A 144179-nucleotide genomic window follows, 5' to 3' on the forward strand; every position below is an offset into this window, starting at 1 on the left:
TACATTGGTTTTGCTCATGCTGGGTATCGGGTCCTTCGTTCTGGTGAGTTGTTGTCTGAGAGTGGCTGTTGGTTTGTGTGCTGTTATGAGTCCTAGTGTTCGCAGTAGTCTGGCTGTCAGTTCGGAAATGCTCCTGATGTATGGTAGTGTGGCTAGTCCTTTGGATCGTGACATGTCCTCGTTCCATTGTCTTTCCCTTAGACATCTGTTGATAAAATTGTGGGGGCATCCATTTTTGGCGAATACATTGTATAGGTGTTCTTCTTCCTCTTTTTGCAGTTCTGGTGTACTGCAGTGTGTTGTGGCCCTTTTGAATAGTGTCTTGATGCAACTTCTTTGTGTGTGTTGGGGTGGTTGCTTTCGTAGTTCAGGATTTGGTCTGTGTGTTTGGCTTTCCTGTAAACCTTTGTGGTGAATTCTCCGTTCGGTGTTCTCTGTACCATCACGTCTAGGAATGGGAGTTGGTTGTCCTTTACTTCCTCTCTAGTGAATCGGATTCCTGTGAGTGTGGCGTTGATGATCCGGTGCAATTTCAACAACAGATGTCGAAGTGAAAGACAACGGAATGAGGACATTTCGCAACCCAAAGGATTAGCCACACTACCATACATAAAAAACATTTCTGAACTGACAGCCAGACTACTGCGACCACTAGGACTCATAACAGCACACAAACCAATAGCCACTCTCAGACAACTCACCAGGACGAAGGACCCGATACCCAGCATGAGCAAAACCAATGTAGAGAACAAAACCCCATGCAAGGACTGCACAAAACACTACATTGGACCAACTGGAAGACAGCTAAAGATCCGCATCCATGAACACCAACTCGCCACGAAACGACACGACCAGCTATCCTTAGTGGCCACACACGCAGATAACAAGCAACATGAATTCGACTGGGAGAACACGACTATTATAGGTCAAGCCAAACAGAGAACAGCCAGGGAATTCCTAGAGGAATGGCACTCATCCTCAGATTCAATCAATAAGCACATCGACCTGGACCCAATATACCGACCACTGCAATGGACAGCTGGAACTGACAACCGGAAGCGGCAGATTCAAACCACTATAAATGCACGAGGATAAATCACAGAAGCGCTTCACAGGAGGCTCCCAAGCACTGAGGGTATCACCTAGACGGGGGACAAAACGTCTGCAACATAAATTCCCAGCTCGGCGAACAGAACCACAACAATAAAATGTGTTTATTCAACACAAAATACTGGGACAAAAAAGAAGCGTTTCAGCACATACCAAAACATGAAAAATACAAGGAGACAAGTCTGTTAAAATTCACTTACGATGTGGAGCTATATGAATTGAAATGTGAATTACAAAACCACGGACGAGGTATTCAAGCTTTATTGGTCATTATTTGACCCACAGCTGAGGTACTGATTTCCCCCCAGTCAGTGATCCACCTCACTGAGACTCTCTCGCCCTGTCTCACACATTGTCTAGAGTGACTACAAGTTCCTGTTGGCCCAGAATTTTTAAATTAATTCACCTTCTCCCTGGAATCAAACTATTGTTATTTTGGAACTTGTTCAGCAGTCAGCAACCCGGTTCTGTGAAATTATTGGCGATAAATGATCTGGGATGACAGCATAGTGCTCACAGGGTACGGACCAGACAAAGGGCTTGCAGTCTGTGGGAGTTCTAAATAAAATTTCTGTATGTTTGTCCTCATGCTGTCTTCTGATATAACTTCACACTCGTCTGACACCCCTTGTTCTCACTCACTCTGTCGCTCCATTTTCCCTCCATTCCTTTTATCTCTCTTCACTTCCTTTTTCTCTGTTAATTTTTCTCTCTCTCTCGCACACACACACACACAGTTCTCTCTGTTTTCAAATTGTGATGCTGGAGAGCTCATCGTTGTACAATTGGCTAAACGGCTTCGTTCAGTGCTCTATTAATTCTGAAGCTCTCTGAACCACAATGAAGACTTCAGCACAATAAAGACATCAGGTGCCTAGAGAGACAAGCTGGTCCTGCGAAGGACACAGTGCAGAATCATCCTTTATCTCTTCCTGTTGCCTGTTATGCAGTGGCCTTGAAATATCTGTTCAAACAAAATAGATTGAAATTCGTGCAGGCGGGAGGACGTTCACCAGATGATTTTGCTGTCAGGATTTAACAAGCAGTTCCCACATACAAAATGTGGATTTCCCTGATAGCAGCTCCTCCCAATTGACATGGCCTAGCTCTGCCTGATGCTCACGTAATTTGCCTTCCGCCAATTCAGTAGCTTCACACAAGGTCCTGACTTATCCATGTTCGTAACTATCGAAAATCTGAAGGAGCTGTGACCACTGTTTCTAAAATTATGCCCCACTGAAAGGTCAGTTAGTTGACCAGGATCATTAGCCAATACAAGATCCAGTATGGCTCTTCCTCTTGTTGGACTATCCAAATACTGTTGCAGTTAATAAATTCTGCCCCGTCTAAGCCTCTTGCTCCAAGGGACTCCCAGTCATTACTGGAGATCTTAAAGTCACTCACTATGACCACTCTGTTTTTAATACACCTTTCCTTAATCGACGTACATTTCTGTTCCTCAATCCCTCCGTGGCTGTTGGAGGGATTATAGTAACGCAGTGCTTGCAGCCATCTTATTTTTGAGCTTTAACCATATTGCTGCAGTGGATAGTCCCTCCTGTATGTCCTCCTCAAGTACAGATGGAGCATTCTCCCGATTATTAAAACACCACGTCCACCTCTTTTACCTTTCTCTCCATCTCACATAAAACAATCAAACCCTGGAATGTTAAATGGCCAGTCCTTTCCCTCTCTCAACCAAGTCTCTGTAAAGCTGCAACATCATAGTCCCATGCACGGATTCAGGCTGTCAGTTCATCGGTCTTAACCATAATAATTCTTCCATTGAAATAAATACACTTCAGCCCAACTCCATCAGATCCTGACCTGATACTTGGTTTTAGTTTCCCTGATGTAAATTCTCGTTGTCTATTCTCTGGTAATAGGAGATTAGAAAAGACTGTCAGTAAAGCAGAAAATATTGCAAACAGACAATTTCTGTTTCCTCCATTGTCCCTTCTATCTGTACATTTCATCACACACTGTCCAATTCCAATAAACTGCAGGATAATTATTATGCTTCAAACAACAGTCTCCAGCCTCTCAATGCACATTCTTCAACTCTCTCTGGACCCATTGGATTTACAGTTTCTGATCCCTCTCTCAACCAAATCTCTGTAATAGTTATATCATAGTGAAATGTACTCATTCAAACTCCAAACTCCAAGCTCATCTACCTTGCCTGTCATACTGCTCACATTAAAATCAGCACACTTCCGACTGCCAGTCCCATTATGTTCACTCCACACTGCCAGTTTGTTGCTGGTCTTAGCTGTACTGGGATTAGTCTCCAACTCCTCTTCAATCATGTGCTTGTGGACGTACTGCTCTGGCTCCCCCCCTACCCCTACCCCCCCCCCAACACCACACTAGTTTAAACCCCCCTGAGTGACAATAGCAAACCTGCCTTCAGGATCCATCCCGTCCTTCTTGTGTATTTCATACTGACCCAGGATTCCCAATGACCCACATATCGGAGATTGCTGCCAGTTCAGATGCATCCAGTCCTTCTTGTGTATATCCTACCGACCCGGGAATCCCAATGATCCACATATTGCAAGTGCTGCCTACCCTACCAGCTCTTTGGCCATGTTTCTAACTATACTGCCTTCCTATTCCTAACTTCACTGGCACGTGGCATAATCTAGTCTCTCCAACATTCAAAAATCCTTTCAGCATAACTCCGGCACGATCTTTACTTTGAAATGGATAGACTTGACAATAAAAACTCAGTGTGATCTCATTAACTATGAAAGTGTAGTCCAACGAATCAGTCGCAATGACCATAGGATCTGATATCTATCACCTTCACCAAACCTGTGTGACAAGGTATACATATGGAGCATCTATTTGTAAATGGACGTGGATAAACAGAAATTAGTCCAAAAGACCTGAAAATGTCATAACAGATGGCTGTCATTCTGCCTGTTTACTCTGCTTTGCTGTTCAATTGGATTTTATCTATTCAGTTCCTTTTAATGGCTGGGTCGTTAACCCGGATCCCTAGCGTGTCAGAAAGTGCCCAGTGTCTTTGTGCGCTCCTTGCGTAGGGAGCATCCAGTGCCAGGCGATGGGGTGTGGGGAACCCCGGGATGGCTCGGTGAAAGGCTGCATGCAATAACGGATGGACTCAGGGCTCGAGAGAGACGGAGTAGGTAATCAGAGACATGCACTCACATCAGTAGCTGGGCAAGATTCCCCTGTACTCGGGGAGCCCGAGCACCAGTGCCACTTTTACAATAAACCCGTCATATTTGCAGCAATTCTCCATCAAATACAAGTAAATATACTGCAGATGGCAGAGACCTGAAACAAACATAGAAACATACTGTGAAGAGAGAAACGAGTTAATTCTCCCAATGCAGACACGGGGAGATTGTAAAAAAACTCCACAAAAACAGGGTCCAGAGATTGGAATTATTCTTATTTGAATGAAAATAGTCTTATCAGTGATAGCCAACATGGTTTTGTGTAGAGAAGGTCATGTCTTACCAAATCAATAGATTTCTTTGAGGAAGTGACAAAGTTGATTGATGAAGGAGGCACTGTAGATGTCATGTACGTGGACTTCAGGAAGGCGTTTGGTATGTTTCCCCATGGTCGGGGAATGTCGAAAGTGAGGTCACGATGCACGAGCTGGTAGATAAAGAACTGGCTGGGCAACAGGAGGCAGAGAGTAGTAAAGGGAGGGAGTTTCTCAAAATGGAGAACTGTGACCAGTGGTTTATTTTAAGATGTTTCTGGAAAGATGCATAAATAGGCTGGGAACAAAGGGATACAGATCCTTAGAAAATAGGCAACAGGTTGAGATAGAGGATTTGGATCGGCGCAGGCTCGGAACACCGAATGGCCTGTTTCTGTGCTGGAATGTTCTTTGTTATAAGATTAGCAATGACCATTCAGACCCCAGTAATGGTCTCCTCCAACCTCTTCCCTCAGACTAAAAGGTACAGAAGCTTGAAAACACTGAGCAGCTGGTTCAGGAACAGCTTCTTTCTGACTGTTATTAGACTGATGAGTGGACTCCCTAATCTCAGATAATGCTGATCTTGTTCCTGTGCATCGTAACCTGCATGGCTCTCAAACATATATTATAGCCATTGTTCTGTACATCATTGTTTACTATGCTTTGTCTGCATTTCTTGGTAAAGGTCAAAGTAAATCCTCACCTCCCTTCCCTCAGTTACGACAGTGCTCACTCCCAGCTGTCTCTGGTCCTCAGCCCCAGAACCTCCCATTCACCACCCCCAGCACACTGTGACCCCATCCCCACTCCCTGTGTGCTTTGTATCTCACTATTTCTCTCACACTGTCTGTTTCCTTGTATTTTCCTTTTATCTGTCTTCTGTTTCTTTCCCATAACTTACTATCTCCCCTTCTCCCTGTTCTTGTGAATGTTTGTTTCTTATTTTGTTTCCTTTCTCTGTTTTACTGACTGTCCTTCTGTTTGCCTCGCTGTGTTCTCTCTCTCCTTCTACGTGTCCATCTCTTTCTCTCTCGTTGTGATGGTGATGGCTTCTCTATTCTCTTGAAGCATGTGATGGCTCTTTGGTTGGATGTTGGCAATACAATAAATTCAATTATGTTTTGGTATCTTAAACATAATTTAAATTTATTGGTTAAATTTCAATTGTTGTGAAAACAGCAACCAGAATGTAGATCTCCATTTAACAACCAATTGTTACATCTAAATATTTTGGAACTGCCTTCTCCCAGTGCTCTGCATACTGGCAACTGAAAGCATTCGATTCACGTGCATAATAGTGTGACGGTAACTGCTCTTCCCAGGACCATAAGAAACTACAGACGGTTTTGTGCACAGCCCATACTATCATGGAGGACAACCTTCCATCCATTTATACTTCTCATTGTCAGCGAAAGTCTGGCAACATCAAATATCTCTCCCAAACTGGTAATGATCTCCCACAACCTCTTCCAAAAGGGAGAAGATACAGAGACTTGAAAACATGGACCAGTATGCTCAGGAACACCTTCTTCCCCACCCTAATTACACTGGCGAATTGACATCTCTAACTTTTCAAATAATATTAATCTTGCTAAATTCGATCTTGAATCGCACTGCTCCTGTGTTGCTGTCACCTTGTGTGCCTCACTCTGTGTAAGTGCCCTGTGAGGCTCAAGGTCTTCCCAAGGGCAATCAAAAAAGTGAACTAATACTGGCCCACCCAGCGATACCTATATCCCATTAATAAATATAAGAACATGACAATACTCAGGGAACACAGACCGGTGGGATCAAATCGCTTTAAACATGATCTTAGATAGATAGAGATTACCCTCGGTATCTGAAAGTAGAGCGTTCCTACAAAGCCTTTCATAAGCTGATATGGCATAAAGTGAGGTATCATTAATTTATGTGGGGAAAATTTACGTTTCTTGTTAAAAGTGAAAATCCTCTTTGGATTTCTTTTGATTAGTGAAAACAGGACGTAATGGAGGTTTTTCGGAAAGGGAAATGGCAAAAAGCTATTTTTTTATAAGCAGGGGATACGTGTAGCAGCATGGGCGTGATATTCAGGAAGATTTGAAAAGTTAAAAATAAATGAGGTGATTCTCACATTTTATTTCCACCCCAGCTGATCATCATTCCCTTTGTTTGCTCTTTGTCTTCTATCTCTCTCTTTCTCTATCGATTCAACTCACTCCTCCTGCCCTTCAAAGCTGACTTCCCTGTCACCAGCATTGTTCACACTATTTTCCAGCTGCTTTCAGTTCAGAAAAGCTTCTCACAACTTTCTGATCTTTTCCTTGCATTATTTATGCAATTTCAGATCTCCAGCATCTTTCAAATTTGTTTAACCTTCAAATTTTTTATTCCATGGGAAGTCGGCATCTCTGCCCAGGGCAGCATTTGTTAATCATCACTAATTGTCCTGACTCTGACGACATTCCACAAGCCAATAGAAAGTCAAGCACATTGATATGGGTCTGAAGTCACACTTAACCCAGATGGGTAGTAACATTAGATTTCTTTACCGAAGGTCATCAGTGAAACAGGAAGATGTTCAGACAAAATGTGGTTTTATAGTTGTTTTTCGTGAAATTCACTTTTATTCCAATTCTTATTATTTTTATTTAGTTCTGCCATCAGCTGTGGTAGGACTTGAAACAAATCGCTTGAAACAATGTTTTTCGTTTAATAAGCTTTGCTCCTGAATTATGTCCAGCGACATTCCTACTCTGATACATTGTCCTAATCATGAAGTAACGTCCGAGACAAGATTGTGATTGAAATACTTGTAACTGGAAAAGTGGCCAGCAGAGAGCTTGAAACATAAAGTCTGAATTTTACCAACGAGCAGACAATGGTTTGTTCAGCCACAGCACTGACGCAGAGATGAAGACTGGGGATATTATGACCTGGTAGTGGACAGGGTTCGTGACAGAGAGAACAAGATACATAAATCAGTTCAGGGCAATAAGAGATCTCGAGGTTGTGCACAGTTTTGTTCTCAGATGTTTGTAAGGGAGTGGTCTGCAATTCAGATGAATGGAAACTGCAATTGAAATTGAAGATAAAAGTTTTTTTCATTGGCAAATATAGATAATAGAAATTGCAATGAAGTTCAAAATTGTTTATGGGCTTAATGAATGGACAGAGGTAGAGAACACCAACAATAGCAAGAATAGGTTATGATTTGGAGATGCCGCTGTTAGACCGGGGTGTACAAAGTTAAAAATCACACAACACCAGGTTATAGTCCAACAGGTTTAATTGGAAGCGCAGTAGATTTCGGAGCGTCGTTCCTCCACCAGGAGTAACACACTCTCCACTCCGCCCAATCAGCACCACTAATATCCGATAAGGTAAACATTTCCGACAGAGGGAAATGTTGTAAAGACCCAAGGAAAGCCTCCTCTCCATTTGTGTAATTATCCAGTCCATTATTCGCAGATTCAGATCTGTCCTCTCCACGTCTCTCCAGCTGCTGATCTCTGTTACTGTTGAAGCTGATGCATTGGCTCCTCGGCTGGGACAGCGCACTGAGTGAAGCCCCTCACCAATAGGGCACAGTTACAATGCATGAAGACTGACATCAATCGCGGTCACTGAGCAAACAGGTCTAGCTTTCAACACAGCACATTCAGTTCACAATATAACTGGACTGGACTGGACTGGATTCTGACATTGCTGGCTATTGGTCACATCTCCCATCGCCAATTCCTCGAGTGAAGTCAGTTGTGAGGGAGAATGATGGAAGTTTTCTGATCGCAGGCTAGAATACTCTGCCTTGATGTACGTTTGCAATGCTGTCGTCATCATACCCGGAATCTCTGCCCCTCCACAAAATAAAGAAACACAGTCAGGATGTTGTTACTGTGCTGATCTCTCCTTCACGGGAACAAACCCCAGCCAACAGACTGTCACTGGGCACAATTGCCCTGAACATAGACAGGAAGTGTGGACTTCTCTGAATGGTCCTCTCACTGCTCTAATAAAGAAACGTTGGACCTTCCATATAGAATATGCTTCAGTAATTAATTTATACAAATTGACAAACATCTTAATGCAGTTTTATTTGCTGTAAAGCAATAATTTTTCACCTTTTTTCCCCTCAGCCCAAAACCAAAAGTGAACTTATTCATTAAGACTTATGAATTAATAAGTCAGACTTACCGAGTAGATCGGGCGGAATGGGGATAGTGGCTGTGGAGACTGCATGGGGAGTACAATGATATTCCCCAGTCATCATCACTCTTAACGTCAGATAGAATTAAATATAGTTCACAACAAGGAACGAGCCAACGCTTGGGATATGTAATGCTCAATGACAATGTGAAGTGAACCGGATAATTGTAAATGTGATAAAGTGAACTATATTATATATACACACCATTTCATCATTGGGAATACAGATTGAGTAGTGTCACCGCATCTGAAGCATTAACTTTGATGTCTCTTCACAGATACAGCCAGACCTGCTGAGCTTTCCCTCCAACGTCTGTTTTTGTTTGAGCTTGATCATGTTGTTCATATCTGGCAGGATGCTTACAATTAAAAGCAGATGCTAATAACAAAATGTACAGGGTTATGGTGACAATACAAGAGAATGACAGTAGAAATATCGCTCATTCCAAACTGGAAGAGACAATGGGCTGAGTTTTCACCACCTTTGCTGTAATAATTCTATGTTATGCATTGAAAGCTTTTGGAGATTGGGGAGACAAGCTTGTTCAATGAAGGACACAGTGTTCCATCATCAAAAATCTATCGCTATTATTTCATGAAGTTCAGCTGCCTCTAAAATGTATTTTCAAACAAAATAGATTTCCTGAGATTTACAAGATGTTCAGATTTTCTTTTTACTTTCGATCTTAAAGAAGAAACAGATTTCGGCTGTAATTCGGGTATCACAGACACACCAACAGTAATAGAAACATGAAAGTACCACATTGTCCAAATATTACCAAGGTCAACATGTAGACCTGTCAAGAAACATGCAATATAGTGATAATGGAAACATGAAATGCAAACAGAAAATGCTGGATAAACAAAAAAGGTGACGATGTGTCTGCAGAGAGCAGCAGAATTAACATATGTAATATGATGTGACACTGTTCTGAAAATTCCTATTAGAATCAAAGGTTAATTTTTTGCATCTCTGTTCAGATGTTGCCAGATTTACTGAGTTTCGCTCCAGCTCTTTTGATTTCTTTCTTCTTTCTGAACTGTGACAAAGTGTCTGATCTGAATGATAGCAGCAAAGCTGTTATCTTAGTTGAATCTCGAGTAATTTGTTATTGATTTTAAATGAGACATTACAAAGTTCCTATGTTTGACAGGGCTCTAAATATCGATGACGTATTGCATTGTGAGAACTTGCCATGAAAATGTTGAAACAAAACAGAAGTTGCTGTAATCGCTCAGCAGGTCTGGCATCATCTGTGCAAAGAAATCAGAGTTAACGTTTCAGGTCCTGTGCCCCTTCCTCAGAACTGATAGTAACACGGAAAATGTTGGTTTCTATGCAGAAGAGACTGGATAGCTCTTAATGGAGACTGTTAGTAGATAACAATAGGGTGTGAGTAATGGAAGGCTATGTGACAAATCGGCCTGGTGTATGGATAGCGGGTTCGGACTTTGGGGAGTTCAGGCCCGAAAATTATTGAACTTGATATTGAATCTAAAGGGCTGCAAAGGCCGCACATGGAAAATGAGGTGTAGTTCTTTCAGCTTGCGCTGAATTTGCCTGGAACACTGCAGCAAGCCTGACACAGAGATATTGATCAAGGAACCGGATGGGCTGTAAAAATGGCAGGCAACTGAAAGCTCTGAGTCATCTGCAGCGGTCCAACTTGGGTGTTCTGTGAAGCGGTCACCCAGTCTACCCTTCATTTCCCCAGTGTCGAGGAGACCATATTGTGAGCAGCGCATGTAGTAGACCGGATTGTGGGAATTGTTGATAAGGTGCTGCTTCACCTGGAAGGTATAGTTGGGCCCTTTGATACTGATGAGGAGGGAGGTAAATGGGAATGTGTCACACCTCCGGCAGGGAAAAGTGAAGTGGACCTGTGGTGGGAGTGAACAAAGAGTAGACCAGTGTGTCCTGGAGGGAATAATCCCTGTAGAAAGTAGACAAGGGAGGAGAGGTGAATATGTGCAGGTGGGGACATCTCGCTCGAGGTGGGGGAAATGTGGGCTGATGATCCTCTGCATGTGAATGCGGCTGGGATAGTAGGTAAGGCCAATGGAAACTCTGTTGCAAGAGGGAAGGGGAGGGGTAGGCTAGAAGTGCAGGAGATGGGTCAGACTCGGTTGAGGACACTGTTGACAACAATGATGGGGAATCCCTTGATTGACGAACAAGGTGAACATGTGAAAGGCTTCCTTATTGAATTTAGTATCATTAGATGCAATGCGGTGGAGACGGAGGAACTGGGGGAATGGAATTGACTCTATGCAGGAAACCAGGTGTGAGGATGTATACTCCAGGAAGCTGTGGGAGTCGGTGGGATAATACCGGATATCAGTTGCCTGGCTATCCCCAGAAATGGAAGCAAAAATGTTGAGGAAAGGAAGTAAGAAGCCAGAGATCGACCAGGTGAAAGTGATGGAATTCCAAGTGAAATCGGTGAACTTTTCCAATTCCGGACAAGAGAGAGATGCAGCAGCGATGATATCATCTATGTATCGGACAAAGAGATGTGGATGGGTGCTGGAATAGAACTGGAACAGGGAACGGTCGACGTCCCCCAGGAAGAAACAGGCATAACTGGGGCCCAAGTGTGTATCCGTGCACTTCCTCTGTGTGGCAGGAGCAGGCTGAAGCAATGGGTCTGCCTGGGCAGTTCTGTTTGTGAATTTTTGAGAGGAGATAGAAGCAAGCTCTGCTATCAGAGGATCATCAGCTCGGGGGCAGTTAGGGGCGTGGGGCGAGTGGGGCAGAAATCTCCAATGAAATGTGGTCAGTTATCATAGTTGATACAATTGCCTGATGTGCCATGGTAGGGTCATGGTCTAGGGGGAGATTAGAGGAGGTACCTGAGAGTGGGCGTTCAACCTTTGCAATGTCGAGGTCAGTCCACCAGACTATAGCAGCACGAAACTTGTCGGCACAGGCTGAATAACACAGTCAGGGTTGGACCTAAGCACATGGAGTGTAGGCTGTTCGGACATTGATAGTATGGATTTGGTGAGGCAAGTGCAGAGAAATTACGACAACCAATGTCATGTTGAGATTTCTCAATGAACCGATTTAGTTCAGGTAAAGGCTAGAGGGAGGGGTCCAGGTGGAGGGACAGTGTTGAAGCTGGGTAACGGCGTATATGGGACAGGGTGAGGAATATTGCCGAAAGAAATGGGCACTGAGGCAAAGGCAGCGGAAGAGCTCAATTAAATGTCATGCCTAAAATTCCTTAAAGTGGGGGCACAGAGAGGTAAAGTTCAGATATTTGATTAGTACAGAACATTCAGCATCAGAGAGTGGAGGTTAAGGAGGGACGGTGAATAAACGATAGGAGGTGGAGTTGGGGGAGGGCATGGAGTCAGTGGGCAGGTATGGGAGGGGAGGAAGGTTCCAGAGGGTCAAGGGCATCTCTACCTTGTTGCAAATTGTGTGCCCAGTACATCTGTTTAGAACAACGAATGAGCCGGTGAATAAATTGGAATTGTAGAGTGGTGCAGTCTTTAGACAATATAATGCGATTCTGCTGGACGGAGAAAACGTTGATCTCAGTGGTACTGACATCACACGATCAGACCTCAGAAAGTAACTGAGTGAAAATAATTGGGAAGGTAATCTTATTGTAACATCCTGTTTTCAATGGAGTGACACTCAAGCGGCAAGGTCTTCCTTTTCGGAGACTTTAGACCAAACTGTGAAAATATAATTTGTCTTGATGTTATTAACAGGGCAATTTATCCATGGTTTTGGAAGGCACTAGCAAGGGCAGAGGTTATTTGTCATTCCCAATAGCTCTGGGGAAAGTGTCATTGTTCAGTGAGGAAATTACCAGGGCAAAATTTCCTGTGATTCCCAGTGACCACAGTTTACTCAGGATCTCTGATGTCACAGGAGTCAAATACTACTTTAATGCAACGCAAATTACTCTGGTCTCACCTCAAATGACATTGGAAGATCAGTTAAATGAATAAAGAACAAAAGGCCAGTACATGGCCTGTTTGAACAATGTGCTCACTCTACTCACAATGTTTAAGGTAAAACTGATGCGTGGATTTCTGGCTGTGAGAAGAGGTTTGTCCTATTTGTGATGAGGCTATTTGGTTAAGCTCTGTGACAGAGAGACAGAAAGACACTCCACTCTGTACCATGGGGAACAAAACCACCCTGTTCACAGTGCATCAGACAATGACAGAAACACACCATTGTCTGTTCCTATTGGACATTGATCATCTCAATCTCATCATTCACTGATGATCAATAGCAGCACAGAAGCCAGCAGCTCCCATCATCCCAGTTGGAAAGCAAAAAGGGGAAGGGATGGCCAGAGAAAGTGGGAGTAACTGGGGAATTGGTGTAACTTACAGTTGGAGTGGCAGAAGAAGAGTGTGAAGGGAGATCATCTGTGGAAGAGTATGTAGCAGCAGAACGGGTAGTGCAAGTGGAGTAGGGGTGTAAGAAAAGAGTAGGACGGAGGAGGAAGAACGGCAGATGAAATTTTAGTGACTGGGAAAAGCTTGTTTTTGAGGAAGTGAGATTGGATGAGAAAACATCACTGTACAAGAAAATCGGGATCTGTATTCCATTCAAAATTAAGAAAGGATTTCTTGTACTTTCTCTTCTATCACTTGATTCTTGTTCAGGTTGTACATGTGCTATATATTTCTATATCTCCATCAAGTACAGACGACATGTTTTTTTCTCCCCTACGTGGTTTTCAATATTTTTGATTTTTTTTACAGTATGTATTTGCTTCCAATTGAAGGTGGACATGAGAATATGATTTGATCTTCTGCAGTTTGTCTATTACATAGAATTTATTGGAATATTTATCCTCATCACACTCGCTGATTAAAACAAACAATAAATGAGTGCATGTCCATCCTGCAGATGAAAAATTTCTTCAGCTCTGGCTATTGCAGGGAATGTTACAAAGAACAGTGGCACGCAAAATGGTAATGTTCCAGCGCAAGATGCCAAACCCTAGTTTATCCTAAATTATTTACAATGTTTATAAACAAAACATGCAGAGGGGCAGAGTGTAAAAGGTGAATTCAATTCTGTGTTGAAAACGCTATTTGTGTGTCCCTCATAAAATGTGTTTACATCACTCATAAATTCACCAAAATAGGAAAAGCAAGAGACTGGAATTGTCAAATCATCCTCTGAATAACATCTGGAGAACAGGAAGGAAATCATGGTTTGTTTATGATATTCAGAAATGACGATTGTGAGAATGTGGAAGGTGGGGAGCAGTGGAATGATGAGCAATGTTATGGATGACACAAAGATGGGCTGGGTGGATAACAGTCAGGAGGGAAGTGTTAGGCTACAGGAGGATAGAAACAGATTATTCAGGTAGTCAGATCAATGGTCTGATGAAATTCGACACTGATAATTTGGGAAGATGTAAGTCAGAAGTAACAAGACAAGTGAGTACTCAAAAGTGAGTATGAAAGAGGAGGGCTAAATTTGCTTGTTTATTCTTTGCAGCAGGGAAGGTTGAGGAGGGAACCTGGTACAGGTGTACAAGAGCAGAACGGGTATGGAGAGGATGGACATACAGCAGCTGTTTTCCTTAGTCAAAGGATCAAAAATAAAGGGACATACTATTAAAGTGAACGTCAGGGGATTGAGAGAGGATTTGTGGAATGTGTTTCGAACTGAGAGGATGGTATGAATCTGGAATGCGTTGTCTAGATGGGTGGTTGAGGCAAGTAACCTCACAAACGTTTAAAATGTCTTTGGATAAGCACTTGCTGGCACAGACGTGATAGGCCTGTTTTTCATTGCATGATTCTTTGTAGTGGCAGCCATGAATACTCTGGTATATTCTGAAACAATTAACAATGGCAGTTGCTGCTTTGTTCCTTTGACTGTACTTAGTAAGTGGTTATATTACAAACCAGCATCATCTCATGCATCTTCAGCACTCACTCAACCAAAGGCAGCCCAGCCATCTCTCGGACCATCAAGTGTAATTCATATGTTCAGTGCACACATTGTCCAACAACAACACTGACACTAATCTAGCTGTATGCAACCATTATTAAAGCTACAGCCATAATATGAACACAGCTTTTCCTCCATTATAATACAGACCTCTAGCAATAAGGGTGTTATTTATCTGAATCATAATAAATTCTTTCCCAGGTATTCACTTTGACAAGCAGCAAGTTTTCCCGTGTTTCGCTGCCAGTTGTTTATCACGGAATTCCCCACCTAAACCTCTTTCCCCTTTAACATTTTCTTGTGCACTGTCTCCCTGATCTCACACACCTCACTCCCTCACATCCCCCACACTCTCCATCCTTACTTGTTAATCTCTGAAAAACCTGCGCCTCATCGCTATAATTTGTTCCAATTCCTAACTCACTGTTTTGATTCCTTCTCTCGGCATGGTCATTAGACTGGCCGTGCCTGATATCCTATTCACCTCGACCTTCTGCTCAGTCCCTGATCCTCTGCTTTGGTTCTCACTCTCTTGGTGTATTCAAATCCATCTGACTTGCTCTAGAAAACGTCCCCACAAGGATGTTGGTGCTTGTACAGTTAAGATACAACCTGTCTTTTTTGTACAGGTCCCCACCTGCCTGGAAGAGATCCCAATGATCCAACAATCTGGAACTCTCACCCCTGAACTAGATTTTTAACAACATGTTAAGCTCCACTGTCTTCCTCATCCTTCCCTCTTTTCCACATGGCACTGGGATTAATCCAGAGATTACAGAGGATTATTCTCTCTCTCTCTCTCTCTCTCTCTCTCTCTCTCGCTCGCTCTCTTTCACACACACACGCATTCAAACACACACAGATAGACACTATATTACTTTGCAGAAGAATACAAATAACCTTAAAGTAATCGGAATGATAACTGGAGTGAAGTATTTAGTTAAAGGGAGGATGAGAGAAATTGTGCTTCTTCTGGATGTCAGTTTGCTCGCTGAGCTGGAGAGTTCATTTTCAGATGGTTCATCACTGTAATAGGGAACATTATCAGTGAGCCTCTGGTGAAGTGCTGGTGTTATGTCCCACTTGCTATTTAAGTGTCTAGGTTTCCTTGAGTCAGTGATGTAATTTCCAGTATTGGTGATTTTATGTCCAGTTCTTTTTCTCAGAGAGTGTTCGATGGAATCAAAATTGATATGTTTGTTGATAGAGTTGAGGTTAGAATGCTATTTTTCTAGGAATTCTCGTGCGTGTCTCTGTTTGGCTTGTCCTAGATGGATATGCAGACCCAGTCAAAATCGTGTACTTCCTCATCTGTATGTAAGGATACTACTGATAATGGGTCATGTCTTTTTTTTTCTGGCCAGTTGTTCATGTATCCAGGTGGCTAGTTTTCTGACTGTTTTTTTTTCGATGTAGTGCTTGTAACAGTTCTTGAAAGGCTTATTCTTACTTGAGCAGAACAGACAAATATGTGAACTAATTGCGGTGCTCAAACGTATGAAAAATAAAAGTTGCAGAGTAAAACAGGAATACTCTGTTTCCGTTAGTTGGCATCACAGCATCAAGGAGTTCTAATTTCAAGCTGGTCAGCAAAAGAGCCAGGAATGAGATAAGGAAAAACTTATTTATTGAGAGAGTTGTTAGGATTTGGAATGGAACTGTCTGGGAGAGTTGTGGATGAACATTAAAAAATAGAATTGGATATGTATTTGGAAATATGAATGTGACAGGCTGCAGAGATAGGGCTGGCAAATGGGAGGGGCTTTGGAGACATTCCTGGAGCTGATGCACACACAGTGGCCAATGGCCTCCTCCTGTACTTTAAAGTTTTGCACTCTATCATGTGTCTGATGAGAATAAAAGTCAGTATCCGATTATTTCCCATTCTAAATGCTCATGAATATCTGATTATTTAGTGCAGCATAAGCATTTAAAATGCAACTATTGCAAGGCCAGCTTCATTATATAGTCTAATTATTGCTCAGAATATGAATATTTTAAATGTTGTATTCCAATTACTCAAACAAATCTGTCATTGCTTTGGCACAAATCTCTTTGAAAATGTTTGACTTTTCACTCACACGATAATATGTTCACCTTTTTTTGTTTGCTGTCTGCATTTTAAATTAAATAACATTCTTTCTAAAAGTTAAAGGTTTTCGAATTATTGTTCACTAAAATTTGATAACACAAGTCATTTATTTAGTTGAATATTCACAGAGCATGTTGAACTATAGCCATTTCTATTTTGCTGGCTAATAGCTGAAGCTTGTACATTTCAGTGAGAAATTAAACTGATTGATTATATATAAATGTATAAGAACGCTAATTCTATTTCATTATTCAATCGTTTGCTCACTCTGAACATGCAATTACTCAGAAGCCAATCACTTTCAAAATGTTGGAGTGACAATGCATTGTTTTGAATCCTGACATTGTGTATGTAATTCTGATCGCCAAAAGAGTTACATCCATGTTGTTTGTTCGATAGAAAATAAATGTGCATTCTTTATTTCGGTGTTAGAAAATCTTGACAGAAGTTTATATTTTTGTTCCATAAATATAGAATCAACCGAATTCTTTACAGAGATTATAGTTCAGTCAAATAATCATAGTTGACACCTTAGTTTTGCGCAATTCACGAAACATAGCAAATATCTGAGTAATACATGGGTCACCCAACAGATTGTATCTGAAGAAACAGCAGCAAATGACAAGTCAAGAATGACGTTAATACCTGAACTTGGCGGAGCCTACTTGGTGTAGGAGACGTCACATATTGTACTGATATTCAGGTGAATGTAATAATGAACAACATAACTGGAAGTTTTGGGCTAACGCCCCCCCACACACTCCCCCCCCCCCCCCCCAGCTTCCTAATCTCACTCAGATCACTCCCTCACACATTCTACAATTGAGAAGAATCCACAGGCTGGGTGAAACATAAAACACAGAACAGTACAGCTTAATGCAGACCCTTCAAGCCTTGGCGACCTGCTAAACTTTTATCCTACTCGAAGATCAGACTAACTGACATACCCTTCATGTGCCTATCCAATACTCTCTTAAATATCCCCTAATGCAGCTGACTCGACTAACGCTACTAGCAGTGCATTCCAAGCACACACCACTCTCTATGTAAAGAACCTAACTCTGACATCTCCTCAAATCTTCTTCTAATCACCTTAAAATTATGCTCACTCGAGATAGCCGTTTCCACCCTGCGAGAAAGTCTCTGGCTACCCATTCTACCTATGCCTCTCATCAACCTATACACCTCTATCATGTCACCTCGCATTCTTCATTGCTCCAAGGAGAAAGCCCTAGCTCCCTCATCTTTTCTTTGTAAGACGTGTCCTCCAGTCCAGGCAGCATCCTGGTAAATCTCCTTGGCATCCTCTCCAAAGCATCAATGTCTTTCCAGTAATGAGGCAACTAGAACTGAACACAATATTCGAAGTGTAGTCTCACCAGAGCTTTTTGGCGTTGCAGCATAAACTTGTGGCTCTTAAACTCAATCACTGGCTCATGAAAACACCATACATCTTAATAACTTTATCAGCTTGGGTGACAACTTTGAGCGTCCTATGATATGCAACACACCATTCCTATTGTCCTCCAAACAGCCAATTATCCTGCCTTTAACCCTTTATTCTGCATTCAATTTCAACCTTCCAAAATGAGTCACTTCACACTTATCCAGGTTGAATTCCATGTCATTTACCAGCCCAGTTCTGCATCCTGTCAAAGTCCAATTACAACCTACAATAGTCCTCCACACTCTCCATAACTCCAACATCGTTGTTACATCGTAAAATTTACTAAAGCATCCTTTCACTAAAAAATCCAAGTCATTTGTAAAAATTACAAAGAACAACAGTCCCAGAACTGATTCCCGAAGAACGCCACTGGTCACCAAGCTCCAGGCTGAATACTTTCCATGTTCTACCACCATCAGTCTTCTACAGGCCAGACAATTTTGTATCCATACAGACAGATTTCCTGGTTTCCCTGCATCCCATGCCTCCTTACTTTCAGAATGAGCCGATTTTATGGTAACCTTGCTAAAATCCATGTACATCACATCCACCGCTCTACCTTCATCAATGTGTTTGATCCCATCCTGAAAGAATACAATAAGTTGTGTGAGGCATGACTTGCCCCTCAAAAAGCCATGCTGACTATCTCTAATAAAACTATGATTTTCCAAGTAATCATAAATTCTGTCTCTCAGAATCCTTTCCAATAATTTGCCCAAAACAGAAGTAAGACTGACTGGCCTGTATTTCGCAGGATTATCCCTATTGCCTTTCCTGAACAAGGGAATAACTTTTGTCACCATCCGATCATCATTCAGTACTTCAGTGGACAGTGGGGACACAAAGATCATCGCCAAAGGTGCAGCAATCTCTTCCCTCAATTCCTCTGGTAACCTCGGGTGCTTTCTGTCTGGTCCAGGGGATTTATCTATCCTTATGTTTGGACTTCACTCATTCTGAACTTCACCTCACTTTATCTACTCCCAGTTCAACCAACTGATTGACTGCTTTCCATTTCATGGCTATATACAGTGCTGTCCTCCTGAGCAAGTACAATTCCAAATATTCCATGAATAATGGAATGGAAAAAATGTGAACACACCAATGCCTTCCTGATGAAGGGCATATGCCCAAAGCTCTCACTCTCCTGCTCCTCGGATGCTTCTTGACTCGTTGTGCTTTACCAGCACCACACTTTTCGACTCTGATCTGCAGCATCTGCAGTCCTCACATTCTCCATCACTGAGGGCTGATCCTGCTACACACTGAGCAGGGAATTAATCAGCAAGAATTCATTGTATTTGAAGCTGACTGTTCGGTTGTGGAACGTTGCATTTGATTAACATATTAATTAAAAAAGAAATTACAACTCAACAATTATTGATTCAGTCCCAGAGTTACAGTTTTAGTTCATGGAAATGCAGCTTGATAACAAACAGTAAATGACTGAAGAACTCCGAGGAACAGATGATTCCAAATGCGATATTCCAGGCTGGATGTTCTTTACCATAATACTGGGAATATTATCGGACCGACAGATGTGATAGGGGAACGAGGTGACATGGGGAAGTGGACATTTTTGCCATTACGTAGGTGTGTTTGAGGGAAGTCAGGGCTGACAACTCAATATTCTGTGATGCAAAAACTATGGGCAGCACAGGAGAGGGTTAAAAGAGAAGGTGGTGTTGCCTTATTAATTATGGAGTCAAAGACTGCAGTAAGGACAGATGATATCTTGGAAGGTCATTCAAATGACGGTTGTGCGTTGAGGTTAGGATCAAAATAATGACAGACACACTACTGGGGATCTATTATAGACCCCCAGATAAAAGAAAATACAGGAGCAGGTACATAACCAATTCACTGAGGTGTGTAAATACAATAATAGGATCATTACATTAAGGCATTTCAATTACAGACATTGATTTGGGCAGCGATAATTATTTTAAGATGTCAAAGATGCCTTGACATTTATTCCAGAGATCTTCTTATTTCAACATGGAGCAGATACAACAATGGGCGGGGCTGTGCCGAGCCTCACTGTGGAATGAAGCCAGATCGATGTTGCAGGCAGGATTGGGAGAACATTGCAGGACCAGTGATCGTGACTCAAGCATTTTTAGCATATTAAGGAAAAGACCAAAAGAAAAAAAGGTTTGAAAAATAAAAATAATTTTAATGATGGAGGCAGATCTTACCAAGAGAAAGACAGGATCTGGCCACAGTACAGTTACTTCTGGGTGAAACTTTAGCAGAACAGCGTTGGGGTGGTGGGGATCACATGCTCACAATGGAATTGATGCGAGTGTCACCCCAACATGTTACAACAAAGATGAAATTTAGGAAAACAAGCCCAGAGAGAATGGGGTGTCCACAAATATTCAGAACAGAATTAAAAACGAAAGAGAAGCTTAAAGCAGGCATAAAGTGAGCAGGTCAATGGAGGTCCCAGAAGAGTAGAGAACGTGAAGGTCTAATCTCAAGAAAGTAAGTCCTAGAGTAAAACGCGGGGCGATAAAATATTAGTGGGCAGTATTCTGAAGAATTTAAAGACATTTTATCGGTTTATTAAGGGTAAGAGGGTAACAAGGGAAAGAATAGGGAGTATGAGGGACCAAGGAGGCAACATGTGCATTGAGCCGGAGAATATGTCAAACATGCACTGCATATTGGTCTTCACTTTGGAGAAGGAGTTCCTGGACAGAAGTTGAGTAAGAATTGGAAGTTGATGCAGGATTAAAGGTGGGCAAATCTCTAGATCTGGATGAACTGTATCTTAGACTGAGATGGAAGATGAGAGAGGAGATTCCAGGGTGTTAAATTTTGTGTTGTATTTTGTTTTGCCTCTGGCCACAATGGTGCTATGATCGATCATGATAACATCTAATGTAGGTTCAACTTCCACACAGAATGCTAGAAAAAAAAAGCCATGGGATTAAATACCACCAAGTCTCACCTCAGTGGGGGGGAAACAATTGTAGAAAATTGTGAAGGCTGTTGAGGAATGATCACCAAATATCTTAAGGATGAGATGGACAGATTTTAAAACTCGTGTTACAGGGAAAACGCAGGAAAATGGAATGGAAAGTTATCAGAATAATTGAAAGTAAAAGCAGAGTCAGCGAGCGGATGGGTATACTGTCACTCGTATGTCTAATGTTAAACCTTTTCTAATAGCCTGTATTCACTGGAACATCAACATTTCTCCCTCCGGAGTGAGACACAGTTTCGAATACAATCTACAGATACAAGGAATTCATAAGTGCAGAGCTAGTAGACAGAAAACACCAGAGGACTGCGACAACGCGGATAAGCTATCAGGATGAAGGTTTGCATCAGCGCAGTCACCACGACTAGGAGGAAGATCTCAGCATGACACCCCCCCCCCTCCCCGCCCCAAGTCCAAGCATGGGCCTGGTGCTTAGGAGTGCTTAAGGCCCAAACAACACATTACTGTAGTGTCTCCCACCTGACCTAACCAAAACTAAATGTGGAGTGTTCGATTGACGTACTGTTAGTGGCAGAGTAGGCAGTAATGCTTTGGTTCCAGAGACATCGGTGAGTAGCGGTTCAGCAAAAGGTAAAGGTAAGCTCAGGTAAACTCTTTTTAACGCTAGTCTGACAGCAATAGAGATGGCAGTTTGGGCAGTTCTATGTTCTTCCTGCGGTGTTTGGGAGCTCAGGGAGATTTCCACTGTCCCTGATGACTACACGTGTGGCAGTGCACCCTGCTGCAGCTCCTGGGAGACCGTGTTCAGGAGCTGGGTCTGGAAGCACTCCGGATCATCCGAGATATCGAGCACTTCATAGATAAAAGCTTTAGTGATGTGATCACACCCAAATCCCTCCCTTAGCCATGTTACTGTAAGGACCATAATATTCCAGTCTCATGTAAAAATCTACGCCCTGAGTTCATCTGCCTTACCTGTCAGCCCTGTTGCATTTAATTAAAAGCAATTTAATCCAACAGGCGTTCCTTGCTTCCTGTCGTGTTCCAAGCAGAGAGTAGCTGGGCAACAACAGGAATTGCGAAGGGAGTAGGCAGAAAGTGCAGGAATCCCCTGTGGCCATTCCTCTCGAAACCAAGTATACCGTTCTGGATACTGGTTTGGTGTATGTTGGGGGATGGGAGATGTGTGTCAGGAAATGCCTCTTCAGGGGAAAGCAGCAGTAGCCAAGATGGTTGCACTGGATCTGGGGAGCAGCAGGAAAGGATAAAGGTACACAGGGCCTTAGAGACAGGGATTTGATTGTTAGGGGGGACAGATCGGAGATTCTGTGGCCTCAAATTGGAAACTAGGATGGTGTGTTGCCTCTCACGTTTCAGGATCCAGGATGTTTCTGAGTGGCTGCAGAAAGTTCTCAAGGGGGCGGATGAGCAGCCAGAAGTCATTGTGCACGATGGTACAAATGACACGGTTAGATATAGGAATGCGTTTCTATAGAATTATTAACTGAGAAATAGGAGAAAAGTTAAAAACCAGGACCTCGGTCGTGATAATCTCCAGATTACTTCCAGTGTCATGAGCTAGTGAAGGTAAGAATAGGAGGATATCAAGATAAATATATGACTAAAGAATTGGTGCAGTGGGAGGGATTCATATTTTTAGACCATTGGGAGCCTTTCTGTGACAGAGTTGACCTGTTCAGGAGGGACTGGTGGCACATCCACTGGAGGGGGATCAATATCTTCGCAGCCAGTTTTGCTAGTGCAACAGGGGAACGTTTAAACGAGATTGGCAGGAGGTGGTATCCTCAAGAGCAGTGAGGAAAGTGATAGGCTGGATGGAGATACAGTAATCAAACATAGTACATTGAGGAGACATATCAGGCTGGACCACGATAGGGAACAAGAAATGCCTATGGATTAAATTGTGTTTATTTCAGAGCAAAAGGGCTGACAGTTAAGGCCGATGAATTCAGCGTGTGGATAGGTTATCAGCGCTCGATAGTTCAGCTATTACAGAAACATGGCTGAGGGATGGATATGACTGACAGCTTAATGTACCAGGTTAAATGCATTAGGAGGGACAGAGATTGTGGAACGGGAGGAGGGGAGTTGCATTTCTGAATAAAGGGTGTTTCGCAGCAGTGATCAGAGATAAAATAACTGATGGAGATCATGCAATGAGGCTTTGTGGGTGGAACTAAGAAATAAGAAGGGGATGGTGACATTATTGGGGTTGTACGATAGGCCCCCAAATTGTAAACAGAAATTGTAGGAACAAAAATATGTAGAGAGATTGCGGAGACTTTCAGGAACATTTGGGTTGTCATAATAGGGACTTAAATATTTTTTATCACACAGAATTGCACTGCCAGAGCATTAAGAGATTTGATGGGATGGAATGAATTAAGTGCGTCAGGAAAGTTTCCTCAAGCAGAATGTAGAGGGTCCTAATTGGGAAGGAGCAACATTTGTCCTACTCTTAAGAAATTGGTCAGGACAGGTGAGTGACGTGACAGTGGATGTGCACTTTGGGACCAGTGACCATAGATCTATTAATTTTAATATAGTTATGGAGAGGGAAAACAATTTGTACACAGATTCAAGGTCTAAATTGGGGCAAGGTTAATTTTGATGGACTTAGACAGGAGTTTGCAGGGGTTAATTGGAGTAGTCTGTTTGCAGGCAAAGGGACCTCTAGCAAGTGGGAGTTTAAGATCTATATGTTCCTTTGAGGGTGAATGGAAAGTTGACAGGAATGAGGTACACTGGATGACAAGAGATGTTTAGGCTTTTACCAAAAGAAATGTGGGGGCGTGGCTCACGTAGAGGCAGCTGGGATTAAGCGAATCCCTTGAGGTGTACAGGGGATACAGGAGTTAACTGAAGAAGTAAATCAGGAGGGAAAAAAGGGGTAGGAGATAACCTTGCCTGAGAAGATCAGGGTGAATCCAAAGAGGTGCTTTAGGTATATTAAAGGAAAAGCAGTAACTAGAGAGAGAATAGTACCCCTCAAAGACCAAAATGGATATGTTTGTGTGGAACCATAAGAGATGAGTGATATCCTCAACAAATATTTCTCCTCTATGTTTACCGTGGAGAAAGACATGAGTACTTTGGAAATTGGGGAAATTATTGGTGATAACTTAGAGACAGTCCATATCACAGTACAGGAGGTATTGGATCTACTAGAATGTTTGAAGTTGGATACATCTCACGGTCCTTTCAGATATATCCAAAAACATTGCAGGAGCTAGAGAAGAACTTACGGGGGCCCTGGCTGATAATGTTGATTATCAGTTACCACAGGTGAGATCCCAGAAGACCGGAGGAAAGCAGATGTCGTGCCCTTATTCAAGAAGAAAAGTAAAGTCCAGGAAATACAGACCAGTAACTTAATATCTGTGGTAGGCAAATTACTTGGGAAGATTCTGAGGGATAAGATGTACATGCATTGGGAAAACAGGGTTTCATTAGTAATAACAAGAATGGCTATGTGAGTGGAAGTTCATGCCTGATGAATTTGGTAAAGTTCTTTGATGATGTGACCAGGAATGTTCAGTAGGGCGGGCAGGTTGACATCCAAACGTGTGGCGCTGGAAAAGCACAGCAGGTCAGGTAGCATTCAAGGGGCAGGAGAATCGACGTTTTGGGCACAAGTCTATCATCAGGAATGTCCAAGACATCGATATTCCTGCTTCTCGGATGCTGGCTGACCAGCTGGTCTTTTCCAATGCCACACTTTTCAATTCTGATCACCAGCATCTGCAGTGAAGACTTTCTCCAAGGGTGGTCGATCTGGTGTATATGGATTTCAGTTACACCAGAACAGGATGTGGCTTCTCAGCCTCTGGACCATGACATACATTTACAGGAGGAGACCAATCAGTACCTCCAGTCGATAGAACTAGACCCAGTTTAGATCATACAGCAACAGTATGAGCCTAGCCAGCTACTTGAAGTACCACAGGTAATGGAAGAGACAATAAAGTGACTGGACTATAGGGTTTATTCTAATAATACCTGGCTATATAGCCCGTCAAGCCTGTCCTTCCATTCAGTAAGGTCAGGGCTGATCTCTCTTGGCTGCAATTTCTCTTTCATGCCCAATTCTTTGTAACCCTTAACTCCCTGATGTGTCAACATTCATTAACACCACAGTGCTCCCTCAAACATTCTCAGATGTAGTTGTCTGGGATAGAGAGGCCCCAACAGTCACTACCCTCTGACAGAAGGAAATAGTCCCCACAAATTTACCTTGGCCTTTGACATGAACAAAAGCTATGAAGTTAAAAATCACACAACATCAGGTTATAGTCCAACAGGTTTAATTGGAAGCACACCAGCTTTCGGAGCATCGCTCCTTCAGTCGGTGATGGTGGAGGGCTCAATCCTAACACACAGAATTTATAGCAAAACTTTAGTGTGATGTAAATGAAATTATAACATTGAAAAATTGATAGTATTTTGAGTCTTTAATCTGTGTGAATACCATGGTATTCAACCAGATGAAAGGCTCAACAGACAATCAATGTTTCAATGTATAATTTCAGTTACATCACACTGTAAATTTTTGGTTTAAATTCTGTGTGTTAGGATTGAGCCCTTCACATTCATCGGATGAAGAAGCGACGCTCCGAAAGCGATTGTGCTTCCAATTAAACCTTTTGGACTATAACTTGGTGTTGTGTGATTGTTAATTTTGTACACCCCAGTAAAACACGCATCTCCAAATCAAAAGATATGAAGACAGCGTCAGAATGGCTGGCCCTGACAGGACATGACTGAACAAGATGTCAAGGAGGCTGAATAAAATTGCACCGAAATGGAATAAGTTGTAAATTCCCAAGTGGTTGGGCCATTTGGAGCACCACGTGGCTGATGGAGATCAATCCTCTCAGTCCCTGGATATCTCTGTGGGCGGTCCTCAGGGGAGTTTCCTTGGCACAAACATCTTCAGCTGCTTCAGCAACGTCTTACCCTCCGTCATTCGATCAGAAGTGAGGATACTGAGAAAAGATCGCACAAAACAGCAAAACCTGGACAACATTCAAGCTCATGCTGTTACTGTGTAGGCAACATTCATGTAACAGCACTGCTGGACCCTGAACATTTCCACAGGGCTAAAAATGAGGAGCTCATTCAGCATCTCAAGCTGGTTTCACAGAAAATATGAGAATGCTATTCAGCCCATATAAGCTATTGGATAAGTAGAGGCACAGCGCACTCACTCTCTCTTACCTATTACACAAGAAGAGATTTTTTAGAAAAAAACTACAAATGTTGGAATTCAGGAGACTGGAAGAACACATCAAGCCAGGCAGCATCAGGAGAAAAAGTCTACATCTTGGGTATAATCTTTCTTCGTGTCTGGGGGTGAGGGCAAGGGTGTGCACAGATAAAGAGACGAGGTGTGCAAGTAGGAGGATTCAGCATGTTGTGGTGGGGAACACAGGTCGAGGATACCACCGGGTTGGCCAATGGGAAGAATGAATCCAGTTAACAGTTGGAAGATGGGTTGATCAGAGGAATGGAAAGGGGAGGGGCTACGCAGGAGGTCTGGGGATTGGAAGGGATGTTACTAGAAATTGGAGAACCCAGTGTTGAGACCTCGGGCTGTAGGCTACACAGGTGGAATATGAAGCGTTGTTCCTCCAATTTGTGCTTTGGTTCTTTGTGGCAATGGAGGTCAATGATGTCCATGTCGGAATGGGATTGGTAGGTGTAATTGAAATAGGCAGTGACTGGGAGGTCAGATCAGCCCTTACAGGCCCAGCTGAGATGCTCAGCAAACCATTCCCCTTAGTTTACATTTGGTCTCCCCGAAATAGAGAAGACCACATCAGGAATGGCAGATACAGTAAACTAGGTTGGATCCCATCACCTGGCACATCTTCAACAAGGACTGATCCCTTCACTAATTTTGGTTCGTGCCATACTCCCCACCAAACCTGTCAATCCCCATGGGCAACTGACACTTGCAAATGAAAAATAAAATACATCACCTGCTGGCACACACCTCCCTCACCTCCATCCAGCGCCCCAAACAGTCCTTCCAGGTGAAACAGAGGTCACCTGCCTCTCCTTCAATGTAATTTACTGCATTAGGTTCTCCTGATCTGGTCTTGTCTACATCGGGGAAAGCAGCGTAAACTAAGTGCACATTTCACCGAGCATCACTGCCCGGTCCAAAGGGGCTGACCTGAACTCCCAGTCACCACCCATTTCAATTCCCCTTCCCAATTCCTTTCCAACATGACCTCCTTGGCTTCCTCTGTTGCCACAGTGAGTCAGACTATAAATTGGACGAACAACATCTTACCATCTGCCTGGTTAGCCTACAACCTGGAGGACTCAACATTGAGTTCTCCAATTTAAAATAACCTTCCCTACATGGCCCTACTCCATTTCCAGCCCCGCCTCCTCCATTCCATTCCACCAAATGACCCAGCCTTTTAGCTCCCAACTGTATTCATCCCTCCCATCGACCAACCACGTTGCACCCACACTTGTGTCCACCTAACTCCTTCCTCACCATCCTGCTGCTCTCCCCACCCCAACAACTCCTTTCTCTCTTTATCTGCAGTTCCCCCTACCCCCACCCGCAGTCCTGAAGAACAGGTATATTTGAAAAGTTGACTTCTCCACCTCCTGATGCTGCCTGGCTTGTTGTTTCTTCCAGCCTCCTGTTTGTCTATTATGACACAGTAAGATAAGGAATCTCGTCAGCACAACACGCTCGTAAGCAGCTACCACCGGTTACCCAATAATGAGCCTCTTCCCTGGAACGAGGAAGAGGACATTCAGCCACCCAAGACACTGATACACGAACAGAAGAGGCCATTCAGCCCATCCAAACTGTTAAACTGAAATAGGAGGAATTCATCGATGCTGTAACATTACAAACCAATGAAGCAGAGACTGCACAGACAGGTTGCTCCATGTAGTGCCTCCTGGCTCCCTTGCTAATGTTTCACGCGTGTTATATTAACATGGTTTGCTGATGGTAAGGAGGCACAGAGGATGATTTGTGCCATGTCTCAAGGAGGCATCTTCCATCTCCGAGAAGACAGGCTAGTCTTCTGCATGGAGGTCAGAAGCTTTTGAGAATGACCAACCCTGTCAGAGTGTGGCTGCTGACATGTTTGTGAACAACATGATACTCATTACTTACTGCTCTGTATGAATTCTGTCAGTGGCTCATGGCCAAGGACATCCACCTCCTTTTCACCAAAAGCACTTCCCATCATCTCGCCTTCTCATTAATACAAAATGAGAAGGATGATATGTTTTGCCAAATCACTTTGTTGCCTTGCAAAATGCTATGTTTTAAGCACAGCCACGCCAACAGCAACACCACGTTTGCCATTGGAGACTATTGGCGATGCTGAGGAGGTGATGGCCTAGCTATATTATCCTTGTGATGTTAACCCAGGGACCTAGGTGATGACTCAGACCCCGGATTCGAATCCCACCACGGCAAATGTTAGATTTTGCATTCAATAAAATATCAGGAATTGAGAATCAAATTAAACAATGAAAGCATTGTGTTTGTCCTACCTGGCACACTAATGCACTTCAAGGAAGGAAAGCTATCATCTTCATCCGGTCGGACGTACATGTGACTCCAGACCCACAGCACTGTGGTTAACACACAGTTGTAGTTTGAAATGGCCAAGCCAGCCGCTCAGTTATATCACTCACTACAAATTCTCAAAGAAATGAAACCGCATTGACCTCAGCACTAACTACTTACAGCCCACAGACTGCAGTGGGTCAGGAAGGCAGCTCACCAACACCTTCACAAGGGCAATGGGGAAAGGGAATTAAATACTGGCCCAGCATCCCATTACTGAATAAAAGAAGATGATCACTCTCAAGGAAGAGAGACATTAGGACATAACTCACTTCAAACCGGGACTTTGATGTACACCTTACATGGGCATGAATTTCAGTGATATGGGAACAGGAGAAAAATAAATAAGATTCATCTGGATTTTTATTTCCATTCCAGCTGATCATCAACAATCCCTCTTTGTTTCTTTCTCTCTACCTCTCTCTTGCTCTATCTATTCAACTCACTCCCTCTCCCTTTCACAGCAGCCATCCATGTCATCAACATAAAACACACTATTTCCCAGATGCATTCAGTTATGATGTATGGTGATTGGACGCAAAATGTCACTTCTATTATTCTCTCGACCTGAGGCTGCCAATCTGTTCAGTTTCTCTGGCACTTACTCGTTCCTTTTGTTTCTGATCTCTAGTATCATACTTTGTATTTTTTTCCTCTACCTTACATGTTGTTATTACATTGAATGTCTGCATCACTGGCAGGGCAGCATTTGTGGACCTCACTAAATGCCTTTTACTGTGAGGCCATTCCTTAAGGTATTGAGTCTGATATCAGTCTTAATTCAAATCAGGCAATAATGTGAGATTTCTTCACCAAAGGATAACAGTGAAACAGGTAAACTTCTTGACAAAGTGCTGGTGGGATTATATTAGTAAAATTCACTTCTATTTACATTTCCTCTCATTTGAATTTAAGTTCTGTCATCATCTGAGATAAGACTTGAAACAGCATCCATGATGTAGATATCTGGACCACTGAATTACGTGGCCATCGACATGACTATTCTGACACAGTGTCCCTGTCATGAATTTATTTCACAGACAAGAACAAGATTTTGATGGAAACATTTGTTACGGAAAGAGCGATTAGAAGAGAACAGGAACCATAAAGTCTGACTTTTACCATGCTATAGTTAATGGTTTATTTATCACCCGCACTGACGTCAAGATAGGTCTGGGGATATCATGGAGTTGGTAGTGGGTAGCGTTAGTGATGGAGAGAATAACAAGACATAAATCAATTGGGGGCAAATGGGTATTTCGGGATTGTGAACAGTCTTGTTCTCAGATGTTTGTGAGGGTGGGAGTGTGGGTGGTTCTGAAATTTGTGGAGAATGAATGGATTTGCATTTGAAACTGAAGATAATAGTTTCAGTCTTTACGAAATATAGGTAACAGAAATAGCACTGAATTTCACCATGGTTTATGGGATTAATAAATCGATAGAGATGGGGAGACTTACCAGGAACACCAACAATAGCGAGCATGGGATAGTAACCAGTCTGAATAATCCACAGCACACCTAATATCCGATATGTTAATATGTGCCAATACCAGGAAAGATACAAAAGACCCAAAGCTAAACTCCTGTCCATTGTTGTAGCATTCCAGTCAATTTTTCTTAGATTCTGAACCATTGGTGCGACATTCCAGTCTATTATTCTCAGATTCTGATCCGTTGTTGACATATTCCAGTCTGATGTTCTCAGATTCTGATCCATTGTTGAAACATTCCAGTCTACTGTTCTCAGATCCTGGTCCATTGTTGGAATATTCCAGTCTATGGTTCTCTGATTCTGATCTCTCCTCTCCCTGTTTCTGCAACTGCTGATCCGTGTCAGTGTTGCAGTGGATGCATCTGCAGCAATAATGGGATAAAGCATTGGAAGATGCCCAGTACAAATAGAAGAGGAAAACCATCCAGTGACATAATTCGGATCCATGGAGACTGACATCAATCACAGTCACTGCACAAACAGATCCAGATAATTTCTTTCAGAATTCGACCTTCAGTTCAAAATAACAACTGGATTGAATTGAATGTTGACATTGCTGACTAATGGTCACATCCCCATCACCAATTGCTCTCGTGAAGTTAGTTGTGAGGGAGAATAATGGACGTTTTCTTATCGCCGGCGAGATGATTCTGCTGCGTTGTTCATTTGCAATACTGTAACCACCTGAACGCTCCATCATAACCATCCACAAAAAAATCACAATCTAGACTTGGTTTCCATGCTGGTCTCTCCTCGACTAGTACAGTCGCCAACCAACAGATTCTCAGTGGATGCATTTGCCCTGACCATACACAGGAAGTGTGGATCTGTCTGGACATTCCACTCGTGACCATGCTGAAGCTTCAACACACAGTATGATTGAGTACCGTTTTATGAAAACTAACAAACAACTTCATGCATTATATCGTCTTCAAAGCAGTAAGAATTTTTGGAATTCAGTCCAAAGCCAAATGTGGCATGTTCTCACAAAGCTAGTCCTTTTACAGGGTTATGTTGACCTTGAATTTTTAAAAGAGGGTCTAAACGACACAGAATTCCAATATGTCATAATTTCGAAAGGTTTGTTGGGGTCCTTTTGTTTATACCTAACAGATAATGCCTTTCAAGTCTTGAAAAGTAGCCTGTAGATTCAAGAGGACCTGTCCAGCTTCCACATCTGGCCAGGTTGGATCAGTTCGGGAGTTTGTTGAGTCAGGGTCACTGGACGCTCTCTGCCTCATTCTGCACTTCTAATCTTATAAGCTGTCAGCAGTTGTGTCAGTTTTACCCTTGGTGCTAAGGGGTTCTGTTTATTGGGATTGTTGCAAGTAAATTGGAACAGCATCCTTAAATCGGGATAGCCTGTCAGGTTCGGATACGATACATTATTCAGGTATTCTATTTTCGGTTCCTTATATTTCATTTGGTAATTTGGCAAATAAATGTCATTTGTTTAAAATTCGGCAGTCTGACCAGCGCTTCACTCTGGAAATATCAGCTATACACTAACCTTCAAAAAATCGCAAATCTAAGGTCCGGGCTACCTATTAAAATGTTTTGAGGGGTCGGGTCTGGTCCGCAACAAATTAGGGGGCCTTTGCAGAATTAGACAGCAGTGGCAGGTGTTATTGTCTCTTATGTCATGTGTTGATTTGGTGAGTAAACAGAGCTTCAGGTAGCTATGGTTCTTGCACGAACCAAGCTTGTTTTGGAGTTGGAGAAAGTGACGTTGGGGGTTTTACAAAATGCACATAAGTCCAAGCAGCGGGAATTAGTAGACAAAGGGAGTTGAAGCTACCGTCTGATGTGAGGAAAGATGAGATGATTGCAGCAGTCGTTCAGCATTCCAATTTGCTGGAAACTCCATCAAGATCTGTGGCATGACTAAACTTCAATCGCAAAAGAAGCAGCTTGAGTTAGAAGCAGAGATGAAGCAGTTTGAGCTACGATTAAAGTCACAAGAGGAAGAAAGATAACGAATACGTTTAGCAGAGGAAAGAGAAAAAAATAGCTTCAGCAGGAGAGAAAGAAAAAGAGGGAGCATTCGAGCTTCAGAGATGGACACTTAGAATGGAAAGTCAGTGTTAAAAGATGAGGGTGAGGGCTGAAGGTAAGCTTAGTGAGGAACAGACTGAGGATGGGCAATCCCATTGTAGTTCAAAGCCTGATTTCAGTATATTCACAGCTTGCCTAAATTTGATGAGTAGGAAAGTGGCTAAAGAATTTCAGTGGCCAGTGACCATGTAGGTTTTGTTGACCCAAACAAAACTTGTAGGTAAAGCTAGTGAGGTATGTGCAACACTATCAACGGAGGGATCTGGGGAGTATGAGGAGAGGAAAACATATATATGAGCATGTGCCAAAAGCCTACAGACAACGTTTCAGGAATTTATGTAAGGATCCTGGTCGAACACATATTGAGTTTGAAAGGATCAAACAAAGTAATTTAAATAGTTGGATAAGAGCTTTAAAAAGAGAGCAAACATACGATGCTCTTCGAGAGACAATTACTTTGAATGAGTTTAAGCATTCACATAGTGCACACTCATTTGGAAGATCATAGAGTTATAAAGCCAAAACTGGCAGCTGAAGTGGCTGATGATTATGACTAGTGATTATGATTATAAAACTTGTTTTGGCTTCCAGAATCAATATCAGTCCATGATGGATAGAAATTGTGCAAAAAGAAATCCCCACGTAGAAAGGGGGATATAGATCTCGGTGAAAAAATTACCATAGGGTAAAAAGGCAATACGTGAAGGAGGCAAAGAAGATAAAAAGCTCTGGTGTTTTCATTACAACAAATTAGGACAAATGAAATCGCTGTTTTGGTGGGTTCAGAAAAAAAAACACAGATGCAGGAAAAAAGATAAGTCTGGGAGTTTTGTCGGAGTGGTAACAGAAAGCACAGTGGAAGCTAGAAAGCTGCATCAGAGTGTACAAGCTGATTGGAAGTTTGTTAAGGAGGAAGTGCCAGATCTGCTTAGAAAATATACCTGCAAAGGGAAATTTTACTCACATAGGGCAGGTAGAGAGGGTGCAATATTAAGAGGGCAGGCACGGTGGTACAGTGGTTAGCACTGCTGCCTCACAGCGCCAGAGACCTGGGTTCAATTCCTGCCTCAGGTGACTGACTGTGTGGAGTTTGCACATCCCCCCCGTGTCTGCGTGGGTTTCCTCCGGGTGCTCCGGTTTCCTCCCACAGTCCAAAGATGTGCAGGTTAGGTGAATTGGCCATGCTAAATTGCCCGTAGTGTTAGGTAAGGGGTAGATGTAGGGGTATGGGTGGGTTGCGCTTCGGCAGGGCGGTGTGGACTTGTTGGGCCGAAGGGCCTGTTTCCACACTGTAAGTAATCTAATCTAATCATCTGTGAAAACATAAGGAGATGTGTACTCCTGAAGGACTATTTCCAGAAAAGGTACTGCTAGAGGGAATTCACCATGAGACAAAAGTTGCAAAAGTATGTAAAGTGTGCTTAGCGTGTCCCAAAAAGTGTGGGGAAATTGTGGCAGGGGTACTGGACAAACTCTCAGCTCCAGGAATGAAATTTGTCCTTGCAGAAAATATAGCTGATTCAGTGGTTGGATTACTGCTACTCTCGTTTAAAAGCCAGTGGATATGCAGACAACTGAATCAATGTAGGAATCTTATCCTGGAAACTTTCCTGATTATGGGTAATAAAGTCCCAATATCACCAGTTGAAACAGAAAATACCAAAAACGTAAAGATAAGGAAGCTTAAGTGGCATGAGCAGATACTTTGTTCCATCAGAAAGTTGAGACAAAACAGGAGCAAATAGGTGATCATGTAAATATTTTTTGCTCAGCTAAACTGATTGAGTCACAGCAGGAAGATAAAAGTTTAAAGCAGTTGCATCAAAAAACATATATGTTAGGAATTTTGAATGTATCCCTAAGTGTTATTCCCTTAAAAATGATGTCCAAATGAGGAAATCTAGACGAACTATTTTCAAGGAGATGAGAAATGGGAAGAGATTCATCAAATCATATTGCCAATGGGTTACAGAAAGGAGGTGATGCGAATGGTGTATGAGTTACCATCTCGAAGTCAGTTTGGAGTTATGAAGAAAACAGACCAAATACAGAGACACTTTACTGGCCTGGACCGCAACAGGATGCAGTTGAATTTTGCCAGATGCGTCATACATGTCATGTAATTGTAAAAACTCAAGCGATAATAAAATCTGCACCTTTCTTAACTATTCCGGCATTTGAGGAACCTTTTGCAGGAGTCTTAATTGATTGGCTAGGTTCTTGACCGCAAACAAAAAAGTGGCCATCAGTATTTGTTAACACTAATGGATGCATCAACTAGATTTCCAGAGGCCATCCCAAGATGCAGTATCACAGCTAAAAGAATTGGAAAGGAATTACTCTTTTATAAAAAAAAGATCCCGACTACCAATGAAGATACAGTGGGATCAAGGTTCAAACTTTACATATAATTTATCACGATAATGTCTTAGGATTAAGCAATTCAAATCTACTGCAAAACATTCAAAATTGCAAGGAGCGCTAAAAATGTGACATTAAACATTAAAGACCATGTTGAGGGTTTATAATCCAGGGATTATCCAGATGATTAAGGTTAGGGAATTCCATTTGCACTTTTTGTGATCAGGAATGCCCAAAATTAACAGAGCAAATTCATTCCATTGGAATTATGTTTGGGGCATTAAGTGAGAGGACCATTAAAATTGATTAAGGAAAAAATAGCAAATCAGAGTTCAAAGGCCACACATTTGGACTAGGTCTCAAAACTTAAGGGACGATTAATAGCGCTGGGGAGTTGGCTAGACAGCATTTAAAAGTATTGCAATATGCAATAAAATAGGAAGCAGACGGGAAATGTTTTTAAAAAGTGCAATTTTGCTATCGGGGATAAGGTATTATTATTTTTTCCAGTTCTAGGTGAACCTTGACAAGCAAGGTTTAGTAGACCTTATCAAATATAACGGATATTGAGCGAGGGTTTTAAGTATTTTAAGTCTTTTGGTGCTGCAGCAGGATCTTAGAATGCTGGGGACGCTTAGAGTTATGATAATAGCTCTCTTAATATTGGGATTTTGTCATATGTGTTATTTACGGTTCCGGAGTCTGATAACCCGCAAGTAATAGACGCCGATGCATGCAGCTTGGTAAATTGTTGGGATGTAGATAATCAGGGACAGTACCACAGCTCAGATATACATCTTAAGTCCTATGGGAATGGCCTCGGGGATGGTACTTGGTATAATAGCCTCGTCACAATACACTGGGCCACTTTCCGACCAGCTTTTGATTGTCCCGATACAGTGTAACCCAATATACTTTACGATAACGAAACATCGCACGAAGCAACCCTGGGGGTGGGGGGGGGGGTGTTGGGGGGCGGCGGGGGGCACCTATCAGTTGCAATTACATGAAAACTAACGGGAGTGATTTCTTGGGCTGTTGTTTACGAATCATCGTAGGACAGGGAAAATGGGCAGAACTACTGGATAATACGGTACAACCTTTCACCCCTCCCGATGACTTTAAAGTAGTAAAAATTAAAGAGGTAAAGGACTTAAACAGATCATTCATTGAAACTGGGTACTGGGATGCAAATGCCTGGATTGAATGGGTAAAGTATACTGTGAAAAGTCTGAACAAGACCAAATGCTATGCATGTGCCTCCGGTATACCAGTGGCCCAGGGGGTTCCCTTTCCGCTTGGGTGGAAGGGAGACAGGAAGGGCATGAAACATATGATAGCCCTGTAACAGGATAAGACTGCATGGAATGATAGGAACTGTACCTCCCTATCTCTGATGTTCCCTCCCTTGGAGATGAAAGACTTAAAAGCATCCCCTGAGTCAGCTCTCTTTTGGTGGGTGACAGTTAATAAAAATGTAGATTGGATAAATTACATTTTCTATAACCAACAGTGATTTATAAATTATACAAGGGATGCGGTTAAAGGAATATCAGAACAGCTTGACGCGACAAGTAGGATGGCTTGGGAAAACAGAATGGCCCTTGATATGATTCTAGTGGAAAAAGGGTATGTGTATATGTGTGTGTGTGTGTGTGTGTGTGTGTGTGTGTGATGTTAGGAGGAAGCTGTTTTACCTTCATTCCCAATAACACTGCACCTGATGGTTCAATTGCTCGGGCTGTAAGGGCTTTGACTACCTTAGCAGAGAAACTGCTGATAATTCAGGAGAAAACACATCTCACACGTGATGGCTTCAATCATTGTTTAGAAAATGGAAGGCTATGGTGGTTTCCATCATTACTTCCCTGATAGTAGTAGCCATGGTATTGGTAGCCATTGGCTGTTGCATCATACCCTGTATTTGAGGGCTCACCCAAAGACTGATTGAGACAGCCTTAATGAAAGAGATGCCCCTAAAAGGGAATCAGGCAGAAGGACTTTCTTCTATTAAATAATGAGGGGATGAGTGAGACCAAGATGGATGAAGTCTCAGGAATGATGCTTGTGAATTTTGGGGGCGATGCTTAAAGGAAAAAATGCAGAAACAACAATTAAATGTAAAAATAGAAAGGGGGAATTGTGAGGAGTAATTATAAATGTTGTTATCTGCAACAATCACAAGGTTGAAAATGAAAGTGGAAGAGGGGTGTAGGTTAAGCGAGATATGCTTGTACAAACAGCTATAAGTATCTGTTTCCCGCTTCTGCAAAAACAAACAAAAAACACAATCAAGAGTTCATAAGGATCCGTATGGGCAAAGAATTGAAGGAAATGTTGCTTTAGCGAAGAAGGAAGCAGATGGCAGTCAAGGAGGATATATAACTATAGACCACAGAGGGATGTGGTGAAACAGCCAAGCAGGACATGCATTTTTGTCACGAACAAGGCCAGATCAGGCAAGAGATAAACAGCCGTGTTGAAAGAAGTGGGAGATGTAAACAGGGGAGAAGCAATGGAATAAGTGGGGGAGGAGTAAAAGTGGAATGAATTGTACAAAAAGTTGTGTACTAGTTAAATTCGGTGTGCCTATCTTATAGGCACCACTCTTGCAAGAGTATAATAACCGATACTGCTGCTTCAGATCTTGTCTCAGACTGAAGTTATTGAAGTCAGTGGGTTCTATTTCCCACACAACCATGGAGATCCTGCTTTTAAACTCAGGTCTTGGTTCCTAAACATTCTTTGCTGGACCTTTCACTCCTCTTAAGGATATCATTCATATCAATGTGTACCACGACCGCTGGCTGTTCACCCACCCCCTTCAGTATGCCCAGAACATGCTCAGAGACATCCCTGATCCTCGCACCAACCGCCCTTTGTACGAACAATTCATAGAATCACAGAATCACTGCAGTGGGAAAACAGGCCATTTCACACAGCACGTCCACGCTGACCCTCCGAAGTGTAACATATTCTGACCCATTCCCCTACTCGATTACTCTGCATTTGCCCCTGACTAATGCACCTAACCGGCACATAGTTGAACACTATTGGCAAAAAGTAAGCAACCTAGACCCATTCTGTTACCCTATGTTGAATCTGCTTTCTCACAGCAGATACTTCCATAAATACTGAGCATGACCAGCAACTTGTGGTTTTGTCACCGATGATATTTGCATATTGACAAAAACATGCACAACTCAGACTTGAAACAAAGCTAAATTTAAAATCTCAGGGGAAAACTAAATATTTAGTCATTCAATGATCCCAGTAAAGCTTTATTGAATTACTCCTGTTCTCTCTGTGAACGCCATTTGTTCACTTTCCCAATCCTGAATAAAGGAGATTTTTGCATCATTTTTAAAATCAGAAAGCTCGGAAAAGTTGCACATTTACTTCTTCATATGGGAATGTGATTGCATCTCATTCGTTCATCTCATTTCAATTACAGAGGATTATTCACAAAACACACACAATGTATGACTTTGTCGAAGAATACCAGTAACATTGTAAGCAATTGGAATCATAACTGGAAAGAAGGATTTAGACAAAGGAAGGATGAGAGAAAGAGGGTCTTATTTTGAAAAAAACTATTACGTGAACTTAGGTGATCAAATTCATGGTAAACTACATAGGGCTGACAAACAATATTGATATGAAGGTGTAGAGGTGTACAGTCTTCTGAAAAAAGTTAAAATGTAAAATTTGACTGTGAAACAAATAGTGAGTCTGAGTTGTCATGGTACAAAATCAAATTCAAATTCGGCCGGTCAGTTTAACTATGCCCCAACACTCTGAAATCCAATGGAGTTTGAAATATAATGTTTTTGATGACATCCAAATCAATTAAATAATCCAATGTTTTGAGGTGTAAAACTGGACAGTTTGAACATTTAGGGAGAGAACTGCCAAGGGCATCCACAAAGCTGAAGAGCTTTCTGAAAGGTACCTGTCTGTAAGACGTTTGCACAGCAGAACATCAAAGCCAACCGAGATAAAAATGTACAGAGAAAAATCTACAAAGGAGAATTGACAGAACTGACTGGTTTTGAAACGTGATTGTATTTTTTTCAAATCTTAATCATGGTGTTTTATTTTATCGGACCAGTATTGTAGAGTGGGAGGTAAAAGATAGGTTTAACGAAACGAGTTCTAAATAGTTGTTCATTTTAATATTCTCTGTTGGACTTAAATTAGAAAATTGTTAATTTTACTTTAAATAGTGACCTCTGTAAATGGATCATTGCCTCTCGAAATTTAACAGATTACAGCATGAGGAGCACTTTTTTTCTTTGTGGCTGGTTCAGATTAACAGTTTGGGGCCTTTTGTCTGTGATTAAAACAAGTTTAGACAGATCTAGTCTGAGATTTGGGCAGAGTTAAATGGGTTTGGGGTATGAAAATGCACAGCAGATTTAATCATTTACATTAACTCATTTAATAATTTCATCAATCATAATCAGTTATTATCCGAGAGCTTTAAATAAAAAGTCGATGAGACACTTTGTTTAATTTCGGTGACTTGTAGTTGGTTAATTTTAAAGTGAGAGAAATGGCTCTTTAAAAATGTTAAAAAGATTCTGGGGTTTTAAGATGATTCTCACTTTTGCCGATGGCATTTAATAGAAAACATAAAGGCCAAATATTTAGAATTAGCAAAGAATTTAGATTTGGGTTTAACCAAGAACAAGAGTAAAGTTGAAATTGTCAGGAAATTACTCAAACAATAAGGTGTGCCAGAGAAACAGACAAGTGCACGATATTTAGAAAAAAACTTAAATTACAGTTGAAGAAAATGCAGTTTTAAAGATAAACAAAGGGAGAGAGAAAGAGAGAGAAGAAAGAGAAAGCAAGAGGGAAGAGAGACAGGGGATTAAAAAGAGAGGAGAAGGTTCTCAGCTGAGCAAAGGGAGAGTGAATTTGAACTTGAGAAGTTGTGATTTAGTATGCAAAGTCAAGTGAACAGGCTGGAGAGTAAAAGGGACATTAGTGATGTATACAACTATGTCAAAATTCTGTCACATTTTGATGAGAAAGATGTTGAAGCTTTCTTTATTTCTTTTTTAAAAATGGCTAGGCAGGTAGAGTGGTGAAAGGATTTATGGGTAATGGTAGTTCAGGCTAAGCTGGTCGGCACAGTTAGTGAGGTATTTGCTGCCCTGCCAGTTGAGGGGTCAAGAGATTATGAAGACCTGAAACAAGGTATTTTATGTGCTTACGAATTGGTACTGGAAGCATATAGATAGCAGTTCAGAAACATAAAGAAGGAACAAGATCAGCCTTATGTTGAGTTCGAAAGAATTAAACATAGGCATTTTGATAGATGGGTGCAGGCTTTAAAGATAGATAAGACCTATGAGGCTCTAAGGGAGATTATTCTGCTGGAGGAGTTTAAAACCTCACTTCCAGAGATGATAATAATTCATGTGGAGGGAAAGAAAGTTCAGAAATTGAGAAGGGCAGGAGAATTAATAGATGAATACATGCTGCTGCATAAGACAAGCTTCCAGCCAGAATTTTGTCCTGTGAGGGATAGAGTTTGGGAGAAGGGGAGATGCTCCACTATAAAAGAAAGAGTAGAACATATGAGTTTACCACAGGTTAAAGAAGCTGCCCAAGTGAGTTGAAAGGAGGTGAAAGGCCTCAGGTGTTTTCACTGTAATGGAGTGGGACACAGAAAATTACAGTGCCGGTGGTTTCCGAAGGGCATTGGGGAAAGGTGTTTTCACCGACATAAGGAGGTTAATGTATGGTCACAGTGCTGATTGTGAAGAAAAGGACTGTAGGAAAAGATGTGGTAAACGAAGCTAAGCCAGTGGCATTAGTGAAAGATTTAAAGGAAACCCCAACAAGACCGAAGAGCTGCAGGAAAGTGCACAGCCTCGGTAGGGGCTGGGTATGGAGTTAGTACCTGATCTCTGTAAAGAATTTGCGTCTGTGAGTAAAGTTTACTCAGAACTAACGGGGGGAGAAGAGCAAGAAGTTACCATTTTGAGAGATACATGATCGAACCAGACGATAATAGGAAGAGATGAATGAATTTGCAGTCTTTCTGATCTGTTACCCGGGAATGCATTAATTTATGGGAAGGATGGACAGAAATTTAGCATTTCCCAATGTAAGATCAGGTTGGAGTGCCTAATCAAGACTGGGGAAGTTATAGCGGGAAAGATTGACAGACTGTCACATCCAGGAATGCAGTTTGTACTTGGGAAGGGTTTAGCAGTTTCCAAGTTGGGAGTGACATCGCTTGTTGTGGAGAAGCCCAAGGAAGACAAAGAAACGGAAGTGTTAAATCGGAAATATCCTGGTATTTTCCCAGGCTGTGCAGTAACCATATCCCACTATTATAAGTCACAGCACGAAGGACAAACTATAGACAAAGATGAAGGAGTTGAGATTCAGTTAATGGACACCCTGTTTGCCGTAATGGTGCAGGGAAAACCTGAACAGGCAGTGGGTCATACAGAGGTGTTTTGTCCTGAAAGGCTAAAGGACTTGAAACAGACAGACAAGACGATAAAAGATATATATGTGGATGTGTACTCTGAAAAGGAGGCAGAGGATATTCATGAGGGTTATTATCTGAAAGATAGACCTTAAGACAGAAATAGAGACCACATCAGGTTAGTGCAGAGGAGAAATGTGCTGAGGTGCACCAGATTGTGTTGCTAGTAGCATAGAGACAGGAAGTTTTACAGGTAGCATATGAACTACCTGTAGGAGGTCACATAGGGTACGAAAGACTCGGGCTAAGGGACAAAAATATTTTTATTGACCTGGAATGCACAAAGATGTGGTTAACGTTTTGCATACATGTCATTCATGCCAGATGGTAGGTAGGACACGGACAGTAATGAAACTAGCACCTCTGTTGCCAATTCCCACATTTGAAGACCACTTCATGTGACTTATAAATGAGTGTGCAGGTCCCCTCCTGAAAAGTAGAGGAGAGAAAGAATTGGAGAAACAGGTGTTATTTACTCCCCCACAGAGTGAAGAATCAATTCCAAATGTCGTGGATTTTGATGTGCCTCAAAATATGTCAAAAACGTAGAAGTCCTTGAGCAGTGGGGTAGATTAGTAAAATATCTGTCTCAGGAGCATAGAACACAGTTGAAAGGTTTGTTATTGCAATATGAGGACATATGTTAGAATCATATGGTGGGCACTATTGTATATGAAGTTGTTGTAGAGAGTACTGTTCCGATAAAACAATCCATATCGGCTTTATCCCTCAAAGCCAGACAGGTCCAGAAGGAGGTGGAGGATATGCTCAATGAGGACATCATCGAACCAAGCCCAAGCGAGTGGAGCTCGCCGATCATCTTAGTTCCCAAACCGGATGGGACTCAATGATTTTGCTTGGATTATTGGAAGATCGACACTGTTACAAAATCAGACTTATATCCAAGACCAACACTGGAGGACTGTATCGTGAAAGTTGGACAAGTCAGTTACATCACGAAGTTGGATTTAATGCGTGGTTTCTGGCAGGTATCTTTATCAGAGACAGTGAAATAAATTTCTGAATTGTAACAGCAAATGGTCTGTATCAATTCAAAGTGATGCCCTTTGGAATGACGAACACACCCAACACATTCCAAAGACTCATGAACAGAGTTGTAGCCTGATTAATAAACTGTGCAGTCCGTTTAGACGGATGTAGTGATCTTTACTAAGTCCTGGAAAGATCACTTGGTACAGTTGGCAGAGCTTTTTGAATGAATACGAGAAACAAAACTGGTGATAAAATTAAACAAAACACAATTTGTGAAAGCAGACATGATGTTCAAGGGACAAAATATCAGTCATGGAAGGTTGATACCATGGAATGCAAAGACGAAAGCAACCGAGGAATTTCCACGGCCAACCTCGAAGAAAAAAGTACTTCGCTCCTTCGGAGTCAGCGGATTCTATCGGAAGTTTGTTCCAAATGTCAGCAGTGTAGTAGCACCGTTAACCGACTTGCTGAAGAAAAACACAAAGTATTGGATGACAGAACAATGCCAGGAGGCATTCGACCATTAAAAAGAAATATTGAGCACCAAACCAGTCTCAGCTACACCAAACACTTGAAAACATTTCAAAGTTGCTGTCGATGTGAGTGACATAGGAGTTGGAGCTGCACTGTGATGAGATGGGATCGTCCTTTTCAAAGAAGCTCAACATTCACCAGAGAAAATATTCCACGGTTGAGAAAGGAGTATTGAGTTTGGTACTAGCCTTATAACATTTTAATGTGTACTCACAAACAGAGTGTTGGAGATGGTTGTGTACACGGAGCCCAATCTGCTTACATTCTTTGAACGCTTTAAAGACTATTTCATTGGAGTCTTATGTTACAGACTTTTAATTTAAAAATCTATACATGTAGTGTCTTAAGTATGTAATCTCAGATGCGTTCTCACAGATTTAACTGATAAAGATTAGACGAGATTTGTAATTATCCAATGTTAAATATAGGTAAAGGGGAAGAAGTTAAGGTGAACTTAGATTTAGGTTATCTGTATGTTATGGTAATGTGTTGAAAGAATAGAAAAACAAATGAGACCGTATTTTCATTATGATTGTTCTTTTTTGAGAGAGAAGGGGTTATGAATGTGTAAAGGGTATTGTACATTTAAGAGAGTTGAAGGATTTCCAAGCACAGTGAGTTCTGGAAAATTTACAATGTAACATGTGGTCCAGCAGCTTGCAGTGCCTGCGTTGCTATGAGACAAAAAATAAAATCAAATTTGATCAATCCATTTAAATTATGTTCCAAGAAGCTAAACTACAATCGCGTTTAAATTTGGCATTTGGCAATATTATAAAAAAAAGGATATTACCCGATGATTTGGGATAGAAAGCTGAAAAGAAATTTGACCAGTTAGGGGAGAACTGCCACGCCACCAACATCTGCAGACTGCCCGGAGAATAGCTCTCCGAAATGTACATATATTTATCAATGACCTGTGAAACAGAAACTCTAAGGAGAAGAAGCGAAGACAGAGGACGATACAAAGAGAAGATTCGACAGCTGGCTGGTTCTGAAATTTGAATGTTTTGGTATATCTTAATTGGGGGTGGGGTGGGGTGGGGGGATTATCGGACCAGTATTATAGAAGAGTAAGTAAAAGATAGGTCAGAGAAAGGAGTTGCAAAAAGTTATTAGGTAATTATTCCCTGTTAGACTTTTTTTTAAAAAAATGTTAATTCTTGCTTTAAATAGTGACCTTTAGGATGGTTATTGGCCTTCCGAATTTTTACAAATTACAGCATGGGTTAAATCTTTTCTGTGTTGCAAGTTTAAATTAGCGTGGGGTGGTGGAGATGGTGGGAGGGGGGGAAGGTTTCCCCCGTGTTGTAACACATTAACTCGGATTTCTCTGCACAGATGCTGCCGGACCAGCAGAGCTTTTCCAGCACATTTCTGTCTTAGTTTCTGGTTGACGAAATCTGAAGTTCTCTTGACTTTCTTATGTGTATCATTGACTGCCACGGTTGAGGTCCTGGAGGACAGGAAGACAGCTAATGTTGTTACATTATTTGTAATTTGGCTGCAAAGAAAACCCAGGGAACTACAGACCAGTGAGTTTGATGTCAAGGGTGAATAATTGTTTGTAGGAGATTCTGGGAGGCAGGATTTACATGCATTTGGAAAGGCAAGGACTGATTAGGGATATTCAGCACGTCTTTTTGTCTGGGAATCCATGTCTCACAAACTAGATTGGAGTTTTTGAAGAAGTGATCAGGAAGATAGATGAAGGTCAAGCAACATACGTTGTCTATGTGGACCTTATTGAGGCCCAACAAGGTTCCACATTGTAGTCTGTTTAATAAGGTTAGATCACAGGAGATCAGGGAGAGCGATCCAATTAGATACAAAACAGACTTGACTGTAGAAGACAGAGGGTGCTGGGAGAGATTTGCTGTTCCAATTGGAGGCCTGTGTCCAGCGTTGTGCCACAAGGACCAGGCTGCTGTTGTTCATGGTTTTTGTAAATGGTTTGGATGAGAATATTGGAACTGTGGATAGTAATTTGGAGATGAAACCCCCAAAATTGGAGCTATGGTGTACAGTGAAGAAGGCTATCTTAGGGAACAAAGATATCTTGATCTACTTGACAAGTGGGCTGAGGATTGGCTGATGGATCTTCATGCAGATAAATGCGACGTTTTGCATTTTGTTAGACAAAAGTGTGTAGGATTTATTCAGAAAATGGTAGCGCGCTGGGGAGTGTTGCCAAACAGGGAAATCTAGGGTCCAGGTACATAGTTCCGTGAAAGTGGAGTCGCAGATTGACAGGACAGTGAATAAGGCATAAGGCAAGCTGACTTCCATCCGTCAGAGGATTGATTATAGGAATTGGCACATCATGTTCTGGCTCTACAAGAGAATGGTCAGGCCACATTTGAAGCAATTCTTGTTGTCCTGCTATTGGAAGAATGTTATAAACTGAGAAGGGGACAAAAATATTTAAAATGATGTGATGGAGACGGGAAGTTTTGAGATATAAGGATAGGCTGGGATTTTGTTCCTTTTGCGTTGGAGGCTGAGAGGTTACCTTTATTACATCATGAGAGGCATGGATAGGATAAATAGACAAGATCATTTCCTCCGGGTGGGTGTGTCCAGAACCAAACAGGATAGGTTTAAGGTGAGAGAGAAAAGAGATCTAAGGGACAGTTGTTTCTCACAGAGGGTGGCGTGTATATGTAGCGAGTTTTCAGAGGAAGTAGCATTGGGGAGTACAGTTACAACATTTGAAAGAACATTGGAAGTGTACATGAATACCAAAGGTTTGGAGGGGTGTGTGCCGAAAGAAGAAAAATAGTAATCATTCGGTTTAGAAAACCAGGTGAGTATGGACGAGTTGAGCCAAAATGTCTGTTTGTTTATTGTATGATTCGAAGAGTCAATGACTTTTTCACTCCTCCTTCATCACTAGTCTTTAATTGCATTCAATTCATTTCCAAGTCAAAGCTCATCTGCAGATATTTTAAATGATCTAACTCTCCAAACTTTCTTAAATAGAGAATTCCTGACATTGATGTGGTTCTGCAGACCACAGCAGCAGCAGAAACAGAATTAAATTCAAGCACAATCTGTAACGTTTTTCCTGGGATAATCCCCCAGTCTACCATTCCAACCAAGTTGATCTATGATTCAGTGATGTATAGGTGAATGTGCCAGTGTCCCAATCGTGTATACCTAAACCTGATGACAACCCGTTAAAGCTACCATAATTGACTGTCTGCATTCTAAACTACAGCAATAACATCTGATCGAGAGGGTGTAATGATCCCAACACCAACAAACCAACAGTACTGTCACATCCAGCCATAAATGGTGATGGACGGTTAAACAATTTTGTGGAGGAGAGGGCTCACTATTATCCCCATCCTAAATAATGGAACAGTCCTGTACATCAGTGTAAAAGATAATTATGTAGTTTTGGCAAGATACTCCGCCAGACGTGTTGAGTGGATGATCCACCTCACCCTCGCATGATGCCCAAAGAATCACAGATGCCAGTCTTCAATCAATTCGATTTGGTTCAAGCGACATGAAGAAACAGCTGAACACAGTAGATACGACAAGGGCAAAGAGCCCTGACACGATTCCTGCAACAGGACTAAAGACTTGTGCTGCGCAATAACCGTGTCCCTGGGGGAAGCTGTTTCATTCCAGCTCCAACTCTGACATCTTCTTGGCAATGTGGAAAATTACTCAACTATGTCCAGTCCGCGAAAAGGAGAATAATTACAATCTGACCATTTGCCACCCCCTCAGTCCCATCACGATAGTTAAACTGGTTGAAGTTCTTTTTGACAGATCTGTCAAACCGCACAGAAATAACCAGCTCAGTGTGGTTTCCAATAGGTCCCGACGTGGAGATGGTGCATTTGTGAAAATATCACTGGATTACTAATCCAGACCAGGCTAATGCTCTGGCAGCTGATGGAATTGAAAAGCAATTAACAACATATCGAGATCTAAAATCTGGTATCAGTCACGATGATGCTGAAATCAATGCCGATTGCAAACTCCAATTTGCTTCATCAATGTACATTCAGGAAGTGAATTCTGGCCTCGTGAATTCCATGCATTTCTGGTCTGGCCTAAACGATACTCTCTACACACATGCATGTGATAAACGTTTCAATGGTCTCGAAAACGGCAAAGTAGGAAACAAAATTGTATCAAACTGCTCTGAAGTTTGTAAGGATAAAACTGACAGAATTCCCGGCACCAGCCTCAGTATCCGAAAAGGGAATGGGAAGCACATTCTTGTTGACCCTGCAGAGGTCGACTTCCTATCGGCTGAGAGCTTGTGACAGCCATACTCCAGATGCCTCCCGCTTACTTTCGTGTCGAGAAATCCTTATTCATATTCAGTGCCTTGTGTTCCACAGCTTATGTGGCAGAGAAATTCCCAGAGTCACCAGTCACTGAGTGCAGACATTTATTCTCATCTCAATGCAGAGTGGCCTGTCTGTACCTAATACGGTGGCCTCTTGTTTTAGACGTCCCAGGCCGGGGAATTATCATCTTCCAATATGTCTCACGCTGTCAGAGTTTTATATGTTTCACTGAGATCTCCACTCATTTTCCTGAAGCCCATTGAACACAGGCCTAAACGCCCCAAACTCTGCTCTCACAACAAGCCTGTCATTCCAGAGATCAGTCTGGTCATCCTTCACTGCACTCTCTCAATGTCAGGTTTGTCACTTATTAGGTAAGGAGACCAGTACTGCACACCATACTGCACAATGTTCGAGATGGGCTCTCACCGAGGCCCTGTACAGCTGCAGTAAGACACCCTTACTTCTGTCAGTCAATCCCCTAGAAATTAAGGTCAACACACCATTTATCTTCCTGCCTGCTTTCTGCTCTTGCAATACTACTTTCAGTGATTGGTGTACAAGGAGATACAAATCCTTTTAAATGTTACAGCTCCCAACTTGGTGGGTTTGTGTACACTGGTCAGCGTGCCAATGCCATTCCCAGTATTGACTTCTGGGTTTAGAACTCACTGCCCTGCATTGACCCCGGAGGGCTGCGCAACAGGAAAAAAAAGAACATAAATCCCTTTAAAGACCAACATGTTTCATACAATCCCTTTTCAAATGATAGGTTGCTGTTCTATTGTACCTATCAAAGTACACACCATCACATCCACCCCCATTGATCTTCATCTGCCACATATTTGCCCATTCACGCCACTTGTCTCAATCACCTTGGAGCTTTTGTTTTAAATCCTCCTCACCCACTAACAATCTGACATCATTTAGTGCTGTCAGCAGATTTGATTCCCTCACCTAAATGTTTGGCATGCATTGAGAATAGCTGTGTCACAATCACTAATCCCTACGACACGCCATGATCCTTCAACTTCAAAACAGATTGTTTTGGTCTCCCCATCTAAGAAAGGAAATACTGGCACTACAATGTATGCAGAGGGGGCTCGTTCCGTTGGTTTCAGAGGTGAGGAGTCTGGTTATGAGGAGAGACTGAATAGATTGGAAGTATACATTGAAATCATGTTCATATTTTAGTCCCAATGCCGTAACATTTGAGTTTGCACACTCGGCCATAGTCTTTATCAAGATCTTTCTGAAACTCTAAATGCATTGCATCCATTTCTTCTCTGTATGCATTGACCAGTCAGTTTGTCAAATATAATTCCCATTTCATGTTGACCCATTACATAAGAACGTACAAACTAGGAGCAGGAGTAGGCCATCGGGTCCTTCAAGCCTGTGCCACCATTCAATAAGATCATGGCTGATCATTTCATAGCCTCAGCGCCACTTACCCGCCCACTCACCATAATCCATCATTCCTTTAATCTTCAAAAAATTATCTATATAAGTTCAAACACATTCAATGACAAATCCTCAAGAATTCCACAGATTCACAAGCTTCTTGGTCAAGACGTTCCTTCTCAATTCAGTCCTAAATCTGCTCCATATAGTTTTGAGGCTTTGCCCTGTTATTTAATTTCCCATGCTTCTGGAAACATCCTTTATATTTCTATCGTACCTACTCCCTTCACAATTATAAATGTTTCTACTCCTTCCTCCCTCATTCTTTCAAATTCCAATCAATGTATAATTCCAATCTATTCAGTCTCTCCTCATAACCAGACCCCTCACCTCTGGAACCAACCTAACGAGCCTCCTCTGCATACATTATTGTGCCAGTATTTCCTTTCTCAGATGGGGAGACCAAAACTGCACGTACTACAGGTGTGGTCTCCCCAGCACCCTTTAAATCTGCAACATAACCTCCCTACTTTTACACTCAATCCCTTTCGCAATGAAGGGCAAAATTCAATTTGCCTTGTTAATTACCTGTTGCCCCTACAGACCAGCTTCTGTGATTCATGCACAAGGACACCCAGGTCCCTCTGCACAAGAGCATGCTGCATTTTTAAACAATTCAAATAAGAGTCCTCTTTAGTATTTGTCCTACCAAAATGGATGATTTTACATTTATTATAATTGCACTACATCTGCCAGACCTTGACCCACTCACTTCAACTCTTTATGTTCCTTTGTAAAGTTTAACCATCCTCTCCACATTTTGCTCTGCCAGTCATGTTAGTATCGTCTGCAACCTTTGAGATACTACACGTGCTCCCCTCCTCCAAATTATCTATGTAAGCTGTGAATAATTGCGGTCCCAACACCGACCCCTGAGGCACTCCACTAGTCACTGATCAGCAACCAGAAAAACAATCATGTATTCCCACTCGTAGCTTCATGTTAGTTAACCAATCCTCTATCCTTGCTAATACATTACCCGTAATGCCACACCTTACGCAGCAGCCTTTTTGGCGTCACTATATTGAATGTCTTTTGGAAATCTCAGTACACCACACCTACTGGGCTCCTGCAGTTGTAATGTCTTCATAGAATTCCAGTAGGTTAGTTACACGTGGCCTGCCTTTTATTAACCAACACTGTGTCTGCCCAACGGGACATTTTCTATCAAGATACATTGCCATTTATTCCTTGATTATAGATTGAAATATTTTCTCCTACAGATGTTCGGCTAACTGGTCTATAATTCCCCATGTTTTGTCTATCTCCCTTTTTAAACAGTGCTTTTTGAACTCCTGATTTCCAATTTGCTGGAACTGTATCAGAGTCCAGTGAAATCAGAAAAATTTCCACAAGTACATTTGCTATTTCTCTCATCACCTCTGTTAGTACCTTGGGATACATTCCATCAGGGCCAGGAGACTTATCTACCTTTGGCTCCATGAGCTTGCCCAACCCTCTCTCTCTCGGGAATGGTTGTTTCCAGGTACTAACTTACCTTCCTGCCTTTGACAATTACTGACGTGTTATTAGTGTTCTTCATTGTGTAGATCAACTAAATAACTCTTCAATTCCTCGTCCATTTCCTCATATCTCATTACCGCATCCCACTTCTCACCTTCTAAAGGACAATTGGTTACCCTAGCCATTCATTTCGTTTTGTATATTTATAGAATATTTTGCTATCTGTCTCTATATTCTGAGTAGTTTACTGTCATAACCTATCTGATGTGACCTGATCACTTTTTTGTTGCTTTATTTTGAAATTTAACGGTTTTGACATTATTTTGACATTTAAAGTTTTCCCAATCTTCTACTTTCCCACTGGTCTTTGCCATTATTTATACCATTTATTTTAATTTAATAGCCTCCCTTATTTCCTGAGACGTTCATGGCAGATTACCCTTTTCCTATAGTCCTTCCATTTCACTGTTATATGCTGTTGCTGAGAACGTTGAAAAACTGTTTTGAAAGCCTTCCACTGTTCATCAACGGTTCCACCATAAAGTCTTCTCTTCCAGCCATCTTTAGCCAAGATCAAAGGGTTGTACAATTTATGCACATGAATTGAACACACCTAAGATGGCTCTTAAGTACTTAATCAGTTAGAATGGAAACGCGAGTTTGATTGATTAAAATGCAAATCACTGCCTGGAGATAACTTCAGGTACTATCGATGTAAATGAAGTAACACTTGCTGTCAGATAATATATTCTAAGCTTGAGGCCTTGTTTGGACTCTGTCTGTGTCTTGACCTGGAGTCAGACTGGTTTTATTTACAAAGTAGGAGTAGCGCGTGTGCGTATGTGTGTGAGAGAGGGCGTGTCTGCGTGAAGGTGAGTGAGAGACACCCATTCTGTATGTGAGAGAGAGTGAGGTGGATTGTGCGTGTGTGTGCGGGATGGAGAGAGTGTGACGGAGTGGGGTGCGTGTGTGGAACGTGAGAGAGGGGCAGTGTGATTGTGTGTGAGGGGCAGATATGGAGAGTGTGCATTAGTGTATGTAACGGGGAGAGTGAGAGTGTGTACTTGTCCAGACTAAGACACAGACACTGATCACTTTCCCCACATACACTAACTCCGTGGTTTCAGAGCTTCCCCTCTCTGTAGCCTCTTCTCCATTTGTTGTTCATGTTACAGACCCAGATGCTGTAACTACAGTCCCCATATTCCATTCAGAGTTGGGTCACCAAATCCTCAGGTTGTCCGGAATGTCTGAGGCAGCTCACAGCACAACCTCCGGCAAACCATCCCCAGCAGCTCCACTAACTTTTCAATAACAGGAGTCAGTCACAAGCCCCTCAGCTACAAGTTAGATGCCTGGTCCTTTACGATTATACTCAAGAGTATTCCTCATTTTACTGACTGCACAATCAACTGAGAGAGACAAACAGAGGCATTCCGCAATCAGGCACATACCAAGTTTCAAACACGAGAGTCAGAGCTGCTGGATCACCGCTGTCCATGGAGCACCACATGGGACACTTCGGGAAGTGAACAACAGCCTGACACACACCATTTTAATGTTTCTGAAGTTCACCATGCCAGCACTCGATACACGAGGGAGTCAAAAACCCAGGCCAGGGAAAGATACAGAAAAAACAAACAAACAATTAATTAACTGATAACTTGGTGAAAATGTGGATAAGGAGATGGGGGGATTGGAATAACTGGATAAGTGAGACAACAGTGGGCCCAATCACAAGGATGCTTACATTGAAGAAAGACATTGCCAGATCAGCTGGAATGGTCCATTGCCTCAAATTTTGAATCTGCTTCACAGAATCAGCCCAGACACCATAAACTGGGGTAAGGTAATGGCTAAGATTGAGAGCTAAGCAGACCGTGCTTGTGGACTACTCCATAAACTGGACTATCTGCACAGCATGAAGAACATTGCAAACTTTGCCAGGATATTGCAACCCTCTACCGCCACCCTCGGTCTCCGACCTTTTTTAACCAATTTTGTATCCAAATGGCTAGTTCTCCATGTATTACATATGAACGAACCTTGTTAAACAGATGACCATCCACAATGTTGTTCAACACCTTACTGATGTCCATTTCGACAATGTACACCTCTCTACCTCGATTAATCTTCTTAGTCGCTTCTTCAGAAAATTCTGTCAGGTCAGTGAGACACAATATTGCTTGCTCAAAGCCATGTTGACTATCCCTGATCAGTTGTTACCTTTCAAAATGCGTGAAAATCCAATGCCTTGTAATCCTCTCCAACAACTTACCCACCTTTGACGTCAGGTTCACTGGCTTTTCCTTATTACCATTCTTCAATCCTTTAAATAATGGCACCACGTTAGTCAACCTCCAGTCTTCCAGCACTTTACCTGTGGCTATTGATAATAGCATGGGGCTCAACAATCACTTCCCTAGCATCCCACAGAGTATAGCGTACATCTAATAAAAGGCAAGACATTTTCCTTCCTTTGCATGTTTTAAGACCTCCAGCAGCTTCTCTGTAGTACAGACACTTTCCAAGATGTCATTACATATTTCCCAAGTTCCCTCGCTTCCATATCCTCCTGCACAGAAAATACTGATACAAAATATTCGTTCAGTACCTCCGCCATTCCCTGTGGTTCTGCACATGGGCAGCCTTGCTGATCTTTAAGGATGTCCTATTCTCCCCACAGTTACTCTTCGTTCTTGACGTATTTGTAGAATTCCTTTGGATTCTCCTTAACTCTATTTGCCAAAGCTATCACATGTCCCCTTTTTATGCTCCCAATTTCCCTCCTAAGTATACTCTTGTTGACTTCAGACTCCTCTAGTGATTCACTTTAAATCAGGAATTAAGAGGCTAATGATGACCATTCCGATGTCAGAAAAATCCATCTGAACACCTTTTAAGGAAACAATCTGCCATCCTTACCTGGTCTGGCCTACATGAGACTTCAGACCCACAGCAATGTGGATGACTGTTAACTGCCCTCTGAGCAATTAGGGATGGGTAATAGATGCTTGCCTAGCCAGGGACGCCCTTATCCCGTAAATGAATTAAGAAAACAAATCTCAATTCCTGCTGTCTATACCTGACATATCCTTCCCACTTTTCCGTGACCAGAACCTCAACCTCTCCAATCCTCCACCATTCCATACACGTACCAGCCTTACCATTCACCCTAACAGGGACATACTGTCTCGGGACTCCTGATGTCTCATTTTTGAAGGCTTCCCCCTTCCCTGCGAATATCTGCCCCAATCGACTTTGAAAATTCTTGATTAATATAAAAATTGACTTTTCAACAATTTAGAACTTTAAGTTTTAGACCTGGTTCATCCTTTTCCATCTCTATTTTGAAACTAATAGAATTATGATGACTTGCCATAAAGTGCTCCCACACTGATACCAAAACCACCCCCTCCCCACTGCCTTATTCCCAAGGGTAAGGTGATGTTTAGCTCCTTCTCTGTGATGGAGAGCATTGGACAAACAGCTGCAGCGTTGTAACTGGGAATGGGGTCAGCAGAGTCTTCGACTCATTGGGTTGATTCTAACAACAATTTGTCTCAATGACGTTTTCATTCAGTGTGACAGAGGGATTTTCTGCACGAGGCTGAGCTAGTTACTTGCACTATCTTATCGAATGCACCTCATTAACTACCCACCCCACCCCATGGTGACCCTCTCATCATGGCTGGAGGTACTCACCATTTCCCGGATGGCCCTGGATATTCCCTGATCCCTGACACTGGTGCCATCTTTAAAAGTCCAATGGGCACACGGTTGAGCTTTCTCAGTTTGGAGCTGCCCTGCACGGTTTACTCCGAGCATGGGGGATAAGGGGCAATTGCACCACTGTTTGTTGACAGGGGCACGGAGGTCCTGGTGGATGGGCTAGTACAGAAGAGGATTATTCTCTTCCCAGAGGGGGCCACATCACCAGACCCACCGAGCATGGTCTGAGCTCACCACCCAACTCAGTGCAGTATCTGAGGTCTGAGGAAATGCCCAGCAATACAGGACAAGCATCAATAACCTTCCCCACTCTGTCAGGATAAGGGTCACCGTATTCTCTTTGCTCCCTCACACTCACTGCATATCTGTTATAGTACCGACACACGAACAAGGCTCATGCTCTACCACTCACAATACTGCAAATAGCACCTTTCTTCTCTCTCTCTTTCCTCTCCACTATATCTCCCTCACTAATAACATTGTTTGGATACAACACTATGGACTGACTACCTCTGGACACATCACCATCTCACCTCCCTCCTCACCCACAACAGCACGAACAGCAGGTACCCCCACTCCCACCTTCACTCCCTCCCTCCATTTCTCGTTTCCAAGAGAAACAGTCTGAAATAGGATGGAAAGGGACAAGCTGGGTGGTGGAGTGCCCGATATCCATCTCTCCTCCATCACCACCCGTACCTGTGTGTCTGTATTTGACTCTGTGAGTATCTATAATTAAGTGCAGGTCTGACGTCTCTGTGGTGCTGAAAATGAAACACTGTCTCCCTCAGCTGGCCTGCCCACCGTATGCAGCGATAGTGGCAGAGAGTGACAACCCTCGAGGATTCAGTCTGGGAGGGGGAGAGAGTGCGAGAGCTCATAGCACGATGCAAACTGACAGCACCTTCAACACACACACACACACACCCACGTGCAGGCACGCACACACAATGCGGGTACATGGTGGGTTGCAAATATACTTGGGCCTGTCGGAATGGAAATGCTCACCTCCAGGTGAACCATTTTGTCAGACGGTGCCATGAATTGATTTCTCATTCTGTGAGTTGCAATCTTAAAACTTATTTGAGAAAGTATTGAAAAGTCCTGAAAAAGGCCCAGTAGTGTTGCTAATGACGTAGGAACAACATTGCTCTGTATCGGACAAAACAGCTCTATGCTTCCAAAGATATTATTGGAAAATCAAACGGCCGTGCAATTTGAGAGATTCACAGAAGATTTGTTATCTTCTGAGAGAGTAAAAACTCTGCCATTGATGCAGTGGTGTGGAGAGTCCAGCAGAGGGTAGTATTGTATGAATCTAATCACCAAACTCAGAGGCTAGCACTGCTGCTCACAGCGCTAGGCACCCGGGCTCGATTCCACGCTCGGGCGATTGTCTGTGTGAAGTTTCACATTCTCTCCGTGTCTGCGAGGGTTTCCACTGGATTCTCCTGTTTCCACCCACAGCCCAAAGATGTTGATGTTAGGTGAAGTGGCCATGCTAAATTGTCCACAGTGCCCAGGGATGTGTAGGTAAGGGGCATTAGTCATGAGTAAACGTAGGAGAGTATTTCAACCGGGTTTGGGTGGGTTATTCTTCGAAGGGTCAGTGTGGATGTATTGGGTCGAAGGACCTGCTTCCACACTGTAGGAATTCTATGAACTCTGCCAACAACAGGGACAGACAGAGAGAGAAGAGGGAGACTTTGATCCCAATTTCCATCTATTTACTTCAAAAACAACTCTACACAGAGATGCAGACAGAGGTACACACAAACTGAGATACTGACACTAACACACATAACACAGGCCCACAGAGATACGCACACAGATATGGACGTTTACACACAAACACACGAACATAACCCCACATACAGGCACACAATGTTTTTAATACAGAGATTTATACGTTTTAATTAATAAGTTATCAATGGTCAGTCGAAGAAGGCAGGAGAATGGGGTTGAGAAATATTTTAGCCGTGATCAAATGTCATGGCAGACAAGATGGGCTGAATGGCCAAATTCTGCTCCAAGGTTCATTGCTCATATGATCTTGCAGTGCCTGGAATTGTCTTTCCACGAGGTCAGTGGAGGCTGAATTTGGTAAGAATTTGATTTAGGAGAGTTAATGAGAAAGTGGACAGGTTTGAGGGGCTGAATGGTCGATATATGTTCCTAATGGTCGACTCCTTATATATCAAAAGAGTGGTGATTCGTTTGAGGGGAACGCATTTTGAGAATAAGGACCTTCCCATTTCTGACTGAGACAGGGATGTTCCTTTCTCTTTAGGGTTGTATGATCTGTGATGTTCTCATGCCGAAGTAGCAAGGTTCAGTTCCATAGATCTTTGATGAACAAGAGAATCCATATTTATTAGGAACTGACAGGAAGGGGATGTTTTATCACAATCACATCAACAATGCACATTCTGAATGGTGCAGCAGGCCTGAGGGGCTGAATGTCCAGATGCTGTTCTCTCAACCACTCAATAATGTTACAGAGGTAAAGAAAGGTCCCATTCAGCCAGTCAACATCATTATAATGAGACAGGCGGAGACCATTCTGCCCTTTAAGGATTTACGCAGGAATAGATTGAAGTCATTCAGCCCACTAAGTACATTACACAGTGTAGGATGAGGCCATCCAACCTTTCTAGCCTGGTGCCCAGCAACAGGGGAAACCTGGTAAACTATCAGGGAATAAACATTCGGGATAAATGTTTATATTCAGGTTGTAAAGTTGCAACTTGGTGGAATGCCTCAGGGATCAGTGTGACATTATCAACAATTGACAATTTATACCAATGACTTGGATGAGGTGACTCATTGGATTGGAACTCAATTAGTTCATTTACCACGATAATCATTTAACAGCACATGGAGACTCTGCAATGGAATACCGACAGGGGAAATTAGTGAGCAAAGCTTTGGCAGAAAACAGTATAACAAGGGCTAAGGGAAGGCAGTGCTCAGAACAGATAAAATAACAGTAACCTACTTAAATGGAGAGAACATCACAGAACGCATTGGTACGGAGGGATGTGTGTGTCTTGGTACATGAGCCATATAAACCTCGTCAGCAGATTCAGCAAGTGATTAGGGAAGTGTATTGAATGATGCTGTTTCATGCAAACGCTATTGGGTATAATCATCGGGATGTTTTTCTGTATCTGTACATGACAATGCTGAGACTACATCGAATGTATTGTATGTAGTTATGAACCCCGAAATTGAAAGAAAAAAATATGCAATTGTTTTAGAAGCTTTTCACACATGCTTCACTTTACTCCTTGCTAGAATGAAGGCCTGATAGAACCATAGTGTCATACAGCACGGAAACAGACCCTTCAGTCCAGCTCATTTGCACCAACCAGATATTCCAATCTGATGTAAAACCATTTGCCAACATGAGACCCATAACTCTCTAAACCTCCTTATTCATATACCCATCCACTGCCTCTTAAATGTTTTAATTGTACCAGCCTCCACCACTTTCGCTGCCAGCTTGCTCCATACACGCATTACCCTCTGTGTGATAAAGATACCACTCAGGTATCTTTTTCATTTTCCCTTCTCAATTTAAGTCTTTGCCCTCTGGTTTGGACTCCTCCAGCCTTTGGATAATAACCTTGACTGATCCCGCATCCATGGCCCTCATGGACTCTACAATGTCAGAGTACTTCAAGCCTGAGAATGAGAGCTGATCATATTGAACCATATAAGACCCTGAGGAGAGTGTATTGGGGCAGAGCTGAGGATTAGAGAATAAAACTAAGGATTTAATTTTAAAAACAATATACTCATTTTAACACAGGTACTATGAAGACTTTAATATATTATACAAAAATTATGCATACACCTCTAAATATACCTTCAAATTATAAATTGCAAATTATTCCTAAATGGAGCAGGTAACGTGGATGGAGTAATTCAATCAGGAGAATGTTCACCCAGACCTTACCGAGTCCAGGTTGGTGTTTGGGTCACATTATTGCATGTTTCAGATCAGGGAGGAAGCAAATGCGACCTGTCGTAGAAGCAAACGGCCATTGCTCCATCTCTACTTGTACTTCTCTACAGCAACATATGAGAGCTGAAAACCAATCAGCCATCTTTAGAACTCTTTTAAGCTTCCTGCTGATGATTCATTGGAATCTGTCCTTTGCCTGCAGCAAAGGGAATTCAGCCAAATCCAACTGTTCCAGGAAGAAACCCCAGTGCTAGCAGCTTCTGTGAGGCAGAATCACTTCAGAGGCAGAATAACAATTGAAACTATCTCAATTTTGCTATTGTCATGAAATTTACTGTTTTTTGGACAAAGCTCTTTCGAACTAATATCCTGCAGAGTTTCTTTTTATTCCGTTTGCCTTCAGACGTGTGTGTGCGTGTGTCTTTGTGTGCATATTTCTGTGTCTCAGATTTATAGAAAAATAAATGTTGATGTAGGTATTGTCAATGTTCAAACTCTTATATCATTTATGTATCCATCGTATTTCGAGTAATTTAGCTTTGGTTTTAGATTTTTAACAAAGTTGAGAAACCTGTCTGACTTGTTCCTAACACTGAACCTGACCCAGTCTGAGAACGATATCATTTACCATATCACACACTTAGTTACACGGATAATTTTTCGTGACGGCTGGAGGAGTGGGACTAGAAAAAGAAGCAATGACTCCCTAACCTCAGTAGGAACAGGGATAAGGAGAAATTCTCAGAAGGCCATTTGAGTGGGAATTTCTCCTCCCCACAGGTTTGTGGTACCTGTGTGTTTGCATTTATTGAAAGGTGTGTTAGTTAAATATTTGACGGGAAAGTGACTCAAGTATAATGAACTGCAGATAGGAACGTGCAGCTGAGACCACAATGTGATCAGCCACAAAATTAGTCCTTGGTGGGGCAGGGACCCACTCCTGTATCTCAGTCCTATTTCGCCCCATTCCATTCAGCGCCTCAATCTGCTACACAGGAGCAGTTGGAGACTACTTGCTCCTACTACCTGGTGCACAGAAACCGAGGAGACCATTCAGCCCCTGAATACAGTCAAACATGATTTGGTGTGGATTGGAGAACGTTCTTGGGAAAAAAAGAGTTGGTGTTACTGTGAAACAGTTCCCTCCTCACTCCTTACAGAAGTACCCCCTCTCCATTTATTTGTCATGTTGTTGATCCAGATTCACAGTGAATAATGACCCCTTACACTACCCAGATATTGCTCACAAAATCCTCTGGTCTCTTTGACTACAGCATTCCTTCACAGGACAGCCAGGAATATAACAACGATGAACTTTCCAATAAGAGAATTCAAGAACATGAGAAGCAGGATAGGTCTTTCAGCCCCTACTGCCTGCCTTTCCATTCAATAAGATCATGGCTGATCTGCTCTATGTCCCAACTCCTGGAGTGCCTGCCGTGTCAAACATCCATCCATCCCTGTCTTACCACTATCTCAATGATCTATCTCCCCAAACTCTCTGGTATAGAGAAGTCCCGATGGTCACACCCCTATGTGAGAAGGAAACACGTCGCACACATACAACCGTGACCTATTGACATGAACAAAATATATAAAAACCAGGTAATAGTGAATGGCCCTGACAACAAGGCAGTGTTGACCTGAGGATGGTATCAAGGAACCTGAAGAAAATGGAACTTAATGGAAATCCAAGGGTAACCTCCCCACTGGTTGGAGTGATTCAGCACAAACAAGATGTTTGTGGTTCTTCGACATATATCACCTCAGTTTCGGGACATCTCTGCTAGAGATCCCAGCACAAACATCCTCATTTGCGCCTCGGTGTCTTCCCCCCCATCAGAATCTCAGAAGTGGAGGTGGTGACTGAAAATCATGTAATGTTGAGAACAATGTGCCCCCCTCAGCTCCTGAAGCAGTCTGTGTCCATGTGCAGGAAGACCCGGACAGCATTCAGGCTTATGCTGTTGAAGTGTCGGTAACATTCATGTAACAGTCCTGCTGGACACTGTGTGTTACCAGAGTAAAGAGAGCTGTTCGTTCAGCACCTCAAGCTAACTTCACAGGAATATGAGGAGGTCATTCCGCCCATCAATGTTATTGGATAAGAATAGGGATAGCCCATTCATTCCCTCCTGACTATTGCACAGGAAGGTAAGGAGTCCAATCAAACACATTGAGCTGCTAAACAGGAACCACGGGTTGCACAGTCAGGTTCTTGAGCGTCTCCCAAGACATCATGAGGTGGACATTCAGCCGCTCAAGCCCCTTGTACAGAAATAGGACGATGTTATCTACAACCAAACATGACAAACCAATGAAAAAGACACTGCATGGATAGACTGTTCCATGTCGTTCCTTCTGGCTCCATTGCTAATGGTCCACAATGTATACATTAATATGGTTGTTGATGGTGAGGAGAGAGGACATCTCCGAGAAGGCAGAAGGGTATTCTCTATGGAGGTCAGAAGCTGTTGGGAATGGCTAACATTTTCGGGAGTTAGGCATTGCAACTGCTGACAGATTTGTGAATAATGTGACTTTCAGTGCAGGGTCACACACCAACTGCACATTGAGGCAATGAGAGTTCATTCAGAACCTGAAGCTCTCCCTCAACCAATATAGGAGCTTCACAGAGGAACATAAACTACCAAGAAGCACGTATCATGGGCAAAATGTAATTTCTTATGCAACCAATGTCTTTCTCTGGACATAATGTGTGTTCGTCCATAATCTTCAAGTTTCAATACAATCAACTCTTATGCTCTCACCGTGCTACCAACTAAACATCCATTTCGTTCACACTCGCTTTATATTACCATCATCCCAGAGATTAATCTGATAAAACAGCTTTGCACTTCCTCTGTGACAAGTTGATCATTGATTTATAAAGGTCAGAAAGTCTGTCCACAATAGCCCAAATACTGCCTCAACAGCATTCCACAACTCCTCCACATGATTCATTTTGTAATGAAGGCTGACATTTCATTTCCTGTTCTGATTAATGGATGCCCTGCATGAATTCTATTCGTGACTTGTGGCCAAGGACATTCCGATCCTTTGTGCCAAAAGCACTTCGCAGTCTTTCACCTTTAAATAAATCCAGCATGAAAAGGACTGTATGTGTTGTTCACATTCAAATCAGTTCTTTGTGTTACAAACAGCGATGCTCCAAGCACTGATGCATGTGATACCCAATCAGTTGTGACCTTCTGTCCAAAGGAAGACCCTAGTCTCTGTGTTCTCTCTATCATCCAATTCTCAATCCATGCAGGATACCTTCCCCTTACCCGAGAACTGTAACTTTCTTCTCTCACCTGTGTGCAACCGTGTGAACCTTCTTCTGAAAATACAAATACACCGTTCACACTAGTTCTCACTTGTCGATGTCACAAGCAACATCATCCATAAACTCCAGTACGTTTTTCAAAGGTAGTTTTCCTGTCCTGAATCTGGTTGACACTACTCAATCATATTATTGTTCTCCAATGATCTATTTATGATTAAATACAAAAAATGCTCATAGTTATCTCACTAATGACATAAACCTATCACCCAGTTCGTTTTCTGTTTTCACTCTCCGTCCTCTTGTAAATATGTGCGTTCACAATAGCTGCTTTCCAGCCTGCAGGATCCATTACACATCATAAAGAGATTTGATCTCTTTCATATAATTACGGAAAATGCAGGAAAGAAGGCCCATCGTGTCTGCACCAGTTCCGAAGAGTTATCCAGCAAGCTCAATTCTCCAACCCTATCTCTGTAGCCCTCTAAATTCATCACTGACCTGTTCCAGCAGCTTACCAACCTTCAACACAATGAGTTTTTCCAGTACTTCAACTTTACTAACTCTAAATTTCTTAATTTCCTCACTTTTGCCAGTAACCATGTTCTCTAATATTTCCGAAAAAGATTTTCTGACTGGACAGAGGTGGCCACTGTCACCTTGTGGATATGTGCGATGATGGGGCTCTGGCATAATGGATATGTCCCCTACTCCTGCCTAGCAAGGTCCTGAATCAAAATGGTTGATGGACATTTTGAATATAGTCCTCTCCCTGGTGTGAGACTGCATAGCTTTGTGACCTCCCCATTGTTGAAATAAACTGGATTCACTCTTTGCACCTGGGAAAGGTATACCATTGGGAAGTATTTGTGGAAATCTCAGAAAGAATAATGCAGTGCTCAACTTCTCCCTATGCAGTTTCAGCAGACTCAGATACACTATAAAATCTATCCTCATACCTTGCACAGAGTAGGAACACCAGGCCCTCTGGTCTCCCTGAATGAATGCAGCAGCTAACAACGTAAATCCAAGAAAACCATCCAGAGAAACTACACTGTCTTTTCAATGTCAGGAGCAAGTCAATACTTATATATATGGCACAGTGTTGAAAATGCCTACATCTCCTCTGTTTGTATTCCTGGCTGATAAACTGTTACATGTCTGTGCCGTCCCTGAAATATGAATAGTTCTGCTCTCGTGGAAATAGTTGATAATGTAACTGCACAATTATCTGTATGTCAGTCACGGTAATAGCAACACTACTATTGATGGTGGAGATGCTGGGGGAGGTGATGGTCTAGTGGTATTTTCTCTAGACTGTAAATTCGGAGATTTCCACAAATATTTCCCAATGGTATACCTTTCCGAGGTAATGACCCAAACCCGGACTTCAATCCCGCCACATCAGACGCTGGAATTTGAATTCAATAAAATATTTGGAATTAACAATCTAATGAAATATTGATGGGTGCCAAAACTAAGAACATCTGGCTCACTGGTCTCCTTCAGGGAAGGAAATTTGATTTCTTCACTGGTCTAGCCTGCATGTGATTCTAGGCTGTCAGCAGTGGTAGTCTCTCAAATGGCCTTTGAAATGGTCAAGTCAGACATTCAGTTATAACACTACAAGGTCTCAAAGAAGTGTAACCAGACAGACGGAACCACTGCCAGTCTACAGCACATCGATGTGCAGTGGTTCAGAGAAGCAGTTCCCCAGCACCTTCTCAAAAGCAACTCGGAAAGTGAAATAAATGCTGGCCCAGCCAACAACACCCATGTCCCATTAATGAAGAAAAGAAGATGACCACACTCAGGATGGGGTGATAGAGGGGACATAACCCACTTGAAACAGGGACTTGGATATATACCTACATGGGCATGATACTCAGGAATTTGGGAAAAAGTGAAAGAAAAATGAAAATGATCTCCCTATTTATTTCCATACCAGCTGATTATCCACAGTCCCTTTGTTTATTTTTACAATGTCTCTATTTCTCCATATATTCAACTCAATCCACCAACACACATTGCACAATTTCCCAGATGTTTCCACATCTGAAGCATCGTGAGTCGACTCCAAATGCTAACTCTCGACAGAGTCTACGAAACCTGCTCAGTTTCCCCAGCATTCTGTTTTTTGTTTTGTTTCTTTGTTTGATTTAACCTTTACTTTTGTTATTTTATGGGACATTGATCAATCAAGTCTGCATTGACCCTGTGCAGAGCATTTCACCCAACCCACCTCATACCCCTTTCCTGCATTTCCCATGGCTAACCCGACTCCTACCCTGTCCCTGCGTCTCCCATAGCTAACACACCTCGCTGCATATGATGGGTAATTTAGCATGGTCAATCTACTGAACTTGTGTGCACTGTGGGAGGAAACTGAACCTGACAGACATTTAGAACATAGAACATAGAATAGTACAGCACAGAACAGGCCCTTCAGCCCACGATGTTGTGCCGACCACTGATCCTCATGTATGCACCCTCAAATTTCTGTGAACATATGTATTCCAATAGTCTCTTAAATGTCCCCAATGACCTTGCTTCTACAACTACTGTTGGCAACGCATTCCATGCTCTCACAACTCTGTATAAAGAACCCACCTCTGACATCCCCTCTATACTTTCCTCCAACCAGCTTAAAACAATGGCCCCTTGTGTTAGTTATTTCTGCCCTAGCAAATGGTCCTGGGCTATCGACTCTATCAATGCCTCTCATTATTTTGTATACCTCAATTAGGTCCCCTCTCCTCCTCCTTTTCTCCAATGAAATAAGTCCGAGCTCAGTCAACCTCTCTTCATAAGATAAGCCCTCCAGTCCAGGCAGCATCCTGGTAAACCTCCTTTGAACCCTCTCCAAAGCATCCACATCTTTCCTATAATAGGGCGACCAGAACTGGGCACAGTATTCCAACTGCGGTCCAATCAAATTTTTATAGAGCTGCAACAAGATCTCATGACTCTTAAACTCAATCCCCCTGTTAATGAAAGCCAAAACACCATATGCTTTCTTAACAACCCTGTCCATTTGTGGCCATTTTAAGGTATCTATGTACCTGCACACCCAAGATCCCTCTGTTCCTCCACACTGCCAAGAATCCTATCCTTAATCCTGTGCTCAGCTTTCAAATTCGACCTTCCAACATGCATTACCTCGCATTTATCCAGGTTGAAGTCCATTTGCCACCTCTCAGCCCATCTCTGCATCCTGTCAATGTCCTGCAGCAGCCTACAACAGCCTCTATACTGTCAATGACACCCCCAACCTTTGTGTCGTCTGCAAACTTGCTGACCCATCATTCAATCCCCTCATCCAAGTCATTAATAAAAATTATAAACAGTAGAGGCCCAAGGGCAGAGCTTTGTGGAATACCACTCACTACAGACTTCCAGGCAGAATATGTTCCTTCTACTACCATTCGCTGTTTTCTGTTGGCCGGCCAATTCTGTATCCAGACAGCTAAGTTCCCCTGTATCCCATTCCTCCTGACCTTCTGAACGAGTCAGCCATGGGGAACCTTATCAAATGCCATGCTGAAGTCCACATACACCACATCCACAGCTCGACCCTCATCAACTTTTCTAGTCACATTCACAATGAACTCGATAAGGTATGTGAGGCATGACCTGCCCCTCACAAATCCGTGTTGACTGCATTTAAACAAGCCATACTCTTCCAGATGGTCATAAATCCTATCCCTCAGAATCCTTTCTAACACCTTGCAGACATCAGATGTGAGACTTACTGGTCTGTAATTGGCGGGAATTTCCCTATTTCCTTTCGCGAAGACAGGAATTACATTTGCCTCTCTCCAGTCCTCAGGTACTCCAGTGGAGAGCGAGGATGAAAAGGTATTCGCAAGTGGCGAAGCAATTGCATTTCTCATTTCCCAAAGCAGCCGAGGACAAATCTGGTCTGGGCCTGGCGACTTGTCAATCTTAATGTTCGACAAAATTTTCAGCACATCAGCTTCCTCTATCTCTATCCATTCCAGCATGCACACCTGCTCTTCAAATGATTCATTCACTACAAAGTTTGTTTCTTTCATAAAGACAGAAGCAAAAAATCTCATTTAGGGCTTCCCCTACCTCCTCAGACTCCACACACAAGTTCCCTATGCTATCCCTTATCGGCCCTACTCTTTCTTTGACCATTCTTTTATTCCTCACATAAGTGTAAAATGCCTTTGTGTTCTCCCTAATCCGATCTGCCAAGCCTTTCTCGTGCCTCCTCCTGGCTCTCCTCAGACCATTTTTGAGTTCCTTCCTTGCCTGCCTGTAATCCTCTAGAGACGAGCTTGACCCTAGCTTCCCCCACCTTATGTAAGCTACCTTTTTCCTTTTGACGAGAATCTCAACAGCTCTCGACATCCAAGGTTCCTTTATCTTACCACTTCTTGCCTGTCTCAGAGGGACATATTTATTCATCACTCGCAACAACTGTTCCTTAAACAGTCTCCACATATCTATAGTGCCTTTACCATGGAACAATTGCTCCGAGTCCATCCTTCCTAACTCATGGCTAATCGCATCATTCTTTCCTCTTCCCCAATTAAATATCCTCCCATTTTGCCTAATCTTCTCCTTCTCTCTAGCTATGTAGAATGTGAGGCAGTTGTGCTCACTGTCACCAAAATGCTCTCCCACCACAAGATCTGATATCTGCCCCAGCTCGCTTCCGAGCACCAAGTCTAGAATGGCCTCCCTCCTCGTCGGCCTGTCAACGTACCGAGTTAGGGAACCCTCCTGAATACACCTTACAAAAACAACTCCATTCAAATCTTCTTTTCGAAGGAGGTTCCAATCAATATTGGGAAAGTTAAAGTCACCCATTACAACAACTCTACTACATTCACACTTTTCCAAAATCTGCCGACCTATGCTTTCTTCAATCTCCCTGTTGATATTGGGGGGCCTGTAGTAAACCCCTAACGAGGTGACTGGTCCCTTGCTGTTCCTAATTTCCACCCATACTGATTTGGGTAGGCAGATCTTTCTCGATAATGGAAGCTTCTATAGCTGTGATACCCTCTCTGTTTAGTAGTGCTACACCCCCTCCTCTTCCCCACCCACCCCCCATTCTTTTTAAATGCTCTAAACCATGGAACATCCAGCAACCATTCCTGCCCCTGGGAAACCCATGTCTCTGTTATGGCCACAACATCATAGCACCAGGTACTGATCCATGCTCTAAGTTCATCACTTTTATTCCTGATACTCCTTCTGTTAAAGCAAACACACTTTAACTGATCCCTTCGTTCCTTCCAAGGAAAATCCTTCCTACTAGCTGGTCTACCTCTTGCTATTGCCTCACCTGCATCAACTCTCACCTCCGGTATACAGCTCAGGTTCCCACCCGCCTGCCATACTAGTTTAAACCGATGTGAATAAGAACGTGAAAGGTATGAGCAGAGTGAACAGACAGCAGCTTGTTCCCCTTTGTCAAAGGGATAAAAATACGGGAGAACACGTTCAAATTAAAATATAAGACACTAAGAGAGGATTAGTTGAATCTGTTTTGAACCCAGATTGTCTGAGAGGGTAAATAAGGAAAGAAACCTCACAAACTTTATAAAGCACTTGTATCAGCACTGGATGATGTAGACACGATGGGCCTTGTCTTTATAACATGATTTCATGTGGTAGCAGCCATGAAACCTCTGATATGTTCTGAAGCAGCAGCCAATTGGACATGTTGGTTTGTTCCATTGAACTATGCTCAGTAAGTGGCGAGATTATAAACCAGCATCATCCCATGGAGTATCAGCACTTACTCAACCTGGGACTCGCCAGTCATCTCGGAGAACATCTAGGATTACACACATGCTCAGTGAAGAGTCATTCAACGACAGCACCAACATTAGTCCAACTGCTTGACACCATTATTTTAAGGACACCAATGACATAGAAAGAGACTTCCTTTCATTATTATATAGACTTCTCGTGTAAGGTTGCTATTTCTCTGAAGAATAGTAAATTCCTTCTCATATATTCATATTGATAAAGAGTCCGTTTTCCTGCGAGCTGTTCATCACAGCAAGAGAGCTTGTGTAACACTCCATCCAGTAATTTTTACTCCCAGCTAAACCAGCACATGAGATGCACTGCTGGTACTCCATCGCACCAGCCACTTGGGTGGACCAACACCAACTGGACTGGAACTTCTCAAGGACAAATTATTGCTGGTCTAGCTCCATGAAAATCCCAAATGAACGAAGAAGACAATCCGATTTTCTAATAATTATTAAACAATGAGGACATTTTGTTGATCTGATGAATTGGTCGTGGTCTTTGAAGTTGTATGATCTATTTCCGTGAAAGCATTTCTTGCATGTATTGAAAGAACAAAAAATCTCAGGTCACAGATACACGATAACGCAGCATTGAAACACAAACTGCCAGGGAATAGTAGGGTATAGATCTTCAGGTAACTGGGAATAATGTAGTTTGGTGTTTTCTGGCTGGCATAGTTGTCCTGGGCTGAAAGGCCTGTTTGCATGCTGTATGACTCTATCACTTTAATTGTTGGAAACAGAGAATGTAGTCCCACTATTTCCATAGCTTGTGAGTATCAAGTAATGAGGAATACAATCTCGAAGGGCACATAGGATATGCAGTTATATCATTATCCCTTCAATATCAAATTGTTCAGAACCCTTTTCTCTCTTTGTAACATATCTGTTAGTGTTTCTGCAGCACAAGAATCCCTGGAGTTTATCACCATATTCTGAATAGAAATTAAACACAGCAACAGAATGCTGGCCTTGGTAATGAAACGCACCTCACAAGAACAACTGAAAGGAATCTGAAGTATTAAAGTTATCCATTGGACCCAATCTGATTTTTAAAGCAGTTTCAAGGCAGGCTTTCGCTTTGTCCTATGCTCCTGACCTCTCTACAACATCATGAATCTTTCCTGAGTGCTTTTCCCGTGCTCTTTAAAAGTCACATTTGGAAAGCTGTGCTCAATTATCTGAAAGGAGAGTTTTCATGTTCATAACAATTGTGTCAGAAGTTTTCAGTAATTAAAGACAACAGAAATGCAGAAACTAGCATCATGAGTAAGGAATCAAAACAGCTCCATCATGCGATAAGATCATGGATGATCTGACTGTGGCCTCAATCAGACATTCCTCCTTTGCTCTTAAAACATTAGTGCATCATTCTTCATCAAGAATCTGCCTGCCTTTGCCTAAGGAATAGACAATGTCTTATTCTCCATCGCTCTCTAGGAAGGGAGTTCCACAAAGGCACAATACTTTGAGATGATTACACCAAATCACCATCTTCTTCACTGAGATATTCTTCAGCTTTACAACCCATGCACTCATGGTAATCTCTGACACAAACTGAAACATTGTTTTAGAATTCAACTTGAAAAGACTACTTGGAATATTCTGGGGTTAAACAAGATCACATATTGTTCGCGTAAACTCCAGCAGATCCAGGGCCAGTCAGTTCAAGATGTCCCCCATAAATAAACGCTCCTCCCAGGAGTCAGCTGAGTGAACCTTCTCTGGATTGCATTTCATATCATTGTGGTCATCACTCTCTTGGTGTGGTTACATCACATTATAAATCTGCACAAAATCGTCCCCACTTTTAAATGTATTCTGTTTCAGGAAGTTTCAACGTCTATTTTTCCTCAATAAAAATTTGATGTACACGAAAGTTTTTATTTTGTAACCGAGGTGCCCGGTTCCTCTGTGCCTCAAGCCAATGTCTCCACTGAAATAATACCCTACTTTCCATTCAACCCACAAATATCTTTCAGCATAGACACATTTTTCTACTATGTTCCATACACCAATATTTGCCTGTTCACTTGGCCCACCTTAATCTTCTTAAGGTGTCCTCTTCATATCTTCCTCTTCATATCTTCCTTCTCGAACAGTTTCAAAAGTTTGTATTCTTCCCTAATGCAGACAGAATATTTGGCCAAAGAAACACACTGTGGCGACATTTCAAAGTAATTGACAATGAAATATTTTTACTCCATGTCTATACTAAAAGTTTGATGCAAAGCTAAAGTCCCATCACCCAGTTCCCATTACTCAAAGTAGGATCAGATGGTGTGGAATTTGTGTGGGTAGCTTTGAGGAACCGCAAAGGTGGAAACCCATAGTTGGAGTAATGTATAGGCCTTTGAATCGTAGTCAGGAGCTGGGGCGCATGATAGACCAGGAGATAGAAAAGATATGGAAGAGAGGCAAAGTTACAGTGATTGGGGGACTGAGAAAATTAGTGGTAGTAATTTGAAAGGAAAGGAATTTTTGAAATATCTACAATATGGCTTTTTGGAGCAGCTTGTCGTGCAGGCAACAATGGAACGGGCAATACTAGATTTAGTGTTGTGCAGTAAGGCAGACTTGATAAGGAAGCTTAAGCTTAAGCATAAGAGAAAGCAGATAACATGGCAAATAGCAGTGGGAAACCAGAGGATTAGGAAGCTTACAAAGTGGAACAGAGGGCAACAAAATAAGAAATAAGGACAAAGACGATGAAATACAAGGGTAAGCTATCCAGTGATATAAAGGACGGCTGTAAGAGTCACTTTAGATATATAAAGGGCAAAAAAGAGAAGCAGAAGTGGATATTGGGGCACTGGAAAATGACGCTGATAAGATAGTAGTGTGGAACAAATAATAGATGAGAAACTGAATAATTATTTCACGTCAGCTTTCATGGTGGAAGACATGAATAATATCCCAAAAATTCAAGAGAATGAGGAGGCAGAGCTGATTAGGAGAAGTTGCTCGAAAAACTAAATGGGTAAATAAGCTGGATGGAGACATTAATGGGGATCTTCCAGAAATCTTTGGAATCAGGGTGGGTCCCAGCAGACGAAAAAATTGTGAACGTGACACTTTTTTTAAATAGATATTTTTATGAAAAAAAGATTTCGATTTTTTTTTACAAAATTACAAAATAGTACAAACTAGTGTATTCTGCTTTACAATATAATAACAACCCCAATATAGAATTTAAAAAAAAAACTACTAATCTATTCTCCAAACTAGCAAACCATAAAATAGGATATCCTACAATACAAACAATAAAACAAAAGGAGAAAAGAAAATAAAGAAGTAAATAAATAACTAGATACATTTTTTTTATTTTTATAGTAAGTCTTAACAGAATCTATATTGATACAGGATTCCTCCTCCCAGGGGCCCCTGAACCAGCCAGAACCATCCCCACGGCAAAGCAAAGGCTCTGAACAATGTGGCCGATATATCTGTGTCAATGTAGTTCAAAACGGACTGCCATGTTCTATAAAATAATTCCGTCTTTTGGTGCACCAAATTCGTAAGGAAATTAAGGGGGAGATATTCCATGACTATCCTGTGACAATTTGAAAGTCTTGGGGGACTTTCACATATCGAATTCACTGAAATGCTTTTCCCACGGACAAATGGAAATAATAATGAATAATATCCTCCCGTAGACATCCAAAGAGGGGAAATTTGGGGAGCCCAAAAGTAGACGCACTGGGTTCCAACCCAATCTCCGAACCAAAAATCTTTGCCAAGACATTCACTATTCTGTCCCAATACATGCGGATCTTACGGCATGTCCACAGACAATGCGTGGAAGTACCAATTCTTAGTTTGCACATAGGACATATTGGAAGTGCTCCTGCCTTGAACTTTGCAAGTCGCTCAGATGCCATGTGAGCGCTATGAAGTATCTTCAATTGGATAGCCTGGGTTCTGTTACAGATATGGATCCTCCTGGCGTTTTCCCAGAAGTCCTCCCACATCTCTAAAGATATTTCCATCCCCAACTCTTGACCATTATATAACCGTTCCATGTCCTCTGATACCATATTAACTAGTTAGTGGTAGAGGGTACTGACCGCGGGTGGATGCATCCGCCGAAGCACTCGACTTTCCCTATCAGATTGATATGGATTAATTATCAATGTTTTGTATAAAGTCTCGTATTTGAAAATATTGAAAAAGATCTTTGCTAGGCCACCCAAATTTCTAACGCAGCGGTTTGAAGGACATCATGACCTCCCCATTAAAAAGGTTTCCCAAATAGGAGATACCGTTGGACGTTCTGAATCCAGCATTAGTCAGCCCTGGCTGGAATCTCAACATTCCGACTATAGCAGTATAAGATTTTATAGGTTGCCCTCATGCTGTTGCATTATCCTCCAGGCTTTGTTTGTATTTAATACAATAGGATTTTTACAATGATTGTAATAACTCTCAACCTGTCCATAAATAGTCGATTGATGAAGGGATATTTTGCTTGGGAGGCCTCAGTATCTAACCAGATTGACCCAATCAGCAACGTAGAATAACAGAGAGTTCAATTGGTACCTACTAAAATCCGGAAAATCCAGCCTACCCCTTACTTGTGGAAGCTGCAGCTTTTCTAATTTAACAAGGGGCCGTCTATGACTCCAAATAAAAGAGCCAAGCAAACCATAAAGCTTACGCAGCGCCTGTCTCGGCAACATCAAGGGGAGCATTCTCATAGCATATAAAAGGCCAGGTAGGATATTCATGTTGACCAAAGCCAGGATATTGGGAGATCTTCCCAGCATTGAAGGTCCTATCTTATTTTCTCCAATAAATGCGTATAATTGACTTTATACAGCCGACCAAATGGCGGAGTATTAAAAATACCAAAGTAAAGAAAGCCCCCCAGTGACCACTGAAAACGGAAACAGGATCCCTCTGGAAAATTAAATATACTGGCAAGACCTCCCAGCGGCGTGGCCTATGATTTCACAGAATTGAGTTTATAACCTGAGAACAGGCCAAGTAAGTTAACCACTTGAATTAAGCGGGGCACAGAATTCAATGGATCATTTAAGAAAAGGAGGACATCATCCGCAGAGAGAGTAATTTTGTGCTTAACCGATCCAACCTGTGGAGCCATTATATTATGGTCAGCTTCCGCCAACGGCTCAATCAGTAGCATAAATAATAATGGTGAGAGAGGGCATTCCTGACGACAACCTTGGCCAACGCCAAAGCTATCTGAACTTGAATTGTTGGTGATCACCGCTGCTTTAGTAAAGACCTCTCCAACACCAAACCGTTCCAGTGTATAAAAGAGATATGGCCATTCTACCCAATCGAATGCCTTCTCTGCCTCTCGGGAGAAAACTAATCCCAGTATCGCTACCTGCTGGCAGGCTTGTACCATATATAAGGCTCTTCCAATGTTATTAGTTGATCTGCGACCCTTTATAAACCCCATCTGGTCCTCTTTTATAACGAATGGTAAAACCCTCTCCAGTCTTAATGGCAACATTTTTGAGAGAACTTTAAAATCCACACTCAACAAGGATATATGTCGATACGAAGAGCAGTCATCTGGGGCCTTTCCCATCTTAAGAATGATTGAAACATTTGCTTCTCTCAGAGAAGGCGGCAGACAGCCCTGACTATGTGAATAATTAAGCATGTTTATAAGTGGCCCAAACAATTCCCCAATCAATTCTTTATAGCACTCAGCCTGGAATCCATCTGGTCCGGGGGCTTTGCCACTCTGGAGCTGCTTCACCTCCTCCTGTGCTTCCTGGGTTGCCAGGGGGGGCATTCAAGAACAATACCTGCTCCGTGGTTAGGCCCAGGAGGGCTAGAGTTTAAAAGAAGACTCTATCTTCCTCGTTCTATCCTCACAGTCCTGTGATCTATACAATTCGAAATAGAACTTTCTAAAGACTGCATTGATCTTTTTACGATCACAAGTCAGGGTACCATCACTCATTCTAATAGACGTAATGACTTGGGGAGCCTTTTTCTTTCTGGCAAGGTATGCAAGATATCTGCCAGGCTTGTCACCGTATTCAAACAATCTCTGCTTCGCAAGTAATAGCTCCCTAAATGCTGTTTGAGTAAGTGTGGTATTCAAGTGTGGTAAAGTTGCCCTAAGTGCTGTGACCCGCTGTAGTTCAGTAATGGAGGGTCTGTCAACGTACGCTGTCTCACCCGCCTTCAGGCGAGCCTCGAGCAGACACTGTTCTCCCTTTTGTCTTTTCCGGATCACAGAATATGAGATAATCAAACTTCACACATATGCCTTAGCAGTCTCCCAAATCACCGAAGGGTTACTGGCCGTGTTGGAGTTGATATCCCAGAAGGTTTTAAATTCCTGCCAGAAATATTTTATGAACTTACTATCCTTCAATAGGAAATGGTCTATACCCCATGTCGGGAAGCTATCTCATCATCACTGTTCTTAACCTCCATATATACTGCGGCAGGGTCAGAAATATTACCTACTTCACAAAACAATATTGAGTTCAAAAGGATTGAGGGGACAGAAGCATATCGATTCCGGTATGTCACTTGTGAAGGTTAGAATAAAAAGTAAAGTCTCTAGCCTCCGGGTGAAGACACCGCCACACCTCCACCAGCCCCAACTCCCTATTCAGATCCGCCAACTGCCTAGGTCTCATAGATATGCCTGCAGAGATCTTAGATATTCTGTCCAGCCCTGGGTTGATGATACAATTACAATCCCCCCCTATAATTGTGTGGTGCACCTCGGGAGCCATCAACTTACAGAACACTTCCATCACAAATTTAAAAGGGTGCTCCGGGGGGGCAACAGAGATTCAAAATCTCAAATTCCTCTCCATTTATTCAGAGTTTTAATTAATATATACCATCCAGACTCATCTTTTATTGGCTCAGCATTTGGAAGGGAAGACTCATCTGAATAAGAATGGCTACTCCCCTACTTTTTGAGATGAAAGATGAAAAGAACACCTGGCCAAATCCACCCTATTTCAGCCTTAAATGCTCCTGAGAAAGTAAATGCGTCTCCTGTAGAAAGGCTACATCCACCCTTTCTATTTTTAAGACTTGATAATATCTTTTTCCTTTTGATTAGTGAGTGGCTCTCCTCGACATTCCCAGTGCACCACCTAAACGAATGACTAGCCATGATCGTCCAAGCAAGCCCGAGACCTGCCAGGAGGAAGAACCCCACCCAAAAGACATTGAATAAAAACCAACAACGATTCACACATAAAAACACTCTTTAAACAGCGATACCAAAACAACTAAGAACTACTCCAAAAAACAAATAACATCAAAAATAATTAAAAGGAGACTTCCCCCTTGTTCACAGGAGGCAATACCAGCTTCCAATAAGCCCGCCATAACATCTCCCAGCCAGAATCATGTCCTCGGCCCAGGTATTACAAAGTAGAGCAAATAAATTCCAATATCTTATAAAGCAGACGTTAAAAATGTGCGAGCTAAACCACCCCCCCCCATCACCAAGATACACTTAGCAAAACAACACAAGATGAAAATATATAAAATTACAAAATTACAATCCCAGCACGTAATCCGCAACCAAATAAAAATAACACTCAGAAACGTCCCCTAATAATCAAATAAACAGCACGAGCTCTAGATAAGAGTCCATAGAAAGGATAAGGAAGGGGACCCCCAGCCCACACCCCCTCACCAAGGAAAGATGGAGAAGAGAAAGAGGAAGAAAGGAGGAGGAAAAAACAAAGGGGTGGGCAAAATACAGTCATTATCAATATAATTCAAGTACCGCAGTGTATTTGAGAGAAGCCAGGAATTATTTTATTTTTTCCGGTGATCCAACGTTATATACAGATCCTCCATGACTGCAGCGAAAAGATTACTGAATATTTAAATCCCTCAGATGCTTCTTCGCCTCATCAAATGCCTTGTTATTGCAGACCACAGCTGGAGTGAAGTCCTGGAAGAACATTATCCTGGACCCCTTTATATCATGGCATGCGAATCCTTCCCCAAGACTCTGGAGGCCTCTTGCAGCATTTGTTTTTCCCTGTAATGTTGAAGTTGAACTAGGACTGGACGGGGACGCTGGTCCGACCCGGGCCGGCGCACAGCAACCTGGTGGGCCCGTTCAACCCACACCTGACCCAGCTCTGACTCCAGTTACAGCAGCTGTGGGAGCCATTGCTCCAGGAAATCAACAAGCTGGCCTTCCGCCTCCCATTCGGGAAGGCCCAGCAACCGAATACTTTTCCGATGACCTCAATTTTCGAGGTCGTCAATATGTGCCTCTATGGTCGGGACTCGATGTTCCAGAGCCTAGACCTGACTCATGGATACCTCAGCAGTGGTCTCGGAGGCCGTGGTCCATTGCTCTGTACCTCCGACATGCTGCCCGAGTTTCTCGATCTCTCCGTCATGTTTCTGCCAGCATGATCGAGATCGACTCCCGCCTGGACTGGGTCTCTTCAATGGACGCAGCAACTTCTCTCGGAGTTTAACAAGCTCCAAGATCAGGCTCACCCCTGCAGGTGAGTCCCCCAGGACAGCCGCAGACATCTGTCTTGCTACAGGGTGGGGGGAGGGGTCCCTCTCTGTTGTGAACTGCGAGACCCTTTGTCTTTGGACATTTTAAAAAGCATCAAACTGCTAAATGGCAAAGCTGCAGAGCAAAAACTATTTAACAGGTGAGGTGAGAATTGGTACCCCACTTTGCCTGGGTCTTGGGCAGAGCTCTGTAGACTCAGACCTGCTGGGTCGCCATCATCTTGGATCTCCCTGACACCCTGTTTAAAAGGGAATAAGGCAACAGGCAGAAAATTACAAACTGATCAACCTAACCTCGATCGTGGGTAACTTCCTGGAATCCACTGTGAAGGATGAGATTTGTGAATAATTAAGTAGGGCGAAGTCAGTATGGTTTCATCAAGGGGAGGTCATGCTCATGAATCTGTTAGAACACTTTGAGGATGTAACAGGCAGGTTAGATCAAGGAGAGCTAATGGATACTATGTGTCTGGACGTTAACAAGGTGCTTCACAGGAGGCTGCTGAGTAAGTGCCCATGGTATCAGAGATAAGATACTAGTGTGTACAGAAGCTTGGCTGTCTGGCAGAAGATAGAGAGTGGGAATAAAAGGGTCCTTCTCAGGATAGCAGTCAATGACAACTGGTGTTTCGCAAGGGAACTACAACTTTTTACTTTGTACGTTAACAATCTAGATTAAGTAACTGAGGGCAATCCAGCGAGGATTTTAGATGATGCAAAGGTAGATAGAGGGACAGGTATCATTGAGATGGCAGGGAGGCTGCAGAAGGGTTTATTCATGGTCGGAGAGTGGACAAAGACGTGGCAGATGGAGTGTACTTGGGAAAGTGCGAGGTTATGCACTTTAGTAGGAAGAGGAGAGGCATGGACTATTTTATAGCTGGGGAGAAAATTCAGAAGTCTGAAGTGCAGAGTATTGCGAGTTCCAGTCAGGATTATCTCAAGATAAATGTGCAGGTTGTGTCAGTAGCTAAGAAGGTGCTCTATCTGCCACACAGTGTGTTTGAAGTCTTATGTTCAGCAAAAGAACTGAGTCAACTCTTATAAACAATGATATTTGTTTATTAACGCAATTAATGTTAGAACAATAAAACGTATTATAACGTAATGAAAAACACTACAGTCTATCCTATGGTTTAACTTAAGCGTGGATGATCACATACCACCCCACCAGAAGTTGACCGGATTCCACGTGGTGAAGTCCTCTTGTTCTTCTGATTGCCTTGTTGGTGTCTTCTCTTTCAGTGGTTATTCTCGAGTTACCACTCTCCGAGGGGCTTTATGGTGATTCTTATCCTTCCAAGTCTTCACAGCTTTTGGGAGAGTATGTAGGATCTGCCAATGAAATGATCAGGTTCATTTACCCTGATCAATCAGAACCAACCTGGGGTTGTCACATTGATGGCCCAAAGGGCGAATTTCCATTGTCCCATTCAGGTCCAACTTCAGGTGTGTATTACAGGGTCTGGAGCTGTCAGGTTTGTTTGCAAACCATCTGTGGGTAGCTCCATCTGTCTGGATTCTGCAGCATGTGGAAGAGCACAGAGAGTTTGGTCAAGGATGGGTTCTACTTCCCAGCATGCTTTAATCATTGTTCGTATTTGTAACTCCATGGTAAATTTATTATTGTCCATTGTAAGATTATTATTTCAGGTGGTCAGTCTGGTCAGAATGGCAAATAGAGTGATGACATTTCTTTTGTGATGACTTGAATGGGTGGATTTCCGCAGCTCTATAAGACTCTGGTCAGACCACATTTGGCGGATTATGTACAGTTTTGGGCCACATAACTCATAAAAGATTTAGCACCACGGAGCGTGTTCAGAGGAACTTCATAAGAATGGTCCTAGGAATAAAGAGCTAAACATATGAGGTCTCTGGGTCTATACTCGCTGGAGTGTATAAGGATGAAGGGTGCTCTAATCGAAGCATACAGAATACTGGTTGCCTGGTCAGAGTAGACGTTGGGAAGATGCTTCCACTGTTCGGAGAGAAAGCACTCAAAGATATAGCCCGAGAGTCAAGAGAAAACCTTTAGAATGGAGATAAGGAGAAATGCCTTCAGTCTGAGAGTGGTGAGTCTATGGTAAGGATGGCAGTTTCCTTCCCTAAAGGACATCAGTGAACCAGGTATGTTTTTCGTGGCAATCGATTCATAACCAACATCAGTCTCTTAATTCCAGATTTGAATTCGAGCTCCGCCACTTGCTGTGGCAGGATTTGGACCCAGGTCACCAGAACATTATCTGATTTTATCACATAAGAATTCAATTATAACACCACGAGGCCACTGACTTGCCCAAACCACCACAGTGTGACTAACGTGTGAAGTATGATATGCGCTGGGAGTTGTCTTCATATTATCCTTGACTTCCTCATCAAGATATGGATGATTTGTTTTCCATAATGCAATTCTTCTTTGGTCTTTAGTATCTCCCTAATTGTTTGCCAAATTTCTTCAGCTCTCCTGCCTTTGACTGTTCTTTTCTTCCCCCAGACCACCACAGCCAATTCCCTCCTTCAGTCTGTATAATTATCATTGCCTAACACTGAAACTGTCATTTATGACTCAGTCTTCACTCTTTCAATCTGAATGTGAAGCTCCAGCATGTTGTGGTTATTCCTTCCAAGGCAAAGCTCATCCACCCATCCTCCCTTGTTACATAATAACAACTCTAAATAAGATTAGATGCCCGACATTTTGGAAACAGGTTCTTCGGCCCAACAAGTCCATACCAACCCTCTGAAAATTAACCCACCCAGTCCCCTCTGAGTTACGTACATCACTCTATGGGCAATTTAGCATGGCCAATTCACCTGACCTGCACATCTTCAGACTGTGGGAGGAAACCTACGCAGACAGCGGGAAAACGTGCAAACTACACGCAGACAGTCCCCCGAGGCTGGAATCGAACCTGGGTCCCTGTTGCTGAGCTAACCACTGAGCCCCATTCTCCGGTTGTTTCCATGATGGCCTGCTCTCAGAAATAATCTCTCATACACTCTCTGAATCTTTATTCAAGAATATCACTGTCAAGTTGATTAATTGAGCCAATTTGCATGTTCAAACCACCCATAGTTACTGTTGTGCCCTTGTTACAAACCCTCACTCTTTTCTACCTTAGAAGTACTTTGGGGGGAATAGTGGCTGAAAAGCACTCTTCCCAAGAGGTTTCTTCTCTTGCATTTATTTGCACTGAGACGAATTTCAAATTATTTTTGGCACAAAACACTTTGAGAAGGTCTGAGTTCCCACTCACATGAACAAATGTTTATTTTCTTTTCACTAGCCACATTTCCCAGTAAATATCGGGGATTTAAAAGGGCTAAAAGTGGTCATGAGATAGCTTTAGTAAACAGGGGTGAGGAAAATCCCAAAGACTTATTTTCATATATAAGGCGCAAGAGGGTAACTAGAGAAATGTTTGGCCCACACAAGGACAAAGGAAGAAAGTTATGCGTGGAGTCAGAGAAAATAGAAGAGATTCTTAGGGAGTACTTTGCATCTGTATTCACCAAGGAGATGTTGACGGATGTTGAGTTTAGAATAGATTTCTGAGTTCTCTGGGTCCAGTCGACATAAAGAGGGAGGAAGTTTTGGAGACTCTGAAAGGTATTAAGTTAGACAAGCCCCCAAGTCTGGATGGGATCAACCACAGGTTACTGAAGGATGTGAGTGTGGAAATAACTGTGTCTTTAACATATATCTTTGCAGGATGATTTAACAGGGGTGAGGTCCCGGAGGACTGGAGAATTGCTAATATTGTCCCCTTGTTTAAGAAGGATAGCGGGGATAATCCAGGTAATTGTAGACCAGCGAGCCTGACATCGGTGGTAGGGAAGCTGCTGGAGAAAATACTGAGGGGCTTGAGTAAGGTGTTTTATTAGGTTCCCCACGGTCGGCTGATGGAGACGGTGAAGTCGCATGGGGTCCAGAGTGTTCTATCTAGATGGATAGAGAACTGGCTGGCCAACAGGAGACAGAGAGGAGTAGTGGAAGGGGATGTCTCAAAATGGAGACCTGTGACCAGTGGTGTGCAACAGCGATCCGTACTGGGACCACTGTTGTTTGTGATACATATCAATGATTTGGAAGAAGGTGTTGGTTGCCTGATTGGCAAGTTTGCAGATTACACCAAGATTGTTGGAGTAGCATATAGTGAAGGAACTGTCAGAGAATACAGCAGATTATAGATAGGCACAGAAATAGCAGATGGAGTTCAATCTGGGCAAATGCAAGGTGACAAATTTTGAAAGATCCAGTTCAAGAGTGAACAACACAGAAAACAGAAAACTCCTGAGGAAAATTGACTTACTGTGAGATCTGGGTGTTCAGGTCCATTGTTTCCTGAAGATGCCAACACAGGTCAGCAAAGTGGTCAAGGTGGCATATGGTATGCTTTCCTTCATTGGATGAGGTGTTGAGTACATGCGCTGGCAAGTCATGTTACAGTTACATAGGACTTTGTTTTGGCTGCATTTGGAATGCTGTATATAGATTTAGATTACTTACAGTGTGGAAACAGGCCCTTCGTCCCAACAAGTCCACACCGACCTGCCGAAGCACAACCCACCCATACCCCTAACCTAACACTATGAGCAGTTTAGCATGGCCAATTCATCTGACCTGCACATTTTTGGACTGTGGGAGGGAACCAGAGCACCCGGAGGAAACCCACGCAGACACGGGGAAAATGTGCAAACTCCACACAGTCAGTCGCCTGAGGGGGGAATTGATCTCGGGTCTCTGGCGCTGTAAGACAGCAGTGCTAACCACTGTGCCACCGTGTCGCCTACAAAGATGAAGAAAGAAAGATTGAGTAGATTAGGACTATTTTCATTACTAAGTCGAAGGTTGAGGTCGACAAAATCAAGACAGATATATACACGATGGATAGGAAGAAGCTTTTTCCCCAGATTGTGGAACTCAATTACTCGAGGTCATGAGTTCAAAGTGAGAGGGGGAAGATCTTTACGCATAGGGTGGTGGCATCCTGGAACGTGTGGCCATCTGAGGTGGTAAGGGCAGGAGCAATAGCGTTATCTAAGATGTATTTAGACAGAAGCATGAATGGGGAGGGAGCAGAGGGATACAGACCCTTAGAAAATAGGTGCAGGTTTAGAAAATAGGAGGATCTGGATCAGCACAGGCTAGGAAGGCCGAAGGGTCTGTTCCTGTGTTGGAATGTTCTTTTTTCTTTATCATTCATTCTGAAAATAGCAAGTTTTCAACTTATTGTATGCTACAATTTAATAATGTAAACGATTTATTTATTTGATAGTGCATGTCAAATTATTGCCGTTTCTAAATTAAAGTCACAGCGTCAAAGAGATGTACAGCATGGAAACAGGCCCTTCGGTCCAACTTGTCCATGCCGACCAAATATCCCAACCCAATCTAGTCCCACCTGCCAGGACTCAGCCCATATCCCTCTAAACACTTTCTATTCATATAGCCATCCAGACGCCATCTAAATGTTGCAATTGTACTAACTGCCACCACTTCCTCTGGCAGCTCATTCCACACACGTCCAACCCTCTGAGTGAAAAGGTTGCCCCTTACATCTCTTTTATATTTTTCCCTTCCCAACCGAAAACTATGCCCTCTAGTTGTGGGCTTCACCACGCCAGGGAAAATACCTTGTCAATTTACCCGATCCATGGTCCCTCATGATTTTATAAACCTCTATAAAGTTACCCCGAGTCTCCAACGTTCCAGGGAAAACAGCCCCAGCCTGTTCAACCTCCAGCTGTCGCTCAAACCCTCCAACCTTGGCAACATGCATGTAAATCTTTCCTGAACCCTTTCAAGTTTCACCTGATCTATCAGGTCCTGGGGATTTTTCCACCTTTATGCATTTCAAGACATCCAGCACTTCTTCCTCTGTAATATGGACATATTTCAAGACGTCACTATCTATTTCTCTGTATATCTACATCTCCCATGTCCTTGTCCTGAGTAAACACTGATACAAAATACTCGTTTACTATCTCTCCCATCTCCTGCGGCTCCACACAAAGCACCTTGCTGATCTTTGAGGGCTCTGTTCTCTCCCTATTTACCCTTTTGTTCTCAATGTATTTGTAAAATCCTTTTGGATTCTCCTTAACTCTATTTGTCAAAGCTATCTCATGTCCCCTTTTTGCCTTCCTGATTTCCCTCTTTGGTATACTCCTCCTGCCTTTCTACTCCTCTAAGGATTCACTCGATCTATCCTGCCTGTACCTGTCATATGCTTCCTTCTTTTTCTTAACCAGACCCTCAATTTCATTAGTCATTCAGCACTCTCTGTACCTACCAGCCTTTCCTTTTACCCTAACAAGAATATACTGTCTCTGGACTCCGGCTATCTAATTTCTGAAGACTTCCCATTTTCTAGCCGTCCACTTACCTGCGAACATTTGCCGCCATGCGCTTTTGAAAGATATTGCCTAATACCATCAAAATTGGCCTTTCTCCAATTTAGAACTTCAACTTTTAGATCTAGTCTATCCTTTTCCATCATTATTTTAAAACTAATAGAATTGTTGGCAAATAACTGAAGCTCACACATTTCAGGTGAGAAATTAAATCGATTGGTTATATTTAAATGTGTAAGAGTTATAATTCTATTTGATTGTTCAATCATTTGCTCACTCTGAATGTGCAATCAGTCAGAGGTCAGTCATTTTGTAAACGATAGAGCGACAATGTATGCATTTGAATACTGAGATTCAATGTGTAATTGTTATCACCCTAATAGTCAGACAACATATTCTTCTTCAGTACAAAACAAAATGTAATTCTTTACTTTTGTATCATAAAACGTTGTTCGGTGTTTATATTTTAATTCCATCAAATAAAATTAATTTTATTGTTTTCAGAGATGATGCAGTTATTGTTCAGTTGAATAATTGTAGCTCATATCTTATTATTGCCCAATTCACAAACATGGCAAACTCCTGATCATTGTTCAGGTCAGTAAACCCATCACTTTGCATCATGACCGACATTAAAAGTGGATTCCAAAAGGGTGAATTCAGGTACAGTGCTCCTGGACCTCACAGCTGCCTGTGGCACTGAGTGAGACACTGGTCTGCCTCTGAATCTGCCCAGAGAGTTTCCATCCTGGATCAGGGCAGTTATTCAAACATTTCCTCACAGAGAATCATTTAGGATCCGCCTTGAGCAGGAGCAAAGAAACCAACAGGCTATCACTGCTCTCGGTGTAGGTATCAATGCTGTCTAAATTAGATACCAATGGCTGACCAGGAATCAGCTGTAACAAATTCATCTTCAGTCAGAGCCTGGCCCATGGAGCAGATGTATGGACATGGAGTGTCAGAATCACAACGCACAAGTTACTTATGGTGATGACATCTGGCATGTCCCCCAGAGTCCATACATCTGCCCCCTGGACCAGACACTGGGTGTAAACGTTCACAATTGACAGTCTATTGCAGCATCTTGTGTCTCACAGTGAACCCTCTGAAACTATATCCAATAAATGTACCTTCATATTCACCAGTACCAAAATAAAATTGTACATGTTTGTGGATGGTCAGGTACTAATTGATAGGACACACAACAGAATGCTTCTGAAGAAACCAGGAGCAAACGGCAAGCCAAGAATAATTTTAATAACAGAACTTGATGGATTTTGTCTGGTCTAGGTAACCACACATATTGTGCTGGCATTTAGGTGAATGTAACAATGCACACCAAAACTGGAAGTCTTGGTCTAACGCCCTACCCCAGCTTCCTGACCTCACACAGCTCACTCCCTTGCACACCTCACTCCCTTGCACACCTCACTCCCTCAAACAATCACCAATTAATGAGAATCCACAAACTGATTGAAACTTGGATCACAGAACAGTACAGCACTGGAAAGGCCCTTCAGCCCTCAATGTTTTGCTGGCCTTTTATCCTACTCTTAGATCAGACTAACCTATATACCCTTCAATGTACTAACTTCCATGTTCCTATCCAAGAGTATTCTTAACTATCTCTAATGTATCTGACTCTACTACCACCGCTGGCGGTGCATTCCGCCCACCCACCACTCTCTGAATAAAGAACCTACCTCTGGCATCTCCTCTAAACCTTCCTCCAATCACTTTAAAGTTATGCCCCTTGTTGATAGCCAATTCTACCCTGGGAAAAGGCTCTGGCTATTCACTCTAAGTCTCTCAACATCTTGTACATCTCTGTCAAGTCACCTCTCATCCTTCTTCGCTCCAGTGAGAAAAGCCCTAGCTCGCTCAACCTTTCTTCCTAAGACATGTCCTCCAGTCCTGGCAGCATCCTGGTAGATATGCTCTGCACACTCTCTGTGACTTCCACAAGTAAGTGCGAGCAGCACTTTAGGAAAGACGAACCCGAAAGACTGCAGCTAAGGTAAGGCAGTTTTTAAAAAATTACTTACCAATAGCGGGCAGCGTTGTTTTCTCTTTCACAGAAGGAGTGGGAGCAGTGGAGGAAGTGACGAGGACCAGAGGGGCAGCCGGGAAGGAATGGAGTGAGTACATATATCAGGAAGGCATTTAAAAAGAATAAGGAGGGGGGAAAAGAAGAGGGGGTGTAGCACTACTAATTGGAGAGCGCATCACTGCTCCAGAAGTTACCATTGTTGAGGAAGATCTGCCGACCGAGTCAGTATGGGTGGAAATTAGGAACAGCAAGGGACCAGTCACCTCGTTAGGGGTTTACTACAGGCTCGCCAATAGCAGCAGGGAGATTGAAGAAAGCATAGGTCGGCAGATTTTGGAAAAGTGTGGACGTAGTAGGGTTGTTGTAATGGGTGACTTTAACTTTCCCAATATTGATTGGAACCTCCTTCGAGCAGAAGATTTGAATGGAGCTGTTTTTGTAAGGCGTGTTCAGGAGGGTTTCCTAACTCAGTACGTTGACAGGCCGACGAGGAGAGAGGCCATTCTGGACTTGGTGGTCGGAAACGAGCCGGGGCAGTATCAGATCTTATGGTGGGAGAGCATTTTCATGATAGAGGCCACAACCGCTTCACATTCTACATAGCTATGGAGAAGGAGAAGATTAGGCAAAATGGGAGGATATTTAATTGGGGAAGAGGAAAGAATGATGCAATTAGAGATGAGTTAGGAAGGATGGACTGGGAGCAATTGTTCCATGGTAAAGGCACTATAGACATGTGGAGACTGTTTAAGGAGCAGTTGTTGCAATGATGAATAAACATGTTCCTCTGAGACAGGCAAGACAGGGTAAGATAAAGGAACCTTGGATGATGAGACCGGTGGAGCTTCGCGTCAAAAGGAAGAAGGTAGCTTACATAAGGTGGAGGAAGCGAGGGTGAAGCTCAGTTCTAGAGGATTACAGGCAGGCGAGGAAGGAGCTCAAAAATGGTCTGAGGAGAGCCAGGAGGGGGCACGAGAAAGGCTTGGCAGAACGGACTATGGAGAACACAAAGGCATTTTACACTTATGTGAGGAATAAGAGAATGGTCAAAGAAAGAGTAGGGCCGATCAGGGATAGCATAGGGAACATGTGTGTGGCGTCTGAGGAGGTAGGGGAAGCACTAAATGAGTTTTTTGCTTCTGTCTTTATGAAAGAAACAAACGTTGTAATGAATGAAACATTTGAAGAGCAGGTGTGCATGCTGTAATGGATAGAGATAGAGGAAGCTGATGTGCTGAAACTTTTGTCAAACATTAAGATTGACAAGTCGCCAGACCCGGAATGATTTGCCCTCGGCTGCTTTGGGAAGCGAGAAATGTGATTGTTTCACCACTTGCGAAGATCTTTGCATCCTCGCTCTCCACTGGAGTCATACCTGAGGACTGGAGAGAGGCAAATGTAATTCCTCTCTTCACGAAAGGAAATAGGGAAATTCCCGGCAATTACAGACCAGTCAGTCTCACGTCTGTCGTCTTCAACGTGTTAGAAAGGATTCTGAGGGCGAGGATTTAAGACCACCTGGAAGAGCGTGGCTTGATTAAATGCAGCCAACGCGGCTTTGTGAGGGGCAGGTCATGCCTCACAAACCTTATCGAGTTCTTTGAGGATGTGACTAGAAAAGTTGATGAAGGTCGAGCTGTGGATGTGGTGATTATGGACTTTAGCAAGGCCTTTGATAAGGTTCCCCATGCTAGGCTCATTCAGAAGGTCAGGAGGAATGGGATTCAGGGGAACATAGCTGTCTGGATACAGAATTGGCCGTCCAACAGAAGACAGCGAGTCATAGTAGAAGATAAATATTCTGCCTGGACGTCTGTGGTGAGTACTGTTCCACAGGGCTCTGTCCTTGGGCCTCTACTGTTTGTAATTTTTATTAATGATTTGGATGAGAGGATTGATGGATCGGTCAGCAAGTTTGCAGACGATACAAAGGTTGGAGGTGTCGTTTACCGTATAGAGGGCTGTTGTAGGCTGCAGCTGGACATTGACAGGATGCAGAGATGGGCTGAGAGGTGGCAGATGGAGTTCAACCTGGATAAATGCGAGGTGATGCATTTTGGAAGGTCAAATATGAAAGCTGAGTACAGGATTAATGATAGGATTCCTGGCAGTGTGAGGGAACAGAGGGATCTTGGTGTGCAGGTACATAGATCCCTTAAAATGGCCACCCAAGTGGACAGGTTTGTTAAGAAAGCATATGGTGTTTTGGCTTTCATTAACGGGGGGATTGAGTTTAAGAGCCGTGAGATCTTGTTACAGCTTTATAAAACTTAGGTAAGACTGCACTTGGTATACTGCATCCAGTTCTGGTCGCCCTATTATAGGAAAGATATGCATGCTTTGGAGAGGGTTCAGAGGAGATTTATCAGGATGCTGCCTGGACTGGAGCACTTATCTTATGAAGAGAGGTGAATGAGCGCGGACCTTTTTCATTGGAGAAATGGAGGAGGAGAGGGGACCTAATTGAGGTATGCAAGATAATGGGAGGCATAGATAGAGTCGATAGCCAGAGACTATTTTCCAGGGCAGTAATGGCTAACACGAGGTGTCATAATTTTAAGCTGGTTGGAGGAAAGTATAGAGGGGATGTCAGAGGCGGGTTCTTGACACAGAATTGTGAGAGCATGGAATGCGTTGCCAGCAGCGGTTGTGGAAGCAAGGTCATTGGGGACATTTAAGAGACTGTTGGACATGCATATGGTCACAGAAATTTGAGGGTGCATACATGAGGATCAATGGTCGGCACAACATCGTGGGCTGAAGGGCCTGTTCTGTGCTGTACTGTTCTATGTTCTATGAACCAACCAGAACTTAACACAATATTCTAAGTGTGGTTGGACCACAGATTTATAGAGTTAAGCATTAACCTCACTGCTCTTAAACTCAATACCCCTGTTAATGAAAGCCAACACACGAGATGCCTTCTTAACAACCCTGCAAACTTGGGTGGCAACTTTGTGGGATCTATGGACATGGAGCCCAATATCCCTCGTCACTCCACACTGCCATGAATTCAGCCTTTAACCCTGCATTGTGTGTGCAAATACAACCTTCCAAAATAAATCGCTTCACAATTTTTAAGGTCGAACTGTATCTGCTACTTATCAGCCCAGCTCTGCATCCTGTCAATGTCCTCGTGTAACCTATACCAACCCTCCATATTATCCACAACTCCACCAACCTTCATGTCATCGGCAAACTTATTAACCCACCATTCCACTACCTCATGAAAGTCATCGAGAAAATCACAAATTGCACAGGTCACAGAGCCAATCCCTATGGAATATCACTGGTCACTGAGCTCCAGGCTGAATACTTTCCATCTGCTACCACTCTCTGTCTTCTATGGGCCTGCCAAATCCATATCCAGACAGTCAAACTTCCCTGTGTTCCATGCCTCCTTATCTTCTGAATGCGCCTACAATGGGGAACCTTATCAAATGCCTTGCTAACATTCTTGTTCACCACATCTACTGGTCAACCATCATCAACGTGTTTTTTCACATCTTCAAAGAATTCAATAAGGTTTCTGAGGGATGACCTGCTGCTGACAAAGCCATGCTGACTACCTCTAATCAAACTATTGTTTTCTAAGTAATTCTAAATCCTGCCTCTCAGAATCATCTCTAATACTTTGCTCACCACCGATATAAGATGACTGTTCTGTCATTCCCATGGTTATCCCTATTACCTTTCCTGGAGAAGGGAATAACATTTGCCATCCTTCAATCATCTGGCAATTCTCCAGTGGACAATGAGGACGCAGAGGTTATCACCAAAGGCACACCAATCTCTCTCATCACTTCCTGGAATAACCTCAGGTGTACCCTATCTGACCCGGGTCATTTACCTATCCTTATATTTGTACTTCAATCAGTCTGTACTTCCCTTCAACTTTTCTATTCCATGTCCAACCAACTGATTCACTGCTTTCCATTTCAATACTACATACAGTGCTGCCTGCCTGAGTAAGTACAGATCCCAATGTCCTGTGAATCACAGAATGAAAAAAAGAAGGAATGCACCAACGCCTTCCTGATGAAGGGCTTATGCCTAAAACATCAACACGCTTGCTCCTAGGATGCCGCCTGACCTGCTGTGCTTTTCCAGCTCCACACTTTTCGACTCTGATCTCTATCAACTGCAATCCTCACTTTCTACATTACTGCAGCTGTCCCCTCTGTACACTGAGTGGGGAATTAACCATCAAAAACTCATTGTGTGTGGAGCTGACTGCTCGGTTCTGGAGAGTTGCACTTAATGAATACGTTTTTTTAAAAAAAAAAGAAATTACAGTTCAACATTCAGTGCCAGAGTTAAAATTTTGGTTCATGGTTTGAGCAGCCTTATACGAAATAGTGAATGACTGAAGAACTCCAAGGTATAGAGTATTCCAAGTGTAATGTTCCAGCTTATGTTAATGCTGGCAGTATTACCAGACAGACTGATGTGGTAAAGGAATGAGTTGACATGTGGAGGTGTGACATTGTTTGAGGGAGGTCAGGGTCAACAACTCAATGTTCAGTTATACTGTAAAATATGGGCAGGAGAGGAGAAGGTGTTGAAGAGGAGGTGGTGTTGTATTATTAATTAAGGAGCCAGTTACAGCGGTAAGGAAGGACAATATCTTGGAAGAGTCTTCAAGTGAGGGTTTATCGGCCAAGGTTAGGATCAAAATGTTGACAGAACATACTGCTGGGGATATTTTATATAGCCCCAGAAAGAGGAAAATACAGGAGCAGATGTATAACCAATTCACTGAGGTGTCTAGGAATGCAAGGCTGAAGATATTAGAGATAGGGAAGCAAAGCTGGAGATGTTACAGGAAAAGGAAAGCAAGGCTGGAGATGGCCAAGAGATAGCGTGGCCTGTGCATGCTATAACAGGTTAGTGAGATATTTTTAAATTCAATCACATGATGTAGGGAGAAGTATAGCATCTGGAAGGTATAGAGATAGGTAAGAATGTAGGGGCTGGCAGAATTTGCAGTCATAGATGAGTCTGGAGTATGAGATAAAAATTGTGGAGATATGGAGGGATATTGAGACACAGATGGATGTAGCGGCTGGAGAAGATGACAAAGAAAGATACAGACATACACGTACATAGTTTAAAAATGGAATTGATCAATATCTTAATAGAGAAAATATTATAGTAATCTTTGGAGTAGAGAAGGCACTGGGAGGAACTGAAGGAGTGAGACCTTGGAGTGTCCAATCACAAGAGGAATAGAGTCAATGTCTTACAGCACAGGACAGGCAATTCGGTTGACAGTGACACAAATAAAAAGACTTGCAGACCCTGGAAACCCCACCTTCCTAATATCTGGGGGAAAGGGCTAGATTTGGAAGAGGTGTCCTACAGACTGCTCAAGCAACAATGTGACATAACAAAACCAGACGGTGTCAGATCAAACACTGACTCGGAAACCTCCTGCTGACCCCCTCCCTCAGCCTCACGGTGTCAGATCAAACACTGACACAGAAACCTCCTGCTGACTCCCCTCCCTCAGCCTCACGGTGTCAGATCAAACACTGACACAGAAACCTCCTGCTGACCCCGCCCCCCTCCCTCAGCCTCACGGTGTCTGATCAAACACTGACACAGAAACCTCCTGCTGACTCCCCTCCCTCAGCCTCACGGTGTCAGACAAACACTGACACGGAAACCTCCTGCTGACTCCCCTCCCTCAGCCTCACGGTGTCAGATAAAACACTGACACGGAAACCTCCTGCTGACTCCCCGCCCTCAGCCTCACGGTGACAGATCAAACACTGACACGGAAACCTCCTGCTGACCCCCCTCCTCAGCTGGTGGATCAGTGTCCCTCTACATTGAACACCACTTGGTGGAAGCACTGAGAGAGTGACAGAGCTGGAGAATGTTTACTGGGTGGGCCATTTCAAAACCAACATCAAGAGGGGCTCAGCAGCAGCGTTGCTGATAGAGATGGTCGCGTCCAAAAGGACATAACTGCTTCACTGCGTCTGCACCGAGTCGGGGGGAATGACTGATAGGGAGAAACATCCTTGACTTCATCCTCACCAACCTACCGGCTGCAGACACATTGTTCGATGACCGTATTGGGAACGGCGAATTACCGCACACAGTATTTCTGGAGACAAAGTTCCACTTTTACATCGTGAAGACCCCCTGTGTATATGTGACACCATCACTGTGCTAAACAGGGCAGATTTCCAACAGATTTTGGAACTTTGCACTGGCCTATGTGAGGCAGTTCGGGTCATTACCAACAGCAGCAGAATTGTCCTCCAGCATAAGTTTCACTATCACTGCCTGGTGTATGCTCCACTTTATCCTGACCATCAAGCCAGGGATACAGCCTTATTAAATGGAGAATAATGGAGGGTCTGCCTATAGTAGCACCAAATACACCTCAGAATGAGATGAAGTTACTAAATTGGGCCACTTACTCACCACATGGTATAAATAGAAAATGATACACAGATCTATCCAATGAATCAGGACTCATCTCTGCAATCCTCTCCTATACAGTCTGGGTGAGTGGTGGTGGACAATCACACAACTCACCGGAGGAGGAGGATCCACAAAGACCACCTTCCTCAAAGATTGAAGAGCCCAGCACAATAACAGGAAAGCTAAGGCTGAAACTTTCACAACAATGTTTAGACAGAAATATCGATGGGAGGATCAACTTTCGTCTCCTCCAGATGGCAGTCTTCAGCTAAACGATTTACAACAAGAAAACACACAGCTGAATTCGAGAGGTGAGGTGACAGTGACTTCACTTTTAACATGATCATAACTGCATTTGACCAAATGTCGTATCCAGGATTAACGGCAAACCTGGATCAAATAGGAATCGTCTGCATTGGCAGAAGTTATACCTGGTACAAAGGAAGGTGGCTGGGGTTGGTGGAGAGCAACCATCTCAGATCTGCCACAGTTCCCCAAGGGAGGGGTTTCTGGGTAAGCCTGCAGATCAGAAATGGAAAGGTAAGGCACCATACCCCGACAGGATGATTGGGCTGCTCTCTCGTTAGACAGAGACGACTAGCGGTAGATTAACTGGACAGTCATCATGCCTCAAGTGAGGGAGAGCTTGAGTAGGACAGCCCTTATCATATACCTCAGTCAGTGCAGGAATTGAACCCACACTGTTAGTATTAATCTGCATTACAAACCAGCTGTCCAACTAACCAAGTCATCACTCAGCTCCATGTGGTAGCTATTGTAATATTATTCCGTTCAGATATGTTGCGAAACACCTTTGGAGCAAGTTGAACTAGAAGCCAGCTTCCGAGCTCAGAGAGAGGGACAGCATCAGTGAGCTGTAAAAGCGCTCTCTGCCCTAGGCCCAATAATTATCAGCTGCTTCATAAATGAGCATCCCTACTCAAGTGAAGTCACAACTGGGATTGTTTGCCAATGATTGGACAATATTCACCACTATTAATGATTTACTCTGATACTGAAGCAATCCTTATCCAAATGCAACAAGGCCCTGGAAATATGAAGGTTTGTGTTTAACAGTGACAAGTCCCATTCCCATTGCACACATGACAGACAACAACTACCTCTAATAATTGAAAATGGAATCATATCCTCTAACGTTCAATGTCACCACCATCACTGAACTCCCAACGACTAATATCCCACGGATTACCGTTAACCAGAACTGGACTGACCGTATACTTTCATTACCCAGTCCTGTAAAGGCCTTATGCTAAAACGTCGACTCTCCTGTACCTCAGATGCTGCCTGACCTGTTGTGCTTTTTCAGCGTCACACTTGGACGCATATAAATTAATTGGCTCCAAGAATATCTCAGGGGCTAGGAATCCTGCAGAAATAACATACCTCATGATTTCCAAAAGCCTGTACACCATCTATAAGACACACATTGAATTTGTGTGCGATGAAATACCCGCCCCCTCCCCATTTTCCCTGTGAATGCAGCTTCACCCCTCATCCACTGAGACTCAGGAGCATCAATACCTGCCATCTACATGGTGCTCTGCAGAAACTTATCAAGGCTCCTTACAACGTACCTCTGAAACCATGACCGTCAAGAAGGACAAGGGAAACAGACACATGGGATTATCAGCATATTCGCTTTCCATTCCAAGCCAACCACCATCCTGTTTGGGAAGTATATTGCCATTCCTTCAGTATCACTATTTATAGGTCCCCCCGCTAATGGTATTAGAACATAGAACAGTACAGCACAGAACAGGCCCTTCAGCCCACGATGTTGTGCCGACCACGGATCCTCATGTATGCACCCTCAAATTTCTGTGACCATATGCATGTCCAGCAGTCTCTTAAATGTCGCCAATGACCTTGCTTCTACAACTACTGTTGGCAACGCATTCCATGCTCTCACAAATCTCTGTGTAACGAACCCGCCTCTGACATCCCCTCTATACTTTCCTCCAACCAGCTGAAAACTATGACCCCTCGTATTAGCCATTTCTGCCCTTTGAAATAGTCTCTGGCTATCGACTCTATCTATGCCTCTCATTATCTTGTATACCTCAATTAGGTCCCCTCTCCTCCTGCTTTTCTCCAATGAAAGGAGTCCGAGCTCAGTCGACCTCTCTTCATAAGATAAGCCCTCCAGTCCAGGCAGCATCCTGGTAAACCTCCTCTGAACCCTCTCCAAAACATCCGCATCTTTCCTATAATAGGGCGACCAGAACTGGAAGCAATATTCCAAGTGCGGTCTAACCAAAGTTTTATAGAGCTGCAACAAGATCTCACGACTCTTGAACTCAATCCCCCGTTAATGAAAGCCAAAACACCATGTGCTTTCTGAACAACCTGTCCACTTGGGTGGCCATTTTAAGGGATCTATGTACCTGCAGAGCAAGATCCCTCTGTTCCTCCACACTGCCAAGAATCCTATCCTTAATCCTGTACTCAGCTTTCAAATTCGAACTTCCAAAATGCATCACCTCACATTTATCCAGGTTGAGGTCCATATACCACCTCTCAGCCCATCTCTGCATCCTGTTAATGGCCTGCTGCAGCCTACAACAGCCCTCTATACTGTGAACAACACCTGTAACCTTTGTGTCATCTGCAATCTTGCTGACCCATTCTTCAATCCCCTCACCCAAGTCTTTAATAAAAATTACATACAGTAGAGGCCCAAGGACAGAGCCCTGTGGAACACCCACTCACTTCCAGGCAGAATATATTCCTTCTACTACCACTCGCTGTCTTCTGTTGGCCAGCTAATTCTGTATCCAGACAGCTAGGTTCCCCATTTCCCATTCCTCCTGACCTTCTGATTGAGCCTACCATGGGGAACCTTATCAAATGCCTTGCTGAAGTCCATATACACCACATCCACAGCTCGACCCTCATCAACGTTATTAGTCAGATCCTCAAAGTATTGTAAGTCTAATTACAGCACATTGACTGCAGTGGTTCAATGTGGCAACACACCCTCACCTTCTCAAGGGCAACAAGGGATGGACAATAAATACTGGCCCAATCATATTCCATGAATAAATGAAATGAAAATATTGTCCAGACCTGCCCAATGTTGGACACTGTGCTTTGGGTTTTGTGAGCTCAGGCTGTTAGTGTCTAGGCAGTAACCTGTTTGTTTTAAACAGCTGAAGGGATGTGCTGTTTTAAACAATCTGTCAGTCTCTCAGAGGCATGGCCTACATACCGAGCATCACACAGACACTGACATTCACATCTCACATTACTGAGCTCTGAGATAGACAGAAGCAATTCAAAATGTACCCAGATCTGACTGTAACATGTTTAAACACACAGTGATATTGTTGCCATGAGAATGATTATGCGTGAATATTAGCAGGGAGAAAATGAGGACTGCAGGTGCTGGAGATCAGAGTCAAAAAGGGTGGTTCTGAAAAAATAACACAGCCATTCATGTAGACACTGAGGAGCAGGAGAGTCGACAATGAGTTCACAATGTTAATAAAAGGGAAAATAAATGTATATTTTCAAATTTCTTGTACTTAATCATAATTTGGTCTTGGATGCGGGAATGAGACTCATCATTTCAATGTTCCTTACTGTCAGTTGGGCTCTGTTTTCATCATATTGTTGTTATTATAAAGTTGGTATTATGAAAGGATGTCAGACCTTCAGTAAAGAGAGTTTGCTGTTAACGGTTAAAACAATGCTGCAAACATTTACACAGAGATTTCCAGCTCAAGTCACACACAAGAACGTTGGTCTGGGATGATGCCGGCTATCAATGGAGCTGTACAATTCTGTTTGGATACTGACATTGTGGGACTAACATACACTGGATATGGTTTATGAGGGATTCAATGTAAGATGCCATGTGCTGCAGGAGCCCATCACCTTTATAACACCTTCATTCAGGATCAGGTCCAAGGTGCAGAATTACAGAGTTTAGGTGCCATACCAGAAGCAATATACTTGCAAGACATGGTTGTTTACAGATCATTGTTACAAATGTTGAACTGTGCCATGTGCTCGTCCATTGACCAGTCTGCCCCACACACCTCTCCCCGTTGTTCAGGTATGTCTCTAACCAGTCTGTTGCGTGAGTAACTGCCCAGTTCCAGTTTGGAAGCTCTCTGGACAGATTTTGGAGATGGTCAGTGTTTTGGAGGTCATGGTGAGAGCCAGTAACACTGTGTCTGAATTCAGGCTTTTCCTCAAAGTCATTTCCAACAGCTTTGCTGCCTGCAAGATGGTGTGTTCACTGATCTGAACATGAATCGGCTGTTTACTACAGTCACTGAATAGTGTAATATTTAGGTGTGCGCTCTGGTATTTCAATTAATGTTCACTTCAATTGTTTTCAATTGAAAAATATTGATGTTTGGGTTATTTTAAAATATGTAAGAAACAAAGTGATATTAAAACTTCATTACACAAAATGTAAAAAGTGACCTGTTGTATGTTTCCCACAAACTAATCAAAAAACAGTCAGATATTGCCTGTAAAGCAGGATTCTGTGAACAGGACTATGTCACTGGCAACTTCACCATCCTCTCTGGTAGGTTCTGTCCCACTAACAGGACATAGCCAGGCTGAGGGGAAAGTTCTTGGCATATAGTCAATACAGTGCTCAGCATTGATGCTGGATCCTGTAGCTGCTAGACTGCTCTGCGACAGGTTATGGGGGAATCAGTAAAAGGGAAACATATCATTGACCACATCATCACCGATCTGCCTGCTGCAGATACTCTTCTACATTTCATATACCGGTAAGAATGGTCACTGCACAGTCCTTATGGGGAGCAAGGGCTACCTTTACATTTTGCAGACCCACCTCACCATGATATGGGTTTTTAGATTAGATTACTTACAGTGTAGAAACAGGCCCTTCGGCCCAACAAGTCCACACTGCCCCGCCGAAGCGCAACCCACCCATACCCCTGCATCTACCCCTTACCTACACTACAGGCAATTTAGGATGGCCAATTCACCTGACCTGCACATCTTTGGACTGTGGGAGGAAACCGGAGCACCCGGAGGAAACCCACGCAGACACGGGGAGAACGTGCAAACTCCTACTGAGACAGGCGTTAAACAGATTGAGCAACAAATGATGATGCATCTATGAGGTGCAATGGGCCTTCTGCAGCAGCAGAATCATACTCTGTACAACTCAGTCTGCAACCTCACACCCGACATACCTCCCACTGTACAGTAACCATCACGGACCGACATACCTCCCACTGTACAGTAACCATCACGCCCCGACATACCCCCCACTGTACAGTAACCCTCACGGCCCGACATACCTCCCACTGTACAGTAACCATCACGCCCCGACATACCCCCCACTGTACAGTAACCATCACGGCCCGACATACCTCCCACTGTACAGTAACCATCACACCCTTACAGACCTCCCACTGTACAGTAACCATCACACCCCGACATACCTCCCACTGTACAGTAACCATCACACCCCGACATACCTCCCACTGTACAGTAACCATCACGGACCGACATACCTCCCACTGTACAGTAACCATCACACCCCGACATACCTCCCACTGCACAGTAACCATTACACCCCAACATACCTCCCACTGTACAGTAACCATCACGGCCCGACATACCTCCCACTGTACAGTAACCATCACGGACCGACATACCTCCCACTGTACAGTAACCATCACACCCCGACATAACTCCCACTGTACAGTAACCATCACACCCCGACATACCTCCCACTGTACAGTAACCATCACGGCCCGACATACCTCCCACTGTACAGTAACCATCACACCCCGACATACCTCCCACTGTACAGTAACCATCACGGCCCGACATACCTCCCACTGTACAGTAACCATCACACCCCGACATACCTCCCACTGTACAGTAACCATCACGGTCTGACATACCTCCCACTGTACAGTAACCATCACACCCCGACATACCTCCCACTGTACAGTAACCAACACAACCCGACATACCTCCCACTGCACAGTAACCATCACGGACCGACATACCTCCCACTGTACAGTAACCATCACGGACCGACATAACTCCCACTGTACAGTAACCATCACACCCCGACATACCTCCCACTGTACAGTAACCATCACACCCCGACATACCTCCCACTGTACAGTAACCATCACACCCCGACATACCTCCCACTGTACAGTAACCATCACGGTCGGACATACCTCCCACTGTACAGTAACCATCACGGACCGACATAACTCCCACTGTACAGGAACCGTCATGGCCCAATATACCTCCCACTGTACAGGAACTATCAAGAGCTCAGTGCTTAGCTCTGCTGCCTCACAGCACCAAAATCCGAGGTTCAATTCCGGCCTCGGTGACTGTCTGTGTGGAGTTTGCACATTCCCTCCAGTGCTTGCATAGGTTTCCTCCGGGTGCTCCGGTTTCCTCTCACAGTTCAAAGATGTGCAGTTCAGGTGAATTGGCCATGTTAAATTGCCCATAGTGTTAGGTGCATTAGTCAGGGTAAATATAGGGCAGGGGAATGTGTTTGGGTGGGTTACTCTTCGGAGGGTTGGTGTGAACTGGTTGGGCTGAAAGACCTGTATCCACACAGTAGGGAATCTAATCTAACCTCCAAGGTTCAAGTCAGGAATATGATGGAATAATCACTTGTCTGAATGAGTGCAGCTCCAACAGTACGCTAATATTGACTTACTAGCAACAGGCAACACAGTTGTGTGGGGAATATCCTGTTTCACAAACTTGATTGATTATTTTGAGGAAGTGACAGAATTGATTGATGAGGGCGTGGGGCTGGATGTTGGCCGATTGGACCTTAGCAAGGCCTTGGATATGGTTCCTTATGGCAGACTCATGCAGAAGGTGAAGTGAAGTGGGATCAGCGGTCAGTTAGTAAGATGGAGAGAGAACTGCTTGGTCATAGAAGGCAGAGTAGTGGTGGAACAGTGTTTTTGTGACTGGAGGTCTGTAAATAGATTGGCGGAGTTGCAGATTGTGTGGATGATTGCCAGAGAATACAGCAGGATATAGGTCAGCTGCAGACTTGGACAGTGAAAACACAGATGTAACTTTATTTGGACAGTTGTGACGTGATGTGTTTTCGAAGGTCTAATGCAGCAGTGAAGTATAAACTGGATGGAAAAACTACTGGCTGCATCAACATCCGAAGGGATCTTGGTGTACAGCTCCACAGTTCCCTGAAAGTGGTAACACGGGTGGAGAGGGTGATCAAGACGACTGATGGGAAACTTGCAGACAGGCATCGGAGCATGCAGTATGAAAATTAGCAGGTCATATTGCAGCTGTAGAGAAACTTAGTTCGGGTACATTTAGAATATTGTGTACAGTACTGGTTGCCACACCAGCAGAACAATGTGGAAGTGTTGGAGAGGCTATGGAAAAGGTTTACCAGGATGTTGTCTGGTTTGGAGGGTATTAGCCAGAAGGAGAAATTGAATAAACGTGATTTGTGTGCACCTGGGCATCATTGGCTATGGGGCTACCTGATAGATATTTACAAAATTATCAGAGACATAGAGAGAAGGACAGTTAGAGGCTTTTTCCCAGTCAATTGGTAAAAGGGAGAAAGTTCGGGAGATATGATCGGCAAGGTTTATTTTTGCTGTTCCAGACAGAATGTGCAAGTGCCTGGAATGCACTGATAGAGGAGAAGAAGCTAATATAGCAAGGTTGAAGAAGGATCTTGGCACAAATATGAGTAAGTAGGAAACAGAATGATAGAGGGTGTCGGAGCAAAGACTTTCTTTTTAACTTTAGAAAAGCATCATGTGTCAGTGCGGGCTTACTGGGATGAAGGGCCTGTTCCTGTACTGGACTGATCTCTAAAACAAGATTTGAGCCCGGGAGTGGGAAGATGTTGACTGAATGATTACTGATGATCAACAGTCACATTCAGTGGATCTCTCCTCAACAACTTACAGCTTCATACCCTCCCTCCCTCCCACAGTAGGGAAACTCAATATGGAGAATTGGACGTGAAAGTCAGAGCTGGTAACTGGTGACTCCATCTTGCCCCTCGCTCCTACAGCCTTCTATCTTGGACACCAACGTCTCGGGGGACACTGCACAGACAGAAGCTGCATGTCCTCCACACCCACCAATGCTGGCACATGTCACATGCCATCCTCACCATGCCATCCCAGCACATCTCCGACCCACTGACAGTATACATTTGTACTTCAGTGCTGCAGCTCAGGGTGCACTCACAACTCTCATTACAATTCTGCTGCAAGGACATTATGCTCAGGGGCACGCACCCAGCTCATGGCCTGCCCCTCTGGGATGATCACTCCGTGTTTGTACGCACTCAATGCTGCCGCAAGGACTGTGCTCAGAGACACACCCAGCTCATGGCCTGTCCCTCTGGGCTACTCACTCCGTGTTTGTACGCACTCAATGCTGCCTCAAAGACACTGTGCTCAGAGACACACCCAGCTCATGGCCTGTCCCTCTGGGGTGCTCATTCGATGATTGTACACACTCACTTTGAACTGACTTGAATGCTCACAGAATGATTGCCTTGCTTTACACTGCCCTCAGCAGTGTTTCCCCTCAGCTCGAGCTACGAGGCTCACCCACCTGCTGTATTGTCATGGTGTTTAGCAGAGACACAAAACGAGGAAGCCTGATATCATTGTCCACATTCAGTCACGGTGCCCAGCACAGTGAATCAGGGGGAGTCTCAGATCCCAGTCAGCGAGCTTGGACACAGTCAGTCAGCCTCTCATGGTTGTTAGGGTCAGGATCCTTCCCTGTGATAGAGTGAGGAGCTGAATGTTGGGGAACCCCCTATCCCTCCTGGCTCTTTCTGCTCTTGTGTGGGTTGGTTCCTTCCGAACAGTGAGAATTATCAAACAGTACTAAGAGGGGTGGAATTATTTGTAACAGCTGGTACAGCTACAGGAAAGGTAGCGAGGTGTCCCGAGTGAGTGAGTAGGCTCTTTCTCTTGGGTGCCTTAACTAATGCTAATCAAAACCAATACTTCCACCTTCATCCTTTCCCTTCCCTTCTATAATTTCAGAATCCCTGATACTCAGCAATATTTCACACACAGTCCTGCCATTCCTTGAGCCAGCTCTCGGTGATCAGTCCATCAGATTTCCACACACCAATCTGCATCTGGAACTCTCCAAACTCCGAGTATTCATGTCTATGCAGAGAACCTCAGATTAAGGCTTTCTTTCTTACTCCATCTTCCACTGATAAATTTGTTGTTGTAAATTAGTACCAACTGTATCTCCCATTATTTTGAGAATCCTGGTAGTCTCCTCTACGATTCCTTTTTGGATCCTATGCACCCGCCAAGTTATTTTCAATCCCTCCCAAACATCGCACAAGGAACTCAGTCCCCGTTCTGTCACGTTAGCCCATCCAGCTTGTACAGCTGCTGCCTTCCCCAGAACCAGTCCCAATGTCCCAGGAAACCGAAGCACTTCCTGCTGCACCATCGTTCCAGTCACACTCTCATCTACCTAAAACTCCAAGTTCTGTTCTCACTTGGACACGGCACTGGCAGTAACCAAGAGATTGCGACATTTTCAGGTCCCGCTTGCTAACCATCCACCTAGCTCCCTAAATTCTGATTCCCAGACCGCTTCACCCTTCCTACCCAGGTCATTCCTACCAAAAGGGACATGACATTTGACTGCTCACTGTCCCCCAGATGAATGTCCTGCAGACACCGTTATATTCTTAACCCCACTATCCTGGAATTACAGAAACACTGACACCTTCTTCAATTTCCTGACTCCCCTGTGCCTATTGATCCTCCTTCCTTTTCCCTCCCCTCCTGCACAGTCAGCCTGCTTGTGGTGCCGCAGACATGGCTCCGACTGACCTCCCCTGAACAGCTCACACCTTCATCAGCTTCCACACCAGGAAACTGAATTGGGAGGGAGATATCAGGATATCCTTCCATTCCCTGAATGTTTCTCTTCGATTGTCTAGTCCCCTATTCCCTTTCTTCTTCTTGGCTGTCATGTCTGCAGGGTGATCTGCTCTGTGTGAGCTATTCACCTAACTCTCAGCATCACAGATGTCTCATAGAGTCTCCAGTTACTATCTGAGCTCCAAGACCCAGTGTTCATCTAGGACACGAGCAGGGGCTATGACTTCACAACATAACAGAACATATTTTCCATCGAACAAACATGTCCTGTCATGTCTTAAAATGCAACCTGTCTAGAGTAACTTAATTAATTACTTACAATTAAATTAACATCAGGGAAAAAACAACATGATTAACTCCCTTATTCAACTGTGGCTTACTGAGGGTAATATATATATTGGCTCAGAATTTCACTTCTCCCTCTTATTTCCTGAGTTCAACCCTTATTTCAGAAGTTGAAAAAATAAATTTGCTAACTTCTATCAATTTACTGACAGTCCCTAATAACGGTGTATTATCTGCCAATGAATTTACAGCCTTTTCTGTGAAGGCTCTTGTACTTCTTCCACACTCAGTGCAGGCCCGTCCCAGCAGCAGAAAGTTATCTGTGTGACTCCCAGGTACGTGTAATCCTCCAGCTCCCACTCCACTCTGCTCCCTCACAGGGTCACCGTCTCTGTGACTGCCAGGGACGTGTAATCCTCCAGCTCCGACTCCACTCTGCTCCCCCACAGGGTCACTGTCTCTGTCACTCCCAGGGATGTGTAATCCTCCAGCTCTCACTCCACTCTGCTCCCTCACAGGGTCACCGTCTCTGTCACTCCCAGGGATGTGTAATCCTCCAGCTCCCACTCTACCCTGTTCGCTCACAGGGTCACCGTCTCTGTGACTGCCAGGTACGTGTAATCCTCCAGCTCCCACTCCACTCTGCTCCCGCACAGGGTCACCGTCTCTGTGACTGCCAGGTACGTGTAATCCTCCAGCTCCCACTCCACTCTGCTCCCTCACAGGGTCACCGTCTCTGTGACTCCCAGGGACGTGTAATCCTCCAGCTCCCACTCCACTCTGCTCCCTCACAGCGTCACCGTCTCTGTGACTCCCAGGGATGTGTAATCCTCCAGCTCTCACTCCACTCTGCTCCCTCACAGGGTCACCGTCTCTGTCACTCCCAGGTACGTGTAATCTTCCAGCTCCCACTCCACTCTGCTCCCTCACAGGGTCACCGTCTCTGTGACTCCCAGGCACGATAAGGCCATGATCCTCAGTGTTGATTTATATCCTCCCACTTCGCTGCCTCTGTAACTCCCAGGTGTGAGTGAGTCTCATGCTCCTGCTCCAAGTTGCTCCATCACACGGTCACTCCCTCTGTGACTCGGTGCTGATATCGAGCCTCCTGCTCTGCTGCTTCTCCAACTCCAAGTCCTAGTCGACCTCGATCCTCGCTACTGATCAATATTCTCCCGCTTTGCGCTGCTCTCTCTCAGGTTCTCTCCCTTTGTGACTCCCAGGTAATGATAGGCCTCAGCCTCATCTAAGATTTACAACATCCCATTCCGCACTGCTGCCTTACAGAATCGCGGTTGTGCCTGGAAGACAGTGGGAAAGAGGAGGATTAGACAGAGCAGAGGGTGTTACAGTGATTGAGCGAGCTATATGGGATGCAGCAGGTTATCTGGGGAGCTAGGCAGACCTGCAGTGTCGAAAGCAGGTCATTGGAAGATACAGTGAGAGTTGCAGACACTGAAGAAGGCAAAGGAAATAGAGATAGTAGCTTGTTCATGACGGAGGTATGTAGAGTCAAAAGTGTTTTTTCTGAGCTGCTCACAGAGATGTGTAGACTTCAACAAATACAAATTGAGAGCCAGCAAGTGTTGTATGGTACTGGATACTGTTGGATATTACCGAATTAGAAGACTAGCAGTACATGTGGGGAATATAAATTTTTGGAGCACTGGTAGTGTTCAAGGACCCTCAGGACATGAGGAGGTGCAGAGAATGGGAGCGTTCCAAATAGTGGGATTGTGGGGGCTGGAAGTCCCGAGATAGATAAGGAGGATGAAAAGTTCCAATTTACCACACGCAACCATCGTAATTATAGAGATTTAAGGAAGGGAACTTGTGCTGTCATTGATTACAGTTATATGGAGAGTTACAGAAACTGAAGGGGTTACAAATATAAAAGGGGAGAGATTTTAGGTGATCAGAAATTTAAACAAGAATAAAGAAATTTTAGTGACCTCTAACACAGATGGGAATGGAAGAGGTGCGATAGTGTGAGGAACTATAAGAGTTATAAGTCGGGGAGGATGTCAGATATAAAAGGGAGAGCTGCATTGTCTGTGTGCATTAGAGACATGAGGAGTGTTGTAGAGCCTGCTGGAGGTTACATGGATAACAGCAGTTCCAACGGCTGGTGCAGGGGCTCAGGAAGACAGCTCACTACCACCTTCTCAGGGACAACTCCAAATCAATAATAAATGCTGGTCCAGCCAACAAAGCTCATGTTCAACAATGAATGGAGGAATAAAAGATCTACAAGTAGCACTGAGGTCACTCAGGAAGGCCCTTTCAACAGCACTTTACAAACCCGGAACCACTATACCCTGGAAGGACAGGAGCTCCGGGTACATGGGAACACCAACATTTCCAGGGTGCCCTCCAAGGCACGCTCCATCCTCCCAGCACTGAGTCTGTCCCTACACCCAAAGGACTGCAATGGGTCAGGAAGGCAGCTCCCCACCACCTTCTCCAGGGAATTACAGATGGGAAGGTAATGGTGAGACTCTGCTGTTGACAGCCAGACAGAAAAATAAATCCAGCAGTGGGTGTGAAATGAAATTTCTGTTTCACAACAACTTGTTGAACATGGAGAGAGGATTTGTCTGGTTGGCATAAGGCAGAGAGTGTGAAGGAAGGGGTCTTTTTCACGATGGGATCGGGTGATGGGGGGAGCTCCGCAGGGGTCAGTGTTGGGACTACACTCAACACGTTATTCATTCAGAGTCTGAACAAAGGATGTGAAGGGGTACGAGAAATGGGTTTCCAAGAAAGATTTCAGGGATGAAATTCGTGTCATAGGAGGAGTAGGTGAAGTCTCTGGGTCTGCACTTGATGAAGTTTCAGAGGCGGCGGCAGAATCTCATTCAAACTTACAGAATACTGAGGGCCCTGGATGGAGTGGACGGGGACAAGATGTTTCCACGAGCAGGAGAGACCAGGGGCCAAGGGCACAGCTTCAGAGTGAAGGGAATACCCTTTAGAACAGAGGTGTGGAGGAATTTATTCAGCCAGAGCGTGATGGATCTGTGGAACTCACTGCCTCATGGGGCTGTGGATGCGAAGTGATTCAGTGTATCTTACTTAGAGATAAGCAGGTTCTGGGTAAATAAGGAGATCAAGGGTTACAAGGAGTGAGAGAATGGGGTTGAGAAACATACACAATGGAATAGTGGAATAGACCTGATGGATTGCATGGTCTAATTCTACCCCTATACATGATGGTCTTATGGGCTGCACTTATTCCGTAAGTTTCTAACTGTGCAGTTAGTATTTCTGGCATATCGTTTAACATACATTTCAGCACTTTCGTGATTATTGCTGTCATCTCTTGGTTTCAGATCAACTGCAGAAAGCTACGCTATGGTGTAACGTGGGAATCCTGGTGTATAAATCTCAGAAAGGTAGCATACAGGGTCAGCAGGACATTGAGAAGGTAAATGGAATGCTGGCATTGATTTCAAAGGGAATGGAGAATAAAAATAGGGAAGGCTTGTCATAAATATAGAGGACTCCTGTCAGCCCACACTGAGAATACGGTGAACAGGTTTGCTGCCCTATCTGGAGGGAAAATGCCCTTGCATTGGAGGCAGCCCAGAGAAGGTTCACCAGGCTGGTCTTCAAAATGGATGGATATTTATGAGAAGAGGTGGAGAAGGTTGAACTTGCAATTGTTAACATTTAGAAAATGAGGCAAATTTATTGATACACCAAAGATTCTTGTGTTCTGACAGATTCGGCACCGAGACATTGTTTCACTGAGCAAGAATCTGTAACTGGAGATGAAGGGGAATACAGTTACTAGAGAAGTTAACAGAAAAGCTGGACTGTAGAGACTGGAGGATGTTACAGAGTTCGGTGGTTTGAGATCACTGTTGGTGGTTCGAGATCAGGTGGTTGTTGGGCTGAAAGATGTCAAGTGGAGTTACAGGATTATCAATTCTGAAGGATTTACAGAGATCGGGAGGAATATAGGGACTAGAGATTACACAGTAGTAGTTGGAGCTACAGAAGGTTTTAGAGAAAGGGAGTGTTATAGGCACTGGAGAGTAGACAGATGGGGTGGTATTTGGAGCTACAGGAGTTTATAGAGAAAGGGAGGATTGGAGGGACTGGAGAGTACACAGATAGGGGTGGTAGTTGGAGCTGCACGAGTTTATAGAGACTGGGAGGATTCTTGGTGCTCGAATTACAGTGACAGAGGCAACAGTTGGAGCTGCAGAAGTGAGTGAGATAGGGAGAGTAAAGGGGCTGGATCAGTTCACACAGCCAGGGAGAAGTGTAGGGATTGGAGGAGCCAGAGATACTGAGAGTTGTAGGGCTGCAGAAGTTCAGAGAGTTACTGAGGACTGTGAAGGCAGGTTTACAGCATTCCCATCAGTTACACAGAGATGTGGAGTGCTGTTCTGGAGTGGGTTACAAAAATCAAGAGGGTTGCAGATACTGGAAGATATTACAAAGACGGTGAGCTGTAGTATTTGAGGAGGTTACTGCGACAGGATGCGTTGAGGAGTTGGAGGCTGCTACAGGTGTTAAACATGCTGCAAGGGATCAATAACCTTACATCGATCAGGGGATTGGAAGCTCTGGAGATAAAGAATGAGAATTGCAGTAACTGAAGAATATCACAGAGATGGGGAGGAACATATGAGTTAGAGGAGTTATAACATGAGATGGGCTGTATTCAATGAAGTCAGGGAAGATACAGGGAGATCTGAAGGGACAACAGGTGATCAAAAGGTCAGTGAGGCTTCTCACTGTCGGATTGGGTCAGTTTATGCAGGCATGGGGTATTTTATAGAATTGTGCTACTTACAGAGATTAAGAGAGTTGTGTAGAATTGAGTAACGAACAGAGATATGGAAGGCTGTAGTTAATGAAGACTTTAATTATGTCAGTTAATGATGTCAGATGCTGAGGTTCTGGAAAGAATATGGACCGGCAAGCTGTACAATCTGTTAGAGCTTACAGAGACAGGAACAGCAATAGATCCTGGGGACACAAACACAGATAGGGAGTATTGCAGACACTGGAGGAGGTTTCTGCTTTAGGGATGGTTGTAGGGGAGTGTAACGTTTACACAGATAGGGGTGTAAGAGCAGGAGAAGGTTATGGAGATGATTAGATTGGTGGTGAGACCGGAGGAGTTTACATTGACAGGGCTGGTGATAGTGACGGGAGAATGTTACAGAGATAGTAAGTCTTGTAGAAACTGATCGGGAGAGTCACAAGCATTGGAGCTGGTTCCACAGATCGGGGGTTTTACAGGGTCCTGAGAGGATTAAGCAGATAGGGAGGTTTGTAGGATGTCCACATTTTCAGAGTGTTTCAGGAATGGAAAAGGTTACACAGTTAAGGAGGGATGTTGGAGTTGTGGGAGTTCACAGAGATTCAGAGGTTTGAAGGGGTTGGGGCTGATTATGGATAGATGGATATATTTAGGGACAGTAACATGGAACGCAGAGGGAGAGTTTGGATTAGATTCCCTACAGCATGAGAACAGGTACTTCGGCCCAACAAGTCCACACCAACTCTCCAAAGAGTAATCCACCCAGACCCATTTCTCTCTGACAATGCACCTAACATTATGGACAATTTAGCATGGCCGATTCACCTGACCTGCACATCTTTGGACTGTGGGAGGAAACTGGAACATCTGGAGGAAACTCACGCAGACACAGGGAGAAGGTGCAAATTCCACACAAACAGACAGTCACCGAACGCTGGAATCGAACCTGCGTCCCTGGCACTGTGAGGCACCATCGCTCACCACTGAGCCACCGTGCTGCCCCAAATTGCAGAATTACACAAAGAGAGAGTGTTTGAGGTGCTGGGAGGACTGTAGGAAGTGGACGAGCAAACAGAGATGTGGAGTGCTGCTGTGGCTTGAATAGGGTCTGCAGGTGTTCATATCGGTAAGGAGGTCGGTAGGGTTGGGAGAAGGTTACTGTGGTCGGGTGGTGTTATAGGCCAGGAGGCAGGAGTGTGATCGGACCTGCAGAAGGTTACAGTGATATCATGTTTTCCTGGGGCTTGTGGAAAGTACACAGGTGGGTATTTTGCTCCAGGCTGGAGGATTTTACAGAGACAGGGGCACTGTAAGTATTGTGCAAAACTACAGAAATAGGAATTATTGTACTGAATGCAGGATGAGATTATTGAGATTGGGTATGTTATCGACATTGGAGCAATTTACATACAGGGAGAGTCGTCAGCATCGGAGTAGGTTTCAAATATACAGCGGGAATTTGGGAGGGGTGGAGGTTACAGAAATAGGAAAATTTCTGGGAATTACAAGCATTCAAGAGATTGGCACAAACAAGTTAGACCGAAAGGCATGTTTCCTTGCTGTCTGACTATCACATGACAAGAGACAGCGTGAGGAGGGAATATAGAACAGAAAGATCCCAGGTTTCAATACCATCTCCTTGAGGGAGGCCTGCTTTCTCCTCTGTTGAACTGATCCTCACTAAGACAGCACAGGCCTGCATTGATAACTGTCAACTTACTATATTGACATAGAAAGGCTCAGTACAGCAGAGATGAAAATTAACAAGACGGTAGGGTTTGAGCCTGGGACCATCATACTCTATGTTTACCCTTCAACACTGTATCTGTGCCATGTCTTCTGGACCAAAGTTCGATCCCTTAAATCCACTCTGCTCTGTTCACTGTGAGTGATCTTACCTCGCTGCAGGATTTACTGAAGGCTCCAGACCTCACTCTCCATCTCTCTGGCTGACCAACTGTCTTCAGTGTGGTGATGGACGAGACAGGAATTGGGAATTCTGTTGAGTCAGGAGCATCCTGAGTAGCTACAGGAGATAGAGAAATAGACAGAATGGGAAATGAGACTGATGCAGTGAGGGTTACACAGGGAGAATGGCACTAAGTTCCTCAGAGATCAGGAAAATCCCAGTCTCCATCCCTGGTCTGTGTTGCCTCATCTCTCTGGAGTGGAGAATTCTGTTGGCTCAGGATTTGGAGTAACTGCAAAAGGTGCAGTCACCGGCATCAATTAGGCCCTCACAGTGAGGGATACCACATGGAGAGAGACTGTGTGATATCACCAGAGTGCAGGGAGGTATCAGGATCAAATCACGGTCAGGAAGAAGGTGCACTGGGATCAGTACTCAGGGATGAGGGAGCTATCAGTAGACCAGGCAATGACCTCGTGTTACTCTCACTTGACTGTTCATCCAGAATTTAACGCTGACCAGATATCCTTTCCTAATTTAATGCCAGAGGCAGGGATACCCATCTAACCACTTAATAATACCCTTTCAGTAAGCAAATCTGTTCTAGGTTGCCAATCTGGCCTACATATGAATCCAGACCCAGGGCAATGGGATTGACCCTCAAATGCCCACTGTAATGATCTGGGAAGCCACTCAGCTCTAAGGCTGGTCAGGGTGGGCATGCGATGCTGGCCAGCCAGAGACAGCAACATCCCATGAGTGATTTAAAATCAACACTGCTGGGAGCAGTGTCCTGGCCAATCATGTCAGTAGGTTTATGGACAGGGCTTTAAACTGACAGAGAGGATGCAGGGACATAGTTCACATGAAAGGAGCTTTCCAAATCCAAAGAGAAAATGTGAAGCCTCCGAACAGCATGGGAATGTGACTGAAGACAAGCAGAAAAGTACAGGAAGGGACAGAGTTTAACTAAAACTGTACATTGATGAATTGGTTTGTGACAGGACATCGTGGGGAAGAGGAAATTATAATGTTGTTTTGATTTGGAATGGACAAAGTATCCACAATAAGGTAATAGACTTGGGACACAGAGATAAATGAGACTTAGTCACCAGACAGACGTGATTACAGGGTGAACAAAAGGTGGAACATAAATATTCAACAGTAAACAACCTTACAGGATCTCAGGGAGAATGGAAAAACAAGATGGGAACCCTGACACTAATGGATAACAAAGGCATTACAGAGAAAGCATTTGGTCTCAGATTATGCAGCTGAATCAGCCTGAATGCAAATTCTGGGTGCTATGTGTCAAAAACACAAGCAGGAGAACAGTTTTTATGCTGCCTTGCAGTATTTCATTGCTCATCCCTGCATTAAACAGAAATTCATTACAAATTGTAGCAAAGGTGGTGTGATAATTTTTGGAGACTTCAATCTTTGTATAATCTGGGACAGACACATTGGCAAGAGTGATATTATCCGAGATCCTCCTTGAATGATTTTGTCAGTATTGCCTCGAATAACGCATTGTGCAAATAGCTAGGGATGTAACTATCTCAGATCGACCATTGGGTGATGAAGCTAAGTGAATGAGTAATATCACATCGAGATCCTCCAAGAAATTATACCGGAATTCAAACAGATTACGACATTTTAAGGTGACCATAAAGCACACCCGAGCATCACTAACAAAGACCATTATATGATTTTGAGAGAGAACTGACCAAGGTAAACAGGGGAAACAGACTGAAATGTCAGGCTGTAAATGAACAGTGGAAAACATTTAGAGCCAGAGAGACTTAGAGATGTACAGCACATAAACGGACCCTTCGGTCCAACTCGTCCACGTCCCAATCCCGTCCCATCTGCCAGCACTTGGCCCATATCCCAATAAACCGGTTTTATTCATATACCAATCCAGATGCTTTTCGAATGCTGCAATTATACCAGACTCCACCACTTCCCCTGGCAGTTCATTCCCTACATAACCTCACTCTGCGTGAAAATGTTGCCCCTTAGGTCCCTTTTAAATCTTCCATCTCTCACCCTAAACCTACGCCCTCCATTTCTGGTCTCCACTACCCCAGGGAAAAGACCTTGTCTGTTTATCCTATCCATGCCCCTCATGATTTTATAAACCTCAAGAACGTCAACCCTTAGCCTCTGACGCTCCAGGGAAAACAGTCTCAGTCGTTTCTGCCTCTCCTGATAGCTCAAATCCTCCACTCCTGGCAACATCCTTGTAAAGCTTTTCTAAACACTTTCAAGTTTCACAACATCCTTCCAATAGGAAAAAGATCAGAACTGCTTGAAATATTCCAAAAGTGCCCTAAACAGTGTGCTGTACAGCTGCAACATGACCTCCAAACTCCTATAATCAATGCTGTGACCAATAAAGGAAAGAATACCAAACACCTTCTTCACTATCCGCTTACCTAGATAACACTCACGGGGGCATGGGTGTGGACATGGATTGGACGGTGGGTGTGGTGGGCGGGGGGGCGGTGTTGAACGGGTTTGGGGACGGGCTGAGGGTGATGTTGGACGTGTCTGGGAAGTGGGGGCAGGCGTCGGGTGGATGGTGGTGTCGGACACTTTTGGGGGCAGGATTCGCTGTTGGGTCGGTTTGGGGGGGGTGACGTTGAGAGGCGGGTGGGGGCAGTGTTGGATGGGTTTGGAGGTGAGCGGGGTGTGTTTTTGGGGTTTGGCAGGGTGTGGGGGCTCACTCATGGCTTGCTGCTGCCTAGTCACCTGAACAGGGAGCAGACTGGACTGAAAACTCCGAGCCCCAGAGGAAAGGTATTGAATCGATTAACCGAATAATCAATTATCCGAACGAAATAGTGCCCGCCCATCTCGTTCAGATAATTGAGGTTCCTCTGTAAATCATCTGGACTATACCCTAGTGTCGTGTGAGTTTTACCTTCACCCAATCAACCCCTGCTCGATCCTGCTCAATGGCCCCAATATTGGCCCAGTTCCAGTTTAAGACCTAAATCTGTCAACCTGCCTGATCTTTTTCCACAACTATGTTAAAACAAAGACAGCTGTGGTGACTGGACGCAATGTGCTCTCCGACTGATACTTCAGTCACTTGCCTGACCTGGTTGTCTGAGGAGAGGTCCAGTGTTGCACCCGCCTGAGTAGCATAGAGCCCTCTACGTCTTGATTGAGGAAACTTTCTTGGACACATTTTACAAATGCCACCCAGTCCGGGCCTTTTACCCTCTGGGTGACCCAATCAATCCAGGGACAGTTAAAATCTCCATCCAATACTACTCTATTATTTGTACAGGTACCTGCAAACTCACTACACATTTGCTCCTCTCGTACCCGCTGGCTATTTGAGGGTCTAGAACACGATCCCAGCAGACTGACCATCCCCTTTTTGTTTCTAACTTTTAAATTTATGCCCTCATTTGGTGACTGCTTAACGGAATTGTCTCGATACACAGGTGTCATGTCCTTCCTAATCAAAAGGACAACTCCCCCTCCTCACTTACTTGCCCTTCTGTCACGCCTGTAGTTTCTTTATCCTGGAACACTGAGCTGACAGTCCTGCCCTTCTCTCAGCCATGATTCTGTTATGGCTATACTATCCCAGTCCTCCAGAGACAATCCATGCTCTGAGCTCGTCTGCCTTACCAGTCAGGCCTCGTGTGTTGAAATAAATGCCCTTTAAACCAGAAGTCTTCTCCCTCCCTCGACTGTGCCCCTGGATATCCTGAGTAGGTTACTTGCTCTTGATGGCTGATGTATTTCCCCTGACTTTTCGATGGTCCCTCTCCTCACTCAGAGTCTCAACTCCCTGCCAAACTAGTTTAAATCCTCCCGGGTAACACTAGCAAATCTCCTCCCTGGGATACTTGTGCCCCTTTGCTTCAACTGCAAACCAACCCCTTTGTACAGGTCCCCTCTACCCCAGAAGAGATCCCAATGACCCAAGAACTGAAAACCCTGCCCACTATACCAGCTCCTCAGCCACACATCCATCCGGCCTACCTTTCTATTTCTATCCTCACTGGCACTTGGCATTGGGAGTAATCTGGAGATCATTAAGGTCAATATCCTGCTTTTTTAACTTCTCACCTGACTCCCTGTACTCATTTCACAGGACCCCATCCCCTGTCATGTGGACCGATGAGCACAATGACCTCTGGATGTTCACCCTCCCCCTTCATCATGTTCAATAACGACTCAGAGACATCCTTGACCCTGGTACCTGGGAGGCAGCACACCATCCTGGGGTCTCCTCTGGAGCCACACAGTCTCCTGTCTGTCCCCCTCACAACTGAGCCTCCTATCAGTATCACGATCATTACAGAGGATCCGGCAAACAGAGACAGGGAGGAACTCCCTACAGTTGGGTCCATGTTAGGAAAGTGGAGAATTTTAAAGTGATGCAGTGAGAACGCAGGGCCAGTGTGCTCCTTGAAGAGTGAATAGTAAAGGCAGCAAGTCCAGGGAAAACTGATCAAGTGAATACCGGAAGTTTGATAAAGAAAATACAGTGCAATAAAATCAGGTGAAGCCCTTCATAAGTATAGAGAGTGCAAGGGGATTGTGGAAAATGAGGGACAAACAATGGTCATGAAATATATTTGGCAGATACAATTGCGGAAAAGCCACAGGTGTTTTATCAGCATCGTGAGAGTCAGAGGATTCCCAGGGAAAGAGGAAGGCCTGTGAGAAACCAAAGGGACAATCTGTGCATGGAGCCAGAGGAAGCAGGTGAGGTCTTCAATGAATACTTCCCACCTGTATTCACACAGGAGAAAGGCATCGGAGCCGGGGATTTCAGTTGGGATGCTGAGGTCCCAGAACATGTTAAGATCAATAAGGAGGAGGTATTAAATGTTTTCACAGGCATAAAGGTGGAGAAATCCCCAGTGCCCAGGGAAATGTATCCCAGGCTGCTATGTCATTCAGAGAAGGATATCTGTCCACCCTCACGTGGTCTGCACGACATAGCCACAGCAAAGTATTTGCCTCCCAATTACCATCTTCAAAGGCCAAGCAAGTTACTCAGTTCAAGGGCAGCTAGGACTGGGCAAGAAAGGCTGGTCAGCCAGAGACACCCACATCCCATACCTGATTTAATAAATAATCCATTAGGATGGTCCCACAGGAACCGTGCTGGGACCAGGGTCCTGCTGATCATGTCAGTAGGTTTATGGACAGGGCTTTAAACTGACAGAGAGGATGCTGGGACTGGGTTCAGGTGAAAGGAGCTTTCCCAATCTAAAGGGAAAAGGCGAAGCAACGGAACAGCAAAGGGATGTGGCTGAAGACAAGCAGAGAGGAACAGGATGGGACAGAGTTTAACTAAAACTGTACATCAGCAAAAAGGTTTGTGACAGAAAATTGTGGGAAAGAGTAAGTTATGTTTTTTTTTAATGGACAACGTCACTGTAATAAGGTCGATGGATTTGTGACACAGAGATAAAAGAGATTTAGACACCAGGGAGACATGGATACAGGGTGAACAAAAATATTCAATGGTTCACAATCTTGCGAAAACTCAGGAAAAATGGGTAACACTAAAAATAATGGATAACAAAGTCATTACAGAGAAAGCATTTGGCTGCATATCATGAAGTAGAGTCAGTCTGAATGTAATTACTACTTGCCAAGGACACAAGCAGCAGAACAGTTTTAGCCACTGAACAGTATGCCATTGCTCATCATTGCATTACACAGGGACTCGTTGGAATTTTTTAACAAAGGCATTGTGATAATTTTGGAAAACTTCAATATTCGTATAATCTGGGACAACACACGGTCAACATTGATAATGGAAAAGGAGTTCGGTTAATTTTTTTTCAGTGTTTCTTTGAAAAACGAATTGTGCAACTGTTAAGGGACATAACTATCGCAGAGCGATCGTGTGATGAAACTTAGTGAATGAGTAATGTCACCTGCAGAGATCCTTTGGGAAATTGTGATAAAGTGCAGTTTAAAGAAATATAAAGTTTTAAAGTGATTCACAGAAAGGACAAGCTACAACTAGAAACAAAAATAGCCAATTACATGCGTGTGAGAGGAGAACTGACCAAGGTAAACAGGCTAAACAGACTGAGACATGTATCTGTAAATGGACAGCAGAAAACATTTGAAGGAACAGTGTAAAACACTCAACAGAAGGACATTCCACTGAAACAGTATAAACCTCAGCAAGAAATCCCCACTGGGCCCTCACTCAGGACAAAAGGGATCATACTAGATTATGAGGCTGAGAAGATCACCACAAAGTACTTAAAATTCTAAAGTGAGAGTGTGTTTCAGGAGTAGATGTTAAATAGATTGCAAAGGGTATGCTAGCAGGAGGAGGGCAGTGGGAAGGGGAACCATGGTCAGGGTTTATTGACACAATAGGAACAGGGAGAGGTAAAGGTGCTGGAGGTGGTGAGAGTGTTACTGCGAGTGGTCAGGGTCGGAACGGTGTTACAAAGCCAGTACGGATTGCTGTAGCTGGAGGGATTTGCAGAGGTAGGGAGGGACATATGTATTTTTATTTATTCATTCATGAGATGTGGGTGTCACTGCCTGGACAAACATTCTTTGACCCAACTGCTAATTACCCAGAGGGTAGCTCAGAGTCAGCCATATTGCTGTGGGTCTGGTGTCACATGTCGGCCAGACCAGGTTAGAATATTTGATGTCCATCCCTAAAGGAGGTTAGTGAACGAGATAAGTTCTTCCTCCTGGTCAACAATGTTTTAATGGTGGCCCCACCAATATCTTTTACAGATACAACATGACATCCCAACTCTTACTCCTAATGCTCTCCCCAATGAAGGTAACCATCCCAAACGCCTGCTTCACCAGCCTGTCTACCTGTGACACCACATTCAAAGAACTGTGTACCTGCATCCCTGGGTCTCTGACTGACAACACTACCCAGGGCCCGAACATTAACTGTACAAGTCCCACCCTGGTTTGTTTCACCAAAATGGAACACCTCACCTTTATCTAATTAAACTCCATCTGCTATTCTTCAGCCCACTTTCCCAGCAGTACTGTCTATCCTGTTGTATCATAGATAACCTTCTTCACTGCCCACTTTACCACCAATTTCAGTGTCACCGAAAACAATGACTTACCAGGAAACCAATATTCCCATCCAAACCATTTATCCAAATGACAAACAACAGTGGACCCACTCCACCGCTGGTCACATGTCTCCAGTCAGAAAAACAACATGTCTCCCACCACCCTCTGTCTCCTACCATTAAGCAAATTTTGTATCCAGTTCACGAGCTCCTCCTGAATGCATTATCCTTTTACACTGATCTGAGCTTATTCCCCAGTTTACCAGACAGAACATAGAACGCAGAACAGTTCAGCCCATTACCCTTCGGCCATGATGCTATGCCAACCTTTTATCCAACTGTAAAATCAAACTAACCTACACACCCTTCATTTTACTCTATCCATGTGTCTGTCCAAGAGTCTATTAGATGTCCCGAATGTGTCTAATTTTACTCCCACCATTGGCAGTCCATCCGACCACCTACCATCTCTATCCTCTTATCCATCCTCCAATCACCTTAAAATTATGCCGCCTTGTAATAGCCATTCATGCCACAGGAGAAAAAGTCTCTGACTATTCACTCTTTCTGTGCCTCTCATCACCTTGTTCACCTATACCAAGTCACCCCGCCCCCTTCTTCACTCCAATGAGAAAAGCCACAGCTCCCCCAAACTTTCTCCATAAGAAATGCCCTCCATTCCAGGCAATATCCTGGTAAATCTCCTATGTACGCTCTCTAAAACTTGTACATCCTTCCTGTAAAGATGGGACAAGAACTGAACACAACATTCCAAGTGTGGTCTCACCAGGTCGCGATAAAGATAAAGTAAAACCTCATGGCTCTTGAAATTGATCCCCTTGCTAAAGAAAGCCAACACAACACTTGACTTTTAAAAAACCCTATCAATGTGCGTGGCAACTTTGAGGGATCTCTGGACACGGACCCCGTGATCTCTGTTCTCCACACTGCCAAGTATTCTGCCTTTCACCCTGTATTCTGTATTCAAGTTCTACCTTCCAGAATGAATCACTTCACACTTTCCCAGATTGAACTCCATCTGTCACTTCCAGCCCAGCTCTGTGTCCTGTCAATGTCCCATTGCAACCTACAACAGCCCTCCACATTCCCCACCACTCCACCAACCTTCATGTTATTGGCAAACTTACTAACCCACTCTCCAACATCCACATCCAAGTCATTTACAAAAATCACAGAGAGCAGAGTCCCAGAGCCGATTGTTACAGAACCCCACTGGTCACTGAGCTCCAGGCTCAATACTGTCCATCTGCTGCCACCCTCTGTCTTCACTGGGCCATCCGATCCTGTACCAGACAGACAGATTTCCCTGTATCCCAATCATCCTTCTTTTCTGAATGAGCCATCAACGTATTCTGTCATATCCTCAAAGAATTCAATAAGGTTTGTGAGGCATGACCAGCCCCTCACAAACCCATGCTGTCTCTAATTTAACTATGGTTTTCCAAGTAGTCATAATTCCTTTCTTTAGAGTCCTCGCCAATAATCTGCACCACACAAACATCAGACCAAATCTGTAATTCCCAGAATTCTACCTCCGTAACATGGCTCGGACTTTACAAATCTTCCCTCCTCTGCCATGTTCCCCAGAAGGGTACTGGAGGGTGGTGGGGGTTACAGAGATAGGGAGGGATATCAGGACAGGAGGATTTTGCAGACATTAGGAGGGTTGCAATGCCAAAAGGAGGCTTCAGTAATTGTGAGGTTTCATGGTGATGAAGGCATTTGAGGAGGGAGGGAGGGAGGATTGTAGGGAAATGAGAGGTTTCACAGTTTAGGTGCTTTGTTAGGGCTGTAAGTGGTTACTGAGGAGGGGAGGTTTAAGCACTGGTGGATATTACATAAACATGTGGTTTTGGTTGCAATGGCAGGAAGAGGATTCAGGAAGCTGGAGAGTATGGGGTCTGAACGAAGTTACACAAATGGGAAGAGTTGTCAGGAGTGGAGGTGTTTACAGAGACAGCAATGGTCTGATCTGGAGCAGAGGACCCAGATTGGGAGGGATGGGGGACTGGAGGTGGTTTCACAGGGAGGGAGGACCATAGACCCACAGGAGGTTACAGAAATGTGGAGAGCTGTAGGACTGACAGGGGTTCATGGAGTTGGGAAAGTTGGGAGGGATAGAGAAGTTTACAGGGATAAGGATGTTTGTAGGACAGGGCTAGATCACAGACAGGGACTGTTTTAGGGAGTTGAGCAGATTACAAAGATAAAGATGTTTGTATCATCTGGCGGAACAAACAGAGTTATGGAGGGTCATCGTGACTGAAGATGTTTATAGAGATAGGAAGGCTTAGGTTCTGGGGGTTATTTCAACATGGAGACTGTGGAATCTGGATTCTTTTTTGAGAGAATGAGGAGCAAGATTGGTTGGAGACAGTCTCACAGAGAAGGAAGCATAGCACAAACAGGAGGAAGTTCCTGTGATAGGGAGGGTTCGAGTGGAGAGTAATGTTTACACAGATGGGGGGGGTAAGAGCTGGAGAAGGTTATGGAGATGAGTAAATGTTTGGAGATACAGGAGGAGCTTACATTGACGGGGTGGGTGATAGTGACGGGAGGATGTGACATTGTTAATGAGGAACAGGATCGGGAGAGGCACAGGCATTGGAGTGGGATCTACAGATCGGGTTGCAGGGACCTGAGAGGATAACACAGATAGGGATGATGGTAGGGTCTCTACAGACTGATGGCGTTTTAGGGACTGGAAGAGGTTTGGTCGATAGGGAGGGCTGGAAGAGCTGCAGGAGATTATGGAGAGTTGAAGAGTTGGAGCAGTTCACAGAGGGAGGGTTCTCCGACAGGAGTAGGTCACAGATAGTGAGGGATGTGTGGCCTGAGAAAGTTAAAGAGAGGGGAGTTTTCGGGACTGGAAGATATTACACTGACAGGGACAGTTGAAGAGACTGTAGCAAAAATGCATGGAGAAGGTTACACAGATAGGGAGGGATGTAGGGACTGAAGGTGAATACACAGACATGGAGGGTTGTATTTTTAGACGGAGCTGAGAGGGATAGGGACTGGTGTAGGGATTCACACAGATAGGGAAGGTTGTGTTTTTGGTGAAGGTTACACTGATACAGACAGTGTTAGGGAGTGTTTAGTGGACTACAGAGGAGCTCAGAGAAAATATATTATGGGGAGTGGAGGAGATTACAGACACAGAGATGGCTGTCGATTTGAAAAGAGGTTCTACAGATCCTCAGTGCTGTAAGGCTGGAGGGAGGTTACAATAATAAGAGTTACCTAAACTTAATGACTTTTTTTGATATAGAGAAAGTCTCAGAACGGGATTGTCAAAAGGAAGTATAGACAGTCCAGATGAGTTTACAGAGATATAAATGTTTTTGGAGGTTTCAGGATGGAACAGTGATTGGGAGTGCTGTAACAAATGACAATAGTTATCGGAATTGTTCTAAAAGCAGGAAGAGGTGACAGTCGTATCGATCTTTGTAAAGACTGGAGAAGCTGACATCGCCAAGGAATGTTTTAGAAACTGTTGGAGATTACACATATAAGGAGATTATTGGGGATGAGGCAAGGTTCAAGAGACAGGGATGGTTGTCAGGACTGGGCAGTAACCTGAATAGAATCTCCACAGTGAGGGAACAGGCCACTTGGCCCAAAAGTCCACACCAACCCCTCTAAAGAGCATCCGAACCAGACCCATCCCTCTCCCTGTCCAATAAACCCTGCATTCCTGATGGTGAACTCACCTAAACCACCACTTGCCTGAATACTACAGTCAATTTATGATGGCCAATCACGTATCTTCTGTCTGTTGGACTATGGCAGGAAACCAGAGCAACCGGAAGAAACCCACACATTCTGGGGGAGAACATGCAAAGTCCACACAGACAGTCGGCCAAGGCTGGATTTGAAGCCAGGTTCCAGGCACAGTGAGGCTGATTATACAGAGCACTGCAGAGATTGGACTAGGTCACAAAGTTCACAAGGGTTTATTGGAACAGGAGGAAAATATAGTCAGGAACAGGAGAAGCTTACAGAGATGGTGTCCATGAGAGGGACTGGAGGGGGTTAACGCAATAGGGAGGGTTGTGCATTCTCTCGACAATTAGAGGTAGGGACGGTTGGGGAGACTGGATGAAGTTAGTCATACTCAGAGTTGTACACACTCTGAGTAATGGCAGATGGAGTTTACTTCTGATCACTGTGAGGTAATGCACTGTGGGAAGTCTCATAACCGAAGGATATACATCATGAAGGGTCGGTCCTCCTGGAGAACTGAGTAACACCGGGACCTTGGTGGGCAAGTCCCTGGATGACTGAAGGTGTCAGCACAGGTTGACAGGGTGGGGAAGGCACCTGAACTGGGAGCAGGAGGGGGACCCACATCCTGATGGGGCAAATTGTTAGAGCTGCTTGAGAGGATATAATCTAATCTGGCAGGGTGTTGGACCTTAAACAGTTATAAGGCCAGAAAGAAGATCGAGGTTGGTGCACAAGTTAAAGACAGCAATTTCAGCAGACAAGGCAGGCAAGAACATAGCAGGGAATGGGGGAGGGGGAACTGATGATTAAACTGCATTGATTTCAATGAAAGGGGCCTGACAGCTAAGGAAGATAAACTCAGGGCATGGATTGGAACATGGGACTGGGATATTATAGTTATCACAGAAACAAAGCTGAGGGAGGGACAGGGCTGGCAGCTCATTGTTTCAAGGTGGAGATGCTACAGGAAACATTGAAGGGGAGGCAAGAGAGGACGCGTGGTGGTGGGTTTTCATTGCATGAATCCCGAGAGAGGCTATTCCTGTGGGATCACCCAGTGACACTATGTTAGTGGAACTGAGAAATAAGAATGGGTCATCGCTCTGACACGATTGTCCTACTGACCCCGAATAATCTGTGGCAGACTGAGGAACAAATATATCAGGAGATCTCAAATATCAATCATAATAATAGGGCTGTTATGGTTGGGGTTTTTAAACTTTCCAAACCTAGACTGGGACTTCCAGTGTTCATTGTTTGGAAGAGAGGAATTTGGTAATTGTGTTCCATAAAACTCCCGATCAATATGTAAATAGCCTGAAAAGAGAAAGGGGCAAAACCTGACCTCCCCTTGGGAATTAAGGTAGGGAAAGGGACTGAGGTGTGAGTGGGAAAGCATTTTGCCAAAGTGACTCAAGTCTATTAGTTTGAAAATAGCGATGGAAAAGGACAGGGCTGGTCCACAGGTTCAAGTTATAAAATGGGGCCAGACTAATCTTGACGATATTAGCCAGGAACTCTCAAAAGGTGGTTGGTGAGTCTATTTGCAGGGAAAGGGAAGTCTGGCAAGTGAGAATATTTTAAAAGTGAGATAAATTGAGCGATCACCACCAGCATGTTCCTGTTTGTGTGAAGGTCAATGCTGACAGCATTCGGAAACACTGGCTGTCTACTGAGGGTCTGGTCAAGGAAAAGGGGGCACATGTCAGGTATAGCCAGCTGGACCAAGGGAATCCCGGAGGATCACAGGGACTTTAGCAATACACTTTGGGTAGAAATCAGGATTGCAGAAAGTGTACATGCAATAGCTTTGGCAGAGAATGATAAGGAGAATCTAAAAGTGATTGTATAAATATATTGAGTAAAAGAGTAACTCGAGACAAAATGCTGTCCCTTAAAGATCAATGAGACCATTGGTGTGTGGAATCGCAGGATATGTCTAAGACCTTAAACACATTTTTTACTCCAGAACTTATTGTGGACAAAGACTGGGGAACTCAGGGAACAAGAGTAATACGTTAGACCACATTTGGAGTTCTCTGCAATTCCAGTATCCCCGCTATAGGAAGGATGTTGTGAAAGTTCAAAGTGCTCAGAAAAGATTGACAAGATATTACCAGGGTTACTGCTGAATAAGCTGGAGTTGTTTTTACTGGAACATCGGAGACTGAGGGGTGACCACACAGAGGTTTATATAAACATGAGGGGTATGGATTAGGTAAATATTCAAGGTCTTTTCCCAGGGGTTGGAGTGTCCAAAACTAGAGAGCATAAGTTTAAGGTTAAAGGGGAAAGGTTTAAATGGCACTGAAGGGACAGCTTTTTTATGCACACGGTGGTGTGTGTATGGAATGAGCTCAGAACATTACAGGTGATCACCATTGCACTACACACACATACACAGATATTCCTACACACACACACACTCTCACATACACACGGACACAGGTACACACAGACACCCACACACACCCTTATAGACACACACACTCACACATGCACTCCCTCACAGACCTAAGACACTCTGCACCCACTACACACACACTTTCTCACACTCACAACCCCCACCCCAGACAGACAAAGACCCACAGACACACATATATTTTGTGGGGTGAATTTGTACTTGCAGGATTACATTGTACTTTGATCAAATACTGCATGCATTCATGTAGAACTCTGCGCTCAAAAACTGCATGAATTTATGTCAAACTTTTATCTCACTTTTTAGATTAGAATCAATCTAAACATCAGGGCATAGACAGAGAACACAGGGGTCTAACACCTTCAACATATTGTCTAGCTATCACCATTGTTAACAGCTAACCCGAGAATGCAACTTTAAAAAAAATGTTTTGTGATTTACACATGAAAGAAGTGAAACTATCACTGTATTCTAAACGATGAAAGGCTTAACAGACAATCAATTCTTCAATGTATAATGTCAGTTACATCACACTGTAATTTTTTGCTATAAATTCTGTGTTACGATCGAGCTCCACACTATCACCTGATGAAGGAGCATCGCTCCGAAAGCTAGTGTGCTTCCAATTAAACCTGTTGGACTATAACCTGGTGTTGTGTGATTTTTAACTCTCTTCAAGAAGGTAGATTGATTTGTGACACAGAGATAAAATAAATTTAGACACCAGAGAGACGTGGTTACAGGGCGAACAAAAAGTGGACATAAATATTCAATGGATCACAACCTTGTGGAAACTCAGGAAAATGGGTAACGCTAACAATAATGGATAACAAAGGCATTACAGAGAAAGCATTTGGTCTCAGATCATGAAGTAGAGTCAGTCTGAATGTAAATTCTGGCTACTACTTGCCAAGGACACAAGGAGCAGAACAGTTTTAGCCACCGAACAGCATTCCATTGCTCATCACTGCATTACTCAGGAACTCATTGGAATTTTTTAATAAACACTTTGTGATAATTTTGGGAAACTTCAATATTCCCATAATCTGGGACAAACACTGACAACAGGAATATTGGAAGAGGAGTTCAGAGAATTTTTTTTCAGTGTTTCTTTGAATAACAAATTGTGCAACAGGCTAGGGACGTAACTGTCTCAGAGCGACCGTTGTGTGATGAAACTTAGTGAATAAGTAATGTCACCTGGAGAGATCCTTCGGGAAATTGTGATAAAGTGCAGTTGAAAGAAATATAAAGTTTTAAAGTGAATCACAGAAAGGACATGCTACAACGAGAAACAAAAACAGCCAATGACATGGTTTGAGATGAGAACTGACCAAGGTAAAGAGGCGAAACAGACTGAAATCTGTGCCTATAAATGAACAGTGGAAAACATTTGAAAGGACAGTGTAAATCACTCAACAAAAGAACATTCCACTGAAACAGACAAAACCTCAGCAAGAAATTCCCACCGGCCCCTCACTCAGGACAAAATGTATCATATTAGATTATGAGGCTTAGAAGATCACCAAAAAGTACTTAAAATCCTGTAGTGAGAGTGTTTTAAGAGTAAGTGTTAAAGGGATTGCAAAGGGTCTGCTCGCAGAAGTTGGGCAGTGGGAAGGGGAATCAGTGTCAGGGTTCAATGTCACAAAAGGAACAGGGAGAGGTAAAGGTGCCGGAGGTGGTAAGAGTGTTGCTGAGAGTGGTCAGGGCCTGAACGGTGTTACAAAACCAGTACGGATTGCTGCAGCTGGAGGGGTTTGTAGAGGTAGAGAGGGACATATGTATTTTTATTTATTCATTCATGGGATGTGGGTGTCACTGTTAATTACCCAGAGGACAGCTCAGAGTCAGCCGTATTGCAGTGGGTCTGGAGTCACATGTTAGCCAGGTCAGGTTAAAATGTCAGATGGTCTACACAAAAGGAGGTCAGTGAACCAGATGAGTTCTTCCCACTGATCAACAACGCTTTTATGGTGGCCTGACCAATGTCTTGTACAGATACAACATGACATCCCAACTCCTCCTCTCAATGCTCTCCCCAATGAAGGAAACCATCCCAAACGCCTGCTTCACCAGCCTGTCTACCTGTGACACCACTTTCAATGAACTGTGTACCTGCATCCCTGGGTCACTGACTGACAACATTCCCAGGGCCCAAACATTATCTGTACAGGTCCCACCCTGGTTTGTTTCACCAAAATGGAACACCTCACCTTTATCTAATTAAACTCCATCTGCTATTCTTCAGCCCACTGTCCCAGCAGTACTGTTCATCCTGTTGTATCATAGATAACCTTCATCACTGTCCAGTTTACCACCAATTTCAGTGTCACTCAAAAAACTTACTTAAACTTACTTAACAATATTCCCATCCAAACCATTTATCCAAATGACAAACAGCAGGGGACTCACTTCACCGCTGGTCACATGCCTCCAGTCAGAAAAACAACATGTCTCCCACCACCCTCTGTCTCCATCAAGCCCAATTTTCTGTCCAGTTGACAAACTCCTCCTGAACGCCATAACCTTTTACACTGATCTGAGCTTATTACCCAGCTTACCATACGACACGTAGAACACAGAACAGGACAGAACAAGATCCTTTGGCCATGATGACATGCCAATCTTTTATCCGACCATAAGATCAAAAATAAAAGTGGCAGATAGAGTTTAATTCAGATAAATACGAGGTGATGCAATTTGGGAAAGCAAATCTTAGCAGGACTTACACACTTAATGGTAAGGTCCTATGGTGTGTTGCTGAACCAAGAGACCTTCAGGTGCAGGTTCATAGCTCCTTGAAAGTGGAGTCGCAGATAGATAGGATAGTGAAGAAGGCGTTTGGTATGCTTTCCTTTATTGGTCAGAGTATTGAGTACAGGAGTTGGGAGGTCATGTTGCGGCTGTACAGGACTGTTGGAATATTGCGAGCATTTTTGGTTTCCTTACTATCGGAAAGATGTTGGGAAACCTGAAAGGGTTCAGAAAAGATTTACAAGGATGTTGCCAGGGCTGGAGGATTTGAGCTATAGGGAGAGGCTGAACAGGCTGGTGCTGTTTTCCTTGGAGCGTCGGAGGCTGAGGGATGACATGACAGAGGTTTACAAAATTATGAGAGGCATGGATAGGGTAAATAGACAAAGTCTTTTCCCTGGGATTGGGGCGTCCAGAACTAGAGGGCATAGGTTATGGATGAAAGGGGATAGATATAAAAGAGACCTAAGGGACAACTTTTTCATGCAGAGGGTAGGAGGTGTATGGAATGAGCTGCCAGAGGAAGTGGTGGAGACTGATACAACTACAACATTTAAGAGGTATTTATTTGGGTATTTGAATAGTAGGGATTTGGAGGGATATGGACCGGGTGCTGGCAGGTGGGACTAGATTGGGTTGGGATGTCTGGTCAGCATGGACAGGTTGGACTGAAGGGTCTGTTTCCATGCTGTACATCTCTATGACTCTAACTTCCATTCCCTTCATTTTATTATCATCCATATTCCTATCCAGAAGTATATTAAATGTCCCTAATACATCGAATTTTACCGCCACCGTTGGCAGTGGATCCCACTCAGCCACCACTCTGTATGTAATGAACCTATCTCTGAAATCTCCCCTTCACCATCCACTAACCACCCGAAAATTATACCCCCTTGTAATAACTATTTATATGAGGGTAAAAAATATCTCTCTCTATTGACTCTATCTCTGACTTTCATCACCTTGTTCACCTCTGCCAAGTCACCCCTCGTCCTTCTTCACTCCAATGAGAAAAGCCTTAGCTCCCTCAACCTTTCTTCATAAGACATGTTCTCCATTACAGGCAGCATCCTGGTAAATCTCCTCTTTACCTTCTCTAAAACTTCCGCATCCTTCGTGCAATGAAGGGACCAAAACTGAACACAATATTCCAAGTGGGGTCGAACTAGGTCTCTATAGAGCTGCAGCATAACCTCACGGCTTTAAAACTCAATCCCCAAACTAATGAAATCCCACACAATATATTGCTTCTTAACAAGCGTATCAGCTTGGGTGGCTACTTTGAGGGATCTATGGACTTGGTACCCAAGATCCCTCTGTTCCTCCACACTGCCAAAGATCCTACCTTTAACTCTGCATTCTGCATTCAAATTCAATCTTCAAAATGAATGACTTCACACTTTTCCAAGATTGAACTCCATCTGCCACTTCTCAGCCCAACTCTGCATCCTGTCAATGTTCCGTTGCAACCTACAATAGCCCTCCACATTATCAACAACTTCACCATCCTTCGTGTCATTGGGAAACTTACTAACCCCTCTTTCAATCACACATCCAAGTCATTTATAAACTCACAAAGAGCAGAGGTCCTGTAACCTCTCCCTGCAGAAAACCACTGGTCACTGAGCTCCAGGATGAATGCTTTCCATCTATCATCACCCTCTGTCTTCTGTGGGCCAGTAATCCTGTATCCAGACAGACAGGTTTCCCTGTACCCCATGCCTCTATACTTTCTGAATGAACCATAAAGATGTTTTGTCACATTCTCAAAAGATTCGATAAGACTTGTAAGGCATGTCCTGCCCCTTACAAATCCATACTGACTGTCTCTGATCAAACTAGGGTTTTCCAAGGAATAATAAATCCTGTCTCCCAGAGTCCTCTCCAATAATCTGCACACCACAGACATAAGACTGGCAGGTGTGCAATTCCCAGGATTATCCCTATTCCCTTTCCTGAACAAGGGAATAATATTTTCCTGCCTCCAATCATCTGGTCCGACTCCAGTGGACAGTGAGGGCGCAAAGGTCATCACCAGGTGCGCAGCAACCACTCCATTGGTTCCTGTCGTAACTTTGGACGCATCCAGTCTGGTTCAGCGACTTTTCTATCCTTATCTTTTAGAAAATTCTCAGCACATCCTCCTTCTTAACATCCACCTGTTCATGTACATCAGCCTATTTCACGCTGTCCTCACAAACGACAAGACACTTCTCAGCAGTGAATACTGAGGCATAGTATTCATTAAGGACCTCCCCTCCCTCCTGTGACTCCAGGTACAAGTTCCTTCACTATCCCAGATTGACCTTATCCTCACTCTGGCCTTGCTCTTGTTCCTCGCATAAGTGGAGAATGCCTCACGGTTTTCCTTAATCCTTCCCAACAATGCTTTTTCATGCCCCCTTCTAGTTGCCTTAAGTCCGTCTCTCGGTTCCTTCCTGGTACCTTCAGAGAATCCCTACTGTGTCGAAACAGGCCATTTGGCCCAGCACCTCCATATCAACCATCCAAACAGTATCCAACCCAGCCCCATTCCCTCACCCTATTACTCTCCATTTGCCCTGACTAATGCACCAAACCTACCCATCCCTGAACACTATGGGTAACTTAGCATGGCTAAGGCACCAAACTGGCACATCTTTGGGCTATGGGGGAGAAACCGGAGCACCTGGAGGAAACCCACAGGGAGAATGTGCAAACACCCCACAGACAGTCGCCTGAGGCTGGAATCGAAATGGAGTCCGTGGTGCTATGAGGTAGCAGTGCTAACCACTGAGACACCGTGCCACCCAATGTAACTCTCTGGAGCCCTGTCTCATCCTTGCTTCCTCGACCTTAAGTAAACTTCCTCCTTCCTCTTGACTAGATGCTAAAGTCCATGTGGACAACGTTGACTGCTCTGCGTTCATCTATCTTTGGCAACCTCCTCGAAGAGTCAATCCGGTTTGTGAAACGTGGTTTCCCACTCACAAAGCCATGCTGACCATCTCAGGTCAGCCCTTGCCTTTGTAAATGTAAGGATCTCTTTTCTCTCAGAATCTCCTCCAACAACTTCCCCATCACTGGTCTCACGGGGCTGTAATTTCCGGGCTTTTCCCTGCAGTCCTTCAGTGATGGAACAGCATTGGCCAACCTCCAGTCTTCCAACATCTTACTGTCCCTGTTGATAATATACAAATCTCTGTAAGGGATACTGCAATCTCTTCCCTAGCTTCCCACAATATTCTAGCATTGACCTAATGAGCTACTGAGGATTGATCTAGCTTTATTTGTTTTAAGATTCCAGCACTTTCTCTTCTCTGTTGAGGATTCTTTCCAAGACATCACTATTTATTTCCCCACGTTCCCGAGCTTCCATGTCTTTCTCCACAGTAAATACTGAGAAGACTATTTTGTCTATTATCTCACCCATTTCCTCTGGTTCTACATATAGGCGACCTTATGATCTTTAAGGAGCCCTATTCTCTCCCAAGTTACTCTTTAACCCTTATTGAAACTTGCATAAAGGCTTCTGATAATTCAAATACACCATATCCCCTATACCAGTACACCCCTCCTACACCCTTACAATTCTGCCATTTATATTCACACCAACTAATTCAATCCAACAGGCTCGTTGCTGTATCAGTCGGCATGGAGACCACTGTCACACACAGTTACTGTACTGCCCTTGCCATAAGTACATTCAGTGTCCTGACTGTAACCATATTGACATTCCCATCACAGGTTGGTGCCTACACAAGAATTCCTGATAACGGTTGCTGCTGCTTGCTTATTCTCAGCTCCACTTTTGATATTCAGATCCACAAGACTGTCTCATTAATGCATTAACCTCAAGCTTCCTTCATAAGTTGTTGGCTTTATGCCTAGTGTGCATATTGGGACTAGATTGGGTTGGGATATCTGCTCAGCATGAATGGGTTGGACCAAAGGGTCGGTTTCCATGCTGTACATCTCTCTGACACTGACTCTATTAAAACAACCCTTCAATATTCCCTTCCCAGTGATGGTCATTCTGCAGCTAAATCTCCGGAATGACGGTTCCATCATATCTGTTCCCTGTCATTCCATCTGCCTTATGGCGAATACAGGGAGTCATTCCTCAGGAGTGGGGGGGTTGAACAGATGGGTAGAGGTTACAGAGATAGGGAGGATTACAGGGACTCGAGGATGTTAGAGTTAAACAGAGTTACATCTGGTCAAGAATGTTCATGGGACAAAGGGGTTTGGGGGGATTGGAGGAATTTACAGAGATAGAGGGAGCTGGATTTGATTCTGGAGATAGGGATAGGGATAGATGTAGGGAGAGGCAGGCAGGCTGAGAGGCACAGACAGGGGGCTGTTTCATCTCGGAGATTATTGTGTATACTAACAGAGATATGGAAGGTTGTCCTGACTGAAGACATTTACAGATATAAGAAGGCTTCTAGACTCTGGAGGCCTCATAGATAGGAAGGCAATGGAGAATGCCAGGTTACTGGGTTGGAGACAGTTACACAAATGGGGAGGGTTGCACAAACTGAAAGAGGTTCCTGTGGTCGGGAGGGGTATGGTGTCGGGAATGAGGGTGAAATTTAACAAGATAAAGATCAAAGAATTGGAGAAGGAGAAGGAGATTACAAATTTTTCACAGCTTAGGAAGGGTTGTAGGAGCTGGAGAAGATTACATAGGTAAGGACGGATGGAGAGGTTAAAGACAAATACATTGACATGGAGGGTGGTATTGGTGGGAGGAGCTTACAGGGATAGACAGGGCTGTCAGGGTTTACAGGGATGAAGGAATTTAGTATCTACTGGAGAAGGTTAGGGATTAGGGTGTTAGGGACTGGAGAACCTGACAGGGACAGAGACAGAGACACAGAGAATGGTGTGGACTAGAGGAGATTCCAAACAGAGGAAGGATTATCGGGACTGGAGAATATTACAAAGATTGGCATGGGCCAGGATTGGTGCCTGCGATCCCTGTGCTGTCGCATTGAGGAACAGTACAGAAGAGGTGAAAGCAGGACCCTCACAAGATGGTGGGAATGAAGCCTAGAATGTTGCTGTTCCTTACCCAGCTCTGTATCTATGTCCTATCTTCCAGGTATGAATATAGACTTCTCCTACCTCCACCCTGTGCTGTTTACTGTGAGTGATCTTACCGGCTGTAGGATTTACTGAAGGCTCCAGATCTCCCTCTCCATCTCTCTCTGGCTGACCAACTGTCTTCAATGAGGTGATGGATGAGACAGGAGTTAGGAACATCCTGATGACCTGCATGAGACAGAAATAGACAGAATGGGAAATTCGACTGATGCAATGAGGATAACTCATGCAGAGTGGCAGAGTCCAGAAGAGATCTCGGTAATCCCATTCTCCATCCCTTGCCTGTGCTGCTGCATGTCTCTGGAATGGACAATTCTGTTGACTCAGGATCTCAGACCATCTGTAAGAGGGAGAAATGCTGACAGAGGCAGTAAATAGACCCACACAGCGAGGGATACCAGATGGAGAGATAGTGAGTGATAGCACATTATTAGACACTGCATTAACAGGGAATTGTTTGAATTTGTAACAAAGGCACTGGGATAATTGTGAGGGGATTCAACCTTCCTATCTCATCATCTCTTTGGTGGTGGGTCACAGACGAGACTAACTCTCCCACTCTCGGGGTGGGGTGGGTTGGGCAGGGGAGGTCAGGAGTTGTCTGTACAGACCGATGTGGCTTTCCACAGACTCTGTTACACTTGGGGCAGAAGGTGGCCAAGAGAAGGGGGTGGGTGTGTGGTCACGCGCTCCTTGTGCTGTTTTCTCCTGGATTCCCGTTTTCCCCACAGAAAGTCTCGAGGTGCTCGACACCTTCCCAATGCTCCTTCCCCACTTCAGACGGTCTTGGCCGATTTGATTAAGAGATTAAAAAGAACCGATCAATTCTGAAGTAACCAACATTTAGAAATGTGGAGGAGTGCAGTAGGAAGAGGAAACATTGTCAGTGTCTAATCAGAGTAGTGGAACAGGGAGAATTGAAGGTGCTGGAGGTGCTGAGAGTGTTACAGAGAGGGGCAAAGGCCTGAACAACATTACAAAGCCAGTACGGATTGCTGCAGCTAGAGCTGTTTGCAAAGGGAGGGATAGACATCTGCATTTTTCATTGATTCATTCATGGCCTAAGGATGTCACCGGTTGGAGCAGCATACATTGCCCTCCTGCTAATTGCCCAGAGGCAGCTCAGAGTCAGTTATATTGCTGTGGGACTGGAGTCACATGTGAGCCAGAGCAGGTAAGAATGTCAGATATCCCTCCCTAAAGGACATACGTGAACCAATTGATTTTTACCAAATAATCAACAATGCTTATACAGTGGCCTCACTAATGTCCTGTACAGATACACCATGACATCCCAACTCCTACTCTCAATGCTCTGCCCAATGAAGGGTGACCCCATCCCAAACACCTGCTTCACCAGCCTGTCTACCTGTGACGCTACTTTCAAAAAACTGTGTACCTGCATCTTGCAATTCTCCACCTGTTATTCCTAACCTCACTGGTCCAGCAGTACTGCTGATCCCAGTGTACTCTTCGATAACCCTCTTCACTGTCCACATTATCACCAATTTCAGTCTCAATCACAAACTTGCTAACCATGGCTCCTATATTATCTACCAAACTGTTTATATAAATGATGCACAACAGTGACCCAGCACCGAACCCCATGGCACACCGTTGGTCACAGGCCTGCAGTTTGAGCGGTAACCCTCTATGAACACGCTCTGTCTCCTACTGTCAATCCTGTTTTGTATCCAGTTAGTGAGTGCTCCCTGGTTATGTGTGATCTAAACTTACGATCCAGTCTGCCATGCAGGACCTTGTCAAAGGCCTTGCTAAAGTTCATGTGGACATTGTGTACTGCTCTGCTTTGACCTCTCACTTGTCTATCTCCACACTCAGGTTTGAGGCATGATTTCCCGTGCACAAAGCCATGCTGACGATCATTAATCTGTCCTTACCTTTCCAAAGGCATGATGATCGTTTCCCTCAGAATCTCCTCCAACAACTTACCACCCTGCCGTCAGTCTCACTGGTCCGTAGTAGCTGTTGATGATGCAAATATCTCTGGAAGGGGCCCTGTAATTTCCTCCCTCGCTTCTCACAAGGCGCTTGGATATATCTGATCATGTCCCAAGGTTTTATCGAACTTTTTGCATTTTAAGACATCCTGTTCTCCAATGTGAACTCTTTTCAAGACATCCCTATGTATTTTCCCAAGTTCCCGAGCTTCCATGTCTTTCACCACAGTAAATCCTAAAACAACATATTTGTTCAATATCTCACCCAACAGCAGTGATTCCACACAGACAGCCTCATTGACCTTTCAGGGGCCCTATTCTCTCACGAGCTAAGTTTTAGCCCTGGTTGAAACTTGTCTAAATGCTTCTGAAATTTCAAATATCCCTCTACCGCAATTAGCCTCCCCACCCTTATCTATTCTGCATTTATGGTCACACCAAAATATAGAATCCATCAGATTTAAAAATATTCCCCTTTTATAAAATCATACACCTCCCATTGTTTCTAAGTATCCAGTTATTATTTATTGTCATATCCTTCAAAACACATTCCAGCACGTTCCCGACTTACTGTCAAGCTAACACCGTTTGGTTCAGACTGACTGCACAAAGGTTTTGGGAATCCTTGTGTATCAATCTGAAAAAGGTAGCTTACAGGATCAGCAGGTCATAGAGAAGGCAAAGGGAATGGAGTCTAAAAATAGGGAGGTCTTGCTGAAATGATGTCAGACCACACCTAGATTATAATGAATAGGTTGCGTGCCCTAAGGAAAGACATTCTTGAATTGGAGGCAGGCCAGGGAAGGTTCACTCGGCTGATCCTGGAGATGGCGGGATTTTCCAATGAGAAGAGGTGGAGTAGATTGCCCTTGAACCTACTGGGGTTTTGAAGAATGGGAGAGAAATTGAATGAAACATCCAGGATTTGGAGGGGCTTTGACAGGGTGGATGCCGTGAAGTTAGAAAATCGAACAGTACAGCAGAGTAATAGGCCCTTCGGCCCACCATGGCTGTGCTGACCATGATGCTATTCTAAACTAATCCCATCTGCCTGCACATGGGCGATATCCCTCTATTCTCGGCCTGTTCATGTTTGTGTCTAAATGCCACTTCAAATCTTTGCTCTTATTTCCACCTCTCCCACCTCCCGAGCAGCTTCTACTCTCTCGGTAAAGACAACTGGCCTCATTCATCTCACTTAAAACTTCTCACTCTCACCTTAAACCGATGCACCCTAGAATTTCATATTTCTACATTGGAAGGAAGATTCCAACTATCCACACTATTCACGCCTTTCCTAATGCTATATACCTGTACCAGGTCACCCCTCAGTCTCAGATACTCACGCAAAACAATCCAATTGCGTCCAACCTCCTTACAGTAAACACATTCTCATCCAGGCAACATTCTGCCAACCCTCTGTTACACCCTCCACATCCTTCCTGTAGTGTGGCAACGAGAATGACACGCAATCTTTCAAACATGGCTGACTGAAGTTTCATTCAGTCACAACATGACATGCAAACGTCTGTACTCAATACTGTGCCCAATAAAGGTAAGCATACCATACTCCCCCCTCGACCACTACATCCTGTGTTGTTATTTTTAGGGAGCTATGGACTAGCTTCCAATGTCTCTCTGTTTATCAATGTTTCCAGCTAGTCAATTAGTGTACTTCTCTCTTCCATTTGGCTTCATAAATGCATAACTTCACACCTGTCCAGATGAAATTCAATTTGCCCCATCTCTGCCCAACGTTCCAGCTGATCTACATATTGCTGCAACCTTGAACACTCTTCCTCACTATCCACAATTCCCCAAACTATCCCTAATCATTACATGCCTTTCCGAATGTCGTCTGTAAAATTACCACTCAAACTGCTGACCTTTTCATCTGACTCACAGGTATAAATTACACACAGACATCGCAGCACTGATCCTTGTGAAACAGCATTGGCCACAGATGTCCAATCAGAAATTCACCACTCCAAATGCCTCTGTCAACTATCACCAAGAAAATATTGCATCCAACTTACCAACGAGCATGGATTGTGATTTGATCTTCCAGATCCCCCTTGCTATTTGGAAGCTGACCATTCAAAATGACTCTATATTTTGATTCCCAGATTAAATTGGCTGTCTCACTAATGCACTGACTGCGTCCTTTCTTCACAACAAAACTGGACCTTGTTTGGTTTTTTGCTGATCTGTCTAAATCCCTACAACCCCTCAATAATCACATTGCTGTCATGATCATTCTGCAGCCACACCTCCACAATAACAGTTCGATCATATCGGTTCTATTCAGTTAATGCTGTCATTCCATCTGCCTTGTTGCAAATGCATGGCGCGTGTCACCGAGAGAGGGCCTTTGAGGGATGGTTAGAGGTCACAGAGTGGGAGAGATGCTTGGGGGCGTGACAATGTTGCAGGGTTAAACATAGTTACAGTTGCTACAGAAAGTTCGCAGGAGAAAACATTTTATTGTTTGGAGGAAGTTAGAGAGATAAAGCGTCTTTGATTAGATTCCAGAGATAGGGACGTGTGTAGGGTTGTGGATCGTTACATGGACTATGTTGATCAGGACGTAGAAACATTCACAGGATTCCAGGATGTCGTACATTTAACAATAGTTGTGGGATCTGGAGAATATCACAGTGATAGGGAGGATGGCATGGACTGGAGAATATTACAGGGAAAGGGTGGGTAGTATGGACTGGAGAATGTTCCAAGCACATGGAAGATGATATAAGCTGAAGAATGCTGCAGCAATAAAGAGGAGTATATGGACTGGAGGATGTTGCACGGACAGGGATGAAGTTGTAGACTGGATACAGTTAGAAGGAGAGATGAATTTATGCACTGGAAGGTATGTCAGAGAGAGTGAGTGGTGTGCATGCTGCAAGATACGACAGGGATAGGGAAGCTTGTCGAGACTGGAGGAGAGAGTGATAGAGAGTCTTGTGAGAGACCAGATTCACTTATGAGCATAGGATGTGCTACAGTGAGCAGAGCGTTTTGCAGATATAAATGAGAATACAATGGCCACAAAGCAGTCACACCTATACATAGGTATATAGGAACTGAAGGAATTGAAGGGATTACACAGGCTAGGAGTGTTGTATGCAGTGGAGGAGATTAACCTGATAGGAAAGCTTTTAGAGACTCAACAACGTTAGGAAATAATGGGGATTGCAATCGTGAGAGCAGGTTTCAACGATTCGGAGGATATAGACCTGAAGGAGCTTTGACAGATAGCGATGGTACAGTAAAGGGAATTGTAGTGGCTTCCCTTTCATAAGCAATCCATAAGCACTTAAAACAGCCTGTTTGACATATACATTATCTCTCGCCCATTCATCAGACAGCGCTGCAAATACTTCACTGGCTCTGCCTACCAGCTTAGACTGAACTAGCATTACCCAGAAGACCTCGGGCCACTCAACCTGTCTGTGCAATTTTTCAAATGAAATACAGAGTTCCTTGACAGTCGAGTCACAGGTAGTTCGGATAGAGAAGAAGGCGCTTGGTATGCATTCCTTTATTGGTCAGAGTATTGAGTACAGGAGTTGGGAGGTCATGTTGCGGCTGTACAAGACAGTGGTTAGGCCACTTTTGGAATACTGCATGCAACTCTGTTCTACTTCCGATCGGAAGGATTTTGTGAAACTTGAAAGGGTCCAGAAAAGATTTACAAGAATGTTGCCAGGGATGAGCTATAGGGAGAGTTTGAACAGGTGATGGTTGTTTTTCCTGGAGAGTCGGAGGCTGAGGGTGACCTTATAAAGGTTTATAAAACCAAGAGGGGCATGGATAGGGTAAATAGACAAAGGCTTTCTCCTGGGGTGTGCGAGTCCAGAATTATAGGGCGAGGTTTAGGGTGAGAGTAGAAAGATATAAAAGATAAAAAGGGGCAACTTTTTCACGCAGAGGATAGTACATATATGGAATGAGCTACCAGAGGAAGTGGTGGAAGCTAGTACAACTGCAACAGTTAAAAGATATCTGGATGGTTATCTGAATAGGAAGGGTTTAGAGGGAGATGGGCCGGGTGCTAGCAGGTGGGACTACATTGGGTTGGGAAATCTGATCTGCAGGATGGGACCATGAATGGGTTGTGGAACCTGGAGGATGTTATGATTTGAACAACAGGTAATGTTTGATTGGATCTTTCAGCCAATCTTACAGATGGTACAATTGCAACATTTAAGAAGTATTTGGATGGATATATGAATAGCAAGGGTTTGGAGGGAGATAGGCTAGGTACTGGCAGGTGGGACTAGATTGGGTTGGAATATCCTGTCGGCATGGCTGGGTTGGAATGAAGGGTCTGTTTCCATGCTGTATATCTGCATGACTGTAAGATCGGCTGAATGGTCCAATCAAAAGTTACCTGTGGTTCAAATCATAATATCCTCCAGGTTCCACAACCCTGTCCCATCCTGCAGGTTCAATGAATCCTGGAACCTCTAACCTTCTGCAAGTCCCACGTCCCTTCCGACATTTGTACCATCCTCCAGGTTCTGCAGCCCTTCATACCTCGGAACATGGCCCAGACTCTCCAACTCCTCCTTCCTCTGCAATGTTCCCCAGAAGAGCACTGGAGGATGGTGGGGGTTACAGAGATATGGAGGGACATCAGGATGGGAGGATTTTGCAGACATTAGGAATATAGGGACTTGAGGAGGTTTCACAGTTTATGAGTGTTGTAGGGACCGGAGGAACTTACAAAGATAGGGATAGTTTTAGATTGGAGGATTCTGCAGAAAACCTTTACGTGGTTAAATACAGGATTCTTAGCAGCGTGCAGGAACAAAGGGATCCTGTGTCCCTCAGGTTCCCACCCAAGTTGACAGGCTGTTAAGAAGGCGGATGGTGTGTTGGCTTTCATTAGCAGGGGGATTGAATTTAAGAGGTGTGAGATTTTGCTGCAGCTCTACAGAACCCCAGTTAGACCACACTTCGAATATTTTGAACAGTTCTGTTTGCTTCATTATAGGAAGGATTAAAGACAGTGCAGAGGAGATTTAGCAGGATGCTGCCTGGACTGGAGGGCATGCCCATAGAAGGGAGGTTGTGGAAGCTAGGGCTTTTCTGATCACAGCGAAGGAGGAAGAATGGTGACTTGATAGAGGTGTACAAGGGAATGAGAGGGATAGATAGAGTGGGATAACCAGAGACTACTTCCCATGGCAAAATGGCTATCACAAGGGGACATACGTTTAAGGTAATTGGCGGAAGGTTTAGCTTAGATATCAGAGGGATATGGGCCAGGTGCTGGCAGGTAGGACTAGATTGGGTTGGGATATCCTGTCGGCATGGAAGGGACTGGTCCGTTATTTACACAGAGTGTGGTGGGTGCGTGGAATGGACTGCCAGCCGTGGTAGTAGATTCAGACACATTACAGACATCTAAGCAACTCTTGGATAGGCACATCAATGAATAGTAAAATGTAAGGTATGTCGGTTCGTTTCACCTTCAGAGTAGGATAAAAGGTCAGCACAATATTGAGGGTGGAAGGGCTTGTACTGGAATGTGCTATTCCATGTTCTAAATAGCAAGGGTTATGATGGCAGCAAGAGGTCTCGGGAAGTGGGAGAGGATGCGATCTGAATGAAGTGACACAAATAGGAGGCGTTGCTCAGGTTGTATGAGGTAACAGAGACAGCAATGGTCTGATCTGGAGCAGATGACCCAGACTGGGAGAATTGTGGGGACTGGAGGTGCTTTCACAGGGAGGGAGGAGCATAGAGCCACAGGAGGTTACAGAAATGTGGAGAGCTGTCGGGCCGACAGGAGTTCATGGAGATGGGGAGGTTGGGAGGAATGAAGCAGTTTACAGGGATAAGGATGTTGGTAGGATGGGGTGTTTTACACAGACAGGAATGTTTCAGGTGAATGGAGCTGAGTACAGAGATAAAGTGGGTTGTACAGATTGGAAAAACAAATAGACGTATGGAGGGTAGTCGTGACTGAAGATGTTTATAGACACAGGAAGGCTTAGGTTCTGCAGGTTATTTAGATAAAGGGGGTGTGGAATCAGACAGATTCTCCAAGTGATAAAGACAGCAATTTTGGTTGGAGACAGTTTCACAGATTAGGGAGCATTAGTAACCTCCTCCAGTTTGGTCAGAGTGGGAAGGGTTGTAGGGGAGGGTGATGTTTACACATGGAAGAGCTGGAGAAGATTGTGGAAATGAGTAGATGGATGGAGACACTGGAGGAGCTGACATTGACAGGGTGGGTGCTGGCAATGAAAATATATCACATAGATAGTGGGTCTTGTAGGAACTGTATTGAAAGAGTCACAGGCATTGGAATGACTTCTGCAGATTGGGAGTATTACAGGGACTGAGAGGATTGTAGGGTCTCCACAGATTGATCGTGTCTTTAAGAATAGAAGAGTTTATGTAGATATGGATAGCTTAAACCAATGCATGCAGTCTTCATTTCAAGACCAGGGCCTTATTATCCCCCATCAGCCAAGGATCCCTAACCCTGCCAGCTTTTCCCTTTACCCCAATGGGGCATACTGGTCCTGGATTCTTCAGATCACACTTTGAAAAGCCTCCCATTTGCCAGTTGTTCAGTTTCCTCCAAACAGAATCACCCAATCGATTAGAATCATAATGTGGAGGTGCCGGTGTTGGACTGGGGGTGTACTAAGTTAAAAATCACCCGACACTCGGTTCCAGTCCAACTGGTTTATTTGAAAGCACGAGCTTTCAGAGCACTGCTTCTTCATCAGGTGGTTGTGGAGCACAATCCTAAGGTACAGAATTTATAGCAACAGGATGGCAGTGTCATGGAATATAATAGCAAACAAATTTAGTTTAAGCCTTTCATCTGTTACAGTGATCACCAGCGTTTCCAAAACGAGTTGGATTATAACTGGGCATTGTGCAATTTTAAATTCACAGCATTGACGCTGGCCAGATCCTACAGAATGGCCCCAAACCTGGCCCTGTTCCAGTTTTCCTCTTCAGTCTGTGGACCTGCTGATCTTCCTCCATAACTATGTTAAAACGAAGACAGTTGTGGGCACTGGACCCAAAGTGCTCTCTGAATGACACTTCAGTCACTTGCCCGACCTCGCTTTCTGAGGGGAGGTCCAGTGTTACACCTGCCGAGTAGAGTAGGGCCCGCTGCATATTGATTTAGGAACCTTCCTTGGACACATTTGAAAAATTGCCCTCTGTCCAGTTTTTTTTATACTCTAGGTGGCCCAGTCAATACAGGGATTATTAAAATCTCCAGCCTGCACTCCTCTATTATTCCTATAGTTATCTGCAATCTCTCTACACAGCTGCTCCTCTGGTATCTGTTGGGTCGACAACAGTGTACAATACAGTCCCAACAAACTGACCCACCCCCCTTCTTCTTTCTAACTTCTAACCATGTGGAATTTTAAATGAACTATGTTTTAAAAATTGGAATTAACAATCCATAAATAAGTATTGATAAAAATCCATACACTTGACCTTCAGAGAAAGACAACAGTTCACTCTCATGTGGTCTGCACGACATACCCACAGCAAAGTGTTTGCCTCTCAATGACCCTGTGAAATGGGTGAGCCAGCTGCTTAGCTCAAGGGCAGCAAGGGATGGGCAATAAAGGCTAGTCAGCCAGAGACACCCACATCCCATACCTGATTATTAAAAAAGATCCATTCAGATTGGTCCCAGCACAGTTCCAATGGAACAATGTCCTGGCCAATCACGTTGGTAGATTTATGGACAGGGCTTTAAACTGACAGAGAGGATGCAGGGACAGGCTTCAGGTGAAAGGAGCTTTCCAAATCCAAAGAGAAAACGAGAAGCATCAGAGCAGCGTGGGAATGTGACTGAAGATAACAGAAAGGAACAGGATGGGACAAAGTTTAAGTAAAACTGTAGATCAGTAAATCCATTTGTGACAGGAAATTGTGGAAACGAGTAAATTATGTTTTTTATTAATGGAAAAAGTCTCTGCAACAAGGTAGATGGATTTGTGACACAGAGATAAAAGGGATTTCGACACCAGAGAGATGTGGTTATAGGGCGAACAAAAGGTGGAACATAAATATTCAATGGTTCACAACCTTGTGCAAGTTTAGGCAAAATGGACGACGCTAACAATAATGGGTAAGAAAGGCATTACAGAGAAAGCATTTGGCATCAGATCATGAAGTAGAGTCAGTCTGAATGTAAATTCTGGCTCCGACTTGCTAAGGGCACAAGCAGCAGAACAGTTTTAGACCACCCACCGAACAGCATTTCATGGCTCAACACTGCAATAAATAGGAATTCATTGGCATTTTTAATACAGACATGGTGAACATTTCGTGAAACGTCAATATTCGCAAAGTCTGGGACAATCACACTGACAACAGTGATATTGGAAGAGGAGTTCAGAGAATTTTTTTCAGTGTTACTTCGAATAACACATTGTGCAACTGGCGAGGGACGTAACTGTCTCAGAGAGACTGTTGTGTGATAAAACTTAGTGAATGAGTAATGTCACCTGGAGAGATCCTCTGGGAAATTGTGATAAAGTGCAGTTTAAAGAAATATAAAGTTTTAAAGTGAATCACAGAAAGGACAACTAGAAACAAAAATAGCCAATTACATGGGTTTGAGAGGAGAACTGACCAAGGTAAATAGGCTAAACAGACTGAAATATGTGTCTGGAAATGAACAGTGGAAAATATTTGAAGGAACAGTGTAAAACACTCAGCAAAAGGACATCACACTGAAACAGATAAAAACTCAGCAAGAAATCCCCACCAGTCCCTCACTCAGGACAAAATGGATCATATTAGATTATGAGGCTGAGAAGATCACCACAAAGTACTTAAAATTCTGAAGTGAGAGAGAGTTTTAGGAGTAAGTTTTAAAGGGATTGTAAAGGGTCTGCTAGTAGGAGAAGGGCAGTGGGAAGGGGAATCGTTGCTAGGGTTTATTGACACGATACGAACATGGAGAGATGAAGGTGCTGGAGGTAGTGAGAGAGTTACAGAGAGTGGTCAGGGCCTGAACGTGTTACAAAGCCAGTACGGATTGCTGCAGCTGGAGGGGTTTGCAGAGGTCGGAAGGGACATATGTATTTTTATTTATTCATTCATGGGATGTGGGTGTCACTGCCTGGACAAGCATTCTTTGACCCCATGCTAATTACCCAGAGATTGTTGGGGCCCTGGTGGATATATTTAATACTTTGCTGGACACAGGTGAAGTGCTGAATGACTGGAGGATCGCTAATGTGGTTCCTTTGTTCAAGAAGGGCAGCAGGGAGAGACCAGGTAATTACAGAGCAGATAGTCTGACAGCAGGGGGAGGGAAATTATTTGAAACAATTGTGAGGATGAATCAACACTTGCAAAGATAAGGATCAACTCGGTTTAGTCATCACGGATTTGGCAGAGGAAGATATTGTCTGAGGAATTCAGTTCAGTTTTTTTGAAATGGTGCTTAAGTATATTGATGAAGGCAGTGCAGATGATGTGGTTTACATGGACTTGACTAAGTCCTTAAACAAGATCCAACATGGAAGGCTGGTCCAAAAGGACTGGGTTCCAAGGCAAGTTGGCAAATTGGATGCAAAATTGGTGGATAGAATATTTTCACCACCGGGTGTACCACAGAGATCTGTGCAGGAACCATTGAACATTAATAACTCGGATGTGAAATAAGAAGGTATGTCGGTTTGCAGATGACCTGAAAGGTGAGGGTGTTGTTCACAGTGAGGAGGATGGTCTCCGTCTGCAGTCCGATGTCGATCGGATGATAATCTAAGCAGAGTTTAGTTCTGATTGAAGTGAGGTAATACTCTGTGGGAGGTATGATAAGCGAAGAACAGACATAATAAAAGGTAGGTCGTTGTGGAGTACTGAGGAATACAGGGACCATGGTGGACAAGTCCATAGATCAGCACATGGAGACAGGGTGGGTAAGGCAACTGAACTGGGAGCAGGAGAGGGACGCATATTATGGTGGGGAAAATTGCTAGAGCTGCTTGAGAGGATATAACCTAGTCTGGCAGGGTGTTGGACTTTAAATAGACGTAAGGCCAGTAAGAAGATTGAGGCTGGTACACGAGTTAAAGACAGCAATTTCAGCAGACAAGGCAGGCAAGAACATAGCAGGGAATGGGGTAAAACTGATGATTAAACTGCATTTATTTCAATGCAAGGGGCCAGACAGCTAAGGAAGATGAACTCAAGGCATGGATTAGAACATGGGACTGGGATATTATAGTTATTACAGAAATACAGCTGACGGATGGGCTGGACTGGCAGTTCATTGTTTAAAGGTAGAGATGCTACAGGAAGGGGAGGCAAGAGAGGACGTGTGGTGGTGGGTTTTGATTACATGATTCATCACAGCAGTACTTAGGGAGGATATTCCTGTGGGATCGCCCAGTGAAGCTATGTTAGTGGAACAGAGAAATAAGAATGGGTCATCACTTTGATACGATCGGACTGCTGACCCGGAATAATCTGTGGCATACTGAGGAACAAATATGTCGGGACATCTTAAATATCAACCATAATAGTAAGGCTGTTATGGTTGGGGTTTTTAAACTTTCCAAACCTAGACTGGGACTGCCAGTGTTCAGTGTTTGCAAGGGAGAAATTTGGTAATTGTGTTCCAGAAACTTCCAATCAATATGTAAATGGCCTGAAAAGAGAAAGGGGCAAAACCTGACCTCCCCTTGGGAATTAAGGTAGGGAAAGGGACTGAGATGTGAGTGGGAAAGCATTTTGCCAAAGTGACCACAGTTCTAGTAGTTTAAAAATAGCTTTGGATAAGGACAGGCCTGGTCCACAAGTGCAAGTTATAAAATGGAGCCTGAACAATCTTGATCATATTAGCCAGGAACTTTCAAAATGTGATTGGGGAAGGGAAATATTTACAGGGAAAGGGACGTTTGGCAAGTGAGAATATTTTAAAAGTGAGATAAATTGATCGATCAGTGCCAGCATTTTCCTGTTTGTGTACAGGTCAATGCTGACAGCATTCGGAAACACTGGCTGTCTATTGAGGGTCTGGCCAAGGAAAAGGGGGCAACAGGTCAGGTATAGCCAGCTGGATCAAGGGAATCCCTGAGGATATACAGGGGCTGTTGAAATACACTTTGAGTAGAAAACAGGAATGGAGAAAGGCTAAATGAAATAGCCTCAGCAGAGAAGGAAAGGGGAATCCAAAAGTGATTGTATCAGTATATTAAGAGCGCAGAAGTAACTCAAGACAAAACAGTGTCCATTAAAAATCAATGAGACCATCGATATGTGGAACTTCAGGATATTCATTAAGATCCTAAACAATGTTTTCACTCCAGAACTTACTGTGGAGAAAGACTGGGGAACTCTGGGAACAAGAGTAATACATTAGACCACAATTGGAGTACTGTGCAATTCCAGTCTCTCTGCGACAGGAAGGATGTTGTGAAACTTGAAAGGGCTCAGGAAAGATAAACAAGATATTGCCCGGGTAGTTGCTGAATAAGCTGGGCTTACTGTCACTGGAGAATCGGAGACTGAGGGATGAACTTACAGAGGTTTATATGAACATGAGGGGCATGGATAGGGTAAACATTCAAGGCCTTTTCCCAGAAGTTGGGGAGTCCAAAACTAGGGGGCATAAGTTTAAGGTTAGAGGTGAATGGTTTACAGAGGGACTGAAGGGACAGCTTCTTCACACACATGGTGATGTGTGTATGGAATGAGCTGAGAGAGAAAGCAATGGAGACTGATACAATTACAACATTTAAAAAGGTATCTGGATGGGCATCTGAATAGGAAGGGTGTAGACGTATATGGGCCAAATGCTGGAAAAGGGAATGGATTTAGTTAGATCTTCTGGTAAGCCTGGACGAGTTGGGGACCGAAGGGTCTGTTTCTATGCTGTATATCTCTATGACTTGAAAAGAGTGCATGTTAGAGAAGAGGTGGTGCTGGAGGTTTTAAAACGCAAAGCTATGGCAAGTCCCAGAACCTGATTAAGTGTATCACAGGACACTGTGGGATGCTGGGGAAGAAATTGTTGAGCCCCTAGCAAAGGTATGTGTACTACTGACAGCCATGTGTGATGGGCTGGCAGGCTGGAGGGTGGCATCATGGACAGTGAAGGATTTTTCTGAGATTACAAAGGGATCTTGATGAAGGGAGTGAATGGGCTGAAAAACTAGAGATGGAATTCAATCTGAATAAATACGAGGTAATGCATTTTGTAAAACAAACAAGGGTAGAGCTAATACAATTAATGTTAAGGCTTCGGTTAGTGTTTTAGAGCAGAGGGACCTCCGGGTTCAGGTACATAATCCTTGAAGCTTGCATCACAGGATGGATAAGACCGTGTTTGGCATGCCTGACTATTGCTCAGTCCATTGAGTGGAGGATTTGGGACGTCATGTTGAGATTGCACAGACATTTGAGAGGCGTGTTCTGCAATACTCCATCCAGTTCTGGTCGCCCAGTTAACAGGGAGGATATTATTAAGCTGCAGGGTGTTCAGAAGAGATATACCAGGATATTGCTGGGTATGGAAGGCTTGAGTTCTGAAAAATGGCTGGATAGGCTGAGTCTTTTTTCACTGGAGCCTGGAGGTTGAGACATGATGCTACAGAGATGTATGAAAAAAAATGAGGTATATAGATCAATTTAATGGTAGTTGCCTTTTCCTCAGGATGGGGGAGTCTCAAGAGGAGGGGTCACATTTTTAAGGTTAGAGGAGAGAGATGTTCAAAAAAAAGATATGGGGCAATTTGCTACACAGAGGGTGGATTGAGTGTGGAATGAACATCCTGAGAAAGGGGTTGATGTGGGTACAATTACAACATTTAAAAGATATTTGGATAAACAGGTGAATAGGGAAGGGTTGGAGTGATATGGGCCAGCAACAGGCAGCTGGGAAGAGTTTAGTTTTAGATGATGGTGGGTATCAACTGAAGGGTCAGTTCCCATGCTGTATGGCTCTATGACAAGAATATGGTTTGATTCCATTATTGAAAAAAGGATCAGGGCTGGGTCCACTGATGTGCATCATCGACATAAACGATTTGGTTGAAAATATAGGAGTGATTGTGTGAAAGTTTGTTGATGATCAAATGAATGGTGTCGTGGGCAGTAAATACGGTTATCAAAGGGGATCTTGACCAACTGGGCCAGTGGACCAAGGAATGAAAGATGGAGTTTAATTCAGGTGTTGGATTTTGTTAAGACAAGCCAGGGAGGACTAACACAGTTAATGGAAAGGCTCAGGCCAGGGTTGTCAAACAGAGAGAGAGAGAGACCAGGGGGTGCAAGTTACATTGTTCCTCGGACATGGCATACCAGGTGGACAGGGTGGGAAAAGCGACATTTGGTTCATTTGCCGACATTGGCCAGCACTTTGTTACATACGTTGGAGATATTTGTTACATTGTCCTAAATATTTCCCTTGGGAAAAGGAGGCCACGGGGTGACCCTAAGAATGGTGAACAACCAAGGGTAGGTGAGTCCAAAACTAGAGGGGATAAACGGGAGGTGAGAGAGCAAGGATTTAAAGAGGGAGCTGAGGGGCAACATTATCCACAGAGGATGGTGCATAGATGGAACAGACTGCCTCAGGCACATGGGAGAAACAAGAACAATTACAGCATGGCAAAGACATTTGGGCAGGTACAAGGAGAGGAGAAGGTTTGAAGAGATAAGGGCCAAATGAGACTCATTCAGTTTCGGTAACATGGGCAGCATTGAAGAGTTGGACCACAGGTTCTGTTTCCTTGTTGTATCGCTCTGTATCCAGCTAAAGAGGATTAGTGTACCAAAATAATGCATGTTGTAGACACTGAAGCAAGTTACAGCGATGGGGATGGTAGTCTGGAGTGCAGTATGTCTCAAATATGTGGAGGGAGTATCGGGAAGGGAGGAGGTTACAGGGACAGGGACTATTGTAGGAGTTAAAAATGGTGCACAAGCCATGCCACAGATACAGTGTTGCAGAGTAGTGAGTCTGAGTACAGTGTTGGAGGGAGAACACAGAACAGAAAGATCCCAGGCAGCATTCACAACCTCTCGTCGGAGGCCTACTCTCCCCTCTGTGTACTGATGCTCACTAA

Source organism: Chiloscyllium punctatum, chromosome 31, assembly GCF_047496795.1.
Source record: "Chiloscyllium punctatum isolate Juve2018m chromosome 31, sChiPun1.3, whole genome shotgun sequence".
Classification (NCBI taxonomy): Eukaryota; Metazoa; Chordata; class Chondrichthyes; order Orectolobiformes; family Hemiscylliidae; genus Chiloscyllium; species Chiloscyllium punctatum.